Source organism: Numenius arquata, chromosome 12 (genome assembly GCF_964106895.1).
Source record: "Numenius arquata chromosome 12, bNumArq3.hap1.1, whole genome shotgun sequence".
Classification (NCBI taxonomy): Eukaryota; Metazoa; Chordata; class Aves; order Charadriiformes; family Scolopacidae; genus Numenius; species Numenius arquata.
The window spans coordinates 16,543,287-16,666,174 of record NC_133587.1 but is presented as its reverse complement, the minus strand read 5'-3'; the positions used below and the strand labels follow the sequence as shown (position 1 = coordinate 16,666,174).

The following is a 122,888-nucleotide window of genomic DNA, read 5'->3' as shown; positions in this document are numbered from 1 at the left end:
ATAGGAGGAGGGGAAAGGGTTTGACACTGAAAGAGGGGAGATTGAGCTGAGATGTGGGGAAGAACTTCTCTGCTGTGAGGGTGGTGAGAGCCTGGCCCAGGTTGCCCAGAGAAGCTGTGGCTGCCCCATCCCTGGAGGGGTTCAAGGCCAGGTTGGAGGGGGCTTTGAGCAACCTGGTGTGGTGGGAGGTGTCCCTGCCCAGGGCAGGGGGTGGCACTGGGTGGGCTTTGAAGGTCCCTTCCAACCCAAACCATTCTGTGATGTTGTGGGGTGGACAGGGAGTTTGGCTGGTGTTGACTCACTATTATCCTCTTCAGGGTGGGCCTGGGTTTGTGACAATAAATGACCAATTTTCCTGTGTGGGTCTAGGTACCTCCTCCTGGTGCCGGGCTCACTCAAAAGTGTTGCTGGAAGACCTTGGTGCTGCAATGAACCTTGTGGGTGGTGGTGAGGCTCGAGCCCTGCAAAGGTCTTTCACATGGAGCCATTCCTCCCTCACTTGCCCATGTATGTCCTGGCTGACGCATGATGAGGCTCACTGTTTCGCCATTAACAAACCCCACGCCCAAGGTCCTGCGTTTCTTTCTGCTGCACAAAGTAGCAAATGTGTGGCATGCTGAGCATCTCAGGAGCCTGACTGCTCTCTGTTTAGTGCTAAATACTTCAGAAGCAGCCGCCATGCTGTTTATTTCAGCAGGACCTGGGAGCCTTCAGGGGAAGCCTGGACCTGCCTGAGCTATGTGTGGTCATCACAGAGGGGAACAGGCAGGTGAGTCCTTGTCCCACACCTCCCATCACTTCCAGCCGAGGCCATGTCATTTAAATACAGATAATGCAAGATACTTTTGGACTTCCAAGAGTATTTTGCCCTGCTCCAGCTCTCAGGCTCCTGAGCATATGTCCAACCCCTTGGGCATTTGCCACAAGCCAAAGGCTGGTCCAAGTCAACAGACACATGTTGCGTTAGCAGTCAGGGGACACGCAGTGGGGGGAGGCATTGGTGTATCTCTGGAAGGACATGTGCCTCTGACACCCCCACCAAGGCAGGGCCCTTCGCTGAGGGTCCAACTCTCGTGTGGCCTGGCTCCAGCCTGGCTCCTGGGGTGCTCCTCAAGTGCTCAGGGCATGGCAGCCCCCCTCCCAGCTCCGCATCCTCTGCTCTGTGATGGACACAGTCACTGAGCAGAGGGGGAGATGACAGCTGTGGGATCCCAGGGCTGAGCTCTTCCAGGACTTAAGGCTGTGTCCGAGGCACATGAGGAGTCTCACTGTCCCCAGCTCCATGCTCCTGCCCGAGGCTGGTTTGCAGGGGTGGAAGGGCTTGCATGGTGACGAGACACCTGTAATCTAAAATTCATGTGCTAACCCCCCTGACAGCTTGTTTCACTCTGTTGCCGTTGCCTGATCTACTGCCCAGAGGGAAAAGCAAATTAAATTGGGCCTTGAAAGAAGGAGGAGGAGGCAGGAGAGGTGCCAGAGGATATCACGAGGGTACAAACAGCCCCCGGTAAGGGATGCGTGCTGGCAGGCATGTGGAAGCAGGGCAAGCAGGATTTCATGGGGAGCCCTGACCGCCGGCAGAGGAGGGTGAGAAGGGCTGGATGGGGCTCAGTGGAGAGCCTGAGGGGCTGGGCAAACTGGCTCAGCAGCAGCCCCCTACGTGCACGCAGCTTCAGAGGCTGCAAAGCACATGAGGAGCTGCCACGTCCAAACTGTCCCTCTTCACCAGTTTCACCTCCCCGGGGCCTGGCCTGACACCTGCTCAGTGGTGAAGAACTGGAACTCACTGGGGGACAGCGGCCACCAGAGGGGCTGGAGGGGTGTCCTACGTCCTGCCAGACTCCCGGCGACACATGGCTGAGGCTGGGCCTTTCTTCCAGCACAGAAAAACCTGGGACCAGCCACGGGGTGGCAGCTCGGGCTGTCTGACTCCTGGGATTTGTTCTTTATTTCACTCTTTTTTCTCTTTCCTTATATTTTTATTTAAAAAGGCAAACCTTGGGACCGCCCGGACAGATCGTGGGCATCGCAAAAGCTCTGTGCTCTCCTGGCTCACCTCTGCCCCGGCACGGCACTCGGTGGCGTTTCCAACCCCGTCCAACACATCCCCTCGGTGGGTGTTTTCCAACACCCCAGTGTTGGCTGGCTCCAGATTGCCCCCCCCAGCACTGCCTGTCCTTTGAGGGGGCGCGGGCAGGACACCTCTCTCCAGTGAATGCCAAACGACCTCCATGGTGTGGCTCCCCAGCTCCCTGGAGGAGACAATGTCCTGGCAGATCTCTTCCAAGCAGCACAGGGGCATGGTTGGCTAGGATGTCCCCAAGCTTGGCAGGCTGCTGGCAGAGCTTGAGAGTCACTGATGGAACAGGATTCATGGGTTTTTTAAGTGTTGTTTGTAGTGATGCCCCGCAGGAGAATGGCAGCTGAAGGTTAATGTGTGTCACTGCTCATTTCTGCCCTTCACCTGTGCTGCTGCGGGTGCAGCCCGTGTGCTCCATGCTGTCCCCTCGGCACAGCTCTGCCATGCTGGGAAGTGACCAGGGGTGATGGCTGGGCATGGTCCTTGTCCTCGAGCTTCCACCTCTCTCTGTGGGCAGTAACGGAGCTGCTGGCAGCACCCAGGCAGAGCAGCCCTGCTCCGACTGCCTGCCCCAGGGCTGGGTGAATCCCTCCCAGAAACGCTCCTGGTGTCTCCCTCTCCCACTTGCCTGCTCCTCTGCAGGCTGATTTCTGGCCCCAATGTCATGGTGTTCTCCAAACCAAAGACAAATCCCCCTGCGATGATGTTGGGGGGGACACATCACCCTCCCAAGGGGGATCCCACAGGACTGGCACCTCCTCTTGGTGGGTACAGGACTGGGATGTGGCAGAAAATGTGAGCAAGACCTGCTGCCCTGGAGAGGTGTCCCTGGGACTGGTGCCTGTCCCCGGTGAAGGGCAGGAGCACCCCATCCCTGCGGCCCTGGGCTCCAGGCCCCAGGTTGGTAACAGGGCAGGTCCCCAGCTGTTCTCCGCCTCAAGGAACTTTTTAGAGGAACGTTAAGAGGCTGTTTAACCTAGTCCTGGGGGCTCCCAGCCCTGGGCAGAGGCAGGGCTCAGTGCCAACCGGCTGAGCTTTCTGGCCACCGTTCCCGTTGTAGCCTGGTCCCACTGAGCAGAGGCTTTCAGCCAGCCTTGGATGTCCTCAAGGCTTCTCCATATAACCCAACGGGGCCGCTGCCCCACAGGTAGATCCACACCTGCTGGCAGGGGCCCAGAGCTGCTCCAGAAAGCCCGGGGTGAACCGCCACCCGTGGGCTGGTGTCACCCGTGGGTGCCCACAGCTCTGCAGAGCACGGCATCCCCCTGTGTCACCAGGCTGGGAGGCGGGGGGACGCCCACAGGGACGCCGGGTCGCGCCGGTCCCCAGCCCCCCGGGCGCCGCCCCGAGCATCTCCCCGCGGGGAAGCGGCCACGCGTGGGCCGCCCCCGCCGCCCTTTCGTCTATATAAGGCCGGGAGCGCCGTCCCGCCGCCGCGGCCCCGGCCCCGGCCCCGCCACATTCTTCTGCCTTGTATGGGCCGAGCCGGGCCGGGGGGACCGGGGCGGCCGGGGCGGGGCGGGACGGGACGGGGCGGGGCGGGCGGCACCGCCCCGGGGCCCCGCTGCCCGCCCGCCCCAAGGGCCGCTCCGGGGACCGGGACCCGCCAGAGCAGCGCCCGCCGCCCCGCAGCTCCCCCGCTCCGCTCCAGGTGAGGCGGCTCCGCCGGACGGGACGGGAGCCGAGCGGCCACGGGGGGCGGCCGGCACGGGAGGGAGCGGGGCAGCCCCGGCGGGGCGGGAGGGACCGGGCGGGATGGAACCGGGGCGGGCGGGATGGAGCCGGGGCGGCCCCGTTGGACCAGGCGGGATGGAGCCCGGGCGGCCCCGTTGGACCAGGCGGGATGGAGCCGGACCGGGCGGGATGGAGCCGGGGCAGCCCGGGGGAAGGGAGGGAAGTGGCAGGACGGGAAGTGGCGGCTGACCCGGGGAGAGCGAGAGGCAGCAGCCCCAGGCTGCCCCATCGCTGCCGCGGTGCTGGAGCTGGTGCCGGGCTCAGCCCTGGGGAGGGGGTGACAGCGGCAGGAGAAGCCCTGGTGCGTCCCCACCAGGCACCCCTCTGCCCGGGCAGGCGGGGAGAGCCTCTCTCCGGGCCCCGGCAGGGATGTCTCACTAGGGGAGGCAAGGATGGGTCTTGAACAAAGTTCTCCAGAGCTCCATGCAACGACCTGGAGCTGGGACATCCTGGCTTCCCGGGATGGCAGCGCTGCAAGGGCAGATCCTGCTGCCCGTGGCTTCACCCGCCTCCTGGTTTGTGAGAGCTGTTCCTGTCTGGAACATCTGCTCTTTCCCCAAGTCTTTTTGCTGATGGCCAGAGCCGAGGTCCAGATGCATGCTCCAGAGATCTCCGCAGTGTCCTGTGAGCAACATCAGGCAATAAACTGTTCTAAGGCTGAAATGTTTTACTTAGCTCATTTCCCCCAGTCTTGAACACAGAGGAACTTTGTGCTTTGTTTAGCCTTGCCCATGAAAACTTGAGGAGGTCCTCTTGGCTTCCCTCCCTGCATGCCCTTTTGGTACAAAATGTTACGACTCTGATAAAAGCCAGGGAAGTTCTAAAACACGGATGTGTAGGAGAAGGCGGCAGCTGGAGCAGAACATTCTTTGGAGCGGAACATCCCCAAGTGTCAACAACCACTGCTGCTGACCAAAGATGGTTGGGTTTCTTCAGTTCACTTGAATTTTTTTCCTCTCATCACTGGCAGGCTCTGTGCGGCTGTAGGAGGAGTTTGCGGTCACCTCCCCCTCTGAGGCCCTGCAGCCAGATTCCCCTGCTGAGGTGAGCCCCTTAATTCTCCTGGGAAAATATCAAACCCAGTCCAGGGCATGCTATGCGGGTGGCCCGAGGCCATGAAGACCTGCCACACGGTCCTGTTTCTCAGCCTCCTCGGGCATCAGAAGGGTGATGGGTCTGTTGCGTGGTGATGGTGTCTGTGCACCATCTGCTCGTGGTGGCTCCAGAAGTTTCACTTTGGAAGGGTTTGCATGTGCCACACGGGCACGGTGAGGTCCTTGTCCTCAAAACTTGGTGGGAAGGACCTAGTCCAGGAACAGTTTGCTGAAACTTGCAGCCAAGCCCCCTGTCTGCCCATGGGCTTGGCCAGGTCCCTGGTGTGCGGTGGGAGCTGAGGATAGGGACGAACTCTCCCTCCCAGGAGTCACTGCACACTTGGCTCTGGCTCCTTGATGCTGCCCTGCTCCGTCCCATCCCCTGCTCACCGAAACCTGCTCACCGGCTTCAGTGGTGGCTGTGACTGCTCTGGGGACACAGCCTGGGGCTCGGGTTCTGCTTTCCCCTTACCTCCAAACTCCCTTTCCCATATCCGTCTCTAATAAGGCCAAAAAAAGGAGCAGAACGGCATCCCACCTCCCGTCCTGCAGTGCTGAGCAGGACAGGGGGCTCCTCCTGCAGCTCCTGGTGCCTCTGCCCGGCACTGCGGCTCCCCCAGCACCGGCAGCCTGCAGCAGCAGGGATGGAGCTGAGCGATGCCCCATCTGAAGGGCCTCCTGAGCAGGGTTGTGCTTGAGGAAAGGGATGGTTTAACAGCAAATTATGCAGGGAGGATGAGTTGTTCCCTGCTCGCTCCTCCAGCATTCTACAACCTGGTCCGTGTGTCCAGCTGGCTCCAGAGGCAGGATGTCTGCTCCTGGGCAGTCCTGGCACTGGGGGAGGCACCTGGCAGGAGGCGAAGCTTTACGGGTGGAAGGATGTCCTGGCTGCAGCACTGCCCTGTCTCTCCTGTGCCAGTGTGGGATGCTGCAAGGCATCACCCACGCTGGCCCTGGTGCCCCCCTGGGAGAGGGGAGGGGAACTGCTGCCCATGCTGGGCCACACGGTGCCGTAATGTGTCAAGGTGTGGCTGGCTGGACACTGCGGAGGGCCAGTGCTTGCCCCAGCTGTGTTGTGGCTCGCTGGTAATAGCAAATAATTTTGGGAAGAGCCATTGGACAGAGATTTCACCGCAGCCCCTCCAAGGGGCCATCGTCCACCCTGCAGGGCTGTCTTCTGGCACAGCCCAGGCTGTTTGAGTTGCTCTTTCCCCACCCTGGACAAGGCATCCAGCACACACACATCGTGCATCTCACTGTCCGGATCTCAGGGTGGAGAGGAGCTCGCTGCGAGCAGGAGATGGTGTCCCTCTCCGGCCGTGCAGGGCAGCACCACGCAGTGCCACAGCCTCCTCAGCACGGTCAGAGGTGACCTCTGCAGCTGCATCACCAGCTTTGGAGGAGCCACCCTGGGGAACCCTTAGAAGCATATTCTGGGGGATCGTAGCTTCTGAAGACACAGGAACACCCCTGGGCCTGGGGACAGGTTGCTGCCACTGCGAGGGGAGCTCCCTTGTCCCCTCCCCGCCCGGGCAGCCCTCCTTCGCGCCAGCCAGACCTGCCAGAAGCCCACTCAGCCGCTGGCCCAGCAGCAGCTCCCTGCTGTTTTCCAGCTGGGATAGCGAGCTGGAGCAGCACAGGAGAAGGTGTGGGGAAGGGACAGGTGGAAGCGGGCAGGAGGGAGGAGGACAGGGATGTGACAGGGCCCACCTGCCCTGGCAGCACTGCCGTGTCCCTTCGGCTGATCCCACCCTCCCCAGCACCATCAGGAAGCGGTGCCAGGATGGAGTCACTCGGTTGGTTTTACCAAGGAGGAAACACATGGTGGTTTATTTTCCTGAGAACGGTGGGTTCTCGCTCTTTCTCTTTAAAACGAAACTATTTTCTATACGAAGTTGTGGACTTTTCAAGCCAGCCCCATGGTCCCTTGGGTCTGACTCTCACGGGGGAAGGCACAAGCCTGGAGGTGCAGGAGGCAGGGAGATCATCTGGGCAGGAGCAGTGGCAGAAGGACGAGGGGACAAGGGCAGCTGGTGACGAGGTGAATGTGGTGGTCAGACTGGTGTGTGGCTTTTCGTGCCAGGCTGGCTGGGGTCACACCCCAGTGCCACCCTCCCCGGCTCTGCTGCCTGCATGCAGCACTGGGACGGGGCTTTCAGTGGGGGTGGCAGGAGCAGGACTGGTCTCTGTGGGTTTCCTTCTTGCCCAGGAGGAAGCTGGAGGTTTGGTGGCTGCACCATTTGACTCAGCCGAATCCAGCCCAGCTTGCCTGGCATCACGGCATTCCCCGAAACGGTCTGGGCATCGGGGTTTTGGGAATCCCACAAAGTATGGGCTGGAACACCAGGAAAGTGTAGCCGTCAAGCCTTTGTGCAGAGCACGGATCTCCCCTTTCGAGTCACCGTTTGCCTCACTGCAAATCACTTCTGTCTCACGCAAGAGGCACCTTTCCCTGCACTGACCCAAAAAAGTCTCGTCCCAAGCCCCAGCCAGCCTCAGGTCTGCTACCAGCAGAAATGGGATCATTAGGAGATGACCAGGCTGAGCTGGACCTTGGGACCAAGCGTCTTTCCAGGGCATATTTTGGATCAAACAGCAAAACCATGTGCTGTCAAAATCGCACTTAATCCCCCTAATGAGAACCATCTCTCTGGAGAGGGTGCCGAGCCGCGCTTCTGCTGCTGGTCGCAACCGGGGCAGGGTAAATATTTGGATAATATCAATTCATGTGGTGAGAGCAAAACTCCTGCTTATTTCTCTAGTCTTCTGCTAATAATTCTGCCAATAATTCAGCATGTTTTGAAAGCCCAGCCGTGGGCCAGCGGCAGAGCTTTTATTGCTGCCTCTGGCCCGGCACAGCCCGGTCATGCTCAGCTGAGCTGCCCCACGCTGCTGCCGGGGGCCGGCTCCGGGCTGGCAGCGCAGGCTGGTGTCTGGCAGGGCACGCAGAAAGAGAGTCCCATTGCACAGAGCTTCACGGGGCAGCGATGAACAAGGAACTGCTGGACAAGCTCAAGACCAAAAAGGAGGCCTATAGAGGGTGGAAGCAGGGATGGGTAGAATGGGCAGAATATAAAGAAACTGTCCGAGTGGCCAGGAACCAGATCAGGCAAGTGAAAGCCCAGGCAGAACTAAATCTAGCCAGGGACATCAAAAACAATAAGAAAAACTTCTACAGTATGTCAGGGACAAAGGCAAGACTAGGGAAGTTGTGGACCCTCTCTGGAAGGAAACGGGAGACCTGGCCTCCCAGGATATGGACAAGGCTGAGCTACTGAACAACTTTTTTGCCTCAGTCTTCACCGGCAAGGGCTCTAACCACACTGCCCAAGTCACGGAAGGCAAAAACAAGGGCTCTGCGAATGAAGAACTGCCCACAGTACGAGAAGATCAGGTTCGAGACCTATTAAGGAACCTGAAGGTGCATAAGTCCATGGGACCTGATGAAATCCACCCACGGGTCCTGAGGGAGCTGGCGGATGAAGTTGCTAAGCCGCTTTCCATCATATTTGAGAAATCGTGGCAATGTGGCAAAGTTCCCGCTGACTGGAAAAAGGGGAACATAACCCCAATATTCAAAAAAGGAAAAAAGGAAGACCCAGGGAACTATAGGCCAGTCTGCCTCACCTCTGTGCCTGGCAAGATCATGGAGCAGATCCTCCTGGAATCTCTGCTAAGGCTCATGGAAAATAAAGAGGTGATTGGAGACAGCCAGCATGGCTTCACCAAGGGCAAATCATGCCTGACAAATTTGGTGGCCTTTTACAATACTGCCACAGGCTTGGTGGACAAGGGCAGAGCAACAGATGTCATCTACCTGGACTTATGCAAAGCGTTTGACACTGTCCCACATGACATCCTGGTCTCAAAATTGGAAACCCATGGATTCAATGGATGGACCACTTGGTGGATAAGGAACTGGCTGGATGGCTGCACTCAAAGGGCTGTGGTCAATGGTTCAATGTCCAATTGGCGGCCAGTGATGAGTGGAGTTCCTCAGGGATCGGTACTGGGACCAGTGCTGTTCAACATCTTTGTCGGAGACATGGACAGTGGGATCGAGGGCACCCTCAGCAAGTTTGCCAACGACACCAAGCTGTGTGGCGTGGTCGACACACTGAAGGGAAGGGATGCCATCCAGAGGGACCTGGACAGGCTGGAGAGGTGGGCCCTGGAGGTGCAGGGTCCTGCACCTGGGACAGGGCAATCCCAGGCACAAATACAGGTTGGGTGGAGAATGGCTGGAGAGCAGCCCTGAGGAGAAGGACTTGGGAGTGCTCATGGATGAGAAGCTCAACATGAGCCGGCAGTGTGCACTGGCAGCCCAGAAAGCCAACCGCATCCTGGGCTGCATCAAGAGAAGCGTGGCCAGCAGGTCGCGGGAGGTGATTCTACCCCTCTACTCTGCGCTCATGAGACCCCACCTGGAATACTGTGTCCAGCTTTGGAGTCCTCAATACAGGAAGGACATGGACCTGTGGAACGGGTCCAGCGGAGGGCCACAAAGATGATCAGAGGGATGGAGCACCTCCCCTATGAAGACAGGCTGAGAGAGCTGGGGTTGTTCAGCCTGGAGAAGAGAAGGCTCCAGGGAGACCTCATAGCAGCCTTCCAATATCTGAAGGGAGCCTACAGGAGAGCCAGAGAGGGACTCTTGATCAGGAAGTGTAGTGATAGGACAAGGGGTAATGGTTTTAAATAGGAAGAGGGGAGATTTAGATTAGATATTAGGAGGAAATTCTTTACTGTGAGGGTGGTGAAGCACTGGCCCAGGTTGCCCAGGGAAGTTGTGGCTGCCCCATCCCTGGAGGGGTTCAAGGCCAGGCTGGATGGGTCTTTGAGCAACCTGGTCTAGTGGAGGTGTCCCTGCCCATGGCAGAGGGGTTGGAACTCGATGATCTTTAAGGTCCCTTCCAACTCTAACCACTCCATGATTCTATGATTCTCTGATGCTGGAGGGAGCAGCGGGTATAATATGGGCTGTGGAGGTGAGATCTCCTGCCCACCCAGCCCTGGGCATGGTTGGGCTCTCCAGTCCCACTGTTTTCCTTGGCTGGCTGGTGACAAACACCTCTTTCCTGGTGGGCACTGGGAAAGGACGGAGCATTTGGGAGACAGCGGGGTGATCCGATGACTGGGTGCCAACCAGGGCATCTTGGGCAGTGCAAGGGAGGGGGCTGAGGGCAGTGCCCGCAGCCCAGTGCCCGCAGCCCAGTGCCTGCAGCCACTGGGGCTCACGGGGGACTGTCTCCCAGGGGACATGGAACACGTGCCCTGCAGGTGAAGGGCTTGGTCTCGGTGGGTGCTGTCGGGCTCTCTGGCATGTTGGCCTGCTCCCGCAGTGGGATGGGAGCAGGTGTCGGGATCGGGGGGACAGTCCCCAGCCTGCTCTCAGCTTGGCTGGGCACCACGGTGCCGGGCAGGCACCGACACCATAGCTGGGATTTGGCAGTTACCGCTGCCCCCGGGGTGTCCTTCCAGTGCAGCCCAGCTAGGGGAGCCTGGGGACCGCAGCAGGGTGGGGACCTGGCTGGTGGCTGCTCCAGCCCCCACCTCTGCAACCCCTTGAAAGGGGGATAGTGGGAGGGGAGGGAAAGAACTGGAGGGGAGGTATGGTCCAGGCAGGGCTGGCAGGAGCTGAAAGGGTGCAGGAGAAGGCTATTTGCTCCCAGCGCTGCGGTCCCGCAGGGGGAGATGATCCCCAAGGCCCCGCAGTGCCCCCCCAGGTGTATCAGTGTTAAGGACCCAGCCGGGAAGCGGATCCTGGAGCACACTCTGGGGTGGCCGGAGCCTGCAGCTGTCTGGTGGTGTTGCTTTGTGCTGCTTCATGCAACGTGGTGCAGCTCCTTAACTGCTCCATGGCCCCTGGCCGGGGGGGGCAGGATGCCAGGCAGCCCTGCTGCCCACCCCAACAGGGGGCACACAGCAGAGCAGAGCAGAATTCAGTCACAATACATTAATTTAACATTGTCCCCACAGCTGCTCCCCATGCCAGACACTGACCCAGATGGGGAAACTGAGGCGCAGGGCTGCGTGTGGGGGAGAAATGGATGCGATAGAAACATGAGGGCTCTGAGCAGCATCTCTCCCTTGGGCTGATCTTACCCCAGAGTTCCTCGCAGGGCTTTGCCGTGCTGGCAGATGCCACCATCCCTCTGCCAGCCGGGGCTTTGCTGGCATCTCACTGAGTTACGCTTGCTGGGATTTGACTGAGAGAGGTCTGAGCATCCTCCTCTCAGGCAACATCAGTGGTCATGGGGGGTGCTGAGCACCCCATACGGATCCTGTTCGGGTCTCCACCACCCCTGGTGCAGGGTGTCTTAAATACCGACTGCATCCCTCAGCCTGGCAGCATGGGGGGGTGACACCAAACCACCCCTCGGAGGCTGTGAAGGGGCTCAAATCCCATCTTGCTGGTGGGACTGGGCTCTCTCCTGCAGCCCAGCTCATCAGCATGGGCTGGGGGCAGGAACCCTGCTTTGAAAGACCGCATTTTCCTGCTGCGATCTTGCCTTGGTGGTGTTTGGGGACCCATGGGACATGCATTGCCTCAGCCATGTCCCCAAAGGTCTGTCCATCCCACCGCTACCCCCCTCTTTGCCCCTCCGGGCTGTTCCCTTCTGGCATTCATTACCTGTAACAACAGCACCCGTCCTCAGCGCCCCACAGTCCTGGCATTTCTTGGCTGCTCTCCCCTTACCCTACAGGGGCTCTGCAGCCCCCCAGAGGTCCACCAGCCCCCTCTCCCCTCCACCTCGGGCCCTTCCCGTGGGCTCCCCAGGCACCGCGGTGAGGAGGGAGGCAGCGAGCGGCCCTTTGGCCCGGCGGGGGCGGGAGGTGGGATGGGTGGATGGATGGGTGGGTGGACGGATGGAGCGCAGGATGGAGGGGGAAGGGAGCCCGTGGTATGTGAGGAATGTGCCCGGAGCAGATAACCCCTTCCCGCTGGGTGCTGGGTGCCCGCGCAGAGCCCTCCCCGGGGAGGCAGCCGGGGGCTGCTTTTGTGCAGCGAAATGGAGGGTGGGCAGGGACCCCGTCGCCCCGGGAGCCGGGCTGAGGGTGCGCGGGGATCCGTATGGCCCCGGGAGCCAGGCTGGGGGGGGTGGGGGGAGCGCAGGGAGCCCCATCACCCCCAGACTGGGAGCGGGGGCGGAGGTGCTCAAGTTGCTCCATGGCCCCAGGAGCCAGGCTGGGGAGGGCCAGGGCAGTCCTGCTGGAACAGGAGGGGAGGCCTGCGGGGGGTGGGGCGGGGAGCATGGCTAAGATCTGCCCCAAATGCCAAGGCACCCGCCCCCATGCCCTCCCTTCCCCGGGACTGAGGGCAGTGGGGAGATGCTGGGTGCTGGGCTTGGCATCTCTCCCTGCACCTGGGAGGCAAAGGGGACGAGCAGGTTTGGGGGTTTGATGGCTGAGGGTGCAGGCAGGGAGCCCTGGGAGCCCCCAGGTAGCTCCGGGAGCAGAGAGGGAGCCTGTAGCCCACGGGGACAGCCCTGTGGAAGCGGTGCCAATGGGCACTGCCCGCTCTTGTGACTTCCCAGGGGACTCATTAGAGCCTGAGTCTTGCCTGTCCCCATGTCCTACCCTGCGACAGCCTTATCTCGCTGTTGCCAAACTGCGTGACAGCCAGGGAAACTGAGGCATGGGATTGGAGCTGCCCAGGGTCGTGTGTCTCTGCCTCCACTGCATCCTTCTGGGCTCTGCCTGTCCCCAGCCCCCCTGACGCTCCTGCCTGCTGCCCTGCCCCTAGGTACCACCCCAGCTGCCAAGATGTCCAGCAAACGTGCCAAAGCCAAGACCACCAAGAAGCGCCCTCAGCGCGCCACCTCCAATGTCTTTGCCATGTTCGACCAGTCGCAGATCCAGGAGTTCAAGGAAGCCTTCAACATGATTGACCAGAACCGCGACGGCTTCATTGACAAGGAGGATCTTCACGACATGCTGGCTTCTCTTGGTGAGGAGACCCTTCCCTCGTGCCTCCACGTGTCCCTCAGCCCCTCTGTCCTCAGTGCCTCCTCAGGAAGTGGGGAGAGCTGCCGGGTGACCTAGTGTCTCACACCCAGCTTTGGTTGGATGCCATCGAGACACAGCCCTCCTGATCTGGGCCAGCCCGATGACCGGCAAAATTGGGCTGGGGAGGTTTCTCCGGGATGGTTTGTGGATGTACCCAAGGGCAGCAGCTTAGTGTGTTGCTCTTACAGCTGTGCTCACTAGAAGGGAAGAGACCCTTGGGCTTGGAGAAGCTCTGCCCTAGGAGCAATCACCAGCAGCCATTGAGTATTTGAGTAGTCTCACCCTCGGATACCGCCTGGGGTCATCCCCCCCGGGACAAAGCCCTCCTGTTGCTCTCAGCCTGGGTGACAGAAGAGGCTTGTCCCTGTGCTGGGGTAATACCTCAGCCGGTTGAGACTTGCAGGTCTGGCCATGTTCCCCACCCAGAGCCCGTTCTCCTTCACTGCAGGCCACAGCTCCCACCTCCCACTCCCCACGGTACCTCCGTGGTGCTTTGGGAGGGCTGTCAATGATTGACCTGGCAGCCAAACCTGTTCTGGAGGTCCTGCACGGCATGGGAGGGACCTCCCTCCTTCCTGGGAGCCGGAGCTCTGGGAGCAGAGAGGGGCCGGGTGTTGGGGGCACATGGACCTCAGCAAAGGAGGTTAAACCATCCCTGGTGCATCCATGGTAGGAGCAGCGCCAGGGACATCAGCAGCATGAGGCTCATGTGGGGACGTTACTGCCCCTCTCCTCGGGTGGTGCTGGGTGTCAGCGGCCGGGGAACAGGGAAAAGCTGTGGTTTAGTTCCCAGGAACCCCCAGACGAATTCCTGCATCTCTCTCGAGGCTGAGCCTGGCAGAGCTTGGTTCCAGGAGGCCTCCAGCATGGGTTAAAGCATGGAGAGAGATGCCAAGGGGGGAGCAGCGGGCACTGCTGAAGCCCCTGCCCTCATTCATGGGATGGGTCAACATGGGCCAACAAATTAATTTGCAATGAAAAACCCCAGCCGGCTGGGTGCAGGGGCTGTCCTTGGGGATGGGTGCTGGGTGGGGGGACAGGGCACCCACACCCCAGCCTGTGTCTGGCAGGGAAGAACCCCACCGACGAGTACCTGGAGGGCATGATGAGCGAGGCACCGGGGCCCATCAACTTCACCATGTTCCTCACCATGTTTGGGGAGAAGCTGAACGGCACCGACCCAGAGGACGTCATCCGCAATGCCTTCGCCTGCTTCGATGAGGAGGCATCAGGTACGGGCACTGCCCGCAGCCCCGTGCTGCTGGCCTGGGAACCTTCCCCTCGAGCACGCAGGGCTGAGGCCAAATCCCTGGGGACAGTCCCCAAGCAGCTCCAGGAGAGCTATGGGAGAGGCAGGGAAGGTCCTGCTGCTCAGCCCTCCCACAGTGTCCCCTGCTAATGCCACCTTCTGTTGTCCCTGCAGGCTTCATCCACGAGGACCATCTGCGTGAGCTACTGACCACCATGGGGGACAGGTTCACCGACGAGGAGGTGGATGAGATGTACCGCGAGGCACCCATTGACAAGAAGGGCAACTTCAACTACGTGGAGTTCACCCGCATCCTGAAACACGGGGCCAAGGACAAGGACGACTAGAGCCCGCGGCCGTTTAGCCCCTTGGCCTCCTCCTGTGCACACCCCCAGCCCCTCGGCCCCCTCTTGATGCCCCACAGCAGGCTCCCCCCCATGGGAAACACCTCCCAGGACCAGCACCCCGCATTGGGTCACACTTGGAGGGGAAGCGCTCCCGTCACTACACTGCTGTGTGCCTGTCCATCAGCCCCAGACCTCCCCTCCATTGCCTCTCCCACCCACAGGCTTGCCCCACTGGGACCCCCAGCCTGGCTGTGACCCCCCCCCAGGCAGCCATTGACCCCCTCAAAGCTACCACCATGTGGCTGGTCCCTGGGGCTGGGGTGAGCATCCCAGGTGAGTGCTGGCCTGTGGGCATTCTGGCTGGCTCAAGCCCAAGCCATGCCCATCTTGGGGCCGTAGCACAGAGAGAAAGCGCCTCTCTTCTCTCCTCCCACACTCCCTTCATGAAAGAAAACCCACTTTGTTTCCTCCTCCCTGGCTGTTTTATGGCTTTAGAGCCTGTCATGTGGGGGATTCGGGATGCCGACGCAGCGTATAAAACCTGATGGGTGTGATACAGAGATGTCCTGTGTGTGGCTCCCTCATGGACTGCCTGGTGGCTTTGGGGGACAGATTTGGGCACCACATCTCCCCACATCACTGCCATTGCCAGCCAGGTCCCCTTCCAGTGGGGCGGCCTGGTTTTGAAGCCAAATCACTCCCAGCCTGGGTAAAATCAGCTTGAGCATCATTTTCCGCCTTTGCTGATGGGATGAGGGTCGCTCCGCTCGGTCCCCATGTCGGGGTGGGCACATGGGTGGGCTGAGAAGCACTGGGCAAGGTGCTGGCCACAGCTCCCCATCAGCTGGCTTGGGGTCCCAGGGGTTTGGCCACCCTTTTGTGTCACCCCAAGCGGGCGGGGTGGGGGGTAAGAGACAGGGAGGGTCAGAAATGGGGAGGAGGGTTGTCCCCTTGGTTTGGTTGTTTACCACCATCCTGACAAGGGTGTGGGAGCACGGGGGGCTCCCGCCTTGCAAAGCTGCTGTCTCAAGTGCTGCTTGAAGGCAGTGCATCTCCCTGCCCTGGAAGGATGAGTTTCCTGAATTCTTTATTTAAAATGGGGGGAAGTGTGATGACAGACCCACAGAACCTGGCGAGGGCACAGTGTGTGTTGGAGACGCTCCCGGCACCCTGGGAAAGCTTGGATGGGGTCTGCAGGAGCTCCGTGGGCATGTGCTGGTGGGATCAGAGGGGTCAGCAGCCCCATCCGTGCTCAGAAACCTGCCAGATCCCAGGAGATGATCCACAGTTGAAAAGCTTCTCCCTGGTTCTTGGTGCTTCTATTTTCCAGGCACTGCCAACACAAGGAAAGATGAACTAAATTATCAGGGGGACAAAGGCTGCAGACATACTCTCCCAAGAGCTCCCCAGAGTCATGGCTCGGGCTCTGCAGCAACAGCCCCAAACCAGCCCATCTCCAGCCTTGCAGATATCAAGCTCCTTCCCCAATTCTCTGCTGTGCCAGGGAAAAACCTACAGTTCTCCCACTTCCAGAGCCAAGTCCCAGGTCTGAAGACTGCTGGAGGGCAGGATGCTTTTTAAAATGCCCCCTTCACTGGGGCACACACCAAAGCGAACGTCTCAAGATGTCACTGGGGCAGATGGGCTGGTGCTGGAGATAAACCAAGTGGTGTGGGAAAGGGCCTCCAGCTTCTGCAAGGTCTCTGCCATGCTGCAGGCAAACTGTCTTCTGGAGGTGGCTGCATCTAGGAGCGAAGTTCAGCCCCACTGACCCCGAAGGATCAGCCTGTGTGACCAGCCCAGGTTCTCCCAGTGCTGGGAGCAGGATGGACTTGGTGGCTGGCCACCACCAGCACTGCTGGCCCCAAGCAGAGATCTGCCAGAGGCTCCGGCATGGGGCTTTCAGAAGTGCTGTCTCACGCAGCTGCTAAAGCTGCTGTGTCTGTGCTGCCCCCTTCACCGGGACAGCCACGGTTACACTGCAGGGCTCTCAGGAGAGGGCATCCTTCAATCCCGGTGCCAGCAAAGCAGTGGACACTGGGGTTCATACGGAAAGGGTAAATATGGTCCTTGCGAAAGGCAGTCCTGCCTCCCCCACCTCCTCGAGCTTTTGGCAGGTGGATGGAGAAGTTGTTTGGGTGACAAAGATGGGGCTGTCTTGCAGGACTTTGGAGGCTGAGTGTAAAGCACCGACATGCAGGTGAGTTGATGGAAAGTGAAGCACATGGGGAAGATCAACCCTGACTTCATGGGTGAGACAATGGGCTCCAAGTGCCCCGAGACAGCCCTGGGGAAAGGTCAGAGCTCAGCGGCCGTTAAAATCAAGAAAAAAAGGAGGGAAAAAAATCACATGCTAGGAATTACTAGGGAAAGAAAGGAGATTAAGAGAGAGACCACTGTTCAGCCGTTGCCTATGTCATTTTATCACCCTTGAATATAAAAGAGGTAGAGCTAAAGAGGAAGCACCCTGAGAAGTGCTGCTGGGGCATCTGGCAGCACGGACCAGCCTCCACCTGAGGAGACCCGAGACCCACTGAACTCTCTGGCCGGGCGAGGGGATGTAGAAGGTGGGTGGCAGAGTGGGGATGGTGGTGCCTCCCACCCCTCCTTGGGCTGCCCATGGGCACCACTGGTCATGCAGGAGCCACATCTGGCTCAGAGCGTCTGTGCCCAGGAGCATCTCTCCCACGGGCTCTGTTCTCACCCTCTGCCAGCACCTGCTTCTGGCCACAGAGGGAGACGGGACCATGGGAGATGTGCCAGTTTGTCCAGCAACGCTCAGAACCCTTTCTATGCTTCGGTATTTTTCTCTCAGTCCTGGTACTAAGCCCCTTCCCCTGGTTTTGCTCAGCTGTTGGCTTCTGGGCTTTTCCAGCAGTGCAGTGATCGGAGGGCAGTCTTTCCCATCACATCAGCTCACATTGTCCATCAGCTGATGTTCTTGGGAGGCCAACACAAGCAGATGAGACGGTTCTCCTGTGCTGCCAACTGTGCGTGCCCAAAAAACAGTTCATCCACTTTGGTCAACCACTTCATCCAAAGAGGGAGAAAGAAACATCAGCAACCCCCCCAAATTATTTGGGCCCACGTGAACTTCATGAAGTTCAACCAGGCCAAGTGCAGGGTCCTGCACCTGGGTTGAGGCAACCCCCAGTACCAGCACAGTCTGGGGGACAGATGGTTGAGAGCAGTCCTGTGGAGAAGGACTTGGGGACACTGGTGGGTGACAAATTGGATGTGAGCTGGCAACTTGCAGTCAGAGCCCAGAAAGCCCCCCGCATCCTGGGCTGCATCCCCAGCAGCATGGCCAGCAGGCGACCTGACCTGACTCAGTCGTTTCAAAGGTATTAAATGGCACCAAAATAAAACTACACATTTGATTTCAGAAGTGTTTGCTTGGGGCAGGAAGGCACCAAGTTAAGAAAATAACTGTCCTTTTGGGTCAATCTAAAAGAGCTGCTTGTGATGGAGGAGCGTTTCCTGATGTTCAGAGGGACCCTCCTGTGTGTCAGTGTGTGCCCGTGGCCTCTGGTCTTGTCCCTGGGCACCACTGGGAAGAACCTGGCTCCATCTTCTCAGCACCCTCTCTGCGGGTATTGATGGGATCTCTGGAGCCTGCTCTGCCCCAGGCTGACCAGCCCCAGTGCTCTCAGCCTCTCCTCGTAGCAGAGATGCTCCGGTGCCTTCATCCCCTCCATGGCCCTTCGCTGGACTCTCTCCACTCTGTCCCTGTCTCTCTCGTCCCGGGGAGGGCAGAGCTGGATCCAGCACTCCAGGGGTGGCCTCGGCGGTGCTGGGCAGAAGGGAAGGATCCCCTCCCTCCCCTGCTGTGACACTGCTCTTGAGGCAGCCCAGGACACCATTTGCCGCCTTTGCCGGCTCATGGTCAAGCCGATGTCCCACCACGACCCCCAGCACCTTTTCTGCCAAGCTGCTTCTATCTGGGCAGCCCCTGGCACATCCTGGGATTGATCCTCCCCAGGGGCAGGACTTTCTACTTCTTGTTGAATTTCTTGAGGTTCCTGGTGGCCCATTTCTCCACCTCTTGTTCCTGCCCATACATGCAACCCGGCTGCGGGCTCAGGAGCAGCCCTGGGTGCTCTGGGTGGCAGCTCCTGTTGTGTCACCTCTCCTCATGGGAGAGCCCGGACAAGAGCTGTCCATGTGGCCCAGGGAGGCTTCCTCCAAACCCCAACCCAAGAGTGTCATTCTCCACCTCTGCGAGCTCCATCCTGATGCCTCTGGAGCACCATGGCTCCGCTATGGGGCAGAGCTGCGTGGGGCTGGAGGTGGTGGCGCAGCTCAGTGGGGGCTGTGTCCCACACCATGGGGCTGTGGCACCGAGTCAGACACCAGGTGCTCTCGCAGGGCGGCTTGTTCCCAGTGGGTGCCCAGCCGGCCCTCCCCGACCTTCACCGGCACTCTGACCTCGGTCTCCTCGGCGAGCAGGCGGCCATCGATTTTAAACCTTTAACCCTGCCTTTAAGGCCCCGTGGGAGAAGGGTGAAGGAGCACCCGAGCCCCAGGCTCCCACCCCATCCCTGAGCCAGGGAAGGGTTTGGACCCAGCTACCATTTCCCTCCTAATTAACACCACCACGACTCCAGCCCGAGCAAAGGCAGGCTGTTCACCAGTAAAAAAGACCTGTTAGCCCCACTCCCAGGACCAGTCCTACTGGGGGAACCCCATCCTGCAGGGAGTCCCCTGAGCAGGGAGCAGGACCCCCTGCTGCTGGAGAGCCAGAGCCGGGCCCAAGGGCAGGGCTGCAGCCGACCACAAATCCAATTTTCCTTGCCAAAAATCCAGATTTAAAATATCAGAGAGGGGACAAAATGTGGAGAGAGTCCTGCTTGGAGGGGGGGACCGACGGACGGGCTGCCTGGGGTTTCCAGTATCCCCATTTGGGCTCTGGCTGGCTTATTGTTTTTCAAATTGCTGAAGTTTAATAGTATTATCATGTCAATGGGCCTGGGCCGAGTCCCCGGGCTGGCTGCAGGCACTCAGCCCGGACAAGCCGTTCACCAGAGCCGGCAGGGACATGCCCCCCACCCAGCCCCTGCCCCGGCCCCTGGCCCCACAGGGCTCCATCGCCCGGCGCCTGCTCCAGGTTGGGTTTACCCAGGGATTTTTGGCTGCCCAGATGCTGCCCTCGGGCAGCCGGTGGGGTTTTTCCAAAGCTGCTCCTGCACTGCCGGGGGGCGCAGGAGGGCTCGTGGCCCAGCCCTGGGCAGGTACGTGAGCCCAGGGACAGTTTCCCGGTGGCCTCAGTTAGCCAGAAAACTCATACAGCTGTTTTCAAAGGATGAAAAAGCAGACTGCGGGGAAGGACGGTCCTGCCTGGACCCAGAGGCTGACCCAGATCCTGGGGGGGCGCCTGGGGGGCTCTGAGGTGTCACCCCCCTGGGACAGGCTGGGCAGGGAGCAGAGAGGGCAGGACGGGCAGGATGTTTGCAGGCAGGAGCCAGCCTTGGCCAGAGGGCTGGCTGGGGCAGGAGATGCTCCGTGCGCTGGTACAAACCTGCAGCAGACGGGATTTGCACCCAGGGCCCCCCCCACCTCCCCTGTGGTTCTCCAGCCCATGAGGTGTTTCGTTAGTGGAGCATTACCAATGTGGGGGTACCGGACTCAGGATGGTGAAGATTTACCAGCAACTAAACAAATGCTTTAAGGAATTCTTCTTTTTTTGCTATTTAATCCTTTATCACACCCTGCCGTCTGCTTCGCAGGGACTGAAAACCTGCCATAAAGGAAGGGGTTTTGCAGCCTCTCTCAGCACCCCAACAGAGACCCACCTTCTCCCCTGCAGGCAGCAAAGGGGGGAGGGAGAGGAGCTGCAAAGGTGCTGGAGCCCCGGGGGCGGGGGGAGAGCTGCAAACTGCAAACAAGCTCCGTGTGGATAAAGATGGGCAGGGAACAGGCAGGCGCTGGCAGTTGGGACAGGAGCTGCTGGGGTGGGTGTGGGTGGCAGCCCTGGGGAACTCAGATCACCCTGGGCCACCACCCGTGCTTCATTTGGTAGCTTTTTTAGCTTGGGAAATGGGACATCGGAAGCTCAGCACATCACTGCTCCCGTGAAAGTGGAAGGAGTTTCAAAGCAAAGGTGGTGACTGAGGAGGCACCAGGTGGGACCTTTGCCATGTCCATCACCAGTGGGCCAGGAGAGGTCTTTGGGGGCCTCACCGAGCTGCCACTACCCTCCCTGCACCTCTCCGCTGCAGCAGCAGAGCCCAAGGTGACCTTCTGAGTTTTGGAGACCAAATTGCTCTGATTACGTGCAAGCTCGCTGCTGGTCCAGGATGGGGCTCTCGTGGGACCTCTCCACCATGTGCTCTGTGCCCTTCTGTGACGTGGGGCTGGGTCACACCTTCACCAGATGCTCAGGACAGGTAGGTGAGCAGCACCGAGCTCAGAAGGGGACGGGTCCATCATGTCCACCCTGGGGTGGTGCCCTTTGTCGGTGGGAATCACAGAGAGAAGAGCTGCTCTGAGCATCCCGTGGGTCGGGCACCCTTTGCGCTACGTGGACAACCGCAGACTGACCCTTTCCAGCTCCCGCCATGGAGAAGGTGCTGCCATCGGAAGCCAAGACATCCGGTGGCCAGCACAGAGGGGTGCCAGGAGAGACCTTTCCTCTTGGGATGTCTCCTTTGGGATGTTCCATCTCTCCTCCTGGGGATGTCCATGCTCATCCTTGCCAAGCCAAGCCCAGCACGGGTGTGCATCCCCCCAGGGACCTGTGTGCTTGTGGGACACGGCAGCCCCCACGTCACCATGTCCTGCTCCATCTTTCTCCCCGCAGAGCTTGTTGGCATTTGATGGCACCCTGCGCAGGAGCCGGCCCTGGGGCAGACACCAGTAGCCCCTCGGTGCTCGGTGACAGGACTCAGCTGTAACATGGCCGGGGGGAAGGAGCTTGTGGGGGCGTCCCTGTACCAGTGTCTCTGTGTGGGTGCCCTAGGGTGGGTGCCCCTCTCCATGTGTCCCTGTTTGGATGTCCCTGGGTGGGTGCCCCTGGTTGGGAGTTCCTGTTCAGGTTGTCCTTGTGCAGGTGTCCCTGTCTGGGTGTCCCTCTGCGGTGTCCCCATGTGGGTGCCAGGGTGCATCCCCGCGCGGGGGGGGGGGTCGCATCCTCATTTCTGCAGCCCCAATCCCCCCCGACGGTCACCGTCTCCGGGAGCGAGGTCCGAGCCCCGTCCCCGCCGCGGGGCCGCCCGAGCGGGGGGGGGGGGGTGTCCCGCCGCCGCGGGGTCCCGGTGCGGGGCTCGGCGGAGCGGGGGCAGGGGTGCCCGCTGCCCGGTGCGGCGGCGGTGACAGCCGGGGGCGGGCGGGCCGGGGCCGGGGGCGGGGGGCCCGGCCGAGTTCCTGCCTCCTCGGGAACAAAGGGAACTCTGTCTCGGCATCTGTCACCGCCGCCCACCCAAAACTTTTCGCCGCGCCTCCGCCGCCGCGGCGGGGTCCCGTCCGCGTCCCCCCTCCCTCTCCTCCTCTCTCCCCCCTCCCCCTCCCCCCCCCCCGCCCCGACACCGGCACCGGAGCGGCGACCCCCGGCGCGGCCCATGCGAGGGCCGAGGCGGCGGCGGCGGCCCGGGGGTAAGAGCGGGCGGCAAACATGGAGTCCCGGGCGGGCCGGGAGCGCGGGGCGGCGCGGAGAGCGGGCGGCCCCGCCGCCTTTGTGCGGGACGGGACGGGCCGGGGGCCGCCCCCACCGGGAAAAGTTTGTGGGAGTCGCGGGTGGGCCCCCGGGGGGGGGGGGGGTGGGGGTGTCGGCCCCATTCCGCGGCCTTTCCAACTTGGCCGATGTCGGTTGTTTGGTCGGGGCTGGTTTTGGGCCGGTTTGTGCCGTTTGCGGGGGTGCGGGGCTGGGGGGGCCGCGGGCGAGTTTCCAGCTTCTCTTCCCGTTCTCCCTCCCCCCCGCCCCGTCCCCGGCGGGGGGGCAGAGGGGGGTCGGGGCTCGCCGCTCCCCCCGGCTTTGTGTCGGCGGCGGGCGGGCGGCGGTACCTGTTGCTGCGGGGGGCGCGGGGGGCGGCGGGGCCCGGCCCGGTCCTGGGGGGGGGCGCGGAGGAGCCCGGAGGGGAGCGGGGGGGGGTGGGGTGGGGGGGCCCGTACCCCCGAGCCGAGCCTCCGGCCCCTGACAGCAGCGCGGGGAAGCCGCCCCCGCCTTCGTCCCCGCCGCACAATGACCCCGCGTGGTTCCTCCGGCCCGAAGCCGCTCCGACTTCCCCGCCCCGGCCTTTGGCTCCTGCTGAGATTTGTTTTTTTTTTAATTGATTTTTAATTTCGCCCCCTCCCCCCCAAAAAAGCTTGATTCCCTTTCGCCCGCTGCGAGCGGCCCCCCCGCCGTCCCCGCAGCCCTGCCGGGGCCGTTCCGGCAGAGCCCGGTGCCGCGGGGTGGGCTCTTGTCCCCACCGGTGCCCGTGGCTTCTCCTCTCCCCGGGGGGCCTCTGGGTCAGCATCCCCCCCCCCCCCCCCCACCCCCGGGTCCGGGGGGGCCCCGGGGGGGGCTGGAGGCGGCGGGGGGGTGTCTGTGGCTGCGTGTCCCCCCCCGGGCGGGACCCCGGCTGATGCCCGCTCTCTGGTTTCCACCTTGCCAGGCTCTAACCAGGAGAGGTCTGGGGGCAGCTCCACCATGTCGGATAGCGACCTCGGGGAGGACGACAGCGCCACATCCCCAGACCCCTCGCAGTCCAACAAGCGGAAGAGAAGGGGCAATCTCCCCAAGGAGTCGGTGAAGATCCTGAGGGACTGGCTGTACGAGCACCGCTTCAATGCCTACCCCTCCGAGCAGGAGAAGCTCAGCCTCTCGGGGCAGACCAGCCTCTCCGTGCTGCAGGTAGGAGCCGGTGTCCCCCTCCCACCCCTCTACATGCTGGGGACACCGGTGGGTCCTCTGCCACAGTGCTTGGGACGGCAGGACCAGGAGAACCTCACTGCAGATCCCAAAGAACTCGGCACGCTGGAACTGCTTGTTTCTGAAGGGCAGCGAGGAGGCAGCAGGGGGAGGGTAGGGGGTCCAGAGCCCCTGCATGGGAGAGGTCTGACCTCGGGGACTCCCTTTGTGACAGTGCTGGAGCAGAGATTTTTGGCCGGCCAGAAGGTGGAAGGGCTCAGATGGGGACACACTAAGCAATATCCCATTGTTAGCAGAAGCCACCACAGGTGGGAGGGTTTCAGGGGGTGCTGCTTTATCCTGTTCCCCTGCGCACCCCCCAGCAAAGGGGTCAGAGCTGCCACCCGCCCAATGCAGGGCTGGGCAGGGGACAACCCTCCGAAGAGAGGGGCTGGGCTTTGACACCAGATGGGCCAGTAAGGTCCCTTCCAACCCAAACCATTCTATGATCTGCAGCACTATGTGCTGGCCCCCACCTGGCCCCAGTTGCCCCAGTTGCATTAAGGGGAGCCCAGCCCAGGGCTGTGGGCTGATGTTCTCCCTGGTGGGGGGTGCCCAGCTGGGAGCTCTGGCTGGCAGGGGGGGGCGAGAAGTGCTTTTCCTTCCAGCTTTGGCTTTGTCCCTGCCTGCTGTCGGGGAGGCAGGGACAACCTGCCTGTCCCTTTCACCCATGCTAGTGGCCCTGGGAGGGCTGGAGTTGCAGTGCTGGGGGGAGCAGCGGGGGGTTGGGGGCTGTGGGAGGCTTGTCCTGCACTGGGGCTGGCATGGTGGTGCCCAGCATGTGGGGGTTACCCCAGGGCTCGTGGCAGTGGGACCAGCAGGTGCCTAGCTCCCTGTGCCCTGAGCCCCTGGCTGGCCATGGAGTGGCGTCCAGGTGTCACCTTGCCGGCCCCATGGGACCTGCTGTGGCCAGTGTGTCCTGGTGAGGAGGCAGCCCCTCTGCCCCCCGGGTGGGGGGGTCCCAGCCCGGTGGCAGCTGAGGGCTGTCACCGGGGTTTCTGTCAGCGTGAGGTGACACAACGGGGTGCAATGGGGACGGCTCCACGGGACAGTAGAACCTTCTGGGGTGGAGGCGTGGGACACCCTGGAGCAGCTGCGGGGTTCCGTCCATCTGTGCCAATCCCACTCCTCCAGGAGCCCCTGGAGCTGCAGCCTCTGGCTGAAGCCCCCAGTTGTTTATTTGTGCCTCCCCCTGCCTGCTCCGGTGGCCCAGGGAGCAGGAGGGTCTCCAGGGGGGCCGGGAAGCTGCGTGTCCCCCTCACAGAGAGCCAGGGGGCAGGAAGCGGTGCCCGTTCCCGGCCAGTCTTCCCGACAGCAGCGGGTCTCTGGGTCTCCCAGCCCCTGCCCTCCTGCTGGATGGGATTTGCCTCCTGCCGAGGGGACGCTGCTCCCACAGCCACGGTGGGGACGAAGCCAGCCCAAAGGGACAGGCCAGTGTGTGCCCATGGTGGGGCTAAGCCATGGACGTGTTTAAAAAGAAAAAATAAGCTGATTGCTTCAGAGCCAAGGGTGAAGGGGAAGGGCTTGACACTGAAAGAGGGGAGACTGAGCTGAGATCTGGGGAAGAACTTCTTTCCTGTGAGGGTGGTGAGAGCCTGGCCCAGGTTGCCCAGAGAAGCTGTGGCTGCCCCATCCCTGGAGGGGTTCAAGGCCAGGTTGGAGGGGGCTTGAAGCAACCTGGTTTGGTGGGAGGTGTCCCTGCCCAGGGCAGGGGGTGACACTGGGTGGGCTTTAAGGTCCCTTCCGACCCAAACCATTCTGTGATTCTATATCCCAGCTCCCGGGGAGGGCAATGACATGTGGTGTCACTGGGGGCTGTGTGTGCCTGGCTCTGTGCTGTGTCCTCCAGAGGGGTGTAAACGCTGGAAGGAGTGTGGTGGTGGGGAAACAGCAGGATTTTGGGGGCTTCTCAGCACTCTGGAGTTGGTTGGGCTCTTTGTTGGGAGCCCAGCCCTCCGCTTGGGGGTTCAGAGCAGTTAATGGCCATGGGGTTGCAAGATCATGCCAAGGGGACCTGGCGAAGGCTTCAAGGGAGGGCGTTTGGAAGGGAAAACAGGGAGAGACTGGTGTATTTGAGGGTGTTAAATGCCAAATATTGTCTTAAACACAAAAAAGACAACTGAGATCTTGCTGTGATGGAAGGTGTGGGAAGTTCTCTCTCCCCAGGGGAAATATTTTACGTAGCTGTTGATTTGGGAAAAATCAGTCATTTTTTCCCCCCTGATTTATTCTCTTCTAATTGTTTTCTAGGAAGAAGGCAGTTATTTTAGTGCAGCATTTTGTAGAAAGATGCTGAAACAATACACGGCCGAGACTGAACACACGGCTGCTGTGTTTCCCAGGGGTTTCTGGAGGTGGAGCTGCAGAGCTCTGCCTTTTGGTGCGCAGATGTTTGGAAGAGCCTTTACAGTGGTCTGGCCGGAGGCAGGGAAGGTGTCCATGGCCTGCCACAGTCCCCTGTAGGGGATTGGGGACTGCCCTTTTCCATCCATGCTGCTGTCCTGCCATCTGTCTGTCCCAGGCAGCCCCAGTGCTCGTCCAGGGTGGCAATGTGTTGGCACCGGTGGCAGCGTGTGACGCATGGCTGAACACGCCGAGCCCTGGGGTGGGTCGCCTGGAGAAGGGAAGACTCCCCCCAGCACAGGGACCTGCTGGGGGCCTGTGTAGCTCTGAGCTGGCTCTGTGCAATGTCACCACCTGCAGCTGGGGGGGACGGCAGGAGCCCCCGGGAGGGTGCTGGGAGCCACACCCCGCTTTACCTGCATGTGGCGGGGGGACAGTCAGTTGCCGGGACTTTGGGGCTGGGGGGACAGCTCTGAGCACACCCTTCCCCAGGGAGTGGGCAGCTCTGCTTGAGAGCCGCTGCAGCCCCAGGGGTTCTGTGCAGCCCTGCTCTGGCCCCAGAGCTGCCCAGGCGCTGTCTGTTCGCTGGCGTGGGGAGAGGGTGCCAGCGGTGCCATGGGGGGTGGCACCCATCCGCAGTCCCCCCCAGAGTGGGCTCATGGGACTGAGTGGTGTGAGGGGGGTGCAGGGAGGAAGGGGCTGCCCCAGGCAGGCAGGAAGCAGCCGGCGCTGGGGTTTCCGTGGGTGCCTGGGCAGCCCCTGCCAGAACGGCTCTGCCTCTCCTGAGCCCCATGGGAAGGCAGTGTGGGGCTGGGGGGAGCCCTGTGGTAGCTGGAGCTCTTTGCTGGGTTCGGGGATGGGGGGTGGGGTTTCTGCTGGCTTGGCTTTGAGCTGCTGCCCCCCGAGATGTGGGGCAGCCCCGGGCTGACAACACTGTGCCCCCTCTCTCCTCTCAGATCTGCAACTGGTTCATCAACGCCCGGAGGCGGCTGCTCCCCGACATGCTGCGCAAGGACGGGAAGGACCCCAACCAGTTCACCATCTCCCGCCGAGGGGGAAAAGCCGGCGACGTGGCCCTGCCGCGGGGGGCTGCTGCTGGCTCTGGAGTGCTGGTGGTACCCCCCGTGGGGGCAGCGGGGGCCTCCAAGGTGCTGTCCATGTCGGTGTGCCCGCAGGTACTGTGCCACCCGGCCCAGGCGCTGAGGGTGGTGAGCGCCTGCAGCCCCGAGCGGGAGAAGCCCCCTGGCCCACAGCGCGCGGAGCCGGACCCTGCCCCGAAAGTGGCGCCAGGTGCTGCCGGCAGCACCGTGGCCCTGCTGGCCCGGGCCGAGGCAGCCAGCCCCACCAGCGGACTCTTCAACACGCCGCCCCCCACGCCCCCTGAGCTCTTCGGTGATGACTTCAGCAGCTTTCAGCTGCTGGTGGAGGTGGCCCTGCAGAAGGCGGCCGAGCTGGAGTCGCAGAGGCAGGGGGGGCAGCTGCCCCTCTCACCCCAGGCCAAGCCCCCGGCAGCTGCCCTCTCCAAATAACCCCCTGGGCCACGTCCCGCTGGGTGCCCTTCCCTGGGGACCCTGCCAGCCTGGTGCCACCCGCCTGCTAGCACCCCCTGACCAGGAAGTGGACTCCAGCCCCCCCGGGGGGCTCTGGTCTCCCTCAGTCAAGGGGGGAGAGGAAGGACCATCCCATCCCACCGCCCTCTCGCTGGGGACGTGTCCCCCGCCCGCTGCCCCTGCGCCGAGGGGGATGTCCCCCGGCAGCGCAGGAGGATCTGGCTGTTGTGAAAAGACCTTTGGAGCTTTACTGACCTCTCCCTGTCACCGGCCTCGGAGCTCCCCTCGGAAAACCTGCTGACTTCTTTTTCTCTCTCCTGTAAACAAGGGTCCAGCCAACACCGTTTCTTCAGGGAGAGAAAGAGAGAATTAATATTTTTCTTTTTAAAGTTGGTATCTGTTTTAAGGACTATGGATGAAAAGCTTTTTCTCCCAAATCTCTGATCTCCCCCACCCTCCTCTTTTTTTTTTTTTTTCCCCTTTTTGTTTGTGGAGGGCCTTTCTGGTACCTCGTGCTGGCCGGGAGCCCTGCCTTGCCCGGGGAAGGGCCAAGGACAGATGAACTGGAAACCTGAAGTCTGTGGCATTTTTTCCACATGGAAAACATGGGACCCTTCTCTTTCTGCCTTAGGGTGTTACAGATGCTGCCAGTAGAAATCTCTATGGTGCTGTTTAGCAATTTTTTGTTGAAACGTTTTCCCTTTAATTGTGATTTATTATATGTTGTTTGTTTTTGGTTTGTTTGGGGTTTTTTTTTGGTGGTTTTTTTTTTTTTTTTCCTTCTATAAGCATTTCCACAACTTCCCCGTGCTTCTCTCGAGTTCCTGCTGAATGTGTGCACATTGTGTCCCGGAACAGAGAGCGCCTTGCTGCCCACTGGCAGCTGCCGGGGGCAGACACGAAGCTGAGACTGTGAAATTTTGTATCCAACTTCCTTAAACTTCCTTATTTTCAACTTTTTATTTTTATTTTTTTAAAAAAACCCAAACGTTTGGGAAGAGGCATGTTGTGGGCATGGGCATGTGTGTTCTGCAAGCGCATTTCCTGGAAAGCAGAGTCCTCCCGTCAGCCAAGTGCTGATGAGCTGCCCTGGGAACACAGAGGGACCCAGTCCTGGTTCTCCCTGTCCCCACCTCCTGCTCCAGCTCTGCAGGGCTGAGCCTGGCTGTGCGGCGCTGGGGACCTCTAGTGACAAGCTGGGAGCTGGCTTTGAGGCTCCGGGGCCGGTCCTGGCTGGGCATCGCTCGCTGTCACCCAGCGGGAGCCTGGGCGCTGCTCCTGGGACTGAGATATTGCTGTTTCACTGTAAAATGTAAGTTAAATAGCGATACGTACACACCTATGTTATCTGTCCTGAGAAACACTAATCCTAGGTAATTAGCCTGATTATTAAATTGCATGACTAGAGATAATAACGTTCCACAGGATCTGGTGCTCTGCAGTGGAGCCAGCGGTGCTGGGGGAGCAGGACACTGCAGGATGATGGGGCCTGGGAGGGAAAAGCACTGATTTTGGGGACTGGTATTTCCCATAAACACACACACCCCCCCTTTTCCTTCAGCAAGAAGGTGCCAGGGCAGAGGAGCTCCCGAGTGCTTGGGGGGCTGTGGGGGGGCCCCAGTTCATGTCCAGCCTTTGCCCTCTGCCTCCTCGTTAGGGAAAGCCCTGAATCTTAAGATTCCTTCTCTTATTTCTAGATAGCCCTTCCCCTGTCACTCCCCACTTCCCGCAGTTCTGTTTCCTCCCCCAGGGGAGGGAGAGGCTTTTTAGTCTCTCCCCCCCCCCCCCCCCCAATATTTTGTCCCAGCGGAACCAAAGCGGTTTCCTCCCCCAGGGGCAGGAGCTGTGTCTGCGCCATGGACCGGTGCTGCTGCCCCAGGAACAGACCAGAACGAGTGGGGAGGGCAGGGATTATTGGAATGAAATTTATGGAGCAAAAAACTACTGTAAATATCTTTTGTTTGTTTTTTTTTCTTTGGTTTTTCTTTTTTTTTTTTTTTCTGTTGTCAAATAAAAGTTTTTTAGTTTTGGTTGTTTTTTTTTTTTAAATACGAGCTGTGCCTGAGACTGGACTATGTAATTTGTGGGTGGCTTCACTTGCTCCCCCCTCACCACCTCCTGACACTCAGCCAAAGCAGCTTAAGAGCTCTAAGGAGCATTGCTGGGTGTGGAAAAAAAAATGGGGCCGGTGCCTGGCACGGGCCTGCCCCTGCCCCACCGCCGTTTGGTCCGACAGCTCTTATGCACTCGCTTCCCACAGCCTTTGATCCCGGCGCCTGGGAGCCAGAAAGCATTTGGCAGAGGGTGATGTGTTTGTGTCTCCCCTTTTCCTGGCCAGCACTGGAAAAATGAGATGATATTAGTGCTAGCCCCTTGGCAAAGGAAAAAAGAAGCCATCTCGGTGGGGCTCCACTGCACACGGTTGCCTGGGTCAGGAACGCTGCGAGGTGGGCAGGGGTCTTGCAGAGCGGCTGCTGGAGCAGCCCCTGCCAGCCTTGCTCTGCCCCATGGGGCAGGGGCATGGACGCTGGTAGCACGGCCACCGCGGCCAGGCTCTGGGCTGCTGGGGCTGCTCCTGTGCTGGCCCAGGGGCTTGGCCAGCCTCTTGCACGCACACTAGGAGTGCGACTGCCCATATTTTACCCACTAGTGTCTTCCACACACCCCAGCTCAGGGCTGCTCAGCCCAGCTCAGCCTCTGTGCCAGCGCAGTGCCCTGCCTCCCCCGGGAGGGATCGCTGTTCTCGACCAGTGCAGGGGTTGGAGAGGGGGCTGGCACCAGTTTGAGCCCTTTGCAGCCCTCACACCCTGGCTTCCCGCAGCATAGGGTGACCCCAGGGGCTCTGCACCCCCCTGGCACGGGGCAGGGGCTGTGGAAGGATGGAGGCACCCAGCCTCCAGCCAGGCCTCGCTCCTGCAGCTCCAGGAAAGACCCTGGGCAGCTCTGGTGACAGGAACAGCCACAGGGTGTCTCCCCCCTCCCCAGCCTGTTCACAGTGAGGAACGTGGGTTGGGGCAACCGGGGGGGGGGCTGGAGCCAGGATTCAGCCAGGGCAGGCGACTGCCAGCCCAGCTCGGGGTGGTGGTCTGCGCAGCAATGGGGGCTGTGGTAAAACACAGCTGGGCCGTACCCTCCCAGCTCTGCCTGCCCCTCCTGCAGCCTCAAGTAGCACCTCAGGGTTCCTGAGCTGCACCGAGGTGCCTTTGCCTGGGCCAGGTCCTGGGGACCCCCAGGCAGGTCGGGCAGAGCTTGGGGACTGTAGGGTTCTGTCCCTTCGCCATTGCCTTCTGGGTCACCAGCTGGGAGTGGTGCTCCCAGGAGGGTTCTAGCCAACGGGCCACCACCAGCCCTGCCCCAGCCCTGCAGCCACCCCCGCCTCCGGCCTGTGCTCTGCCCTGCGCACCCTCAGACCTTGCATTGAGTGCAGAAAAGCCTCGTTACAAGGATGCGTTCACACTTCTCATGCCACAGCCAACACTGCCCTCAAAATACCCACATGGGGTGCTAGGCTTCAGGAGACCCTCCCTGGCAGCGGCATCCCCTATCCTGGGGTAAAGAGGCAGTGCAGGGTGTCACCCTGTCCCCCAAAACAGTGCAACCAGAAGCTAAAGTTACATGTCTTGAGGGTCCCCAAACCCCCAGGGCCATGTTGGGCAGTGACAGTGCAAACCATCCCCCTCCTGTACTCCCCAGTGCTCCTCTTACCTGGATAAGGCAGGGGGCCACTGCCCAGGCACTGCTCTGCAGGGCATGTGCCAGCCTGGCTCCACGGTGCCCCTGGTCTCAGCACTGCCTGGGATGCTGAACTCGAGCAAAGGGCGCTGAGCTGGCAGCACGGGAGTCCCACAGCCAGCCAGCCGGCACACATGCTGCTCACAGGACAATCAGCGCTGCTGTTCCCGGAGCCCGGGGGAAGTACAGCCAGCACAGCAGCCACTCACATTCGGCCCTCAGGCCAGGGCACAAACCCCATGCAAAGACCCAGCATGGGCACCAAGGGGATTCTGCCCTCCTCGGTGCTGCCTGGGCCACGGGGCTCCGCTCCCTGTGTGGCCTGCCACCACCTGAGGAGAACCACGGTGGCCAGAGGTGCGAGGCCTGGGCCACCTCCATCCCTCCTGGTGCAGGCCGTGCTGAGAAGCTTGGCCTGGGCACCACACTCCCCCCTCTGCGTGTCCAGGGTGGGCAGGAGGAGCCCCCGGGCTCAGCCGGGCCCGTGGTGCGGCACTGCCGGTCCCTGCAGCGGGCAGGGCCAGGCCCGGCCGGGGTCGGAGCCGCCACCCCGCCCTCACACCACCCAGCGACCGGCACCGGGGGCGGGGCTTCCGGCATGAGCAGGGGGCGGGGCAGCCATCGGGCCACGCCCCCTCCCAGCAGCCTCAGCGTCCATTTGACCCAGAATGTACGCGCTCTATTGTGATTGGCTGGCAGGGCCAGCAGCCCCGCCTACTGCTTTACCCGGAAGTACATTTGACACAGGAGGCCCACCACCCCATCTACACTGGGGGCAGCCATTTTGTTTCAGTCGCCATTTTGTGGCAGGGAGCAGCCATTTTGTTAAACGTCATACAGCGCTGTGATTGGCTAACAGCCGTTTCTTGACACCATCCCACCCACGTGTTCTCAGGCAGCCCCGTGATTGGCTGCCCCGTTCCCCTGGCCCCAGGAGGGCTGAGATATAAAAATATATACATTTATATGCAATGTATGCGTATATAGATTTATGTAAAGGTATGTATAAATATGTATAAGTACATATTTTTCAGATATGTACTTCTGTATGTGTATACATGTTAATAGCTATATGTACCCTCATGAAGCTGTAGAGATTAAATATCTACAGCCCCGGAACTACAGGTACGAACCAGGCCAGACTCAGGGGAAGGGCTGCGGCACCCATTGGCCTTCTGGGTAAACCCCAGGGGCAGGGCTGGTCCCACACAGCCAATCACTGCCCACCACACCTACATGAACAGCCTATAGGGCTGCAGGAGGGGCGGAACTTCTGCCAGACGCACCAATCCCTGCACAGCTCCCCCCCTCCCTCCCACCCCGTCCCACCCAGCGGCCATCTTGGCAGGGCTGAAGGCCGCCATCCACTCATCCCTGGGGATGAGGAGGGAAAGAGACCGCAGGCGGCTGTGAATTCAGACTGCATTTGTTTATTTATTATTGGTTTGTGGGTTTTTGGTTTTTTTTTATGGTAAGTCAGCCAGCTTGTCTTCGCTGCTGTAAGTTCTTCTCCTCCAAGGTGGCAGGAAACAAAAGGAGAGTCAGGCAGGGACTGGCGCTCACGACGACCCAGCTGTGCCCCGCGGGGCCCCGCTCCCTCCCTCCTGGCCGCCACCACCGTGGAGCGCAGCACCTGGACCTGGCCCCGGCCCGACCCAGCAAGGAGCAGGAGCCATCTGGGCCCCGGGGAGTGACGAAGATCAGTTTGACACCTCAGGGAGCTGCTGCCCGCAGAGTACCAGCCCCGGAAAAAGCAGCTTTCCAGGCCTGCGCCCCCAGCAACAGCCACAGTGGGAAGAGTAAATTTAAAAAAAAAAAAAAAAAAATTGTCACCGTTCCCTGGCGTTCCCAATTTCAACACTAGAGATCTCTAAAACTGCTTTACAACCCTCCCCAAAAGCCTGACAGTGCATCCCAAGAAGCCTGTGTCTCTGCCCACACCAATCAACGCTGAACCCAAGTTAAATCACAGGAATCTAATTCCACCTTGGAGAATTTACAGTAGGTAGGCAGAACTCTCTCAGATCGGCTCTGCATGGACACCACTGGACAGTTATACAATGGGCACTCAGACATCACTTGGAATTTCACTTTTATTTATTTTTTTGCCTTCTGCATCACCAACACCCTCGCTGCAACGCCTGTGGGATTCTACCCCCACCCCCATGGAAGTAGCACACGATCTCCCAACTCCTTCAAACAAGTGAAGAAACAAACATAACAAACAAAAAAAGATAAATCCCCAGCAAGATCACTCAGGATGGGGCCAAATGCTTATTTCTGAGGAGGTGGCAAAAAAAATTTGGTGGTGGCAGCTCTGGCTTCAAGAAGCCAGACCGAAAAAGGAGACCCACAAAGGGGAAAAATGAGCTAAAAAATATTTCGCAATCCTTCCTCTACCCAGAGAGCAGGGAGATAAGCAAAAAATAGTCATCTGATTACACACAGGGTATATATTTTTACACACACTTTTACACACATCTAGATATAGTACATGTAAAAATATATGCTATACAGGTGCCCGTTCTCACCCAGGTGCTTTGCACCATCTGCGCTGTGCGTGTGGGCATGTATAAGTGTGTGTGAATTCAATGTACAGGTACTGCTAAGAGTATATGTGCATATGTACACGTACGTACAGGCGGGCAGCGGCCCCCAGCCGCCCCTGCCTTCCGCTTTGTACAAAAACCCACTCCTCTCGCCACAAAAACGCCACCACGCTCTCCCCACAGCCCACGTGGAAATGGCTCCCCCCCGGTGCAGGAGCTTCTCTCTCAACGAGCAAAGTCGAGGGAAATAATTTTGCAGAGGGAAGAGGAGATTTAAAAAGAAAAAAAAAAAATCAAAGTGTGGGTGTGTGGATGGTGCCTGTATTTGCTCTGTGGTCCTTCGCCCCCTCCTGAGCCCGGAGGAGGGTCCTGCTCCCCCCGGGACCGGCCAAGCGCTGCCCCTTCCCCGGCGTATTGCACATTCGCTTCTGGGGTGTGTCTCTACGACTCTGCGCTACATTCCACGGACCCCGTCCTCCTCTGGCTTCAGTACAACAGAGGAATAGGCCCCCGCCGTCCCATCCCCACCCCCGCCCACCCCTCCTCTTCCCACCCCAATATCCCCAAAGGAAAACAAACCACAACCCCCCTCCCCCCAAAAAAAACCCCACGACCCCAAGGAAGGCTGCTTGCCAGCAGAGTGCAACAGTAGTAACACACTGAAGGGGTGGTCTCTTCGGGAGCTCTGTGGAGGAGAGGTTATTTCTAATACGGTAAAACGAAGCCATGCAAAAGGTGGGATTTCGAGGGAGCAGGAAAAAAAAATAATAAAGGATGAGAAGGGAGCTGAGGAGGAGGAGAAGGAGGAAGAACACAGCATGGCAAGTGCTCAAGGCTTCATGTTTTCTTGTCCTCTTCTTGTAAACAAGCTAATAATTCTCATTAGATAGAACAAGTAAAAAGACTGAAGTTCCAAGTCAAGGGGCTGGAGTTTCCAGGAGTCTGTTCAGTCCGTTCAGCGACACCACAGCCAGTGAGAAAACCAGGGATATTTTTTCTTTTTTTTTTTTTTTTTTTTTTTTTTAAAATCTTCATTACTTAAAGCTGAGAGAAAAAAAGCCAACTCAGGAGCCCTTTTCAAGGATGGCTCATTGTCTCTAGACTGAATAAATCACACTAGTTTAGAGAGAACCTTTTTTTTTTTTTTTTTTTTTTTCCTTTTTAATGACTTATAAAAACCACACGGTTCCTTCCTCTGGCCCTTTGCTCAAAGGCGGGTCTGTGCCTCGGGTACGTAGATCTCGATGCTGTCTGCACTCTCCGTGGCTGAGTTCTGCCGGACGGAGGCAGCCCGCTTGGCTGCCATCAGCCGCTTGCGAGCTTCCTGGCGCTGCTTGTCTGAGTCGGAGGCTTTGTCCCGGTTCAGTTGGGATTTGGACTTGGCCGGCTTCTTTGGCACTGGAGGGGGTGGTTTCTTCTCTTCCTTTAGGGAGACAGTAAGGAAAAAAAAAAAACAAACATAAAATAAAAATGCACATACAGGACCTCGCTTTTGGGTGCGGTGGGGACTCTTACGGCAGGAGGGACTATGGAAGGAGACTGACTGCCAGGTGAGGAAAGCAGAAGCAGTTCTCCAGCAAAACACTCATCAAGATCAGCTTCCCCGATTTCTAGAAATGTGCTATTTTCCATTTCATGGCACAGAGGCCCCCTGTGAAGCGGACTAGAGCTGGCAGACCGTGTCTGCCCAGCTGGAGGTCAGAGCACAGCACAGGCAGCAGAGAGACTGAACTTCACCTGGAACTGCTAAATTTCAATATGCCACCCTGCCCAGAGCCATAGTCCTCCCTCCTGCCCCCGTGTCTAGTCAGGAAGGGACACAGCCCCTGCTGCATTTTCAAAAGGGTCCAGTAGGTGCTTTTTTTGTACCACTCGGACACCAGGAATAGTTAAAGCCCGTTCATGCAGCGCTTGTGACACTAGAGGCCTCTCTATCACTGCTTTAAGCACCGCCCCCCCCCCGCCCTGGTCTCTCTCCAGCCTAACTCTCCCCTTGTACACAGTTCTCTCCCCCGTTACTCAAGAGGAGTGGGCTCGGTGCACTGTGACTCCTCTGCACAAGCACAAGATGGTAAAAGCCCCAGAGATCTTCTGTTCCCAGGCACAAACAGACCCCAGATACCCCAAAACGTCTGTGAGGTGCCTCTGGCCGCTCCCCACCGCCCCACACTCACCTTTCTCTCCGGTGTCTCTGCCAGTTGCCAGCTATTAGCTTTCAGGTGGTACAGCTCATCAAACTTCATGCTGATGTCTTCAATGGACAACTGCAGGAGATCCCAAAACCCGGCTAGGTCCTGGGCCGTGGGTCTGGGATTGGCGTTAGGGTTCTAGAAGGGAAAGCATAAAAAAAAACACCAACCAAAAACACCTTTCAGAAAGAATACAGCCTCCTGACACGCAGAGCCACCTGCACAGCTTAAATATTCATCCTTTGTAAGTCTACCTGCCTGACAACCGAAACAGCAAGAACCCACAGGAGACACCAGCCCTAAATCACACAGGGACACAATGCCACCATTTACAGCCAAAACTGTGTCTGCAGGAATGGGGAAGCAGAGATCCCGACTGCATTTCTCCTACGGGAGCCTAAGGAAGAATCCCGAAAAGAGACACTCTCTGTAGAAGGCGGCAGCAGTTCCCATTCTCCCCAGAGCCCCCCCAGTGCTAATCCCACAGTAGTAACCCCCAACCCAGAGTCCCCAGCCTGTGATTCAGAGCTAGAATCATAGAATCACAGAATGGTTTGGGTTGGAAGGGACCTTCAAAGCCCACCCAGTGCCACCCCCTGCCCTGGGCAGGGACACCTCCCACCAGACCAGGTTGCTCAAAGCCCCCTCCAACCTGGCCTTGAACCCCTCCAGGGATGGGGCAGCCACAGCTTCTCTGGGCAACCTGGGCCAGGCTCTCACCACCCTCACAGCAAAGAATTTCTTCCCCAGATCTCAGCTCAATCTCCCCTCTTTCAGTGTCAAACCCTTTCCCCTCCTCCTATGGCTCCCTCCCTGATCACGAGTCCCTCCCTATCTCTCCTGGAGCCCCTTTAGGGACTGGAAGGGGCTCTAAGGTCTCCCCAGAGCCTTCTCTTCTCCAGGCTGAACACCCCCAACTGTCTCAGCCTGTCTTCATAGCTGAAGTGCTCCATCCCTCTGATCATTTTTGTGGCCCTCCGCTGGAGCCATTCCAACAGATCCATGTCCTTCCTGTGCTGAGGACTCCAGAGCTGGACACAGTGGTCCAGGTGGGGTCTCACCAGAACAGAGGGGCAGGATCCCCCCCCCTCGCCCTGCTGGCCACGCTACTTTTGATGCAGCCCAGGATGCGGTTGGCTTTCTGGGCTGCCAGTGTGCACTGCCGGCTCATGTTGAGCTTCTCATCCACGAGCACAGAATTTTCCCAGTTCTGAGACATCCGAACTGCTATCACAGGCCTGGATTGTCTTGGGAAAACACGGGATCAGATCTGAGCAGCTCAGCAGGAATCTCCGAAGAAAGCCCGGCAGTGAGCGGTGGGGCTGTGATCTCAGCCTCGATCAGCCAGAGATCAGCGAGCAGACGCTCAGCACCTCACCACCATCCCCTCCTCCTTTGCCAGCTTCCCTAAGGTGGCTTTTTTTGCAAGTCAAGGGGAATTCACCTTTGGGGAAGTCTAAGTCTTCAAAAATCCATACCGTGATAAAGCTTGGGGGGAAAACCAAACCACAGACTGCCACCACCCCCCACGTCAGCCCCGCTCGCAGCAAGGGCAAACCCTCGCCTTATATTTGAAGAGATCCGACTCACACAGGGCTTTGTGACCAACAAGGGACAACCCTGCTGGGGACAGTTTTACCATCTGCATAATCCACATGCAAACCAAGCAGGTTTGCAGAAGAACAGACTTTTCAAACATTCCCCTCTATTTGGTAAAACCTCGGTGGTTCACCTCAAAAAGCCCTTTAGAATTAAGAAGGAAGAGGCAGTTTCCAGCGCACGGAGCAGTATGGCTGCCTTACCGCTCACGCCCACCGAGAGACTCGGTGTATTCAGCACACTCTGCTCAAGCGCGCTCATGCAGGCACCGATCACAAAGTGTGCTCACTTTGAGGACTGAGTGCACCCTCAGCAAGTTTGCAGATGATGCTGGGTTTGGTGGGAGTGTTGATCTGCTGGAGGGTAGAAAGGCTTTGCAGAGGGATCTGGACAGGCTGGCTGGCTGGACCAAGGCCAATGGGATGAGGTTCAATAAGGCCAAGTGCCAGGTCCTGCTCTTGGGTCACAGCAACCCCCTGCAGCGCTACAGGCTGGGGCAGAGTGGCTGGAGCTGCCTGGCAGAAAAGGACCTGGGGGTGTTGGTCGACTGTGGGCTGAACATGAGCCAGCAGTGTGCCCAGGTGGCCAAGAAGGCCAACAGCATCCTGGCCTCTGTCAGGAACAGCGTGGTGAGTAGGGCTCGGGAAGTGACCATCACCCTGGACCGGGCACTGGGGAGGCCCCACCTCGAGGGCTGTGTCCAGTTTTGGGCCCCTCACTACCAGAAGGACATTGAGGTGCTGGAGCATGTCCAGAGAAGGGCAACGGAGCTGGTGAGGGGTCTGGAGCACGAGTCTTGTGAGGAGCGGCTGAGGGAGCTGGGGGTGTTCAGCCTGCAGAAAAGGAGGCTGAGGGGAGACCTCCCTGAAAGGAGGGTGTAGCCAGAGGGGGTCAGTCTCTTCTCCCAAGTCACAGGCGATGGGACAAGAGGGAATGGCCTCAAGTTGCTCCAGGGGAGGTTCAGATTGGATATTAGGAACATTTTTTACACGGAAAGGGTTATTAAGCCTTGGAATGGGCTGCCCAGGGAAGTGGTTGAGGCACCATCCCTGGAGGTACTTAAAAGCCGGGTTGACATAGTGCTTAGAGACATGGGTTAGTGATGGTTTTTATCAGAGTTAGGATGATGGTTGGACTTGATGATCTTAAAGGTCCCTTCCAACCTGGACAATTCTATGATTCTATGAAAAGAACTGCAGAGCACAGCCCAAAACCTGCCTATTCTGAAGGGAGGTTGCGGCTGTCAGCCCCCCACTGCTCAGCTGCTGGTTTAAATCATTGTTCAGCCACCATGGCACAGTGCTCAGGCTGTAGCCTACAGCCACATTGCCTCTGCTTTTACAGTGACAGTAGCCTGTTAACACCTGAGTACGTTCCTGTCGTGCTGTTGAAATAGATACACACCCCCGCCCCTCCCCAGAATCAGAAGACATAGATCCAGACTCACCAAGTTTTGTTCACAGAGGCCATGGAATTGCTGGAACTTCTGTGACATTAGTAGCTGTGCACTGCCCACTGCGCTCAGGACTTTTCCTAAGACTATGAGGGAGAGAAAAGAATACTTCAGTTCACACCAGAACTCGGGTGTTTCTGGGGCAAACAAACACTCTTGATTCATTAGAACAGGAGTTTCAGAGACCCCCCCAAGGAAGTAACTGCTCCCAGGGAAAGAAGATGCATTGAAACTATAATCTACGCATGTCTTTGCCAGCTATTATTGCTCCCTCCAGAGCAGGTCCCAAGCAGGCCAGGCTGAGAACATTACAGCCGAGTTTGCAGAAAAGTACCTTAAACTGCCTTCAGCCCATCAGATGTGTCACCAGCACAGTGGTCACACGTGCAGATCACACCCAGCTCTTCCAGCCATGCAGGAGGGGAAGGTGGCGAGCGGCAGGAGAACTGGCTCCAACCTCCATTTACCAGAAGGGATTTGTTGGCAGAGCCAGGGCTTTTCATACCCAGGACTTTATGCACCTCTTAGTGGTTTTTCCAGGAAGCCTCTGGGTACAGCAACGTTCCTCTGCCCACTAACAGAAAAACACTGTATGGGCTTTTCCCTTCCAAAGGCAGGGCTGAGAGACCCACAGCGGGTGGAACTGCACCATGAACAGGGATGAACTCATCCCCCCTCTCCTCCCCGGTCCGCTGCTGCGCCCACTGTTCATAGAGCTTGGTGGGACAAGTGTAAGCTGGGCGCTCTCTTGGAGGAGGAAATTGCTCTTAGGGGTCACAGATAAAATGCCACACTGGTCCTGGTGCCTCTTCTCGCCAGAGCACTCTCGCCACAGGCGAAACAAGGGTGTCCCCCAGGGGCAGGGAGAGCCCTGGCACTGCCCGTCCTGTTTGCAGCCAGTGCAGCATCTCAGTGCTATCGGATTAGAGATGAGCTCCCCCGAGCACCAGCACCGACACCGAGCTGTGACCGAGTCTCACCAGCATTTCACCTTCCTCAGGCAGCAAAAAAATTAAATAATCAACCAGACTCAGAGCAAAGATCCTGCCCTCTGCAGCCCAGTCACCCACTTGTGTCACTCTCTAGGGAAGCACAGGCTTTGCCAACTCATTTGAAAATAACGGAACAATCCCAGTTGGGACTGAACCCAACGAAACTAAGTGGCCTTGTGCTCCCTGTGCACGTGCTTTTGGTGTATTTAGCACAAATTCAGTGAAGCTTTCTCAAATGAAGAAACCTCCTCTTTGCCACGAGGACAAGTGCACCGATTCAACAGACCCAATGAGCTCTGAAGCCAACTGGACCTTCTCCTGCCAGCGTGAGTCCAAGGGGGTAGGCAGGGAGAAAGCTCCCCCAGCCTCCCCGAGAGCCATCCATTTGAGCTTTTAGCAGTTTTGAGTGGCCAGCAGCTGCACCATCCCCTGAAAGCCGTCTGTGTTGCATCGCAGTATTATTTCTTACCCCATCTGCTAGAGGAGAATTGTCCTATGCTCATTCCCATGCTGTGTCTCTCTGTAGGCTACCAGCAATTTATCTGCAGAAAGCTGATCTGATACTCGGTGACAGTTCTTTCGGGAGGGAGGAGCTGCAAGGCTGCTCCAGTCTCGTCTCCAGAGGCTGACAATACCTACCTTCTTCAGAGAGATTGTTCTCTTTGGTCTCCTGGTCCATCTGGCGGCACCAGCCTTCCAACCGCTCTGTTTCTGCCTGCAGCAGCTTCAGAAACCAGTACCCGTCCCGCCGGCAGGCTCCTGGCTGCGTGGGTTCTGCTGGCGAGGTGGAGGACGTCTCAAGCCAGGGGTCAGGAGGAGGGAGAGAGGAAGGCTCCAGGGCTGGGTCATTGTTTTCTCCATAGGAGAGGTTTCTCTTAATCTGTGAGGGCTTGGCTGGTTGCCTGGTGGTGGCATCGACGCCAACGGAGTTGTTGTGTTGGGGGCACTCAGCGAGGCTTCTCTCAGATGATTTACTGCTAGAGTTATTAGGTTCCTGTGTGTCAGAGTCTGTGTCCTGTTTGGAGGACATGCTGCGAGAGTGGCTGTTTCTAGAGAGACCGAAAGCACAAATCAAAGAGCAGAACTGGGCCTGGCCGGGACAGTGAAACGCATTTATGGTGCCCGGGGCTGAGCCTGCCCCTGCCCGCCCTGCCCCTCCTCACACACAGACACACACCACACGCAGACAGACACGATTATAAGGTTGCCTCCTTACTGCAATAGGCCGTTCAGACGAGAGGGCTGACGCACATCTATAATTACAGCTTGGATTTTTTTTTTTTTTTTAAATTTCAAACCCCCATCGATTTGTTTGTTTACAGAACAAGTGCTTTTCGCAGTGGGTGTGTGCTGTGGAGGAAGAGCTCTCCATGGGCCCCCATTCCCACCACTCATATTGGAGCATAGAAGGGGAGAAGGTCTAAGCGAAAGTGGGGGGAAGCGCAATTTAAAAGAAACTACAAAAGCTTGCGTCTTTCACTTACCGCCACTCGTCCTCTACCTGTACCCCGATGGACTGGAATTTGGTGGCTGGCGGAGGAGGCTCCTCTTTTGCCACTGGCTGAAGGCAGTCAACCTTATTGAACGAAAAAAAATACAGACAAAAAAAAACAGACACGAGAACTTGCTGCTGGAATTCACATCAGTAGACCAGGAGCGCTGCACACACACACACACCGACACCACACACCAACGCAGGGGTCTCTCAGGAGAGGAACAAGGCTCGGGGCTGCCATGTGAGCATCAGGACCGTACCCTGCTGAGTGTCTCCTCTCAGAGCCATGGGCTCTGCCACCTACCGCTGTTGGCACGGTTGGGGCACGCTGGGGACGGGCTGTGTCCCCCCAAAGGCACACTGTGTGTGTGGCATCCGACACGGGCAAAGGCCAAGAGATTGGAGAGAGAGCAGCGACCTGATTAAGGCCAACAGCAAAGCCCAGCTTCCTCTCTCCCAGGGACTGACGCCCTCCAAAGCTCTGGGTAAGAGGGTTAGAAGGTTTTAGGAAGGAAATCCAGGGCGTGGGGCAAGTGGCTTGGGAACCAGCTGAGAAAAGGAAGAGGAGAGGAAGGCTGGAAGCCTCTCCAATGTAAGTTCTCTTGCCCTGCTGCCCTTTCAGCATGAGTTTTGCCCCCCGAACCCTGCAGAAAAGCCTTTGCTATCCCATTGCCTAACTGGCCGGCCGGCCAGCCTTACTGTAAAGCCAGTGCAGAACTTACTGAGCACACACACACGTGGTGGCTCAGAGCCCAGACCCTGCATTTGGGTTTGCCCAACTGCTCGGGTTCCTGACTGCACCTGCGCTTTGGGGCAGAACAAGGGCTCGTGCAGTCACCATCTGTAACTGTGTGATCTGTCCACAAAAAGAGGGTACAATTGCAGATGACTTAAGTTCTGGTGAATAGAGCATGGATTTACACTATTCACTGGGTTCTCATTTGACTATGTAATCAACAGCTCATTTCCATCGATTTTCAGAGAGTTAAATGCTTGCAGCAAGAGAAGCATCAACCTGCTGGGAATGGTGGACCGGAAGGAATTGCTCCCTCCTGCCTACAGCCCTGGGACCATTTCACAGCCCATACTGTGTGGGTGTCCCATCTCTCAGAGGAGAGTTGTCTCCAGAACCGTGATGGACAAGGAGCACAGGCTCAGCATGGGTGCACTGGCAGCGAAGGGCCTCTTCAGAGGGTCTCACCTAGTTAACACAGTCCCACTGCTTTATGAAACATTTTAATTTTGTACTAAAAGAGCTTAGCCCTTCCTGGTCTGTTAGGGAAAGCTTCTGCTGTATTTCACCCCTGGGAACACAGGGAGTTAGTGTGACAAGGCAGTTAGTTTCTCTCGCTCTTCTAGGGGAGTTCACCTGCTCAAACACAACGCACACGCTAAATGGATGGGGTAAGGACGTTCCTTAGGACAAAGGAGAACAAACTATTCCGTACTTGTATTCCTATAGACGACAGCTTTCTTTTGGGGATGTTCTCCACTTTAGGCTCTTCGCTAGTCAGAGTCCCTTTGTCACTTTTCAAAGTTGCATTTTTCTGGGGTAACTCTGGAGTCTCTCTTGCTGGAGTCACGACGCTCCCCCTCGTCACGCTGGGTGTCCTGGTGCTGTCCAAACTGTCCGAAGAATTGCTGAGTCCCGACTGGCTGGTCACCTCACTCTTGTGGTCCTGGCTGTCCAGGTAGGTGTCCTGCGCCGATTCAGTGCTGCTCTGCACAGTGACAGAGATGAACGGCTTTGATGTGGTCCGAGGTGGGACGGGAGGTGGAGTCTTTTTATATGCCACTAGGCATGATGAACCTGCAGTAATGGAGGTGGGGAGAAGGGAGAATGCAAGAGACAGATTGGGGGGAGAGAGAGAGAGAATGAGAGAGAGAGAGATACAGTGAAAGAAAGAGAAAAAGCAGGTCAGTCACAACATCCAAGAGGAGCCTCCAAGCAGAAGCTGGAGGCATAAACGCAGAAACAGCCTACAGCCAGCAGCTCACACCGGGAAACCCAAACCAAAGCGTCAGGGGAAGCGAAGGCAGAGCCAGAGCTAGCTTGCAAAGGAAGTCAAAAGGAATACCATGATACACGAAAGGCTGGAAATGGAGAAGAGGTACAGAAAAGCCTCCCAAGAATGCTACAGGGTTTGGCAGGTGTAAGCCTCCACGCTGGGGAATTTTTCTTTGGCTAAACCCTATGTTTTAGTGTCCTAGTACAGCCAAGTGTCTCAGCTCTTTGTCCCATCAGTTGACAAGTTTCAGTGTCTGGACCAGGGTGATGTTTTTTCCTATAAAAACGGAAAGAAGCCATAAAGTTTGTTAGATGCTGATGGCAGGAACGAATGTTTGTGAAGTACCTTAAAAAAAAAAAAACAAACAACAAAAAACTATCTGCCACGCATTGGGGGAAAATACATCATCTGGTTGGAACAGCCCAAGAGTGACGAGCCTCCACGTCCCCAGGTCCAGCCAGCAGTGAGGCTGAAGATGCGTTCCCAGCAGGCACACAGCACACCCATATCCACTACAGGGACGTATACACACATGGATGGCCACACAGCTCACAGAAGGGCACCCACATGAACAGGGACAACAGCAATGGCCTCATCCTGCTCCTGTCTCCGGCTTGACAGGATGGAAGTCCATTGGTGACAAAGGTAGATCCTGCAGCAGCAGTGCTCAGGCACCCAGTCTGCCCAGTTCCCCAAAGCCAAAGTCCTACTCGGGCTGCTGCCCAGAGAGGTCAGACTGGTCTGGGCAGGACACAGCCAGAGAATAACACTGACCAGACACCCACCTACACCCCCTGACCCTTTTTATCCCATTACCCCTGTATGTCCCCACTCCCCAAATCACCAAAACCCCTTTCTTGTCCTACCTTTGCTTCCTCCCCTAAATATCCCACTAAGTCCTGTGTAATTCCCACTGCTTTCCCCCTGTACCCCATAATGTGTCCCAGCCCTTGGCAGTAACCTCCTTAGTCCAAAAGGTTACCTGGAGAGCTGCTCCCCGTGGCTCCTGGTGACGGGTGTCCTGCCTGGACACCGGGGCTCTGGTGGGACAACCCCAGGAGGGGCCTGGCCAGGGTGTTCAGTGCTCAGGGGTCCTTGGCTTGGGGTCCCACCTGCCACTGAATATCCCTGCTTGTCTGTGCTCTGGGCCTGTGATGGGCTGATGGCCCCTGGGATGGCCCCGGGGGCAGCCCAGCAGGGTACAATTTGGTCTCCTCCTCCTGCTGTTGTCTCTGAGCCCCTTCATGGTGTGCAGAGTTGTCACATATAATGCTGCCCCGCTCCAAGGCATCACCAGAGGGGCTCACACCACCCTCTCCCCTTGCACAACACTGCCCAGCCTCCCGTTTTGCCTTCTACGGGGGCCATGTTCCTGGAGCAGAAGCCTTGGTGCTGCTGCCAGATTCCTCCCCTGGGGGCTGTAGGTCTGTGTCGCGCTGAGCCCCCCAGCCCTGCTCCCCTGGAAGGGAGGTACGGGATCGGGGTAATCCTGCGCTGTCAGGGCAGTGCCTGCAGGGATCACCCTGCTCTGGTTGTCACTCTCCTTGGCTCCTGCTCCAACCCACGGTCCTCGGTCTCCAGCAAAGGGCTTCTGTCCTTCAAACTGAAACCCCATGCACACCTTTCCCCCCAGATGCTGACAGATCCCAGCACAGATCCATACAGATCCCTGGGTCACCCAGCCAACACTGCAGACAGGCTGTACAAACCAAACCCAGTTTTTAAGTGTCTCCCAGTACAGCTTTGATACCTGCAGGGGCCGTCATTCCCTCAGGCTCCCCGCGCCAGCCCATGTTCCCTGATCTCAGTAAAGTTTTGCACCTCAAATTCCAAGCTTCTACTTCCCAGTCCCATACACGACCCCCCTCCCCCAAACCTTCTGGCACAGCAACAGACATATATACACAGATACAGACCATTTTCATTAAATGATACAGAAAGACTTTACCATTTCCACCCCCAAATTAGCCACCGGCATAATAAGTACCAGATTATCGACCAGTCTCTGTTCTCTGGAACTCTGGATGCTTGGACTCCTTGGGGACCCCGAGGGCAAGCAGAGGAATCTGCCGCTGCCCAATGTTGCCTTCCACCCCCAAAGCACCCTGCCTGCATGTCCTGCTGAGCTCACAACAGGGCACCTGACAGACCTTGTCATCTTTTGGGGCAACTGGACACAACCAATTGTGGCCCAGCCCATCACAGGGTGCCTTCTGCTCCCGGCATAATTTGAGCACAATTTTAGAATTATCAAATGAACCCAATCTGAATTGATTACAGGTATGGGAAGGGGTGTTTCAGGTGACATGAGCCTCCCTGGTAGCTCCTTTTCCTCCCAGAGAGGTCCCTCTGCCTGCAGCAGGGGTTGGCCACGCTCACGGGGTGCCCAGGAGGGGTGTCTCTGCTCCCTCACGGTCCCCTGTGGGGTCAGAGCCGGTCTCCAGCACCCCTGGGAGCCCAGCCGTGTTCCCTGTGGGGAAATCACACAGCTACAGCGGGTGCCTTATTGACAGCATTTACACACACCTGTGCTTACACACCCCAGCTAAAGTTCCACTTCAAAGACAGAACCAAAAGGGAAGGGTTAGAGAGGAGGAGGAGATCTGTGTTGCCAAAAGCATTTATATGCCCAAAGATGCCGAGCAGCACTGTAACGCCGGTACTGCTACAGGGGAGCTAGACAGCCTACAACAAATCCGAACAGCAGCTCAGGAAGGCACAAAACCCATACCAGTTCCCCCCAGTCCAGCACAAATGGAGCAGTGAGAGTGGGACCTGTCCTGATGGCTGACCCAGCCCTTACACCACCCCCCAACACACGGCTCCCTCGGCTGCAGGAGGGACTCGCAGATGAAGAATAACAGGGACAGGTCACTACATCTGGGGACTGGGTTGTTCTTCAGCCTGATCAGTGCCCAGCGCTGGCACGGGCCGTGTAAAGCATTCCGGGCAGCCCGAGCCCACAGCTCCCATGTCCCCTGCCAGGACAGGAACTTACTATGCACTTTAAAAAAACACCTACAATGATTTCCTAAAATGTCAGATGTCAGATTTAAGCACCAGAACACAGCTACACGCATCCTTTAGCCAGTACTTGGTCACGTAAATACCGTGCAACTGCACTGGAAATTCTTCACCAACGGATGACTAAAAGGGTTCAGGTCCGACGTGCAGTCCCACCCTGTGCCCTTGCCCACATAGAGGGGACACCCCCATGCTCAGGACAGCAGCAGGACCGGCTGCAGACGCTCAAGCAGCACCAGCTCAGAAGTGTTTAGCATCTCCAAGTAAGCCAAGCTCACCAGCGGGATGCCTCTTCCAGAGGTACCACATTAGATGGCACCACTTGTGCCAGCGTAGGCTGAGCTGTGCCCAAGAGCTGGCCTCGGGCCACGGATGCTGCTTGGCAGGATCTGGTTCATCGTGCCAATGTATGAACCGACAGCACAGCAGGAGACGTGGAGGTGCCAAAGCAAGTCACTGCACAATTGCTCCCTCTTTTTCCCCCGTGTTCTTCGCTGGACATTCCCAAAAGCAGAAAGGGAGGACATGGAAGGAAGGACATGGACCTGTTGGAATGGGTCCAGCGGAGGGCCACGAAGATGATCAGAGGGATGGAGCACCTCCCCTATGAAGACAGGCTGAGAGAGCTGGGGTTGTTCAGCCTGGAGAAGAGAAGGCTCCGGGGAGACCTCATAGCAGCCTTCCAATATCTGAAGGGAGCCTACAGGAGAGCCGGAGAGGGACTCTTCGTCAGGAAGTGTAGTGATAGGATGAGGGGTAACGGTTTTAAATTGGAAGAGGGGAGATTTAGATTAGATATTAGGAGGAAATTCCTTACTGTGAGGGTAGTGAAGTACTGGAACAGGTTGCCCAGGGAAGTTGTGGATGCCCCATCCCTGGAAGTGTTTAAGGCCAGGCTGGATGGGTCTTTGAGCAACCTGGTCTAGTGGAGGTGTCCCTGCCCATGGCAGGGGGGTTGGAACTTGATGATCCTTAAGGTCCCTTCCAACTCTAACCATTCTATGATTCTATGAAAAGCCTCCATAGGTGTACTGCAGATCTGCGCAGGTTAAAGCTCGCCTTGTTACAGATGTTTCCCTGCTCTGCCCTTACAGCAGAAATCTTGACTACACCTTCCTGAGGCAGAGCATGGGTTGCTACACAGGTAAAGCCTTCCTCACCCGAGCTTTGCCCCACCGCAGCAAGCTCCCCTGGCTGTACAGCTCTACGGCCTCTGGGCTGCCTGCTGGAACGGTTCATCTGCCACCAAGGCCTGCCCATGCAGAACACCATGGCTGAAGATGGAGGAAAACATGTCCAGGTGGGGTTTGAATGTCTCCAGAGATGGAGACTCCACCACCTCTCTGGGCAGCCTGTTCCAGGGCTCTAGCCACCCTCACAGGAAAGATGTTCCTCCTTATGTTGAGATGGAGCTTCTTATGTTCCAGTTTGTGCCCGTTATCTCTTGTCCTGTCACTGGGCACCACTGAAAAAAGACTGGCCCCATCCTCCTGACACCCACTCTTTGAGTATTTATAGGCATTGATCAGATCCCTCCCTCAGCCAGCCTTCTCTTCTCCAGAATAAAAAGACCCAAGTCCCTCAGCCTTTCCTCACAAGAGAGATGTTCTAGTCCCCTCATCATCTTTGTAGCCTCTGCTGGACTCTCTCCAGCAGTTCCCTGTCCTTGAACTGGGGAGCCCAGAACTGGACACGGTGCTCCAGATGGGGCCTCCCCAGGGCAGAGAGGATGACCTTCCTCCACCTGCTGGCCACACTCTTCTTGATGTCCCCCAGGATGCCATTGGCCTTCCTGGCCACAAGGGCACATTGCTGGCTTGGGGTCATCCTGTTGTCCACCAGGACTCCCAGGTCTTTTTCCTCAGAGCTGCTCTCCAGCAGGTCAGCCCCCAACCTGTCCTGGTGCAGGGGGTTATTCCTCCCCAGGGGCAGGAGCCTACACTTGCCCTTGTTGAAGTTCATCAGGTTCCTTCCTCTCTGCCCAACTCTCCAGCCTGTCCAGGTCTCGCTGTGTGGCGGCACGGCCTTCTGGTGTGTCAGCCACCCCTCCAATGGGGTGTCCCCTGCCACCCGGCAGCGACAGGGACGCCATCCTTCTGGGAGCCGAGCTGGCAGGAGGTGGTTTCTGGGGTGGTTTCCAGCAGCACAGCTCCAGTTCCCCAGCTGCTGTTTACACCCACAGGGCTGGAATGTCATTGGGGAGAGTAAATCAATCGCTATCTGATATCGAACACGGGCACCAGGCAGAGTGCGGGGAGGGCAGCACATCAGCACAGAAAGGCAGTAGTTTCCTGGGGAAAATCAGCAGTGTTCAGGGTCAATAAGCTGAATTCAAATTCATCCTTCCCCCTACCAACAGACAGTACAAACATCGCTTGTGCTGCTGTTTTTACAGGGGGACACCCTGCATCCCCTTGTCTCGTTCCTGGGGATCCCTTTGTGCCACCCGGTGCAGCTGAAGAGCGTCACAGGTTTCGCTAGAGGGGAACCACACACTCCCAACAAAACAAATGCTCCTGTTAATGGACACGTGGCCAAAGGGCTGGCTCTGGGAGCTATAAAAACAAGTTTATGGCTCCAAGAAACATTGCAAAGGAAAGGAACACAAAAAGATCAGAAGCCTCAAAGAACTGCAGATACTCTGATTAGCACGATTACAAGTTAACCCCACTAAAGCTTTCTACAACCATAAAAGAGGGACTTTTGCCTGTGCAGCAGGCCCAGAAACCACACCTTACCTAAAATGGCTTTCAAAAGCAAAAGTGGGAGTAAGCCCATCTAGAACTGCCTGCCCTTCTGCCTCAGTACAACCCTGAACCCAGTTCCAGCACTTCTTCTATCTGTGGGAAGAGGCAAGATACCGAGGAAGCCAAGAGCATCCCGATATTTCTGCAGGAGAGATGTTCCTGCACCAACCACCCTCCAAAACAGTGTGGAAGAGCAAGAAAACGTGGAAGTTTTGCTTAAGCTTCCAGCTTTGTGGCACTAGACCCTTCCTGCTCACAGGATCTTCGAAGGCTTATTTAAGCAAGCTGTTAGAATTCACAACTGCCCTGGGGATGATTGATTTGGGGGGGAGGGGAGAGCTGCCTGTTTATAGCCTTCCTTGCATAATTATTTTTAGAAAGCAGCATGTTTCCAAATAAGCATCTTGCCCATGACATTACCTGCTGCTCGGGCAATCCCCACTGACGTGGCCCCAGGCAGAAGAGCTGTTTGCAGAGCCTGGAGAGCCCTCCCGGTCCCCAAACTGGCTGGGCACCCCCGGGATCCTCTCCTTCCAGAGAACCTGGTGTTTGCTTCTTGGAAGACTAAACATAGGAGTCATAAAAGAATATTAAATGCAGCCCTGCCTTAAGAGGGCCCTGTTCAAACACTCCCAGGCTGTGCTTACCTGCTCAGTACCCAACAGCCCCGCCGAGATCACAGCCAAGCTATTTGGGTTTAGACTTAAATATCATAATTGCCCTCAAGCACGCCTTTGGCATGAAGTGTCCAGTTGTTTTGTTGCTATTGCTGATTCAATACAGCCTGGTATTTCTAATCATTCCAGTGACTTCAAGGACCTTATTCAAGCCATCCTCATTTTTGTTGAATTATCTCCAAGGCTTGAACCCTGGTGGGATGGGGGGGCAGGTCAGGCTGCCCTCAGACACACCAGCGGGGCTCAGGCTGCTCCTCGCACCTCCTTTTCTCCATGGGAAGATCTGAAGAAATGACCTCATTTCCCTCTGCAGAAAGCAACATGCTCTGAAATAATCTCTCCTGCTACGAGACAAGCTCATTTGTCTTTCAAATGAACCAACCCAATAATCTTGCAGCAGATGAGACCTGCCACCAGCTGCATTCTCCCCGCAGAGATGCTGGTGGCACCTCTTTAGGCTTGTGTTTGCCACAGCGTCTCACAGATGGAAGGAGCTGGGTTTAGAGGCAGTTTTTGGTGGCAAAGGGAACTGGAACAGCCACATTCCAAGCGGCCTGACCTCTGATTTCCATCAGCTCACAGAACACTTCAAGGTTGAAACTATAATGAACAGCAGGATGTTTTATTTGTAGAGAGTCCAAGTAAAAATGATTCCCAGTTACAATCGCTACTGGAGACAATACAGATCTTTATTGATTTCACGGTTCACAGCAATCACTTCAGACCTTATTTTTTCTGCTAAAACAGCATTTACAGCCACGGCCACAGCGCACAGCTCAAGCTGTATTTGGCATGTATAGAAGCTGTTTGAATATTGTGCAGATTGAAGGTCAAGATACCTGCACCAGTTAGAGGCGCAAATGAGAAACCTGCCCACATTTTATTAATCAAGAGGACAATATTTCCACGTAGACAAGACAGGGAATCCATGTGAAGATGCCATCTCTTGCTCTGACAGAATGACTGTCTTTAGAGCACTGGAGAAATTTTAAATGGAGTCTTATACTGGTTAAACAAAACCACACTCCTGGACAGCAAAGTTAAGTGACTGCATTCGTTTAAAGAGACTGTTTACGGAAATACTGTAATTACCCACCCCTCAAGTGTTTTCCCTTCATAAATCTCAGTAGTGCTGATCTTTGTAAAAAGAAAAATGTCACCTCGATACTACACAGAGGAAAACAGGCGCCCGACGGGGAAAAATGCTGCTGACCATGACTAAGCCGGGGGAGTAGGGGACGGGCTTTGACAATCCTCACTCCACCACGCTGTGTCTGACCCCCAGCAGCAGCAGGATCCCGGAGCAAGCAGCTCCCCCACCTCGCAGTCCAAGCTGGGTGGCACCTCCAAAGAGGCTGAAGATGCTGAGAGACCTACAGAGCAACCAGCCAGGCAAAGCCCTTCTGAAGCTCTCAGGTAATCAAGGGGAACATGATTAGCACCTCACCAGCTCCCCAGAGCCTTCAGCTTTGCTTATGGTACCTGCTGTTTGCTTATAATCCCAGAGCCAAGACACAAGCCAGGCTGTCCTGTAAATTAGACAACCGAGCAAGCTCTGGGTGCTCCTCCCAGGAGCAGCACCAGGAGAAGGCACCACCACCCCCGCAGTACAGCCCGGCTCCTGCCCCAGACCATCCAGACCACCTCAAGCAGTTCTGGGGAAGGTTGGTGGAGAAATGCAAGCTTACATTCCCCTTATTACTGCCCTACTCACCCTCAGCTCTTGGCCCCGGCATGGCTCAGTAGGTAGAGCAGCTGAGCCCAGTGTGGAGTGACAGCTGGGACAAGGGGACCACTGCCACACCACAGCCAGTGGGCTGCTGCTTCTCCCACCATACAACCAGCTGAAGACAGACACTTGTTTCCAGGATGGACAAAAAAGCCTTGGGCTCTCTGCCCCCAACCCTTTTGCCAGGCAAAGGGGCAACCCCTCACACCAGCCCCGTGGACTCCCAGCAGAAGCAAGAGCAGAACAGAAACAGGGAGCACACCAGAGAGGCCACACTGAGTGAAGGAGGGTCTGCAGCAGACACCAAGGAGAGGTGAGGGGCAGCAGGTCCATCTCTCCCACTGAAGCAGCCTGGGGTCATGCCCTGAAACCCCACCAAGCTGCAGCTCTTCCTCCCAGCAGCTCTGGAAGATGACCAGACCTCTGAGCTGTACCCAAGTCACTTCTCCTGACCCAAACAGCTACGGGAAGCGGCTATTTCCACTTGCAGTGAACAGCATCAACTCACCCATGAGATAAGCACAGAGAGGGGAGATGCCCCTACTAACAAGTACCAGTGTGGGAACACTGGCTTCCTCTGGGAGCACCCACCATCCAACCCACACACATGCCTGACCCAGACCCCAGCTCCCTACTGGTACAGCCGGTACCAGGTTTGTAGACTACATTTCAGCTACCTGGTGTTTTGCTGCTGCAGAAAGAAAAGAAATAGCTTCTTAGCTAAAGCTCCACCACAATCCAGTCAGAGAAGGTCACAGAGCTGCCTCCTCCTCACTACTGAGCAGCAAGTGCTTCCATGTCTGCCAGGGCCACAGCACTGAACAAAGGCCTGTGCAAATAGGTCTTGGCTTCCCAGCTGGGAAACCACCCACAAGTGCTGAGCTGTGAAGGACTTTTCACTTGCTGCTCCTGTTCAGCTCCAGTGCCCACCCTGGGCACAGCACTCCTGGGCATCTCCAAGGCTACACTGGCAGGACAGTATTTATCACCTAGCTATTCATCTGCCACGTGTTATTAAGAACAAGAGACTGCCCTGCACTTGCTTGACCACGGCCAAGTACAGTAAGTTCTGGCATGTTATTGAAACAAAAGAACTGGACATATCTGCAGGAAAAGGACCTCGAACTCAAGGGAGCATCTCTCAAACATTACACTCAAAGAGCCCACCCCTCCCATGCAAATGCAGAAGCAAAGGGCTCTCCTTGAATATCACTGTGTGTTTTTAGACTAACAGTACAGCTTTCACCCAGAAATACACCACAAAATACTCCATGCAGCCATTTGTGTATTTCTGGTCACCCACAACTGAGGTGCCTTTAGGGAGAACCGCAGCACCAATTAACAGTACTGACTAATTGTGCTGGGTGGAGCAGGGAGGGCTCAGGGTGGCTGGACTCCACCACTTCGCCTGCACAAGACTGAGCTGCCACTTCTTGTTAAGAGTCCTCATCCCTGCACTTTGGGGATGGGGGGGAGCAGAAACGTTCCACCACTGAAGAAAAGGCTAAGAGGGTTGTGATCTCTTTATGTGTGGGACTTTGGGTTTTTCAGTGTATCAGAAGTTTGAGCTCCTTGGAGATGCTCCGAATTGAAATTTGTAGCCTGCTTGAACAGAGAAATTATAATCAGCCCTTATACACTGAAAACTATGGCACTGGGAAGGCAAGGCAGCTTGCCTTTTTTTTTTTTTTTTTAAAGCCACTTGTAGAAGGTCACAAATTTAAAAGAAGCACGAAGCATCAGATGACACCACCGAAGAATGCTGGGGTTTAAAAATACAGTATCTCACAGTGCTGGTCTTCTGACCAAATTGGCCACCTCGGCAGAGCCCCCTTTACAGCAGGGACCCAGCAGATGCTGCAGGGAATGGAACGCAGGCACCGACACTCCCAAACCCATCTGCAGCCACCGGGGCTTCTATTTGTATTAGAAGAGACATTGCAGTTTCTCCCCACCCTCTCCAAAGTAATTTTCAGCATGATTTTTAAAGCAAGTTGGAGCAGCAATAGGCAACCCCACCCTGCTCTGCAGACGCACGTCCAGCGGGCTGTCCGTCTGTCCCATGGGGCTGGGGCAGGTCTCCGGACCAGCCAGCACACAGCAGCAGCTTAGGGGAGCATTCACCCCCTTCTCCCTGCCTGAGATGTTAATTCATTAACAAGCACCGAGATCCCCAAACCAGTCGTCCTGCCTCAAGAAGTCACTGGGAAGAGAAGAGCAATGAGCAGGGTCCCGGGAGAAGCAGAAGCGCTGCTCGGACAGCGTGGGGGTGCCTGGTGCCTGGGGACAGGGACCATTGCCTCGCCTGCTACCCCATTGCCCATGACATGGTGGCACACACATTTTTGCACAAAGGGGATGAAAAGAAGGGAACGGTCCATCAGTTCAGCGTGCCTTTGTTCTGTACTGGCAGTCAGGTTGTGCTTGTCCCTTCAACAGCCTCACTAATGAGGGCTAATGCTTAATGAGCTTAATACACCAAGAGATGGGAAGCAGCAGAGCTAAAGGGAACCCAAGTCCACAGATCCCTGGGGTTCTACTCATCATCCACAATCATGTGGTCTCCACCCAGACCAGGCCCTGAAGCCAGGGCCCTGCTCCAGGAATTCAGCCACTGCAGCAGCAGAGTCCCCAGCATGTCCCCGCACACCCCTGGCCAGCAGCACATGCGCCACCAGCACCTGTGCTGCCAGCTCATCCTTGGATATGGCTACACCAGTACAACCAGTGCTGCAGAGTCACCAAACCAGCCCAGTCCTTGTCCACAAGCCTGCACAGACGGGCTTGTAGACAGAGTTGCCTCTTCCCCAGGACCAGGCACAACCATTGCCTGTCCCTGGCCACACAACAGCGAGCAGAGCAGGCAGCAGGGGCTACCAGAAGTGCCAGCATAATCCCAGTCCCACAGTAGGTTTTTACAAGTGTGGGAAGCTCTCGGTGACACAGTCCAGCTCAGTGTCCTGGTGTGAGGTAGAACAGACACTCTGCTTCACAGCCACACTCCATACGCCATTTCTCCCTGTTTGCCTTTGCCCAGGGGATGATGTAGAAATAGCAGGGGAGCACGGGGCATCAGTGGTGCCAAGGAGCCCCCATACCAGGCTGATGGCAGACCCGGCAGAGCTCCTGCATCACCCTGCTGCACCAACAGCTCCCTGAGCCCCCTCCTCACCCTGGCCCCTCCAGTCACTCAGCACCGGGCCAGGCGCGAGCCCCTGGCTACAGCAGAGCAAGGGTCCCCAAGCGCAGGGCCGGCGGGGGGAGCCTGAAGCCTTTCCTGCCCCTGGAGAAGGCAGGGAAGCCCTGCCGGTGCCCTGCCTACACGCCTGGGCCACACAGCAGCTAGTCCTCCCCAGAGGGTCATCAGAAGGGGCTGAGCTCTGAGCCACCTGTGCCACAGAGTCAGAGGGTTTCTAGACAGCAGACATTTCCAGCAGCCCGTGCCATCAGTGCCAGATCTCACTCACATCAATCAGGTAAGAGAAAGTGAGACTGGTCAGACCAGAGCACACCCACCTCGCAGAGCCCAGCCAGGGCACGGCCGAGCTGGTCTGCAGCTCAGCACACCACCGCTCGCAGGCCTCCAGGAGGTACGAGGACTACTTTGGTAGTATATGGACCATCGCTTAGTGACCACGTACCAGTCAAAAGCTCCTCCCCATACCAGCTCGATGATTCTTAAGGTCCCTTCCAACTCTGACCATTCTATGATTCCTCAGACAGAGAGAGAAGCGGCACTGAACGATGCACAGCAGGAAAGAAACAGCCCTTTCTGCCAACGCTGATGCACTAAAGCATCATCCGCTGCATCCTCCCCATCCAGAGCGCTGTGCCTGCAGCAGTCTCACCCCGCTGTGGCAAATAAAGCTCTCCTGGCAGCAGCCACCCCAGCACAAGGATTGGCTACTGGACTTTGGCCGTGCACTGGTCACCAGCGCAGCAGCACAAACACACAGCACTCGGGGAAACCCCAACACCATCAGCCGGGAGATCAGAGACCAGACTGATCTGCTGGCACAACAGGAGAGAGAGAAAGCAACCAAATACATCTACAGATCTGCATCCCAGGGAGTATTTTTTAGGTATAGCATTTATTGCAGGCAATGTATTATATATTATATATTCCTCCTTGCTTTCAAATACATACTGTAGCATCTCGAAATAACGATTCCTTCACCAAGGGGCTGGGGAGGCTGTTACTGCCGGCTGCACACTGAAGCTTTTTGTCCAGGCCAGTTTTGGCTCTGCAGCCCTGAGTGTCTATATGAGGAAGGCTTTGTGAAGGGCAAGGACTGAGCAGGACATCCAGGACCACGGATGCAGAGAGGCAGCGAAGGGAGCACTGCTCTGAACTGGCTGCCGCAGTATCACTGCCACACAACAGCCACCAGTCTCTGTGCTCCTCTCCATGTTTAATGCCACTCTTCCTGCAGGTTTTGCTTAGGACTTTTGGCCGATATACACGTGAATTTAGGGCATAAACGTGAACCAGATGTGAATTAGCCAGTGCTGCTAGGTCGCAGGCTGCTTCCCCTCTCCCTTCCCCATGGGGGTGTGTTACCCCCCTGCTGCCCTGCAGAGCTGCACAGACTGGGGTTAGACATTTAGAGGAGGCACCAATATAGGGAATGACAGAGAATCCTCCATTTATGCACTATTAGAGCCATTTTTAAGTGCACTGAGAGTATCAGCATTAATCTTCAAAGTGTTTAGAGGAAAGCTAGTTTAATTAGGCAGGTCTGATTAGTTTCTCTCCACACTAGCAGTTTCTAGAATATCCTGTAGAAGTGAGTTCCACCAGCTAATTATGCCCTCCATGAAACAGTCCTTTCCATTTGCCATCACTTGATGCAATGCCACATCACTGGAAGGATGGCATACGCAGATGCTTTTAACTCGCCTCTCTGCCACAGTAGAAGTCCTGGGAATCTCAACACACATCCTCAAAGTCACACCCAGTCACAAAACATGTCGCTAGACACCATGCAGCATCGCTTGGTAAACCCAGTCTGTTCTTGTGTATGTCAAAGCTCAACAACTCAAAGTTACTATTTTAGGATCTGCTGACCGCTAAAGCCCAAAAATCAAGTCGTTCCCATGTCAAAGGAGATACACCACAAAATTTCAATGTACGGGTGATAAGCTGCATCTTGAGCACAAAAGAAGTGCCACAACCCATCTGCTTGCCCTCTCAGAAGAGGGAATTTGTCTATTCAGGGCAGTACAGACAGCAGGCACTCCCCCATCCCTCCCTTTCAGCTCTGAGCCCACCAGTACTCATCTCACTTCTTCTCCAGGACTTTTTTTTTTTTTTTTTTTTTTTACAGCCGCAGGAACACAAGGAGCTCTAGAACAGCAGAATCACACCTGAAGCTTTTGGGCAGCCAAGGCCACTGACACCAGTTTGGTCCGCGGTGCTCACGGAACAGCAGGAAGGTTTTGCAGGAGTTGCCGAGGTGCTGCTGGCACTAACAGACCATCGGGGAAGCGGTGTGGATGGGTTTCCATTATTTTAAGTGTACCATTTAAACACTGTTCACTGAAGAGCTGGCCAAGAGGGTGCTGAAAACACTGGTGGCAGCCAGCAACTTGTCAATGCAGGTGATAACAGGAGCAGGGCTGCACCGGTGTCAGCAATAGCCCAGTTCTCCCTGGCATAGACGGGGCTCCAAGGGGCACAAGAAGCAGGCAGCAATTCTCTAGCCTACCTAGAAGATCTAGAAATTGCCACCACTGCTGCCAAAAAACCTCAAGGCAAGAGAAGAATTAATTTCCCCATCACTTTATTCAACATCAAGATTTTCATCACAGTTTTTGGGTACTGTATCCCAAATTTTACCCCATCCAGGTAGGGAATTGCTGGCATTTGCTATTCTTGCTGGCTCACAGGATGAGACTCCAGCTGTTTTAGGCAAGGGGGAGCATTCAGCAATGCCACCAGGAGCAGCAGAGGTGGTTTTGCCAGAACATTATGAAAAACCCTTCCCACACCCAGATGACTAGAAATTCTTTGTAAGCTAAAAAACAAACCCCACCCTGTAGCCACAGGGCCAGAGAAAGCACATGTGTCAGCAGAGGAGACAACAATGCAATGCAGCCTCTGCGCAAGGGAGATGGAGACAGCATCGGGCTGAACACATCTCCCTGCACTCACCCGGCCCATGAAAAAACCTAACCCTTAGTTAAGACTCTCTTCCCATTCGGACTTTTGCTGTCAGGCAGCCAAGCACCCAAGATCTACATCTTCAAAGCTACAATCATCAAGAGCTTTTAATAGTTGGATTCAATTGAAGCTATTTCCTCCCTTAAGTATGTACAAACCAAGATGTGGCAACATTATGCTAATCCTGAAGAATCAAAGTGAAAATTGCTGGGAAACTTCCGTTCACTGAGGCACAGGACAAGCTTTGCATGTTAGAGAAAGCTATTCCACATTCTAATTCACAATTTAACATGGGATTAGTTATAAGATTAAAAAAAAACAACACATGAAGCACGGAAAGGCTGTAGCAGGTCACTCCCTCTCCATTAGCATTAAGTTTGCCAGTGGTTTGCAGTTCCACCAACCAGCACAGGCAATGCTGCCTGATCCAAAGAGACAGGGAAGTCCTTCGAGTCAGAGCAGACAATTAAGCAAATATTCCAACCTTCTAATCCTTTTGGGTACCTACTAGAAAGCTTTTGAAAGCATAGCTGTTATCATTGCTTGGATTTTTGGATGCTCCCACGTGAACTAACCCATGCGTACACGGCAAAGCTGAGCTGACTTTCTCCCTGGCTCGGCACAGAGGGGTACGTGGAGAAACAGCAAACGCCCCCTGTGACACTGCTCACGCTCTTCTCCCAGAGGCCAAGAGGCCCCAGCTTTGATTTCTTAAGAATTTCAAATATCACAAGCGCTTCCAGAACAATGGTCCCTTCTCCCATCCTCCCGAGGGAGGGGATAAACCCAGCATACCCGGAGTAACCCCAGCACTTTCTGGAATACTTCGTTTCAGGAATCGAGCGGGGCCGTTTGACAAAGGAGCCCCTGTGCAGGCTCCAGTGCTGAAATGAGAGCACAACAAATCCCAAGTGTGAACCGAGCCTTCTCCGAGCACATCTGAGGCTCTAATATCTGTGACCTAAATAGCTTCAAGCTACCAACAAGTCTTCATCTTTAGTTTGCTTTTTACTAGAGGCTCCAAAACTCCCAAGTTCCTGGTTCACAGGCCTGAAGAGCCCCTGTAATCTCTCAAGTTGAGAGCCCAGACCACCACTCCTCAGGCACAAACACAGGTAGCAGAAGGTCTGGATTTGTACAGTACCTGTTGGCCCACAGCCACATTCATCTGGTCCTCCAGCCTGCAGAACCTGCCGTAAAGGCACTTTGAAGATCTAAGACCATTAACTAGAAAAGGGACAGAAGGGAGAGGCCAGTGAAGAGCCCGACCACATCCACTTAACAGATTCCGTTTCTAGGCAACAAAACTAAAGGCCCAGTCTTAGTTACACTGTTCTTGTGACATTTTGTCTGCCGTGGCACTCTCAGGCCCTGCTGTCTTGAATTCGGTATTTGACACAATGACCCCTTGGCCTTCCAAGGAGGGTTACTGTAAAACCCAGTCTCCAGCAAAAGTATTAAGTGTCACTGGAGCATCCCCTCCTGCTTTCAGGAACCTGTTCAAGTGCAGAACAGACTACTGTATTTTCCTGCCCTGAAAGCGATGTACCAGAAGACTTCTTGGCTTCATTTCCCACCTTGCTTATACTTATTCCTGTTTCCAAATGACTGATCTCTCCCTCCGCTCCTCTCAACTCAGCAGTTGTATAGCTCCAGCTATAAAATAAATCAAACTCAGAAATTCTAGAGCTGTTCTGCAGGATATTCCAAGAAGCTTCCTCCCAGGACTCCACCTGTAAACACTAAATACCAACAAGCAGACAAAGCAGAGCTTTCAGCACTGGCACTTTTGCTGTTCCTCATCTCTTGCAGGATGCTAAATGGAAGAGGTTAGTCTGACAGGATGGGAAGGGGGTAACAACCACTGGTTTAAAGTGGCTTGAGGAAGGTGATGAGAACGATCTTAAGTCTGAAGTTATTCCAGCAAGAGACAGTTTACGAGAGGTGTTTTTGGAAGAAGCCACTCCCTGCTGAAGCACAGCTACCTGACCTTCCTGAAAAACAGTGTCCTCTTCATCTCCCAGAGCTGGATGGGCCTCCGGGAGAGGCTGCTGAAAGACACCACCCTAGCTAGTCTTTAGTCCAAAGAGCAGTAAACACGTGCCACGAGCAGGCTTGCCATGGGGGCTTGTTTAACAGTGCAGAACAGCCTCCAAAGAAGCCTGTCCATGATGCTGTCTTTCCCTGTTCTTCTTCAGCTTTCCCTCCACCACGTAGAAGAGCCTCACAGGGCTCCCGGGCACAGCAGGCAGCACCAAAGCCCCCGCTCCAAACACGCACAGAAGCCTTTTGTCAATTATAGAGTAACCTAAACAGTAACTGAAGTGGTGCCATGGAAAAAATGTGAGGTCTGCTGGAATCTTTGACGGAAAACAACAGTGAAGTACCAAAACTACTGTAACAGCTCCAGTGGGAATGGCCCTGCTTCTCAGCCCAGGAGCTTACTGAAGCTGGAAAGGTGCTGGAAAGGAAGTGATGGGGCATTTTGCTAGAGGTCTTCAGAGTCACAATCCTACCAAACAGCTGTGCCACCAGTCCTTTGGAGAGCATGAACAGATGTTTCAGCAAGCAGGTGTTGGGAATGTTGCTAACCATGTCCCTGCCCATCTCTTCCCTCCACCCCAAGCCCAAGCATTCCAGCAGCTCTTACAGCAGGGAGGAGAAGACAACTGGAAAGCAGGCAGGCCATGAAGTTCCTCCTGTGAGGGCAGGATAGAACAAACAAGCTGGACAAACTGCCCCTTGCAGAGACCTCCTCACACAACCAAGGACAAAATGGTTTTGGAGAGAACCAGCTCGGACATTCCAAATAGCTCCTGGGTGTAAGGAGCTGACCCAACAGCATTTGGAGGGGGCTTGACCTTGCTCCCACACACGCACCAAGGTGAGCACACTTCCACCAGCTCTTTGCAAAAAATCCCACCTCTATGTTTCTCTGCAAATCCCAGCCAAACCAGACACTTTGAAGATTGCCCAAGGCTGGAATTATTTCTCCACTTGGCCATCTCCCCACACTTGGCCAAGGAACAATTTTGGGCTTGGCATGAATTACTGCATTCACCCAGCCACTCCTTGTCATGCCAGTTGTCCGACACCAAGACCGGCTGTAGGATGGAATTCACAGTAACAGCAGCTTACCCTTCCAAACGAAATGCCAGTCTTTGCATGCAGTGCTTCCCAGGGCAGTCACCTGCTTGGCCTTTGCTGTGTTTGGCTCCAAGGGACAGCTAAGAACAGAGTGACACTGGCTCCCCAGCACAGATACGATGTAGGCTACTTGGGGGTTCCTCCAACAAGGGCTTTCATCTTAACTGGCCTTGCGAAACCAGAACCACCAGACAAAACCAACCAAACTGTGCTCATGTAGACACAAACCTAGAGCAGCATTCAATTTGTGGGGCACAGAGAGCCTATGCTGCAGCAGGTCTCCATTTGCCAGAAGGACCCTCCATGAGTTAGAGGAAGGGCATGGCAGGACACGCCAGGGGACTGCCTCCAGCAGAGGGATACAGCTGGGAGGGAGACTGCTCTGCCCTTGTCACTCCAGTCTGAACCGCAGAGCTGCACCAAGCACGGACCCTCAGCACACACACACTGTGGTGATGCCACCATTGCTCAGGGTCGCTCCTGATGTCTGTCATACCAGACTGGGAAACAAACCAATCCAACCCCTCCTTTTACATTTTCCTAGAAAGCAACTTCAATACAACATTCTGGTTGTTTATAAACCACACTTTCAGAGGAAGAGATACCCCAGTCAAGTTCCTTAACTCTTCTGGCATGGCCCAGATCCAAGACAGACACACTAGATACCGACTGAAGATACTTCATAATCTTACAAAGCAACTAAACACCAGAGGTCCATCCCTCAGAAGAAAGCTGCTCTGAAGTCTCAGCCAGGGTTTAGCTGAAGGTCAGCGGAATGGGATGACTCTACCAGAGGTCTCCTCTGTATGGCTTCTTGCAGCCAGGCAGGAGAAACACTACCAACTTGCTGGCAGCAAGGGAATGGCAGAGCAGGGAGATGTGCTGTCAAGCAGCTGAAAAAAGGAAGTGCTGAAACTGCTCCCATTACAGCATAGGGTAATGCAGACCTAGAGCGCACACTGCAGAAATTAATTTTCCTCCTCAACATACCTGAAGAAACAACAATGTTCTCAGCTTTGTCACCATACGACAGCAAGGGGATAAAGGAGATTTTTCTCTAACAGCCTTTCAAAGGCCAAAACCAGCCACAAGAGCTTCTGAAGATAAATAAATGGTCCTGTGGCAAGTGAAGAGGTGGGACAACAGCAAATAAGTACCTTTAACTTTCAAGTGTCTGGTTCCTATTGTCTTCCAGTCACATGAATGAAGCTGGTGAAGAGCTGGAAGCTCTCCTGCTTGCTCCAGCTCCCACTGTGCATTAACGCCCGCTCAGGGGGCTGGAACGTTCCCAGACACAAGTGGGATTGTCCCAAATGGTGCTGCCCCACAGCACCCCCAGGCAGGGCCCCCTCGGGGCCTGCTTCCAGCAAGCAAAGAGTGGCTCCAACAAGCCACTACACAAGTGACCATTCCCCACTCACCAGGGCTGGTGTCTTCGGCACCGTCATCAGCCTGAGGATGAACCCGACCCTCAGACAGGGATGTAAAGCCGCTCTGTTGCTATTACTGTCCCAGACACCCAGAAGACACAGGATGCCTATGAGATGACAGCAGACAAGCTTCATACCAACAAGCCAAAGTCCTGAGATGGTGAAAACAACTCTGCATTAAAGCAATGATAGGAAAAAAGTCCAACCCCCTTTCAGCAACAGATACAGTTCTTCTATTTTTCTGGCTGTAACCAAGGGGCACAGCAGAGCAGAGGAAACAAAACAGTAACAAGTTATTTTGGATACTGTTTGGTAAACAGATGCAGGGCCAGTTATCTCACCGTGGGAACACTCAGAGGAGCAGGCTCTGCCAGGGAGCAGCAGAGCTCTCGCAGAGGTATTCCACTGCAGGCTCCGAGCACTTGCATCATCTCCATCAGTGGGTTCCCAGGACTCTGCAACATCAGCAGCTTGTGCTGCAAGACCCCTGGGAGGGTCTGTGAAGTGCCATCTCCCCTAGGTACCACAGGACTGGCCCCTCCTCCTCTAGCCACTAACAGACACAACCACGAGGACAGTTAGAGGAGGTATTTCTACAGCTAACTGCTAATTACATTAATTGACAAGAGATTTGACTCAACTGCTACGGAGCCTGGTGAAAACTGGGCCTCCTGCTCCCCATGGCAGGGATGCCTTATCCTTGGGCAAAGGGTGTGACAGCAGCAGTGAGTCACCTCACACACACACAGCAGGCCACTGCTGCCACATCATTTATACCAGGACTGCTTCCTACCCCAGCAGGACTCACACCGGGTGGTCACTACTGCCTGCGAGTGCTTTAAGCTGCACACAGCTCTGGCAGCAAAGAGCAAGGTACGGAACAAGGAGTCTGAGCACTGTTAAAGGCAAGGTCTTCTGCACAAGTGAACACAGCAAACATCAGCGTGTACGAGTTCATGGACAGAAGACCGTGATCAACACCTGTGAGATCAAAGGACACACGGAATATAGGGGCACAGTGTTAGGTGGGCAGCACCACAGATAACAGGAACTCAAAGCGTCCTAACGCTGCCCACTGTGACACAAGTGCTACAGCTGCAGAGCTGGGAGCAGAAAAGGCAGGGCTCCAGAAGCAGGCCAAGGAGGTCCAAAGCCCTTTCCCCCCTCCCACTCGGTGGGGAGCAGCCTGTGACCCCCATTGCCGCCCCCAGCCACATGCCAGGTGGTTGCACACAGGGATCTGCTGGGCTGAGGGCTACAGCTGCAGCATCCCAGGGTTATTAACATTCCACTAATGAAGTGGAGGACAGAAGAGCCCACATCATTTGTGGTTTCTCCAGGTCAGGAAATCAAGCAAGTGGCAATCTGCAATACAAATATTGGTATTAAGTACCACCTTTCCCAAGAGACAGGATTGTCTCTGACTGAAAATAAAGCACACCCTCCAAAACTGCTGTCGGGCAGGACATGCACCTCTGGGACAGCACAGTCTGTGCCCCATGATTACTCAGTGTGAGTCACAGTTTTAGAACTGCTCCCTGTTCAGAATTAAGGGAAAGAGTTCATGGGCTACAGCAGTGCAGAAGGAAACACCTAGATACAACCGCTTCAGGTGTTTTGAATGAGGTGGTAAGTTTTGCACAAAGGCATCCCTACCCCCTGGTTCCACAGACACTCCGACATGCACACACAGCTCAGGAAGCCACCAATGCCTTGGGATGCTGAGCACCCCTGTCCCAACAAAAAACATCCTTCACTTCACTGGCTTAAGGACTCCAGCCTGGTCTTTCTCTTTGTTTGCTTCTGCAGTGATCTTGAAGTACAAGCATGATTTAAGGGGAATTTTAACACAGTAGGAATTCACACAATGACTGGAAGCCTCACTTTACTAGATTGTTACTTTTTTTACCTCAGGAAGTTACATTCTAGGATGTTCTGCCCTTTACCTGTCCAGCCAGATGCGGTAACAGCCCTCCTCATCACTAGACATAGCACCAAACAGAAACACAATAGCATTTAAAGCTAGAGATGGGCTCCAGCGGGCAAATGATCTTGCAGTTTCCAAGTCCTGGATGTTATCGGAAAATGCTCTCAGGAATCTGACTAACGAGAGAACTGCTTTATGGTTTAATTCTGCAGCTCTTGCCAGAACGAACAAGTGTGCCTTAGGCTTTGGCTCTTGCACATCAGATGCAAGAAGCTTCAAAACATTCAAGTTATTTGACACTTCCTTTTGATTTCCCATATACAACATATATCCTCTGTACATTAGTATCAGAACAGCCCATAGTTTCTATTAGGTGTGTACGTGTGAGAGCAACACAGTGCAAAGAGCAATGGCATGGAATAATAACTGCTTCCGAGGAAGTGATGGGTCTTGTGGTAGGCGGTAAATCAGAGTCCATCCTGCAATGTCCCACTGTCACTTGGGGCATTCAGCCCCTTCACAGAGAGGGAGGTAGAACTCTTTACCCTCCGAAGGTGCCAGGGAACAAGAGGACAAACTGAACCCGAGAGCAAAACAGCACAACTCAAAACTCTGGAGGGAGATTACACTTAAAAAAAATTCCCAAACCACAACTAAGCATAAATTTCCCTACATTAAGACAACCCAGCTGTTCCCCTTCCCACTCCTGTCACCCTTACTGCTCGAGGACTCTGCAGTCCCACAAGGTGAGCAACAAGCACTGGCTGCCTCTCAAGGCAAGAAAAATAACCAGGACCTCAACACACAAACACTTCAGCAACTGCACTCCGAGGAGTGTGAGCAGAGCTGGAATCACAGCACTTGAACTTAGTCATTTCCAGTATCTTTGAGAACAGGGGCCCAGCTTTTCATGCCCTGGTACCCAACAGGCTGCCAAGAACCAGTTCAGATACTTGCAGAAGGCAGGATGCTTAATAAAGTATTTACCAATACTAGAAAACTTAGACCTCCTATTCAGAGGCACCTTACTAAGGAAATTCACTCATTTTATCAATGAGACTTCACCATAAAGCCAGCTAAGTTATTCAGAAATCTCACCCATGAAAGGAAAAAGGAACTCTCTATCCTTAGTTTTTAGATATCAGAACATGCAGAAACTGTGCAGAGACTGGAGTTCACATACACACAAGTTCCACTGCAGAACATGCAAAGCTCCCCCTTCAGCAGACACTGCTGGGCTATTTCCAATCTACATTTATGACTGTAGCTGTGTGATAACCCTAGCTCTGGTCTTCACCACTTAGAGGTGTGGGAAAACAGCAACCAATGGACCAGCCCCCAGAGCTGGAGAACTGCAGCCAGTGCTTCCCAGCAAGAGAGACTCCGCTGGCAGCCCACCAGTGTTCACTGGACCCTGACGCATGACAGCAGACAAGCTCCAAGTGAACACAGCCGTGAAGCAGCCCCACTCAATCAAGGGCAGCACTGGGTTTGGCATCAATCAGCCACAGTTGGCATGAACAGGCTTGGAGAACCTCAGGACAAGAGGCCAATTGAACAGCATCCAGTGCCCCTTCAAATCAGAAAGGCTGTTAGTAACGTGAAGCCAAGTGCACGGAGAGCAGACAGGACATAGGATCATGGGTTTGTCCATGTCACAGCACAGCATGCATAAGTATATTCTACACCAGTTCAGCCCAGTTCCCTCCCACATACATTCACGCTCCACGAAAACCTCAAAGGACTTGGAAAACCTGGGCAAGGACTTAAGCACAAGTTGTGGCTTTTGAGGACACTCACTGCAGGAGGTCACGCTGCTTCTGTGTGCCACAAACCAGGGGGCTCTTCCCAAGCTTCTTGCGATCCCGCAAAGGGGAATAAGCACCAGCCAGTCCTCACACCATTAAGGTTAAAGTGACAGTTCAGCTTCCAGCACCAGGAGGCGTTCGAATCAAGAAACACCTCTGACAGACTGCCCAGCTGAGCTTCCTTTCCATCTTTAAAGCTTCTCAGGTGTTGCACAAACCGGAGACCAGCAAGTCTGCCTAAAACATGCAAATACTCTGACACAGAAGTGATTCACATTCTTGAAGTGCATCACCACTGGCGGGACAAGGAGGTCTTTAAGACTGAAAGCAGCCGAGTGCCACCCTTGTGCCCTTGGTGTTGGCCCTGCACAGGACACCACATTAGTAAGCAGAGCTCAGTGTGAGTGGAGAGAGCCCAGGCAAGGGCAGACCTTGGTTCTCCAGTGTATTTAACTTTTGCTGAGGGGTTAGAAAAGAATATACAAGACAAAGACCAAATGCCTTTTCCTTTAGAGCAAAGGGAATGACTGCGTTATCTCTTGCCACTCACTGACCAGCAGTTACTAAGAGGTGAAGAGACTCCAAGAAAAAAGTCCTGCTCTCTCATTCTGAAACACGGCAGCTTATCCAGGTGGGAACCTGGGGCTTCCAGATATTCTTGAGTAACTCCACTTTTAGTCATCTACCTACGACCACCTGAAGCTCTGCATCTTCTACTTTTCTCTATAATATTTTGCTTTGAGCATAATCTATATCTTGTTAACCTCCATCTCCGAGCGATGTTTGCAGAAGCTCTGTTTACCTCCGAACAAGCGTACACGGCCATTGCTGCTACAAGATCAGGCAGCTCTAATTTCCAAGCCTTTATCAGAGATCACACAAGACAACTTGATTTTCCTCTCCAGGTCCTGGCTTGCAGTGTGCAGCCTGCTGACTGACGGCCTGAACAAGCACCGGGTGTCACAACCCTTAACCAGCTGCTGCTGAAAGAACGCCTGAAACTTCAGCACTGGAAAGGTGCCCAAAACAAACTTGTCACAAGTTTCTCTACCTCATAATTCAGGCAGGAACGCCATTTCCCTTGATATCTCAGAGATAGTTTGCAGAGTTATTCTGCGCACTCTTTCCTTTTAAGTTTAGATACTTCTTACCATCCTGTAGGCAACCATCTTCTACAAAGATATCTTTTAAAATGTGTTTGAATGACAGGTGTGTTGCCCTTATGTCTGTATTTCAGAGAAGTCAGTAAAACATCACATTAATTTGCAGGATATTAGGTTTTGTTTCTGTTCCCACGCTCGAGTATTGGCCAGCACCTCAGTTTTGCCTTCTGCAAGTGCATCAACAGCTATAGATCCCAGTCAGGCCAGTCTGAGGGGTTCAAGAAACCTGCAAGTAGGGAGGGAAGGGGTTTGCAGTGGGAAGAGATATCACACAACGCAATTGCAAGGTTAAAGCATCTGTGCTGCAGTGCAAGGTGGTCAATGCAGCCCTGGAGGTGGAAGCAGGTGAGAGGCTGCAGAGCAGGAGCAAGGAAACCTGGTGCCATTTGCAGGGCTGTGACAGAAGAGGGGGCTCTGCCCTCTCCTGACCTCCTGGTCCCCAAAAGAAGCACAAAACTGCCCCAGTTTCCTTTGTAACAGCAGCTACAGAAGAACCAAGCAGAAAGCCTGCAACAGCCAGAGATTTGTCGCTCACGGGAGCTGCTCCTGCTGAGCGAGCCCATTCCTTGCCAGCAAGAGTTACCTGCTAGAAGCGATGGGGAGCAAAGAGCTCCCAGGCTCCCCCACAGAGGACCATTAATTCAGTCAGGTTCTTCAAATTTTTGAAAGACAAGGCTACAAAAGCAGCCTACACAGCCTCTTCTAACAAACTCAGTATATATATGGAATCATAGAATTGTCCAGGTTGGAAGGAACCTTTAAGATCATCAAGTCCAACCATCATCCTAAATGATAAAAACCATCACTAACCCATTTCTCTAAGCACTATGTCAACCCGGCTTTTAAATCCCTCCAGGGATGGTGCCTCAACCACTTCCCTAGGCAGCCCATTCCAAGGCTTAATAACCCTTTCCGTGTAAAAAATGTTCCTAATATCCAATCTGAACCTCCCCTGGAGCAACTTGAGGCCATTCCCTCTTGTCCCATGGCCTGTGACTTGGGAGAAGAGACTGACCCCCCCTGGCTACACCCTCCTTTCAGGGAGTTGTAGAGAGCGAGAAGGTCTCCCCTCAAGAGGAGATACATATATATGACAGATGCAGAATCCAGCAGTGGAGATTATACGGTGGTCACATTATCTGATGTACACTTGGCATTCAAGTCCGCCAAAACTCCTCACTGGCATAAGAACAGAGCGACTGAGACTATCAGGTCACAGACTCAGCCGCAGAATTATCCCCAGATGACCCCCCCGGGCACAAACAAGTTTGGGGGATAAGGAACTCCACGCAAAGTTTTATTCTGAAAGAATGAGCCATTTCACAGCAAATTGCTCATGTAGTAAAGGAATTTGTTGGGGTTAACTGTTTAGACAAGCCCATGAGTAAGGACAGAAGGACTAGGTTCCTTCTAGGAAGCAATCTATTCATAACCTTTAATGGAAATCTCAAAATACTTTGGAATTAGCTGCTTTGCTGTATCAAGGGAAACTTCATCTTACCCTTCCCATAGATGAGGTAGTTTTCTACACACACAGAAAATTGAAAGTATGCTAGAAGTAATGGCTAAACTTACAAACCATGCAGAATTTGTAGATGAGCTTTCAACTCTTTCCCTGGATGACATCCGTCTGCAAACCATAGCCCTAAACAATTTCAATCTTAGCCCTTTATGCATTAATTTTCTCCTCAATAATAACTACAGTGCCAGAAGTCTTAGAGCCAAGTAGCTTTGGTGTGGGCGGCTCCACAGCCCTTGTAGCAATCAGGACAGATTCGACCAACATCAGGAGAAGACTACTTCCTACCCTCTACAGTTTTTAACTAATATTAGTTAAAAAAAAGCAGGTTTTAGCATCTTTGGGCAGACAGCTAGCTATTTTAAGATCAACAGCTCTACAAATCAACACGATTCAAATGCAACTGTCCTTCCAGTCACATTTTCCTCCTAAACAGAACACTTATCAAGGGTTCCAAGGGAACAGACAAGGTGAAAAGCACCTTGTCTTCACACTATGAGCTGCTCTAGCCTCTCATCTTAAAAGAACAGCAATTGAGAAAGTAAATTAGAAAAAAATTAGAGGAGTCTGTCAGCAGAACTGCTGGAAAACAGTTTTGATCCTTTCAGGAGAACAGCCAGAAATTTCTCTCACACTGAAAAAGTCAATTTGTTTCAGCTTCCACATTACATGAAATTTTATCCCTTTTGTCTGAGTACAAGGCTGCTTAAAACAAGCAAAGCACAAGGGAGAAGCTGTACCGTTGTGCTTGCCAAGCAAGCGCCAGCCCTGACAGATTACAGCCCAGAGCCGCCCAAGCCAAACCCTGCAGGTGCAGCACACAGGGCCCTGGGGAGCAGCAGGACAAGAGCACCCCAACTCCCCCCAGAGGTCCAGATCCACCCCTCAGCCAGGGGAAAGTGGGCATGTACACCCTAATAACAGACTAATGCAAACAGAAAAGTTACAGATAATGTGCTTCTGTGATAGCTATGACAAAGCCCCTTTATCAGAAGTGACAAATAATTGGAAAGTGTTAGCTCCCTGCTTGCCAGGTCAGGCACTGGAGACCGACCTGCCTCTCACTAATCAGGAGGAGATTCATTAATATTTGAGTAGGCTGTTACAGCTCACGACACAGTATCCGATACACCGTGCCACGCTCTCAGATAAAGCTGAGGACAAATGCAGGGAGGAGTTGGTACAGAGAAGAACACATCCCCACACAGCCTTTGCAGTGACAAGTCACAGCATTTCAGGAAAGGAGAAGAAAATTCCCAGCATTTCAGCAAAGAGCAGAATTAAGCCATGAAAGAAGCCCCGTTCTCTGCTATGTTACCGTCTCTGCTGAGCTCACACACGAGGGCACACAAGTCAAATCCTGTCAGCTCTCATGATCTCATCACATAGCTCTCAGCAGCCCAGCTATCCCATTATTTGCTTAAGTATTCCCACAGTGGAAACAGCTGTCTCAGAAGTGTTGGAAAGGCAAGAGACCCCCAAGAAGTTCTTGAAACTGCCACCCTGGTGATACAGCAGCTTTTCTGACCGCTGTCAGGGCCAGCCAGACAAGCTCAGTGTACCTGGTACCCAGCCACAGGGAGGACCAAGCCCCTCAGGCCAGGAACACAGCCTGGGGGTACTTCGGTTTTCAGCATCACAAATGTTTAAGAGGGCTCAAGCAATAACTGGAGATAAGGGGCTTCCTGCCATTTATTTATTATTTTAAGTAAGAGAGCTCAACAACAGTCATGGCAATGAAGATAGTTTTAAGGAAGTGATTATATTACCTCTTCCACCATCGCTGCTGAAGCGACAGCCTTAAAATTGCAGCTGTAATTCGGGCTCATTTAAAAGCTCTGTGTCTTCCCTGAGACCTATTGAGCTGTTCTGCTTTCTCCTCCCAGCTATTGATTACTGGGGTGCATGGGGCGAGGAGGAATATTAACAACTGCCTCCCAGCCACTCTTCAGTGATGCCATAGCTTGTGACATCACGACTGTCTCCATGGCGACACAGCAACACAACTGAATCCAAACAGAAGGCCAATTAGAACAAGAAAGCTCTTTTGTGTTTGGAACCATAGTAATTAACAGGAATAAGAGGAGCTGTTATAGAAAGCACATCATTCCAACAATAAAAACCTTGCTTTTAGTTTGCCAGGTGAACCTAAAATCCCCAAACCACAGCTAAGTATAAAAAAAAAAAAGCCCTTCTAGACTAGAAAACCCATGATATCATTAGCTTCTTTCCCAGCTCTAATGAACACTGAACAGCCTAGATCACTGAAATAATTTTTCCTCTCCCTCACATTGAATTCTCCATTCCACTGTAGCCTGCCCACATGCTTAGGAGGCTTCTCAGCCCATCACACTCAAGCAAAGCCTCCCAAGTGCTTTTCAACTCACTACAATTAGCACATACACATGGGGGGGGAACACACAAAAAACCCAAGGCTGCCAATCCATAGTGACTCACACCAACGAAGACTCCACCTTCAAGGATGAAGCACACTCAGGATTTGAAATAGATGATATGAACAAGACCTGGACCCTCTAGGTATCTACATCATGTTGTTTTCAGCCTCTAGACCAATAGGAGACAGAGAAGCAAACTCAGCTGGTGTCAGTTAAATCGTTACGGTGCTGCTGGGGGCATGTTAAGCCAAATCTGACTCCCAGACTGATCTCCACTCTCCAACCTACACAGCATGTTAATCAGGAAGCATTTGCTGCTGTCTCAGAGATAAGGCAACTGCAGTATTGCTCCAGAGTGCCCAAGAGAAGCACAAAGCTCCTCGCAGTCCCCAGGGCAGAGCAGCTATTTAGAGTGTACCACAACTGGGCACCTCTATAGATTCAGCCCATTAAACACTAGCTACATTGAGGAGTACGTTTATAGCATTTTTTTTTTTTCTTAAGCAGACCTAAACACCACAGCAGTCCATGAATAAGCTTAGGGTATACTTCCCAAGGAGCAAGCTTGAAGGTGGAAGCCACAGCATGAAGTCAGGCCACCTGGAGTGAGGAGATCTGCACCCAACAGCTCGGGCACAGCGATCAGGAACAGGTTCATGGCTGCAGTTAAGCCTTTAAGGGTAATGCTGCTTCCCAGAGCTGCAGCCAGCAGACCTGCTCTGTTCCTCTCCTGCAATTCCACAGGAAAGAGGGGCATGTCACTCTTGGCAGGGGAAATGGAGCACCCAGGTCCCTCATACTGGCATGTGGAGGCTGGGCAGCAATCAGGCTCGCAGCTGGTTTGTGATAAGGGGCACAGCTGGCTAAAACTCTCATTGAGCCAGCTTAAAAAAGTGATGCTGAAAAACATCATACCATAAGAATTAGCATAAAATAGATTTAACAGGTACCCTCAACAACTGCAGCAGCAGCAGTTCTCAGTCATAATCCATCCAAGTGAAAGTCTTTGTACACAACACTTATACTGGCTCCTACCTCAGATGGGTCAAGTTATTTCACACACAACAGCAGCACTTGAGTTAAGGCACTACCAGTGACCAGGGCTCCTGCCCAAGATTCACCCAGCCATTAAAACTGAGCCATCCTGTGGCACGCTTCTGAGGAATGGGACAATGGGACTTCCTCAAGCCAGTCACCTGGCTTTAGTTCAGTATTCTTTAGTTCATTCTGGCCTCGGCGTTCCTGGTAGGTGAGCTTGTTCAGCCTGGACTGCGATCACATCCACCCGCTGTCCAAACGCAGCCCATCACCCGTAGCCATGGGTGCCAACAAAGCAAGAACCAGAGAGCAGGGAACATGATTCCGTAGGAACCAGGCCTCGCAGCACCAGGGAAAGACATCAGCTACAGGAGGGAAAGAAACCTGAGAGAAGCAGAAATAATGACTTAGGAAATAACAAGCCTCCAAAGTTATTTTTAGAGCTGCCTCCTCCAGCACCCAAGATATTCAGAGCCCGTGGAAAAAAAAAAAACAAAAACAAAAAACCAAAGGTAAGCGCACAAATAGCAGTGCCAGAAGAAAGCAGACAGTGCTTTGAAGTTTACTGCTGTCAGAACACCAGCATCCTAAATGGCTGGCCCAGTTCTGTCCTTTGATTTGAGGAGGCCACATTAGTCTGAGCTCTGCTCTGCTCCACCACACCTCACGCGAACCTCACCAGCCCCACCGGGGCTGTGCCACGTGTGTGCTACAGGACACAACCAGCACTCCCGGCTCCACCGGGGCTGTGCCACGCGTGTGCTACAGGACACAACCAGCACTCCCGGCTCCACTGGGGCTGTGCCATGCGTGTGCGGGGGACACAACCAGCACTCCCAGCCACATCAGGGCTGTGCGACGTGTGTGCCGGGGACACAACCAGCACTCCCAGCTCCACTGGGGCTGTGCCATGCATGTGCTACAGGACACAACCAGCACTCCCAGCTCCACTGGGGCTGTGCGATGTGTGTGCCGGGGACACAACCAGCACTCCCAGCCACACTGGGGCCGTGCCATACATGTGCCAGGGGGACACAACCAGCACTCCCGGCTCCATCGGGGCCGTGACACGCGTGTGCCAGGGGACACAACCAGCGCTACTCTGTGCCCGGGGCCCGCAGCAGGACGGTGTCAGCCTGCTGCCGGGCAGGGCCAAGCACAGCGCTTTAAAGCGGGGTAAAGACAGACAGACACTTTCATCCCTGCTTTTTGAAGCTCACTGGTACTAACACCCAAGATGACGGCTCAGGGGGAGTTTCCCCTCACTGCCTCTCCCACCCGGCCGCCTCCCTGGACAGAGCGGGCCGGGAGCAGAGGGCCGGGCTGTGCTCCCCAGAGCGCCGGCACCGGTACAGCCGAGCAGGGCTGAGCCACCGGCCCGGAGGGGCTGGCGCTCCCCGGGCCGCCCGCCCTCACACCGGTACCTGCTCCGGCTCAGCGGGGCTCAGCAACGGGGGTAAAAAAAAAAAAACAACACAGCCGAGCACGGGGTGCCCCTGGAACAGCGCTCTCCCCGCCGCCCGGGGGGGAGCCGGCCCCGGCCCCGCGGCGGCAGCGGGTCGCCCGGAGCAGGCCCGGGGCCCGCGGCCGCCCGCCCGCTTACCTCGCCCTACGGCTGCTGCAAAGAGCGGCGGCCGCAAAGCGCGGGCGGCGGCGCAAGGGGAGCGGCGAGGCCGGGCCGGGGCCGCCTCCGGCCGTGCTGGGGCCACACGGCATCGGCGGCACCAGCCACTCATCCCGGAGGTCCCCGCAGAGACCGCGGCAACGGGATAACGCGCCTCTGGTTTATGCCGCCGGGAGAAACCCGCTTTGGGGGGGGGTTCACAGGAGCTCCGGGCACCTCCCGGCTCCCGCGGGGCTCTCCTGGGCCCCCCGCCGGCCCCGGGGAGCGCGTCCTCCAAAGGCACTGCCTCCCTTCTTATCTCTTCAGCTTGTGGACTTCTTCAGTCCTGATGCCACATTGACATTGATTGTGGTCCCGTCCCATCCCGCCCCCCCCCCCCCCCCCCCGAAGGCCTGCCAAAAGGAATTAAAGCCTCAGACAGATGAACAGCCCAAAATCGGGGACACCAACCAGCGACCAAGCAAGTCCGGTGACACACAGGCCCATCACCACCAAGCACACACAGCCGACAGGGAACACCTGCACCAGCAGCAACACAGGCTGGAGACAACTGGAGACTGAGATGTCCCTACAAGCTTTTTGTTTCCCTTCTCCCCAAAGGCCCGATTTCTGCCCGATTCAGTGTTTGAGTTGAGCAAGGAGGGCTCCAGTGAGAGCAAGGCTGTAAGGGCCTGCCTTGGCAACCTCCCCTGCGCAACCCGGAGCAGTTTGCAGCACTCATCTCCAGTAAGCATGTTAACAGAGCAGTGATAAAAGCTAATGCACAGCACAGTACCGCTATTAGAGGCAGCAGGCTCCGGAGTGCCCCAGAAGATTGCAGGGTGAGGGTGAGACACAGACATCGGAGCCAAGTGCAAAGGCCAACAGCAGCAGAGCTGCGGGCAAGGCAACAGGCTGCTGGAGAGCGGGTCTCCGCTTCCCAGCATCCAGCATTTCCCTGATCACAGCCTTGCTCTTGGCACGCTGCAAACTTGGGGGTCACTGGAACTCAATGCTTTCAAATCGAAGTAGCTACTTTGTGCAGGACCAGAGCCTCAGAAGGTGCAAGCACTGTCCAACACCCTTTTTCTTCCAAGGGATCAGAATAAGCAGCTGTTCAGGCACTGGGAAAAGTTCTCCAGCTCTATTCCACCAGTACCCATCTCCCCAAGCCCTTCTCCCCTGGGAAGTCCCAGTCCATGCTGTACAAGGCTGGGCACTACACCAGCTCTGCTTTGCCAGGGAGCTTGCTTTGCTCAGAGCAGCAGCGCTAAGAGGCCAGAATTCCCAGCCCAGGGCTGTGCTGGAGTGGCAGGTCAGACAAGAAAGCACTGGTAGCCGTTCAATAGAGCGCACCAAAACCTGGAAGAGTTCCTGGACAGAAATGCTGTGACTCAGGACCCTGTGTTTGAGCCAGGCTGAGAGGCTGAGAAAAGCCCCAGGGTTCAAAGAAGGAAGAGAAGCCTTCCCAACAAAGCAGTGACCTTACAAGAGGCGAGGGAGACTGGCTGTACAACAGTGTGCTGGCTCCCGAGCTGCCCCAACACATGCTGCTCTCCACAAGGGCAGCCCTGACTGGTCTGGCAGCCCAAGGGGCAGTGGCACAGCTCTAACAAGGGCCTTGAGGAGAGGGTCCAGGAACCCCCTTGGGGACAACTCCTCAGTAGCATTCAGGACACTTTCTCCAGCATCAGACACAGATAGTTGTCTTATACATAAGGCCTAGGATGGATGCAATATCCATGCTTTAACTTCCCAATTTTAACTTTCAATTTAATGCTGCTGTGGATAATGCCCACCCTGGGTAGGAAGTTTTAGACTTGGAGATCCCTCTCGAGTCCAGTGAATGCCCTGCTGGGGCTCTGCTCAGTTACATCCTCAACCACACCTGGAATCTAAAAAACAAGACACACAGTTCTAAGAAGTTTGACTAATCTTATGACAAGAACTTGCAATAAAAAAATTCCCTTTTATCAACTCTTAAATACCTTCCAGCTTTCATCAAATATCACCTCGCACTATGACAAAGCATCAGTAGAAAGGCATATGCAACTTCTAATCTTTGCTTTAATTCCAGCTCTGACAGACTCGCACCACAAGGAAGAATTTACCCTTTGAAACATTCACCACTCAAGTTTCTGGGCCAGCTTCAAACTGGAGAGACAACACAGGAGCTTAAGCTTTGATCTCTTAGAACTAGGTTCAGAAGAGAAGATCACTGCAGTGAAACCTGGATGTCTTAATGAAGAGCACTAAATAAGATACACAAGACTGATAGTCAACATGTCCTTGATGGAAATACCAGCGCTAATGCTTAAAGTTTATGCATCCTTATGCTGCTCCCCTTTTGAGCACTGCTGTCTGACACAGCGAGCTGCAGCCTACGCCAGGTGAGTCCCTTTTAAAGAGACTGTTTTCATTTTCTTGGTGTTGCCAGAAGAGCTGACAAACTTAACCCCCAGAGACCCCCCTGCCCAGCAGTGAGATGACCAGGTTCCTGCGTGTGCCATCTGCTAAGAGGAAGCAGCAGTGGGCAGGCTGCAGCACCCACGGGGCTATCAGCCATCCTGCCTGCATCCCAGTACATGCCTGTGCCCCTCCGTGCCTTTACTGGTAACTTCACAGTGCAAGAGTAAGGCCACCACCACCAAGAACCCCACGGGGGAAGCAGGAGAGAATCAGAACTCGTCTGTTTTCCTTCACAGTATTTAAATGCTGTAAGGAAAGTCGGGAGGAGGCCTGGGCATAACCCCCAGCCCTGCCCTCTACAGAAATCATACACAATCTCCTGGGGGACCATTGCTTGTCCCCAGACTGCTTGTCACCTGCCCTTGACAGCAGCCCACACTGCAGTGTGTAAACACTGATACTGCCCTACCTTATGTTGCCTGTGAAATTAGAGACCGGACTCGCATAGGCAGATGTATCCGAGCAGTTCCCTCCACTGTTTTCAGTGGAAAACGCAAATGCTTCTGAAATGGTGCCGTTTGGATCGACAAGCCAGCCCCGGAGAGAGCAGAGAAGTGAAGCACAGGGCTAAGGACTTCAGTCACGGGGCTGTTGTTGCCCTCCCTTGCCCACTGCTTCTCCAGGGGGCAGAAGGCTGACTTAGTGTTCCCATCTGCCCCAAAGGGCCAGCAATTCATTAATTTTGCAAGACAAATTGAAGTGACAGAATTCCCACTCACCTCATTAACTAGCCCATCTGCAAATTGTTTAACTTCCACTTGTTTAAAGGCAGCTTATGTCAAACACCCCAGTGTCATTCTGTCCCCCACCTCTCCCTCTCTCCAGGTGACAGGCTGGCCTGGAGACCAGGAGAGAAGAATAAACTCATTCTTTCCTGAGCTCTTCCAGAGGGATCCAAGTTCACTGTTCTCATCCCCAAGTCCCAACTACAGCCTGCACAGAACTTCATCCCACAGCCTGAACTCTAATCGCCTTTCGAAGCAAACAGCAATCACAATTACTATTTCTCTCCTCCCTTTTTAAATCTGCTCAGATAGGAAACACACTGACAACTTTTCACTGCAGAAATTAAAGTGGGTTTTTCTTGAACAAGGCCACCCGCCTGCTCAGCCTTAATCCTTCCAGCTCACATATGTTACTGTAACTTGCACTGCGCTGAATCCAATTACGGCTCCTCATTTCATTAAAGAATATTTGAGGCTGTTGCACAGGTTTTGCACGGAGCAAAAGTATCAGCTGAGGAGACAAACCCAAGCCCTGCCGCAGCATGGCTCCGAAGCCTTGCTCCTGCTGTTGGGCGTGTAGCGCTCACTTAGGAAAATGAAGTGTCACGGAGTGACTTTTACAGGGTCCGCTGAATAGTTCACTCCAAACTATTTGAGGCTGGACTCAAACAACAGGAAAATCCATACGGGAGACAAGAACTGACAGACAGTTACTTGTAAGTGCCTGGCAGTTATTAGTTATCCATTAAAAGCTTTTAAAATTATATTGCTCTGGCAGCATGCAGGGCTAAGGATAAGCTCACAGGTCTCCCATGCATTACATACGAGGCTGGAGCAGCAGATGAATAACCTCGAGTTAAGTAGTCAGTGTCCACAAATCTAAACTGCACGCATAGATCAAGAAACGGAGTATCCAACTACTGACTCACAGGCAGCTGCGAAGCCAAATGCAAGCTCTCCCCAGCAGCTGACCACGACTGCCCCATCAGCCAGAGGGCTGGGACACCAGCTCCAGCCCATAAAGTTCCACAAAAGTACCTGCTGGCCTGGGAGTGCTCCGTGTTTCACCAAACCCCATCATATTCTCGGTATTCTCCAGAGAGTCAATCCACATACAACAGCAATCAAGTTCTTTCGTTACCACCTTTGCTGACGAGGATCTGACAGGGGCTGCACAGGGTCTTCTTCTCGGCCTTTCAGAACCGTCACCCTGCTCAGCAGTTACACCCTGGCGCTGCAACGGCCAAGAGTCACACCCCGGGGCCCTCAGCTACACCAAGAACTCTTCCACAGCCACTACAGGAGCGGGGCAGAACTAACAAGCTATAGATGCAAAACCAGAGTATCACAATCTAGCACTTGAACCTTACAGATGAGCTTTTCGGTTTTCCAGGACTGCAATGTGTCAGACAAACTGTGCAGACAACCTTCTTCTGAACACCTAGCTACCACCGCAGAGCATGTAGCATACTCGAATCACCTTCACCCGAAAGACAAGCAGGCTGGATTTGACCACCAGTTGGGTGATCTTTCTTTTCTCCACATGTTCGAGAACGTGTAACTTCATAGCACCAAATTCCTGTTGGAAGGGTAATTACCAACGAAGTAATTTGGACCCTGTGGAGTCAAGTCTGCCAACTCGTGTAAGTTGGCAATCTGGCTTGTTATCATCCCACATGATCGGGATTTATTTTAGGATCTGATGCCACATGCTGTGGGTTGGGTGGCTTTTTTTTCTTTTTCTTCTTTTCCTCCCCCAAGTGGCAAGATACAGCCCGGGAGTTAGAGATCCTAATTCCATTCCTGTCTCAAACAAGAGCTGTCCCTGCACAACCTGGGGTCAAGGTCCGTACCTTTGCAGAACAAGCAATATTAGTCCTATCGCAGCATCCTGGAAATAATCGTCCTTTTTGAACCTCCTCGTGACGACTGGAGTAGACATTAAGAGCGACGGTTACTTACTGCTCAAAACCAACTGTAACATCCCCACCCTCCGAGGCGGCACATTAACCCTGAGCTACACCTGCAGCCGAATTCTGGGGCAACGAGCCCAAACCCCGAGCCAGGGCAGGGGAACACCACCAGGGAGCCCCAGCCGGGACCCGTTCTCCCAGGCTAAAAAAGAGACTTTTCCAAGCCCGCTCTGGCTGGGATGTGCCAGCTAGGCTGCCCAATGTCAGCCTTTCGGCAGCCACTGGCACTGAGGCTTCAGCCTTTGTGCCTTACCCAGACAATACCCTTTTCTTCTCCAGGGGAGGAAGAACCCAAAGAACACCTTAAAAAAAAAAAAAAGGGGTCAGCGTCCCCCGGGGGAGAAGAAATTTAGCGAAGCACCGCCTCATTTCCCCCAGCACCTCAGGGACTCCTTACAGGCCTTGGGCACCGGCCTGACCCGCCGCCACCCTGCTCTGCTTCCCGGGAATGGGCTCAGCGCCGCGGGGGGACCTGCTCTCGGGGGCGGCGCTGCCCTCCGCCCCCCCACCCCCCAACAACGCAGACCCCCGCGCAGCGAAGGCGGCATGCGTGGGAAGATCGGGCACCCCACCCCACCGCTCCCCGGAGCCCCCCCCCGACCCCCGGAGCCGCGCGTGGGAAGCGGAAGCGCCACCTGCGATCGCGGCGGGGCGGCGGGCCCGGCAAGCGGCGGCAGCAGCAGGCAGGGAGGCAGGCGGGGCGCGGCACCCCCGCCGCGGAGCCATGCAGGGCCCGGCCCCCCGCCCGCCCGCCGCGCCCCGGGCGGTCACTCACATTGCTTGAGGAGCTCCAGACACAAAGCCATGGGAGACACAAAGGAGGGGCGGAGGGGACCGGAGAGACGCGGGGGAGGGTGGCGCGGGGCCCGGGTCCCGCGGAGGGGAGGACGGGCCGTGCCCGGCGGAAGGAGGAGGAAGAAGAGTAGGAGGAGACGGGGCCGCGCCGGCTGCTCCTGCGGCCGGGAGGAGGGAGGAGACGCGCGGAGGAGCCGCCGCCACCGCCGCACTCACCGCGCCCGCCCGCCGCTCCGGCTGTGCGCCGCGGGCGGGGCCGCGCATTAAAGCCCCGCCACGCCCCGCCACGCCCCGCGCGTCACAACCACGCCCCGCGCACGCGCGGCCCCGCCCCCGGCGGGGGAAGGGGTGGGGGGGGCGCGCTCCCACGGCCGGGCGGGGTCGCGCGTGTTCCCTCCCGAGCCGCGTCCCCGCCCCCGGTAACCGGGACCCCCGCCAGCCGCCCGCTGCAGGCGCGGGGGGGGGGGGGAAGGGGGACAGCGGCTGTGCTGGGGGGCGGCAGCCCCGTGCGTGGCAGCGGCGGGGGAGCCCAACGCCCCTGAACAAAGCGGGCGCCGCCCCCCCCCCCCCCACGCGGGAGCTTTGTCTCCTCGTCACGGCCGCGGCTGCCACGGTGACACTTCCCCCGGCACACGCCCCCGCGCAGGAGTGGGTTTGGGTGACAGAGCCCCGCCGCGCTGCCGCCGCCCCCGGCACCCAGCGCCCCGGGACCCTGAGCGGTCGGTGGGTGCGGGTGCTGCGGGCGATGCTCCCACGCCCCGCTGCCCCAGGCGGAGCGCGGTTTTAGCGAGAGGGAAGTCCCCAGTGCAGAGACACATTCATGGAAAAGGACAGATTTGCCAGCCGAGCTCCGTCCTGACGGGCACCGGGAGAGGGAGCTGGGCCTCCCTTCACTGGGTGCTGCTGCTCTGCTTGGTGCCTGTGTTTCATGCCTCTTCACGAGGCTGCCCGAGCTGGAACGGTGGAGGAAGGACGTGCAAGGTTGGTACAGCTTGTGGGGCCGCAGGGAGAGCCTGCCCGGGCAGAGCCACGCCAGCTTTGGCACCCTGGGTCCAGCTCCATCCCTCCGGTCCTGCCTTGAGACACGTGGAGTGGAGGCTGAGGCTCGCCCGGGCTGTGGGGCCCAGGGAGAGCTCTGGGAGGGCAGAGCCATGCCATGTAGCAGGCTGAGGCGAGACAGGGGACACGGGTGCCCACAAGCCCAGTGTGGTGTGGATGCTGCCTAGGGGTGCTGCCCGCAGAGTGCTGGCCCTCGGGCAGCGCTTGTGGCTCTGCAGGTAGAGGTGTCACCCCGTGGCTCCCGCCAGGAGCACGTGTGCCACCCCGGCTCCTTGCTGTTACCGTCAGTCCTTGGATGCTCTGATTTATTTATGCCACGCTGGGCTCACGGCGCTGGGAGCAGAAGGCCTGCTCTGCAGCAAGGAGAGATCAAAGCGCCGTGGGGAAGCACCACACTGGGCTCAGGCGCTGCCGGCTCCGGCAGGCAGGGCTGGGCCACCGCCGCCCTTGGCGTTCAGCGATGGGATTGCTGTGGATGTCCTGCTTCTGCTCTTGGAAAGAGAGCAGCAAAGTGGGGCTGAAGGAGGATGTCACCAGAGAGACAGCCCTGAGACTTGGGACCTGCAGCCCAGGGCCTCTCCCCTCCACTGCCTACCAAGGAAAATGGGAAAACTTGTTTTCAGTTCAGCTGCTCTCAGGCTTGGGAGTGGTGAGCAGCGCCAGGCTGAGAGCCCCTCGGCCACACTGAGTGTGGCTCTGTGAAGCTCTGAGCTCATCTCTTCCTCAGTCCTCAGGAATATCCACATCGTGGCTCAGGAGATGGAAAAAATAATGGAAAAGCACAAAGGAGAGGAAAAGCAACCCAGAACAAGAGAAGCACGCATAAAGAAATCCTCATTTTGCTGCACTGTCTGAAATCCTACCAATGCCCAGACCTGGGTGCCCGGGCCTTACCAAACCTCCTCCAGCCCTGCTGCCCTTCCACACGTGTGCCTTGGCTAAGACCATTGCCGGTCACTGCTGGGCTGCTCCAGCCACGGCACAAGCCCTGTGGCCACCGAGGGAGATGCAGAGAGGTGCTGAGCGCCACCAACAGCAGGGAACACAGCGGCATCTGTGATTGCCTGGCACCAGGGCAGCTCTGTGCTCACCCGGTTCACATGGATGGCAGCAGGGCCAGCGTGCTGGGACGCTACCAGGCTCCTCAGCCTCAGGAGAGACCTTAGGTGTCTGCCGTACCCAGCACATTGCTCTCCAATCCGCACAGCCTCCCGGGCAGAGCACTGCAGCATGCACGGGCTCCCTGCTGCTCTCCCAGAGGCTCTGAGCGAGCTGAGGGACCCCTTGGTGCTTCGGTTTCTCCCTCTCTCCCACGAGGACAGCACTACTGCCTCCGTTTCCTGCCATCAAGGCTGGTAAAAGCAGCAAGAAGGACTTGGCTTTCTGACCACATTGCCAAAGGAGAATGGTGGCAGCTGCCTGCCTTTCCACTCCTTTGTAGATGGCCCCTGCTGGGAGAAAGCAGGCTCAGCCAGGACCTTGGAGCCGTGCCCACTTCCCAGTATTTAGTCTATGGGCAGCCGCTTCCACCTCCCCTGCATCGGCACAGCATCACGTGTGGGCTGCAGCTCCCCCCTCCCTGGGCATCCGGGCAAGTGACGTTTCCATGGGGCTCAAACCCACTGCAGCCCTGCCTGGGTGCCCGCAGCAGACAGAGAACTTGCTGTGCTGGGGGCTGCTGGGAGCAGAGCTGAAACCCGGCAGCAAAGATCCCCAAGCGCAGCTTTGCTGAGGCAGGAGGATAGAGATGTTCTGGTTTTGGTGGTGGAGTTGAGAGGGGGGTTGTTGTAGCCACGGTACAGGCTTCCTGGGGAAAAGGGAGTGCTATCTGGGCACACAGGAGTTTCCATAATAACAGGGAAAAGATTAGATGTGAAAAACGAACAGGTAAGCGTGGAGAGGAACCGTTATCATAAATTTCTTTGTGTCCTACAGACATGAATAGATCATGGAACGCGTATGGATACCCTTTTTTCCTCTTACAAACACTGATGGAGCATGCAACAGAAATCTTTCCCTGGCGCGCATACACATACACACACACAATCTCTCTCTCTCTTTCTAATCCCTTTCCTGCTGGTAGAGAAAGCTATTTCTGGAACGTGAAATCTAGGTCAAAAAGAAGGAGAAAATCTGAAGGGAATGATAACAGTCTCTCTCCTCAAAGGCCATACGGGGTCAGCTCTGGCTGATACGATTAGCAAAGGGGCCGCAGTGGTGCTTTGCTCCTCAGCTGTGGCCGCTCACGCATGGGCTGAACAGCGTTTCCTGGCCTGGTTTGGTTTTTCTTTTGCCTTCACACCACTGCTTTTTCCCCACAAGAAGAGAAGGCCATGACAGCCGAGAGAGGAGGGGAACAGAACTTGCCTTCCTACCCAGAGACCAGGTAATCACCGAGCACAGAGGAGGAGGAAGAAGAAGGGTGTCTGCATCTATCCCTCACAAGCCAGCTCTACGTGACGTTCCCAGAAGCCGTGGAAACTCATCCCACAGTGAACCAGCCCCTGGGGATTTGGTCAGCACGATGCACGGAGGTGTGCAGGTGCTTTGTTTTTCCTCCGCTAAGCACAACCATGCAAGAGCATCAGTGCCAGGGGACTGGGATCTGCCTTCTCCCAGGGCAGGGTTCCCAGCGCAGCAATGGTCCCGGGAGCCATCTCTCTAATTTAGTGATGAAAAGAAAAGAAAAAGCAATACAAAGAAGACAGAAAGCAGGTTGGAGGCAGAGGGGCATCTTCTGTCATGACTTTGGAGAGTGTCTCTCCCAGGTAGTGCTCCCATACCCAGCCTGGGCTTGGCAAAGCTCTGGCATATGGATGGGCACAAGGTGTGTGCAGCCCTGGCAGTTGTTTATGGGGGTGCTGGCGGCTCTCAAGGATGAGCCTCATGCCTGGCTGTGGCTGGGGCCAAGGTTGGGCTGGCCTAAAGGGCCAGACTTTCTCCAGCTCCTTCTGCTCCAGGTGCTGTGGTTCCTGTGCTGGGCTGGGGGCCGGCAGCCAGAGCTGCCATCACGGGGTCAGCAGAGAGGGAGAACTGGAGGGTCACTGCCCTCCAGAGCTCACACTCTCAGGGACGTCTTAACCATTGGTAAGACAGCCTAGTCCTGAGGGAGGCAGAGCTGGGTTCCCTGGCCTCCATGGAAGAGATTTAGGCACAGGATAAGGAGCCAGGCACCTGGGCTTTCTGGGAACAGGCTGCTGAATGCCAGGGCAGGATGCTCTGATACCGGATGGCACAGGGAGGACTGGAAGGAGCTCGAGCAGGAGCTGGTTTGGTGTGAGCTCTCCCTGCTGTCGCTGGTGCGTTGGATGGAGGCTGGGCTGGGGTCTCCCCACTGGGGGTTCTCGCCTCTTTTTGCTGTGCTTGGCTCACCTCTGCTTTCCTGTCTCCCTTGGACATCAAATATTCAGCTCTGTATTCCAAGCAGTTTATTAAGCAAGCAATTCCCAGTGCTGCCTGTAATAAGGAGGAGCTGGGGCTGGGGAGCCCTTTGTGGTGCTCCGTGGCTGTCACTGAACGCCTGGCAATTAGATGAATAGGTTTCACTGGGGCTTTCGAGTCTCCGGCTTCATAAGGCACAAAGCTTTGTTTAACGCTGATCAAGGGCAGCTCATCATCTGTCTTGCTGGCTGTCAAATGCGAGCTAATTGCCTTGTAATGCACGAGTGACACGGGCGTTTGTGGGAGGAACTGGCTTGTCAGAGGTGTGACGGCTGTCAGGGCTCTCCCACCCAGCCGTGCTCCCCACACACACCCTGGGACTGCCAGCCCTCCCTGAAATGGAGCTCGCTGCACCTTCTCATGCCCTCAGCTGGTGGCTGAACCCCTTTCCTCAATCCCCATGCTGTCCTCAAAGAATGAGAAGCTGGTGTCAGCCACAGCATTGTTGCTGCTGGTGCCTCTTTAGGATGTGACCCTACAGAGAAGAAACCTAATCCCCCTCTTGGGGACTGGGTACGTGATGGGAACAATTCCTCTGGGCTGGTGCACGGGTGCCAGTGCAGGAGGGCGTCTGTACGAAGGGAACGGGTGAGGACTCTCGGTTGTTTCACCCCAGAGCCCTGCGTGGAGCAGTGGCCATGAGTGACCATTAGACCTGCGGATGACGGTGCACCCGCTTCTCTCTGTTGGTCCAGACCGATGCCATCAAGCTGAGAGGTACCAATCTGCTGCCCCTCGTACAACACCAAGCAATTAAAGCCTCAGGGAAGCACATTTGCAGGGGGAACCAAGCCCGGGTGGCTGATTAAAGGTGTGACTGCCATCCAGATATGCCTCCTGCCTTCCCCATCATGCGGACACACAAACACAGATCCTCCTCTCCACTTCCCACCCTCTCCATCAAGAATGTTTCCCTCCCCAAGCCCCAGCAGCCAATGCAAAAGGCTGGAGGATGTTCTGGAAATCAGCAGATCTCTGCTGGGTCACGTCAGAGAGAGTTTGCAACCAGACATTTTGAAAGCCCCCTTCTGTGCTATGCCTGCTGTTGCTTCCCAGTGTCAGCCCGGATTTGCAGCAGCGCTGAGCTCAACATCGGCTGTATGGCCAGCGAGGAGAGGGGTGGGCTTGCGGGGAGGGGGGGCGAGCCAGGGTGGGAAGAGTGTGGGGCAGAAGCAGGGCAGAGAGGGTGGTAAGAAGGAGGGACAGGGCTGAGCAAGCAGCCCCACTCCCCACCCCCGGGGGTCTCTTCCAGTCCCTGCCTCACCCTGTGGACTTTTCTGTGATGACTGCAGAGCACAGGGCACTGGAGGGGAGACGTGAGGGCCTGGGCGTGTCCCTGGGGGGGAAGGCCTGGAGCTCCCACTCCCCCCTCTCCCTGCTGCTGGAATGGGGCTCTGACCTGGCTCCGACCAACAGCCCACCCCAGCACTCTGGCAGCTTTGCCCGTGGCAGATCTGCTGAGGCTGCCCTGAATCCTCTCCTCCTCCCCCCATAGCTCTGTGGTCTGGGGCCAGAGCTCATGCCAAGAGCAGCCTCGGGCAGGTTGGACCGGACCCCAGTGTCCCCATGGGTCACAGGGCTCGCTGTCTGCCTCCACTGTACAACCCTGGTGAGAAGCCAGACTCCTCCTGCCTGCTCTGGTGTCCAGGAGCACTAAGGCATCACCTTTTCTAACCGGTTCCCGAAAGTATTCCCAGGATGGGACTCCTCAGCTCCTTGTACCCTGCATTACAGCCGAGCCACACCTGGAGCACCAGGGCTGGCCAAGCCGAGAAGGACACAGGCTGCCTTGAAGAAAATGATGCAAAAGTGATGCAGATCAAGTGACTTGAAGCATCATGGAAAGATAACAGGTTTCTCTTCTGGCAAGGGCCTGCCAACTCCCCTGAGCATCTCTCCAGAGCCTGCTCCCACCTCCTGGCACCCCAGGAGGGCCTCATACCAGCCGAAATGCTGCAGCCAGAGCAGAGCTGCTCCCCACACTGCAGCGTCGCACAGCTGAACCTGTCGGCTCTGCCCAGGCCTTCAGGAGCCATTTGCAGAAGCAGCATCTCCAGAGCAATGCTCCTCCCCACCGCCCACAGCCCTTGCACGCGTTTTCCAGGAGAGGCACGGACCACTGGGGACTGAAGCCACTGCTGCAGATCCTGCTTTGGTAAAGGATCTGCAGGTGGAGCCTGGCTGCACCAAACATGTCCCCGGGCCAGGGCAGTGCTGGTCTCCACAGCAAGGAGCCAGCACCAGCTCATTTTTGGATAAGACAGAAACCCAGCTCTTGCATCTCTTTCCTCCTGGGCTTTCCCAGTGCTGCAAGGGCTGAGCAGCCCCCACCGTTCCTCGCTGTCTTGAGCCAGTGCCCCCAGCATCCTGGGGCAAAATTACACCCTGGGGCAAAGCACTCGCCTGCCTTCCTTCCCACCAGGGAGCTGAATGTGTGGGGAGTTCACGGGAGCCTCTCCAGCAGCAATGCAGGGGGGCACAGTGGTCCTGCCGGGAGCAGGGGCAGCCCTGACTCATCCCAGAGGTGTTGGGTGCTCCGGCCACTGGGGAAGGGAGGGCTTGGCAAGCAGGAGGGCCAGCTCTGGCCAGATGTTTGGTGCAGAGATGGGCTGTGCTGTGATGCTGGGAGCTGCCCTGGGGGAGAGAGGGCCCTGAGGAACACCTGCTGAAGGGGGCTCGTTGCAGTCTCCCCCCTGCTCCAGGGGATGGAGTCAGTCCTGACTAACGTCGGAGGGAGAGGCCAGGCTCTTGTCCAGTGCAGCAATTAATAATCAAAAGAGAAGGGCTGGGAATGAATAATGCCCACATCCAGTGCCAGGCAGGGCGTCTGGAGCTGGGTATAGCCCTGCCCATTTCTCAGTGCACTGAGGCTGCAGGGTGCTGGGCTCTGGGGCTTGGAAAGGCTTGTTAGTGCCTTGAAACTCAGAGCAAGGCTTGTTTTTACCCCACAGCAGGGACGTTGGGGTCTCTAGTCTACATACACCCGATGGAGAGGGGCAAATAGGACTGGATGTTAGGCACCTACATGGCTGCTGCAATTCTGTCTCTGGGAGAGAAGGCAATTGGAGCCAGTCCAGCCAAAGGAAGAACTCCAGCACCTCACCCTCAGGAGATTTTGAAGACTCGTCTCTAGGCAGCAGCCTGAGGGCTGGGTGCACCGGGGGGATGCTCTCTGCCTGTTACCTCTTCTGCCCTGCCCGCAGGGTATGGGACCGGGGTGGGAGCACTGTGAGCCCAGCACACAGCACCACTCTGCCTCTGCACGGAGCCGGGCTGCTGCCTGGGTGGCTGGTGAGCCCCATGTTTGTCATGCCGCTGCCTGAGCTGTGTGGCTCAGGTCTGGGCTGGCCGGGGTCCTGCCCTCACCGGCCATGGCTCAGGCCCCTGGCTGGACAGGGTCAGACCTGCCTGGGCAAAATCACAAACCCTGCGGATCTGGAGGGGACAAATTCACACCATTCGCCTTTTCCCCCAGATCCGATCCCCCAGACCTGTTTCCAGGAGTCCTGCCCTGTGTGGGAACCTGCAAGGAAGTTCACTGTGAAGCCCAAAGCCTTGTCACACCTCCAGCACTGAGGGACAGATGCCTTCTGCCCTCCCTCCTCCTGTCAGCCCCAATTTCTGCCCCTGGCTGGGCTGCAGAGATCAGGACATGCTCAGACCCTGGGGAAGCAGCTACAGAGTCCCTGTTGGACTTTTTTCTTCCTGGGAGTTTTACAGAGAGGTCAAACCTGTCAGCTGCAGGCTGGATTGGAGTAATAAGAGATGCACAGTGGAGAGGAGGAGGAGGAAGGTGGAAGCTATTGACACTGTAGGGCAGCAGGGATGCTTGCCTGTGCCCGCAGGACTCCGGGCAGAGAGGGCAGCCAGAGCTCCCGGGCAAGGTGGGCATCCCACGGGGTGCTCCCAGCCACAGCACTCAGCCTTGGGTTTGGCTCGACTGGGTGAAGACTTTTGAGCCTCTGCAGGTCACATCAGCCATGCTGGCCAGATCCCAGCAACCAGAGCCTGTGCCATTTCAGCGCCCGCATCTGGAGATCCAGCCCCAGCCAGGCTGCTGGGCTTCCTCTCCAGCGCAGAGCAAGCCCCCACAAACCCACAGAAGCCTTGGAGAACCATGGCTGGAGATACAGGTGTCTAAGCCCAGCACCTCACATTCTTGACACCTCCCGGGCAGTTGGCAGCAGTATCCCCTGTCCCCGCTGGCGTCGTGCCCCCTCTCCTCCGTCCCCCTCCCACCACACGCCGCTGGCACTCACTGGTGTTGGTGGGCAAGGTCCTGCTGCCGCTGAGGCTGCCCGTCGGCGGGGGGGAGATGGAGCGGACGGAGCTTATGTCCTCTTCCTGGGAGCAGCCCGCCTGGATGGCTCGGAGGTAGCTGTGGCTCCGGGAACGAAAGTAGCTGGGCAGAGGCAGGTCCAGCACCTCCGCGGCGGCCGACTCAGCCTCGCTGTAGGTAGAGTCGCAGACCGCCTCGTACTGCTCCCCCAGCTCCGGCTCCGGCGCCTGCAGGGGAAGAGGGGCAGAGCCAGTCACCCCCTGCCCGCAGGCAGCCCTTTCCCTTCCCCTCCTGCCCCTCTCCCTGCTGCCTCCATGCTGCCCCTCTTGCCTGGTCCCGCTTAGGGCAGACGGGACCCGGTCAGTGCTGGTGGGGTGCAGGATGCCCGGGCTCTCTGTGGAGAGAGGGGGAAAAGGGGACCCTCCTTGGAGGCGAGAGGGTCCCTGCTTGTGGAGTAGGAGAGACTTACCACCACGGTGCCTGTGAAACACCCCCCAGTCTCTCATGGAGGGCCTGAGAGCACGTGAGGCTGAAATCCCCGTCTAGCCTCTGACAGGTCCCCCTGCCCCACCAGCACAACTGGGAGACCCTGCTGGGACAGGCATGCTCCTCGGTGGGGAGAGGCTGCCTGGCCCTACAGCAGGGTGCAGCGCCCAGAGAGAAGGTGGGGAGGTGTGGGGACAGCCCCCATGCTAGACCAGGGCCAGGCTGCCTGGACTGCTTCTGGGTGGCACCATTGGGAACCCATCCTAGCCCAATCCGCAGTGGGGCACCAGGAGAGGGCTCGGCAGCAGGCTGTGGCGAGGCACGAGCAGAGAGGGGCAGCTTCACTCCCTGCTTCTCCTGCTGCCCCCACCTCCCTTCCACCCATGCCCCCGGCCCTGCCCCGCTCTCCAGGAGCAGCGGCTGGTCAAACCCGGACTCAGGAGAGGCTCACCCGGGTTAAACCAGAGACAGCCTAAAGCAGAGCGTTCTGAAATACAGATGAGAGGTGCTGAGATTCGCCCTGTTGCCCACTTCCATCTCTCCTGGCCCTTTCTTTGGCCTCAAGGACAGTATTTCTGCCCAGCATTGGCATCTGAGCTCCACAAAGTTTGGTTCAAAAGGTTCATCTACTTTCTCCCTAAAACTGACAGTCCCTGACCCCCTGCCAGGGCCAGGGCAACCAAGCTCTCCAGCTGCCCTGCAGTGTCCAGGTTGGGAGTGCTGCCTCCTTTTCCTCTTTCTCCTCCTCCTCCTGCCGCTGGCCCCAGGTGTGGGCTGACCCCACAGCCTGCCTCGCACCCTGCCGTGGGTGTCCAGGCTGACCTGAGAAAGCTCTGTGAGGAAGGAAGAGGGAAACACCAGTGGGACGGTACCTGCTCTCCATGGGTAAATATCTGAGGGATAAGTGAGGGGGGTCCAAAGATCTGGAAGAAAGAGTTGGAGAAGGTTAAAGGCCAAGAACAGGGGAGCCCCTCACACAGACAGCCATTGCACAGGGACCGAGGACGAGGGGAGCGGACGGCCCATCCCCTGGGCCACTGCTGCTGACACTTCAGTACAAATTCAGGGTTCATAAGATGTCAAGCAAGATGCCGCACAGGCCCCTCAGCGGCACAAACACGGCATGGCAAAGCTCCACGGGACGCCTCCCAGAGGGAGAGAAGCTGCTGATGCATTCAGCCTGTGGTATGCACCATATATCAATAATTATGTATATATACACAGGGCACACTTGGGACACGCAGTGCTGGGACACCCCTTGGCACACATGGGTTGCCCGTGGCTGCTGGACAAGGGCTGGTGTGGCTCCCAGTTGGCTCCTCTGGGAAGCCCCCAGCGTTGGCCAGCACCTTGCAGTGTGGCCAGGAGCAGCGATGGGCCTCCGCAGCCTGCAGAGCCGGGGGTGTATGGGCGGCCTGAGTGCTCCGCGTCGGGGAAACTGTCCTTCACCCTGATGGGGTCGGGCTGGCCACCTCACTGCTGTCTCCTCTGTCCCCACACCAGGAAGAAGCCACACGGAAGCGGCACTGCCTTCTCTCCATAGCAAAGCCACGGCACACACTCGGCATAAGGACAGATGCCCGACAGACACTGCGCTGCCTGTGGGGAGGAATGTCTTCTCCTCCTCTCCATCCCTGGTCTGCAGAGCACATCCACCCACTGAGTTCTGCCCTGCGTGAGCTGCCCAAGATGACCCGTCTTGGGAAGGATCCTGGTTCAAAACCTACCCGAGGGAAGAGGCTTGGCTCTGGGGTCTGGGTCTGGCCCTTCTACACAGGGCACAGCTCAAAGTGTGGATAAGCAGTGTTGGGGGGCCACCAACTGGCCCTCTCTGGCCACTGCTCCCCTTGGTGTGACAGGCACACCTGGTGAATCCTGGACTTCCAGAGGTTTCGAGGTGGAAGTCAGTTGGGACTTGTCTTTCAGAGCTGAGGTTGCTCCTCTGTGGGAGGACATTAGGGTCTTGCTGGACACACAAGGAAGGTGTTGGAGGTCACACAAAAGAGAGGGCAGGGGAGGAACTGCCTCTGGCACCGGATGAAAGGGCAGGTCAGACCCACCAGAGGATGAGACCAGCACACACTGGTGGCTGTACCAGCTCCATCCTAGATCAACAGATGTGCAACTCGTGGGAGGCTTCTAAATCCCAACCCAGCTGCAACTGAACTCTCTGTGATTTGGAGGAAATCAGGCAAAGCGCACATGATGACAGCAGACCCACACTTGTGCGAGTGTTGTGACTGTCGGCGTGTCCCCAGCGTCACTGTGCTGCCAGTCTGGGGCTGGGGCATTTGCCTGGGCAGCTCCTGGCACATCATGGGCTGCTCAGACCCTCCAGCTCCAAAGCCCTTCTGATGTCTTCATGGGGGTGCTGCACTCAGCTGCTAAATGGCAGTGTTAGACAGGGAGAAAGCACAGACTTAGCCCACCCATTGCCTTCACGCAGAGACCTGGCTTCAGACATGGATTTACACGCAAAAGACAAGAATGTAACAGTCCTGACCCCTTCTCAGTGCAAAGAGACACCCGGCTGTTGATGTACAAGGAACGAGACTGACCACAAGGAACACGTATGCCCACCAGCAATGCCCCCTGCCCTTCCCCAGAGCCCTCCACCAAGGGCTCCAACCACTCCACGACAGCAGGAGAAACCAGCTGTGGGGCTGGAGAGGCTGGGCTGGGCCCGAGGAGACTCAGAGCCCCACACATCTGGAAGGGAACCCCGGCAGAGGATGCCCACCCTCCTCCATGCTCTGGTTCGTGGTGTCCCTCCCACGGCTTTAACCCCTGCCTCATGCTGCTGCCCCTGGCCACTGCCCACTGGCAGAGCAGAGCAGCACCGAGGGGGCACGTGTTTCCTGCAGACATGCGTGAACAGGGACATGGCAGAGGCCCAGGGTGACAGCGAAATGGCTGGGTGAAGCTTGTGGAGCCATTGCTGCCCCGGGGACCTCCACTTGCACACCAAAAGGACGGGTCCCCATCCCGGGGCTGAGATAAGCACATGGGACCTCTGCAAAGGCCTTGTCCTGTCACGGGTTATTTCCTGGCCTGTGAAGCCACTGGCTTATAGCCACCCGAGCCCTGAGCTGCTCCAGAGCAAGCCCAAGGGGAGGCACAGTGTGGGACAGGGGGTTAAACCCAGTTTGCACTGACTGCATCCCAGAGGTCAGGGTCAGGGCATGAGCCCACCCTGGGGGTTTGCCACCCACCATCAACATCTCACTGGCACCCTTGGCTTTCTCCTTCCCAGGGTACCCAGAATATCCAAGGGAAAGATCCCCAGCTAGCTGGCAGGACAGTGTCCCGAATTACGGGCACCCTGTTCCTGGGTCCAGCCTGCTGCACAAGGGACAATGTCCCCAGAGCTAAGCAGGGTCACTGTCCCCGGTGACCCGCGGCAGGGTCCCAGGCTGGACGCCACCTTTTGCCCTGGCTCTGCACCCACCCAGCGGGCATGAGGAGCTTGCAGCAGGAGCCAGCAGCCTTGCAGGTGGCTTCTGGGTGGTGACACGGTGGGACTCTGCGCTCAGAGCAGCCCTGAGCTTCACCCATGGCTGTGAAGCATCTCTCCGGGCTACCATTCCTGTGGCCATGGGCAGAGCTGCACCAGCAGTGCCGAGAGGAGGCGAAGCTAGAGGAAAGGGGGTCTAATATGAATCTGGATTAGGGAGCTGGCCTTGATGCTTTGGTAAAGCTGCCAGAGAATAGTGTGTGCAAGTCCTGGAGCGCAGCCAGTGCCTTATTTTGAACGGGGAAAAAGACGTTCCCCTCTCCCCGCAGCCAGCCTCCGGTCTCACTGGGGTGTGCTGATGCAGCGGGGCTTGGTGCTCCAGCCTCTCACCTGGTTGATGCAACTGGACTCATTGACGCTGTCGGAGATCTGGTTGTATTCTTCCTCCCAGGTTGGGAACTTCGGAGGTAGGAGGATCTCGACAGAGTCCAGGCGGTCGAGGCTCCTGCCAGCAAGAGAGAGAGAGAGCGTGAGGGGTGTCCCCAGGGTGGGGACAGTGCTGGAGCTGCCACCCTGCCGTCAGGACATCCCTCTGCCAGGCACACGTGGCAGCACGGAGACGATACTGGGCACTGAGTCCACCGCTCGGCCCCTGTTGCAGCTCCTGGAGCAGAAGGAAGCCCTTTCTCACCCTGCCGGCCCCTGGCGTGAGCTATCGAGTCTGGCACATGGGAGAAGGTTTGTGGGGTGTGGGAGAAGGAGAGGGGACAAGACCTCAGGTCCCACTGCCCCCAGGAACGCACTGCAGATGCCAGGTTAGTCCAGCCGAACCCCAGGGAGCAGGTGGGATCTGTGCCCGCCCCCAGAGTGACAGCCCTGGTGACAGACCAGCACAGGCTGATGCTGGGGGCTGGGGGTCAAGGAAACCAGCTCTTCCCTGCCTGGACTGCTGGGAAGGGGGTGTGAGAAGTGGGGTGAGAAATGACTTCTAAATGGCATTTTGTGGACTTTCTAATTGGAAACATCTGCGGGATTTTTCTTTTTTTTTTTTTTTTTTTTTAAATTATTTTATTTGTGTAGAGGAACCCAAAAGATTATCTGGAAGATCAAGGGGAGCCAAGCCTGACTGACAGTGTTACAGGAGCAGAGGGGGGCAGTATTTCCAGAGCAGCTTCTGCTGCAGGCTCTGCAGAAGCACTGTCCCCATGTCCCGGGGCTCAGCAGCAGCCTCTGCAGCCGAAGAGCAGGGCTGTCACTGACCTGACCCAGCCAGGGTGACAGCTATGGCCTCTGCTGGGACCCAGGCACACAGGGGCCAGGAAGGATGTGGAAGGATGGGAGGGACGTGGGAGGAAGAGGTGGGATGTGGGAAGGATGAGGCTCCCTCGCTCTTCTGTTCTGCCATGAGACCCTGCGTAAAGGAGTCCTTGTCACAGACCAGGTGGGGCATGGTGGAGGACACAGCCATGCCAGCCTGGGAGAGCTGTGGGGACTCTCCCTCTGGAATTGCCCACAGTCCCTACAGCACCTTGGGGTGCTGCTTCCCCCGCGTCCAGCAGGTTCGTGGGTGCAGAGGTCTGTCCCTCAGCCTGGGGGACAGCAAAGCTGGGGGCAGTGTGTGTCCCTCTGCAGGAGACCTCTGCAGCCTTTGGACCCCCAGGAAGGACCATGGCACCCCCTGAGTCTCCATCCTGCGGTGTCATGACAGCAGGGAGTAGTCTCTTCTGCTGAGGGTGATGGAGGAGACACCCAGCCCCCAGGGGACCCACTGCTGAGTGGCCAAGGGCAATGTGGTGCCCCAAGCCCTGGGCTATCCATTTATTGCCTGTTTTCCCTCGGCCTGAGAGGGTTTTGTGCATGAGCTCACCATCAGTTGTGTCCTGGGGCAGGCAGTGTCCCTGCCAGCCTCCCTCTGCCCATCCCACTGGGCTTCACCCTGACCTCATAGCCAGCCCATGGGGAAACCGAGTCACAAAGGGGGCAACACACTTTGGAAGGGCAGAGACCCTCTCAGAGGGGCAGTCTCACTCCTCTGCACCTTGTCCTGGCTAAGGTTGAAGCCATCCTCCCTGTGGTCCCTCCTGTCCCAAACCACAGGCCTGGTGCCCCTCGGCTGGTGGAGCCCGGAGATGGCCCCAGCAGCTCTGGCCAAGGAAACTGCAGATCTTGGCCAGGGCTGGCATGAGGCTGTGCCAGGGCACGGTGCCCCCACTGCTGTCCCAAGGCGGTGCCAGGCTGGCGGGGCACCTCAGGGAAGCCCCACAGCAACCAAAGCAGCCACGGCATCCGAGAAGCTCCATCCGAGAAGCAAGGGGGAAGAGGCGAGAGGGTGATCAGCAGATGGCAGCCGTGCTCGTGCTCTGGGCCGCTGCTCCCACCTGGCCTCTGCCCGGCACAAGCCCTCGCCAGCCCGCACCAGAGGGGATGGGCAGGCCAGGGTGCCATGTCCCAGGAGCTGCGGAACCCCGTCCTCCCATCCAGCACATCTCCTGCTGGTGCCAAGCACTGGCAGCAATGGCCACGTCCAGCCCAGCCCTGCCCAGAGCCCTGGTCGCTGCATCCACAGCTGCTCTGGCTCTGCCCCTCCTGCCCTGACAGCCCCTTCCTCAACGTTGCCTGTCGTGGGCTCCGGCTGGACCCCAGCAGCCCTGGTGAGGTCATACCCTGATGGACATATGACCTGAGTGGACAATAAGCCCAGGACAAGAAGAACCTCCGTCTCTCAACTTGAGTATTTTGCATCGGAGACCCCTGGACCCAACTCTTCTCCCCCTGAGGTGGATGTGAAGGTAGGGATTGGGGATGGATTCAGAGCAGGCATTTCCAGGGCTCCCCGCAGTTAATTTTGTCACAATCTCTCAGCAGAAAGTAGCATCTGGTCTGCAAACTGAAGCCACCATGAGGGGTCTCCACACTGCCTGCTGCACCCTCATTTCCTTCTGGCTCTGTCTGCTGAACATCGGCAGTTCATCTGCGGTGGCCCCTGCCTCCTCCTGCCACCCTGTGCTGCTCACACCCCCCTGAGCCACAGCATCCGAAACAGTGGTGGGCTGTTACAGCCCCTGGGTGCTTTGTCCTGGGAAGCGGAGCGGCTAGTGAGGGCACTGCACAGCATCACTGCTGGTCAGGTGTTCCACACAGACCCCGTCCTGCAAGGACCAGCCTCTTGCTCATCAAGCTTCTGCTGTGTTCCCCTCCCTCTGCTGTCCATCTGGCTCAAGCCACTGTGGGTCTTCCTCCCTCAGTACCTGGTCCCAGACCTCTTAGCTCATCTCTCCTGGCCTCAGGGTATTACCCAGCCCAGTGTGCCAATGGGGCACTTTCTGGCTGGTCCCAGAGTCCCTGGAACACCTGTGGAGCAAAGCAGACGGCACAGTCCCAGCAGCCTGTGGGCTGTGTGCCAGGTGCCCTCAGCCATGCTGGCTGAGCATCTTCCACCTCTGAACAGCATCGTGGGGTTGGGTTCTCTGCACTCCCTTGGAGGAGCAGATGCTCAGAGAGGAAATGCACACAGCTCCATCAAAGGAGTGCCCTCCCCATCACTGAGGGGACAGGGACCTGGAGCAGGTTCCTAACAGCAGGGCTGTCTGGAGACACCAGGATGGAAAGCTCTCTCCGTTCCTCTGTTACATCTTCTCCTGTCCTGCTTTTCTCCTCATCTGCCTGCCCTGTGGGCACTCTGAGCAGTCTGAGCTGGGAGCCCTGAGGGTCTCTGATCGCCACATGGGGTCTCCATGTGGGTGCTGCTATCTAGACCCCAAGGACTGCTTCTGGGGTAACCCCTGGGGACCTGTGCAGACCTCCCAGAGGAGCGTTACCTTTGTGTGGTGCTCTGCTCACTCAGGGACTGTTGGGTAGCCTTGAGGTAACTCTGCCTCCGAGCTGCAGTTTTCGGGGATGGTTTGGGGCTGGTTTCTGAGTCTTCACTATCATCATCCCCCATGGCTTTGATGTAGCTCCCGCTCCGCATGCGCCGGCACGGGATCTCGCTGTCTTTGTCCCGAGACAGCGTGTTGTTCCACTCCCCCTGAGGCACCTGCAAGAGCAAGGGGAGCATGAGCAGATGTGAGGGACAGCACCTCTGGGACCAGTGGGATCGTGGGGACTTGGGGGGATTGGTGGCAAGGACAACTGTTGGACCCTCAGCTGGAGTGGAGTGGCAAGGGGCAACACAATTCCTTTCCAACCCTCCCTTAACAGATCATGCCAGACAGCCTTGCGTTTGATGGCCTGTTTCAGCACATCTCCCCACAGCCATTCACCACCCACCACCGCAGACCACCTTCACACCGCACCATGCGCACACAGTTGACACAAGCTGCACAATGCCAGACATGACGGGGAGGGAAGAGTCTCACCAGGGCTGTGCTGGGCACTGGGACAGGAGCGGCACACATTGTTCAATGCAAAGCCCACGCTCATTTACCGTAAAGTGCACAGACTGTTCAGGCCAAGGCAATCAAGAGCTGTTGAAGACCAGGACCCGTGGATCAGAGCCCAGACCTTCACTAAGTCCAACAGCCTTTAAGGCTTCTGAGTTGAATGTGACTCCATGTGGCTGAAATTAGTTTCTGAAGCCAGACCAGACCCTCAAAAGTCCCTCTAGAGCAGCTCAGGAACATGGACCTTGTGCTGGCCTCTCTGAACAGATGAGTAGTACCTTGTGCAAGAAAAGGACTTCTAGCTTCACCGAGATGACAACTCTGCAATTAACTTAAGGCAGACATGCTGTCTTGTTCCCTCGTTAGAGATGGGTGAGCTGATGTTTCCACGAGAGGCCTGAGGCACTGCACAACCGAAGTGGCCAGCGCCCTGTCTGCCTGTCCTGCAGGGTTTGGGTAGGGGACCGGAGGCACAGCCAAGTGCCAGACATCAGCCCACGACAGATCAGGACAAGACCCTCACGTGGTGTGGGACCAGCCTGGAGAAAGATGGGGCAACCTGAGTTGCCAGGAGCAAGCCTTGGTTTTGTGGCTAACTTGGTTTGTAGCTGGCCTTTGACCTGCCCTTAAGCTGAGGAGATGTGGTCAAGGAGAAGCAAGGGAAGATGTGAAGAACGCAGCAATGTGCAAACCATGCAGAGACGGGGAGAGCCCGAGGCCCCCCAGTCTGCTGGCTGGGGAGTGCCGTGGGGAGCAGCAAAGGGCCTTGTGCTGAGCACAGCTCGTGCTGCTGAGAGCACCCACATTGACTCTGCTGGATGGAGCTGTTGGACTTGCCCAGCTCCCCAAGGGGCTGTGGATCCATCAGCCAGTGTTATGTAGTGCTTTGGGGACGCACAGAGCTGTGCTGCCGCTGACTGTGATGAGCCAGAGCCGTTAAGCACAGTGTGGCTCCTGTTCTCCTCCTTGTTCACAGCAGGCATGTTCTGTGGGAGCCAGAGCTTGCCTGAGGGTGCCGTCTGCTGCTGCTGGGGTGCAACATCTTCGGGTGAGCTTCAGATCTGCAGGTAGTGGCTTCTCGTTCTTCTGAGAGGGCCCTGGGTGGGCCAGATGTGGGCTCAATCCACACACAACAGCTTAGCTCACTGTGAGGGCTTTCTTCTGCCCAAAGAAGCAAGGGGTTCAGCCCATGTCCTGCCAGCCTGCTCTTGCTGTCTGTGTTCAGGAGAAGGCAAGGGGGTGACTACGTGGACCAGATCCAAACAGCCTGTGGGACCTCTTTGGTGATGGGACTCCCACCATGATGTGCGCCCATGAGCCAGGACCCATGTTACTGGGGGCCATGGAACAGAGGGCCAGGGGCATCGTGTTGCCTGTGTGTGAGATCTGAGTGGGGACGGACGCGGAGCAAGTCTCACATGTGAGCCACAAGCCTGGCTAGGCCACCCTGGCCCCGTGCACTGCTGCTGAAGGTTCTCCCAGCTCTTTCCACTCTGCTCCCACAAGCTTCGTGCTTGGCAATGGCTTCTGGGCTGGCTGCCCAGCTCAGGGGCTACTGGGCGTTATTCAGCAGGTTTCTACACAAGTAAGAGCAGAGAGACCCTTCCCTCCCGGGTGTGAGCTCTCTCTCTGCCCCAGCCCAGCTTCCTCCACTGGGTGGCCCCGTGGTCAGCCAGGAGGGACCTGCTAGCCCCAGCTGAGTCCTGCCATGGGTGAGACCCCATAGGTCACTGGGATGGCTGGCTCTGACCCTTCCTAAAGGAGACGGAGGCCCTGAGAAGGACTTTTATACCCATTGTCTTGGCATCAGGTCTGACTTGAGACTGCATTTTGCTGCCTGCCTTCTCCTCAGGGTGAGTGGCAGCCTCCTGCCTGCACAGGTCTTGGGCCAGCAAGGGGCTGGGGCAAGGGGGCAGGCAGGGCTGGGGTCTGCAGCCCTTGGCTGAGGAGGCGAGAGCTTGCCAGCAGCCAGACATGCCAGCCAGGGGCCAGGGGACTACACAGCCATCCCCTGTGCAGAGGCAAGCGCTGTATTTTGTGGGGCAGTGAGATGTGCTGGGGTCAGCCTGGTGAGTCCAAGGACAGAGGGGACATTAAGACCTTGGGCTCCTGTGGCTGCTCTGGTGCTGCTGCTTGAGGGCAGGCTCTGTGGGTTGCTCAGCTCTGCCTGGGCTTGTGCATCTGCCTCCTGGCCATGGGCAATCTGGGCTCTAGGCAAACCCACACGAGGACAGGGTTTTCAGTACATCTCTGCTGGTGCAGCTTGCCTTCAGAGCGTGAGCCAAGCATCCCACAGCACTGCCTGCCCCGAACAGACCATTCCCTCTCCTAGGGACAGCCTCCACCAGCTTCCCCGCCGCACTGCGACAGCCCACTGCTCCTTGCTGAGCTGCCTCATTTCTCCTTTCCCTTGCCCCTCCTCTACTTCACGCCTTGGCAAGGCAGCAAGAAACAAAGCTGCTCTCAAGGTGCTCCACATTCCAGTTTAGCAGCGTCAAGGGGAAGGCAGATGCTTGGCAGGACACCCTTTGAATCTGGTGCCCCGGTTTGGAGCGTGTCCTGCTTCAGCCTGCACACAGAGTCCACAGGGACTCCCACAGCTCTTGCTCCCGTGGGACAGAGCGCAGGAGAAGTGTTTCTGAAGTGCCACACCTGAAAAGACAAGTGTGTGCCCTTGGAGATCTTCGGGAGCAGTGCAGATACTTGAGGTGCTGTTCAGGGTCCTCCGGTCTGCTTCTCTGCACCTTCAGGCACATGAGGAGCGTGTCCCATAGTCTCTGAAGCTCTGTGTTGGGGCTGAAGAGCCCAGAGCACCTCCTGCTGTCAAGGGATGGACCTCGACGGTGGCCAGTGCAGCACCTGGATGGCAGCAGCTTTCCTGGCAGCCGAGACCCTGGACCCCAAACACAGACCGTGAGCTACAGAAAGGACAAGTGGGAATGAGGACTGCCTTGTGTTGCACCAAAGCCCGGCACAGAGAAGATCAGGAGGCTCCTTCCTCACAGGCTGTGGCAGCCTTGCTGCTCTTCATGCTGCTCTCCCTGACATAGGCTGGCTTCTGCCCACAGTGCTTTGGTTGGTGTGAAAGGGGTGGGAGCAAGAGGACGCCCAGGTTGAGAGCCTCTGTTGGTGGCTGCTGGCATGGAGGGCTTGGGGATCCACCCTGCCCAGTGGCCACACAGGAGGGGAGGAGTGGGCAGCAGAGATGCTCTGCCAGGCTTCAGGATCCTCCTTTCTGCCCGGTTTTGGTCCATGCAGTGTCTCGTGGTGCAGGCATGTGGGATTCAGGCATGTGTTCGTCCCTGGGAGCTGGGCTCCGCCGACACCATCCTGCCACAATACTGCACGCTGCAAAGCAGCGGTGCCTTCTGGCTCTTCTGCTCTCCGTGCCACAACCTGAGCGTGGAGGAAAGAGAAAAGAAGGGGCCACACAGAGCTTTCCCCCTACCCTCATGCTGCCTGGGGCGTTCCCCAGTCTCTTGGAGCATTAAGAGAGGGGAGAGAGGAGGGAAGGGGAAAATACCAATCCTGGGTGCTGGGCAGGGACAAAAGAGCTGCACCCACCGCTTCAGTGAGGTCTGGGGGAAGAGAGACTTGCAGAGCAAACAGGCCTTCCACTCACACGCGTGCCAGTTCCGACATGCAGCCCGGCCCCGGCACGCACAGACATGCACGGCACACGAAGGCAGCGGCCGTGGGTCCTGCGGGGCCGGACGCAGCACACAGGGATGGATGTGCCATGCAGCCTGGCTCCGAGGCAGAGAGACTGAGCCCCACGTGGGTACACCCCGGCTCCCTCCAGGGCCCCGTCCCTCGTGGCATCCCGAGGGCTGCGTGTGGTCTCAGGCACATCCTCAAGAAAGCAAGCTGGAGCCCAAGCTGCCTTCGGGACCCATCTGTCCTTTTGGCAGGGCACCCTCTGGGAAGGACCTGAGCTAGGTTTCCTGCCCCATGGGTGCTCTGTGGGGCTGGCGTGAGAGCAGCCAGCATCTGTGGAGTGGCTGGCACTGAACGGGCCACCCGCTCTGCATTACAGATTTATCTTTGGGGCTACTTGGGGGTTAAGGAAGCTTCAGTGCTGTCTGACTGTAAATGGGGTTGGGGAAGCTAATCCTGATGATGCATCAGTCTAATGGTGCCTGTGGTATGACCCTGCCCCCTGGGAGCCCCGACACTGCTCGTCCCTTTGGTGCGGTCTCGGAATCCATGGACATGGGTCCGAGTCTGTGTGTGGGGCAGAAATGCTGCTCAGCCCTGCCTGCTCCTGTTCACCCCTACCCGGGGAATCTCTCGCTTCAAGTTGCTTCTTGGCCATTCGGATCCTGACCCCTCAGCCTCTTCCTTTGCACCACCAGCCACCCGTGGGGCCCATGGGGATGGGAGAACAGGAGACAGGGAGCACGGCCTCCCTCCCTGGGGACTGGGTTCTAAGGACAGTGCTGTTTCACCCTGGGGACTGCTCCTGAGAAATCCCCCACCCTGATGGGACAGGGCTGGACCTGGAGCTTGGTGATCACCCACTCTCAGCTCCAACATCTGGGTCTGGGAAAGGGCCTGGAAACATGACATGGACCCCCAGTAGTCTCCAGTGACCCCAAAGGCTACCCAGAGCCTACAAATGGGGCAGGGGAGGTGAATAGCCTTGGAGGGCTTACCGAAGCCTGGAGGCTGGGGGGGTCCTGTTTGTCCCCGTCACACTCCTCCTCCCTCCCTCGTGTCAGAGGACACTTCTCTACCTCTGGGACTCACTGGGCATTTCTGCCTCACAGCAGCCCCGTCCGCAGCAGGGCAGGACCTCTGTGCTCCCTGAGCACCGGGCTCTGGGGCCAGGCAGATGGTGGTCCCTCACCAGGGCACAAGCGGGAAGTGGGCTCATCCTGCGCTGGGGGGGGGCGGGTGGCAGGGGACATGGGGCCTTGCAAAATGACGTTTCCCACACCTTCAGAGGTGACTTCTCCATCACCAGCTTAGTCCCCTTCCCGTGCCAAGGAGGGGTAGGGATGAAATCACCCCATCCTACCCTGATGACCCTGTGCCCTGTGCTCCGGGGCTCATCCCAGGTGTCTGGGGGCATCTGTTGGCTTGCAGGGGCACCAAACATCATGTTTTCTGGCCTGGGGCCTTGACTTTGCTGGTGAGATGCTGCCGGCCATGGGCTGCCCCAGCCGCTTGGGATGCCGGTGACACCCCGGCGTCCCCCAGTGCCCCTCCGGCCGTGCCGACAGGGGCTGCCGGCTGCTCCTGCTCCGAGTCTGGTGGCGCAGGCTGCCGATCCCCTCTGATGGTTCCCAGGAGGGTCAGGGTGAGGAGGGAGCTGGGCAAAAGCTTCCCCTCAAAACAAGATCCCTACCTGGCCGCTGCCTGCGTCGGTCGGCCCAGGGCTGAGGGGCTGGTCCCACCTCCGCGGGGGCTCGCTCGGCTGCAGCGGGGCGGCACCCGTGTCCTCCCAGCCGAGCGGTGGGGCTGCCCAGCTGCTGGCCAGGCTCACGCCACCCAGCTGTGCCCACAGCCCTCCGTCAGGCTGTCGAGAAACGGAGGCTCATTACATGGGTGGGGAATAACCAGCAGGGCAGACTCGCACCCCCGGCTGTGACCCAACCCCGGGGGGTGGGGGGCTGCCGGGGTCCCATCCGGCGCCAGAGGCTGCCTGCGCTGGGCTCTGCCGCTGCTCCCGCAGGGGGAACGGCGCCAGCGGACATTTTGTCTGCAGATCTGTAACCTCCTACGGCTTAACTGAAAGGAGGTGGGGGGCAAAGAAAAAGAAACCAGGCCGAGAACATTTTTTCTGGTGATGTTCCTGATGCAATAAGTCCCTCTGAAATTTGATTTGCAGCCGTGGCCAGCAAGGTATTGGAAGCAGAGCGTGCTTCAATAATTCATTGCTCTTTAAAGCTTCTAAGCCCGCTGGCCACAGCCAGGGGAGCCCATGACACCTTTGCATTAAAAAGGATGCTGGAGATTTATATACATAGACTAGTCCCCTCCTCCCCCCATCCAGGCCTGGCTTATTTATCTTCATTCCTCTCTCTAGGGCACAACCAGGTTCATGTTCTTCAAGTGCCGCTTTTTGAAACCACGGCAGTGACCTGGCGCTCTCGGTGACAGGGGGGTTCAAACCAGCATTAGCCATGCAGGCTTCTGCCATGCAAGTGGGGGGGCTGGCAGTGCCCTCCTGGCCCCCAGCCCTGCCCGGTGTGCGGGGGAGCAGCAAAGGCAGCCATGCCCCGCAGAGCTGCAGGTCCTACCAGCGCTCCGGGGAAGCTCTGTAGAGCAGGGCTTGCTGGGCACGCCGGCACATCCTTGTGATGCGTGGATATAAGGGGTCAAGCGTTAGTTATTACTGGTCACCTTCAACCCCTGGGATGGTGGCGGTGCTCGGCCAGAGGCCGGAGAGCTGTGTCCTGGTGGGATATGAGCTGCAGCCCCTGGGCATGCCCAGCTGCTTGAGCACTGAGTGTGACTATGTGTGGGCAGTTACGTGCCCAGCTGCCCAAAAGCCCAAGAGTCCACCCCACCACAGCATCTACAGGGCCTGGGTGGGCAGTGGGGATGTTTTGGGGTCCCGCAGCAAAGGGGGACCACAGCAGAGGGTGCTGAGGCTGCAGGGTGGGCACATCAGCTCTTCCCCATGCTGCCATGGCCCAGCACAGGGGCTGGGGGGTCCTGGAGCAGCGCTGCAGCTGGGGGAACTGGACCCCATCAGCACTCGTGTCCCTGCAGGAGGGGTGGCGGTTTGTCCCCAGGGCCGTGCTGAATTTAAACCCCCACAGCCCCCTCCTGGCAATGTGACTTGAGGTGGCAGCTGAACCACCTGGAGCTGTTTCGTAAGGTCTACTGGGCAACAGGGCGCCTGCCGAGAGGGTGTCCCCTGTCTTCCTGCGCTCCCCCTGCACGCAGCAAGCCCTAACCCCCCCGCTGCACGCACCTGCAGGTAGTGGTAGGCCAGGTCCTGATGGCAGGACTTGGACTTCAGCAAGGCTTTGTCGATCGTGGCGGAGGCTTTCTGGCACATTTCCCGGGCATGGCTGAGTGTCAGCGTAGACCAGGAGCCCCTCTTAATGTAGTTGGAGTCATTGTTGATGGGGATATTGGTGCAAGGAGTGACCTTGAGGTCGTTATTGCTCTTGGAGGATTTCAGCATGTGCTCGCTGATGGTATTGTAAGCGTGCATGAAGTACTTGGGCTGGCTGTGGTCCGGCTGCCGGCCCAGTGTCATGAGGCCCATTGGATTGCGGTAGCTGCAGGTGTCGCTGTCTAAGTTGTCATCTGAGCTCCACCAGCCTGATATGTTGGATCTGGTCCTGCGCTTGGGCTCAGAGGTCTTCGCTCGGTCTTTGCTCTTGCTCCTCCGGTTTTGCTTGGGGTCATCCGCCCCCTTCTTGCCGTTCACGTTGCCTTTGGTGGGGCCCTCCAGAGACTGGGACTTGGCAAATAGCTTCTGGACGGAGTGGACGAGGTGCCGGATGCGCCCAGGGCTCTCGCTCCGGTGCTTTGCATCGCTCCTCTGAAACTGGAGGGTGCTGAAGCCATCTCTGTGGATGGGCAACTGCTTCTCAAACTGGTCAAGGAGGTTTGCAGGCAGGCGGTTGATTTTAGTGGCTTGGGCATGGCTTGGAAAAGGGTTGTCATCCGGGACCTCAAAGTGGGAGTTGTAATGGATGCGGGGGAAAGTGCTGCTGTTGGAGATCTGGTTGTTGAGTGGAAGGAGACAGTCGCTGTGGAGGGTATTCTGGGCTGGGAATCGGGGGTCCATGGTGAAGGAATCAGTGGGGCTGAGGAGATAAGGGTTCCTGTCCTGGGGGGCATAAAGAGAGTCTTGAGGGGAGTCCAGGTTATCAGAGAGGTGGCGGCTTCTGTTATCTCCTAAGCCCTTCATGGTCCCAGTGTTTCCTAGACCATGGCTCGGGGATGGTGCGGCAGAGCCCTTGCAGGAGCACCGACCCTGCTCCCCCGCAGACGTCCCTGCACCTGGAGGAAGAGGAGAGATGCTCAGAGCCCCCCGAGAACCTCTTTGGCAGCCCACCCCTCACCAGGGCGTCCTCGCGAGGGCTGTCCCCAGCTCCAAAAGCAAATGCCACCAAGGTTAAGGGACGAAGGAGAGAAGCAGGATGGGAGAGAGATGACATGGTGGAGGGGAGGAGAAGGAGCGCAAGTCCAGGGGCTGGAGAGAACAGGGAGCAGGAGAGGAGTAGGGGAAGGATTCATTCTTTCTAGCTGCAGTTTAAGTGCTTGTGTGTCTCAGTGTTCAATCACAGGCTGCCTGAATAATGCTGCTGCTATTTTTCTGGTCTTTGCACATGTTTCTTTAATGGATACCCTTCCCCAGCCAGCATAATGAAGGCCGGCAGGGGCACTGCCAGCAAATCACTGCTCCTGTCCCATTTGTTCAGGGGGCTGGAGAAAAACCTGCTGCCAAACACAGCACACGGGTCTTGCCTGAGCCAAGGGAAGTCTGGAGCCAAGCATCCCGTCTTCTGCACTCTGCTTGGTGTTTCTGTGGTTACGGGCTCTCGGAGGGGGGCTGGCAGCCCTGCTCTGTGTGTTGTGTGCAGCTGCACTAATGCGATATGATGTCAAACGTCTCCTCTCCAACAGGCGCCCCGGTCTGTGGCGTGTTTTACCCTGGAGGAAATCATCTCAGTAGCTACGATGAGAGCAGAGGTGTTTCTGAACACTCAGAGCCTGACCTGAGAAGCTGTTTGCTGCTCGGTTGATCTTTCCTGCCTTGCTGCATCACTCCTGGTGGAGCCGTGTCACCCTCCGAGCCCGGCCGTCTGTCCTTTGCTAGGGGCTGAGGGTGGCCATCTGCGGTCCAGGTGTCCCTGTGGGGTGGTGGAGGGGGACAGCCGGACACAGGGGATCCCCTGAGGGCCGGGGAGCTCCTCACTGAGGGGTTCCCTGGCGCACTTACCCCATCCTTGGGGGGGCGATCCTCATCTGCATGGGGTTATACAGAGAAAAAAGACAAACTTTTTGGGGCTGCTTAAAGAAAACCAAAGAACATATAGATGAGTTGAGCTGTCAATCAATGATTTGATTTTCCATACTTAAAACCTATTTGAAGCTGTGTAGTGTATAAACTAATTATTTCCTTTTACCTTTTAGTTTAGTTTCTTATTTACTTTTTGCTTTAGTTTGAGTGTTGCTTAAAGGCAACCAGCAAGCACTGAAGCCTCCTATGGGTATAAAAATCCAGAGAATCCTAGACTACTGCTTCAAGATCCAGGGCGCCAAAACATGTACACGCAGCTGAACGGCTGCTCCTTGGCAAGATGAAGGGGCTGCTCTGGGAGATGGGTTGGCTGGGGTCTGTGCAGAAGAGCCATTTTCCAACACTAGGATGATCCAATGTTCCTCAACACACACCTGGAAGGGGAAATAGTGCTTGGACCCTCAGAGCCTCCAGTGAGTTTGTGAGAAAGGAAACCGTCATTTGGTTATTCTTCAAGAACAAGTAGGATAATGGTGTGTTCCCCTGAGAAGCAGAGCTCGTAAGCTGGGATCCTGGGTTCTCCTTCTCCCAGTTCAGCCACTAATTTGGCTCCGGTCTCCCCAGGGAGCTTGTCCTGCTGCACAGTCTGGTCAGCAAAAACAGCCAGGGCTGGACAGTGGAGGGAGAGGAGTCAGGATCACTGAAGGACAATAGGAATTGACAGGCTTGTTCTCCTTCGTCTCACTGGGAAAAATGTATTAATAATGAAAGGCAGCTGGGGCTTTAAATAATTGTTTGCAAGTACCAAAAAAAAATAAATAAAAAGAAGTGCAACGTATTCCATTGCTTGATGGGTTTTAAAAAGTCTCCCACTAACTCTGTGGCTCCCAGTGGGCAAAGCCAGGCCGGTGGCTCTAAAGCACTGGTTTGCAGCCAGCAGGCGAGTGCAGCCTGGGCTGGCCACCCCGCTCCCACACAGCCAGTCCCGCTGCCCCTGGCAAATCCTGCTCCCGGGGGGTGCCTGCCAGCCCCCCCCCCACCAGCCCAGCTGGGCATTGCCAGCTGCCCCCAGCACTCATGGGAACCCACAAGGCTCCTGTCTCCAGGGGATCCTGTGGCCCCACACAAGGCTTGCTCGGTCCTGTCCCACCTCCCCTGGCTTCTCTGGACTTGCTGCTGAGCCAGCTGCCTTTACCTACAAGCTGGTGCCCTGCCGCCTGGCCTGGGCTTTGGTGGCATGGGAGAGATGGACAGTGCCCGTGCATTGTGGGGATGAGGACATGGCTGTTGCCCTGGCCTGAGCTGGGGGAACCTTGACACCAAACCTGCCCTTCTTCCCAAATGCAGCATTAGCCTGGACTTAGTCCAGCTGCTCATGGTCTTTGTGGGTGTCATCCTTCCCCCGTTGTGCTCCTCAGCAGCTGGGTGCATCGGCCTCTCTGGAGCCCCTTGCCCATGGGCCAGCACCCGTGTGAGCTGGTGGAGCAGCGGTGGGTGCTGACTGGAGAAGTGTCACAGAAGAGAGACTTGGGGATGTGCCAGGCAGCCCTGCTCCTGCTTTGTGCAAGCTGGCATCAGCGCAGTGGTTAAAGAGCAGTGACAAAAAGCCCCAGGAGGTGTTCTCAAAGGAAACCCTCTGGACAGAAGAGAAGGACGGGGTGTAGAAGGACAGGCTCCAGGCTCAGCCATCCATCTGGTTCTTTAAATTCCAGGTGGCCATGAGTGGGCAAGCTCAACCCTGACCAACTTGGAGGGGAAGACCTGCAGGTATTGGGGAGCCCAAATCCCCCCTGAATTACCACCCTGATCTGCCCAGGCTCAGCTCTGCCCCCATGGTCTCCTTCTCCCTTCCTTCCATGCCCCAGCTCCAGACTCCCAGCAAGGTCCTTCGCTTCCATCCTGGCTCTGATGGACACTGTGCTTCTCCCGTCACATCACACTACAGGAGTCAGTCCCTAAGGAGACAACACAATGCTGATTTGATTATAAGGGGGTCTCTGCATATTGATAGTAAATTTTTCTACAAAGGGCAATCAATATTTGAAGCAGAAATCCCCCAGGTGCTCCTGAGAGAGGCTTCAGCCCCGTGACTGCTTTGCCATAAAGCACATCAGCATCACTGCTTTTGGGTTCACTGGGCCCCACAATAAAGTAAAACCGCCTTAGGACTCAAAAAAAATAGGGAAATGAAACGAAATTAAATAAATGAAATGAAAATAAATGAAATGCAATGAAAGCCTGGCTTGCAAGGGAAGAGTGGGGCTCGGGGCTGGACTGGCTCAGGTCGGCTCAAGAAGCAGAGGGGCAGGAGGAGTGACTGAGGGGCTGTGGGGATAAGCAGGAAGGGAGGAAAAGTGAAGTTTGGCGGGGGGCTGGAGGGGTGGGAGTAGAAGGGACGGGGAGGCAGGGACCAGGGGAGGGCAGGGAGCTCCCTCTCTCACAGGCTGCTGTGCTCTCGCTTCTCTACAGTGGACAGTTTATTGCTCCCTTCTCCTGTGGGCTCTTTGCAGGGCTGCCAAGAGGTCCTGATCCTCCCGCCTGTCCTGATCCTCCTGCCTGTCCTGCTTGCTCTGGTGTCCTGGTTCGAGCAACACAGGATTGATTTATCTTTCAGTAATTTTTCTTTGCGGTAAAGTCTCTTCTAATGCTTGGGAAAACTGCACTTTTAGAAGGCTCTAGTGTTTGAATTTGTGCAAATATTTACTTTACAGCCAGCTCTGGTGTGCAGGTTTCAAGGTCTCAGTGTTTTCGAGCCTCTCCAGGAGCAGGGATGAGGAGGAGTGAGACCCGGGCACTTGACCCAGGCTGCCAACAGGATCGTTTCATACCATGAACGCCACATTCAGTATAAATTAGAAAGCTTGCTGCGTAGTTCTCTCTCTCCCTCGATGGTGGTGGGTCCAGAGAACTCCTTGCCCCGGTGCCGGAGCCCTCAGCCCTTCCCTTCCTCCCGAAGCCGCAGCGCTCGCAGGGTCCCGCATTTGCTGTCCCTGCTGGGAGTGCACGGCTTCTTGCTGGGGAATGGGCTGGGGATAGTCCTCGGGTATCTTATATTGGTATCGGGATCAATACTGGTTCTTTGGCATTATTGATGTTAATTGTTTAGTCTTATTCTATTAAATCTCTTTATATTTCAACCCTCGGGTTTCCTTGTTTTTCCCCAATTCCCCTTCCTGGGTGGGGAGGGGTCATCGGGTGATAGAATAATTATCTAAATGACAATAAATTGTTGTGGGTTCTTCAAACCGTAACACCTGGACATCCCTTCACTTGATGGGCAGCCGCAGCGTGCGGCACCAGCCTGGCTGCTGGGCATGTGTCGGGTCAGGGCTGGTGGGGCAGTCAGGGCTCCCCCAGCCCCTGGTGCCCACCACCCTGTGTTTGCTGCATCCTCTGTGAGCTGGTTTCCCTTTAAGATGGATTAAACTGTTTTCATTACATTTCAATTACTCTCTGCGATCCTTGGCACTTTCTTGAGACATGGGGTCAGGGAAGGGAAAAAACCCAACAAGCCTCTTCCCCGCCATCTTTTTAATTTGGAAGGATGAAAAAGCTTGAAATTAAATCTCCCAAATCCATGATCCTGCAGCTCACAAACTGGGCAAGGGCTGTCTCCCAGGACAGCCGCCTGGTGCCCCTGCTGTGTCCCCCCACCCCACCAGGCACCATGGCCTGGAGGTGGATGGCCCCCAGACACAGGGGAGGCTCCCAGAGTGGTTGGCAGGAGAAGACCCTGGTTAGCAGATGGTCATAGGAGGGGCTGCCGGGGCATGGGGAAGATGCATCCCTCAGCCCAGGGGAAGGGGCTGGTTTTGCTGCGTGGCCCCATTACCTTCCTTGTGCTTTTTTGGGATTGCCGTTCCTCTTCCCAGTGGCTTTGCTGATGCTCTGAGATGTAGCAGATGACCTGGCCTGATTGAAGGCAGTTTTGTGTGTTCCAAACACTCTGAACCCCAACTCTCGGGCCACAAGCCAGCTCTCGGGCACGGCTCACAGCAGCATTGGGGCTGTTCATCTGTGGGCTCGGACTGGCTGCACCGACTTTGCTTAGAGCAGCACCTCCTGCAGCACACATCTGCAGCTCCAGACACCCAGTGGTGTGCGAAACCCCAAACCAGGCAGGAGATGACAGCCCTGCCCGAAGGAGCTTCCTGCTCAGCAGGATCTCCTCTCCTCCTCGGGCTCAGCGCTGCCAACGTCTCCCTCCTGTAGGACCCACAGCTGCTGTGCGTGGGAGACGGGGCCGGGCCGGGGGCTGCCCAAGCCTGTGGGAGATGGTTCACTCCACTTCAGGAAGACTGAATCACGTCTTCTTTGTGAGTTGAAAAGCCTCCCTTGTTGTAAGAGATACTTCAATGACTGCAAGTATTTGCTTTTCTGTCTCTTTTTAACAGCAAAGAGATTAGACTGGCCCAAACTCTGGGCAGAGCAGGAGGCAACCGAAAGGAGCTGTATGGAGAGGAGGAGACATCTGCAATGCAGTGCAGATACTAGCAAAGCAGTGATTTCCTGGCTGTCTGTCCTGTCCTCACTCTCGTGTGCCTGCCCAGCTTACGGCTGTCCATCCAGCCAGTCACCCAGCCGGACACTGTTTGACGAGTCCTTGAAATTATGGTTTATAACCCCTGGCAGAAAGCATGAGCGAGAAGTCCATCAAAATGTCACCCAGGGCAGCACCAGGGCAGAAGTCCAATGAGCTGTCCTGGAGATGTCTGTCTGTCTTTGCAATCCTATAAAGCTCTGAAGTTTCTACTGCCCATCCAGGATCTCTCTGGTGATGTCTTGTCCTGTCCACCCTGCAGAACCATGGAGAATGGATGTCCTTCCTCCTTTCCATCTTTGAAGACTAGCTCCATGTCCCTTTGGAGGTGCTCCACCAGGCTATGCACTGTGTCCTCGAGAGGATGGGTGCCCAGAAGACACTGGCCATGGGTCTGTCCCCAGTTCCCCACAGTTATTCCTCCCATGCTGCTGTGTGGTGGTGAGGGCAGCAGCCAGAGGACCACTGCTCCACAGGGGCTGCTCCTTGCCTGTTCTGAACAGGCTGGAGCCTCAGCACGTAAAAGAATAAAGCCTGGGAGGCCCCTGTGCTTGTGAGAGGGCAGAGCACCTCCTGCAAGCCAACCATGTTGGGGGCCACCGGCTTTGACCAGCTTCTGTGCTGGGGCTCTGCACCACAAGGGACTTGGGCAAACCAGCTGCCACTGCCCACCATGCCTCCATTTTAACTTTTGGGGTGGAGGTGTGTTTCCAGGAGAAACTACCCTTTTTTTCTCATGAATCTGGGTTCCTGCTGGCCAAATTCCCGACTTAAGTTCTGCAAACCCACCTTAAAACAGCTTATACTTATGGAGAAGACAGAGCAGAGGACAGGGCAAATCCTCTGCCCTCTCTCGGCGAGGAGGGGACAGGAGGAGGGGATGCGGTCCCTTACCCCACCAGCCTCGCCTCACCTCGCTGTCTCCTGCTCCAGGCCTTTTCCAGGATTTCTCTTTGCAATTTGCTGGTGTTTACAAGCCCGATGCACAGCGGCAGCAGCCAGTGCTCGGGTCACTGGGCAGGGCTCAGTCCTTCTCACCAAGCCTGGGAGGGCACAGGGAGCTCTGAGAGCACCCCGATGTTCACCCTGATGATTCAGGGATTCCTGGATCACCTGGGTTTCCATTCCTTGTGCGTGCATGTTGGGACTGTGGCACGAAGGCACAGGCATGTCTGTGTGGCTGTGGATTGTGTGTGTGTTCCTGTGCTGCTGCCGGTGGTGTGCATGGTGGAGACCCAGGTACGGGGGCCAGGCTTGCCCTGAAACGCGCTGAGGTGGCCAAGAGAGAGGTCAGACCTACCTCGGCAGCTCTCATGGCATGAGGGACTGCAGTCTGAGGGTGGGTGCTTCTGCTCCTGAAGAAACTGGGGAGCTGCAAGGGCTGGCCTGGTGGCTGCATTGCACCTCCCACGGGCAGCAGTGGGTGCAGGCTCTGTGCTGCTTCCCCCCGCTTTTGTACAGTGCCCTTGCAAACACCTTCCATGCAAGATGTCTGTGTCCTCTCTCCCCCTGGCTGCCCTCCTCTGCAAACACAGCCCTGACTGAGCAGTGCCTTGATCCAGAAACAGACACTTGAAGAACTCTTCTTTCTCCCCAAAATCACAGCCCAAAGCATCATCCCCCCTTCCCTTGCTTCCCTCCCCGCCTCCCCCTCACAGCTTGGCATGGCAGCCCAGGGGCCTTTGTCCTCGTTCAATGGAGGGAGGAATTTACCACCTCCCAGGAGAGCTCGTCTCTCACATCCTAACCTCTGTCGTGTCCCATCTAAAGAACATAACGCACCACAAAATCACCAGACCTGTGCAAAACACCAGGCACCAGACCTTGGTCCAGGTGGTGCCAGCAAGAAGCCACAGACCCTCTTGCCAGGCTTCAGGAAGGCAGCATTTGTATAACAATCATTCGTTTAGGTTGGAAGGCATCTCCTGAGATCATAACCTTCAAAGCAGGGTTGACCTGAGGGACAAGTACTACTGAGGCAGGGCTGACCAGGAAGGGCCAGGAGGCCGTTCAGGTGCTGCTCCGGAGAGGCAGGTAGAAGCATGAGGAGAAGAAGCAACCTGTAAAATGGGATTGCTCAGGGTTCAAGTCCTCCAGAAGGAAGAAACCCCTATCCTGACAGGGCTGCGGGCACCCTCTGGAGCCACCTAGTCCTGCCCTCTGCTGATCAGCTCTTACAGGGCTCCACGTACCATAATCTCCCACGTAAACTTCAGCCCAGCCATCCAAGCTGGCTGCAAACACATGGGTGGCTTTTATATATAGAAACCTAGCAGCATGCTAATAACCAGCTAGATAAGGAATAAATGATTCGCAACCTGCAGAAGAAAAATGACTCCCCTCACCCTGCCGCAAGAAGCTTAAAAAATTGTATACTGTGGTGTAGGTGACGTGGGTCTGCCTACACGCATGAATTCAAATGTTCCCTGAATTAGCAGGAACATTTCATGTGGCATTCAGCGAGGGGGGCCGCCGGCTTCCAGGGCATTGCATTAATGATGATTCAAAGAGTTCAGAATCTAATCGCAGGGGATAAAAATAGCCAGCTTCTACTTAGAACAATTCATTATACAACAGACCTTCCTCCAGCCTCCTTCTGCTGCTAGCTTCTCCCTGACAAGTTTCCCCCTGCTGCTGGGGAGCTCTGTCCCAGGGACAGAACAGGTACCAAGGTCCGAGCAGCAGTCCTGGGCTGCTGAGATGAGCTTAAGCCAGGTCTCCTGAGGAGCACCCGTGGGGTTAAGGCCACCTGGACTTTCCCCCTGAGACGTGTGACAGCATCACCAGGAGAACCAGGGCACAGCTGCCCTTTGCCCAGTGAGGGGCAAACGGAGGGGAGACAGTGGTTTCCAGCAATGTGTCTCATCTGCCCGGGGTACCTCCTCAGGAGACAGAGAGCTGCTTTATGAGGGTAAAGCTGTCTAAAGGTGTCCCAACAGGCTCACCCAGCTCATCTCCAAATCCATCTTCCAGGCAGCTGGAAAGTGCACAGCACTGATTTCTCAACCCTACTGAGTCCCATGTCACCAGTGGAAGGATCTCCTCACATCTCACTTCACCTGTGAGTAAGTGGCTTGTGCCTTTTAATGAGGAATCTGCACTCAGGTCCCAAGGCCTCACGGAAACTGAACAGTCCCCCACAGCCCTGGGAGCCGAGCCTCAGTGCACACCAGTGGTCTCCTGCTTGTTCTTCAGGCAAAGGGATATCTCTGCTGGAACTGCCAGCTGATGTCCACTGGGGTGATGGGGAGGGACGGGGTCTGGCTGGAGTCACCCCAAAACAGACAAAGAATAATTTTTCTTTCCTTATATGCTCTAGACACTACTTTTTTTTTTTTTTTTTTTTTTTTCTGTACCAGCCCAACCAGATGCTGTGAAAATCAATGGCTGCAATATGACAAAGATTTTTGACTGCAGGTGTTGACTAAGCTGGAGGAGCAGATGAACTCTTGAGACAGAGAACCTATTTTCATGCAAATGTCACTGGTAATATAATCATCTCTCAAGGGAACAAAACCCCAGAAACTTTACAACCTATTTGTCCCTAAATAGAAGTTTCTCAAAGTTCTCCAGAAGATGGGATATGCTCTGAAGAAGGAAATGCAAAGTATTAAGTAGGTCAGATGAGAAAAATGAAGGCAGGGGAAGAAAGGGAGAGCTTTCAGGAAGAAAGCAGGAGAGCCGATGAGATGGAGTGGAAGGATCGGGGCAAAGAGGAGGCGTCATTGTCTTTTGAAAGCTACCTGCAGTCTCTGCTCTCATGCCGGGCACTCGGGGCACATGCTGGTGACAACATGGTGCATGTTCCAGCTTGTCTGGAAGAGCAGCTAATGAGGCTGTTTGGGACCAGAACTAATCTGTTCAGGACCAGAACTGATCTGTTCCGGTCAGTGCTGTTCAAGAGGGTGTGTGTGTTTGCAAAGCCCTCCATGGAGCAAGCAGAGGATGGAAAGCATTTAACATGACTGCCCTCGACCTTGCTTATGCTGCGACTCCCAAGGATGGAGGTTGTCCAGACTTGCACTGAAAACTTGTGACACAGAAGAAGGCCACTCTGCTTGGCCTTCTATGCTACCACCCTGCCCCAAACCACCACCCGGATCCTCCATGGTGTTACCAGAGCGAGCAGCAGCCACAGGACTGGTGGTACAGAGGGCTGAGTAGATGAGGAGAAGGAGCTGGGAGAGCAGGGACAGGCTTGCCCTAGATGTTGGTGGCGCAGCAGTGACAGGGTGCTCCGAATGGTGATGGCTGTTGCTGCTGCCCCACCAGGTCTCTGCAGCTTTGCAAGGATGTTGCTTTGCTCCAGGGCAGATGTTTCTGTTGCCTAGATGTCCAGATGAAGCTAGGTGGGGCCCTGTCTGCGTTTGGGATGCAGGATGGAGATGCTCAGTGCCTGAGACAGAGCAGTTCGTGTTGCTTGAGGGTTCTGGGGCAAGGGGAATCAGGTGGGGAAAAGCCAGCAGCTCCCTCTGCCATTCTTTCCAGAGAACAGACTGAGATGTGTCTGCAGCCTCCTGTGTGCTCAAAGCTGCGGGAACACTTCCTTTGTCTCAAACTAGGTCAGCGCAGAGGCGTGACGCTACTATAGCAACCGGTATTAGATTTCATAACTTTATTTTAGTGATGGGCATGTTGCAGGATTCACTACTAGGTGGAGGGAGGGTTGTCACTGAAACACCCTCTCCAGCTCCCCTTCCCAGCCCCCTTCTCCCTTCTGCCCCTTGTGCCATGAGCTCACAGCCACATCTGTCCATTCCCCCCGCCTCTCCATGGCTGTTTCTGAAGAGTCCCAAAGTCATCCCTGGGCCATACTGTACCTCTCACAGCTTGCTGGGCTTGGGGACTAGGCCAGATTCAGCATCCTGTGCACCTTGTGTCCTTCTGGGCTCCAGAGCTGTCCCTCATGAAGACCTGCCAGGCAGAGAGAAAAGAGAAAATGTCCTCAGGTCACGAAGAGCAGAGTGGTGTCTTACTGCCAAATGTCCCAGGCCATAATCCTGACACTGTAAAGACACAACTCTGATGATTTACATCCAGGTTGTCTTCATTAAGTCCTAGCAAAGGCACAAGGAAAAGCATCCTATGTAAAGAGGCAGAGGCAATATCCATGGGAGGGTGGGAAGATGCAGAAGTGGGTCCCGTGTCCCTCTGTGCTGCACGTGGACTGAAAGGATAGACTGAAAATCAGCTATGTGGGGAGGAGAACATGCAAAATGCCTGGGTTCCTTGCTCAGGGGCAGAGCTGGGGTGAGCCCCTTCATGGAAAAGTGCTCTTTGATTTTCTTTCCCTTGTTTCTTTGCCATGAAATAATTCCCCAAGGAACCCCCTTGCTGCCTGTGGCTGTATCTTCATTTTTTGGCCATGCCAGGAGCTTACTGTCCTGGGCAGGGGTGATTCTGTAACCCTCTGTGCCTCATCTTTTGGGCTGCTCGTTTTGCCGTGGGAGAACAGAGTCTGCTAAGGCAGGAAGGGTAGTCCTGGGGATAACCCCGTGGCTGGGGTGGCAGATGGCAGCCAGGTACCTTTGGTGTGTCCTAGCTAAACACCTGCCAAAATCTGCCTCTTGCTCTCACCTCCCAGTGCTGCTCATTAAACTCCTGTTTGAGCAGCTCACACTATAAATCTCTCCCATCTGGTCACTAGGTGCTACTGTACTGCAGCTAAAGTGTTGTACTTCTTTCTTCATTGTCATTCACCACCAGCTACACTGCAAGCAACTAAAAAAAATGCTCCCTGTATGAAAAGTAAAGTAAATAACATGGGGACCCCCCCCCCCCCCCAGCCCCGGCCCCTGCAAAATTTCTTAATGTCCTGAAAAACCTACATATCACAACAGAGAACACAGCCTGAATTATTTTATCAGTGAGATTAAATATTATTTGGGGTTTACATCAATTAATGTCCAAGGAAGCCTTGTGTGTATCCATGCTTTCCCTTCTGCACTGAGAAGATGCAGGCATGGTGCTGGGGCAATCTGGGGAATTCAGCCTTTCGCTGCTGAGAAGCCAGGAATGGGAAGTGAGGAGTCAGCCTTCCTATGTTGGTGGTTTTTTTTCATTCCTAATTGAGCAGGAGAGGCCATCTGGGTCTTGAGAAGGCCTGACAGAGCTCAAGGGGGTGTTAAAATAGTCACACCCCAGTTTCTTGACTGGGAGGATGTATGGAAGGCTGGGACAAGGATACAAACCTCAGCAATTTTTCTAGGAATGTTGAACCTGAGTGGTGGGTTTGACTCCCTCTCCGGTGAAGCAGAAGAAGACCAAACCAGTGATAAGACAGTAGCTCTTTGTCCCCAGAAAGGAGAGATGGGCACTGCAGTGCCCATGGGATCCTGCTCTCACCCTGCCACCACCCAGCAAGAGGGGTTTTCTCCCCAGGTTAACTCATGCCTTGGGGGGGCTTTACAGACATGCCAAGTGTAATGTATGCCTGGGTTGTACAGAGGTCCTTCCAAACATTCTCAACAGCCCTGCTTATAACCTGTCCCAAGGAGGCAAAGACTGGATAGATGGATGGATACAGTGCAGGTAGAGAATAAGAGGTGTTCAAGAGGCATTCAGAGACTCTCACGGCGGACATCCCAACAGATGAAAGAATGGAAAGCCTGGAAAGATCAGAAGACTGCTCTCCTAAATCCAGTACCAACCCTCTTCATCTTCCCACTAGCTCTGTACCACTTGAACAGCAATGCAGAGGACATGGGTAAAGGAAAGGCACACGCCCTGGGAAAGCAGGAGACAGCCCTTGTTTAGACAGGGCAGTCACATCTCTCCCCAGAGCCCCCCTGTCTTCCACACCAAAACACTCATTTTTTGAGTTTCTTGCTGCTGATGGGTACTCAGCTGTGAAAACCTGAGACAGGCGCTCCATCCAGGAGGTACAGCAAACATGCTTCCACCTAACCAAGGAGGCCTCTGTGTTGGAGGCATCATTTCTTGAAGACAAGGGACAGTTCCACATCCCAAACTCAGACATTCCTGAGCTCAGCGACCTCAATGAGGTTGTAGGTTGCTGCCAAAAGGCCACTGTTCCCAGCACTAACTATAGCACTGTGTGAATGGATAAGACTAGGTTTGATGGGTCTGGGTGCTGCAGGTGGCCATGCAGAGGTAATTGCATTGACAACATCCAGCCCTTTCACAGCTCTCTCCATATGAAAAGTGAATCCCGGCTGCTAGTGACCTGAGTTAGGTTTGAGCAAGTAATGCCGATGTGTGGAGCCTGCAATAGCCATTAGCACAGCCATTATCTGTGGGTAGTGCTACCTACAGCCATCCAAGCATCAGCACCCATCTGCCAGCAGCAAAGCTATGGCTCTCCTGCTCTAACACCACGAGTACCGGTGTGAAGGTAACATCATGTATCACTAGAGCCACTAATGTCCATCGTGAAAGGCATCAGCCCCTGCTAGCAATGCTCCCATCACCCCTCCTGGGGGCACAAGTATCCAACGCTAGCGCCCAGCATCCTGTATCGCCACCAGTAGCTACTTGCGCTGGAAGTATCTATTCAGTACTACCATCACCCATCATGTCTGTGTCACCAGCACTCTCAGGGTACCCTGGACTACCTCTAGGCACAGTGCCGATCCTGAGACCACTCTCAGGGTACCCTGGAATACCTCTAGGCACAGTGCCGATCCTGGGACCACTCTCAGGGTACCCTGGAGTACCTCTAGGAATGGTGCCGGTCCTGGGACCCCTTGGCAGAGTGACTCTGATGGGTGGGAGGAGCAGTGCCTGGGCACCAGGCCTCCACTCACCCAGCAGATTTCTCAAAATAAAAGATGCCATTGAAGCTCTGGAGGAAGAAACATTTTTGTCTGTAATACTGTTTTTGTCTTTGCATGCTACTGTTGCACTGAGAAAGCAGTGCTATAATTACCTTTAATTAATATCAGCATCAACGCCCCAAGGAAATGCAAATGAACAATTGTGCCACCAGCACAATTACATTACATTAACTACCAGTGATCTACCTCCATCATCCCCCTCTTTCTCCCATTCTCAGGAGCCGCTGGCTCATGTCATGGCTGCAGCGTGGAGGGGCTGGGACTGAAGATGACGTGTGGAAGGACACACACTGCTATGAGAGGTGGTGTAACCTCAGGCAAGTGGATTGCAGACCATGGGGAATGGTGGGGAGCAGGGGGCAAGCTGACGTCCCTCAGCTTCCAAGCATTGAAGGCACAGGATGCTGGAGGAAGCAGCCAAGGGTTCTTCCAGGGAGGTCTGCATGCTCCCATGCTGTTGTGCTGCTGATGAGCTGATGTCCTTTCCCCATATGACTCAAGACACTTTTGGTGAACTAGGGCCTCAGGTGTTCTGCAGCCAAACCTCACTGAAGAATCAGCTCATGATCACTGCTCCTCCAAGCCTTGGTCTAGGAGAGGAGGTCCACAACCTGCCTTTCTGTAGCCCATGTGGTTCTGTTGGACTTGAAGTGTTGCTGCAGAAGGCCTTGAAGAGCTAGATCTATATCATTCATGATCCCTGATATTGCCACCTCTGAGATGGCTGCAGCTAAGTGATGGAAAGAGGAAACTCTTGAGTAAAGGATCCAATTGCCTGCTGGGGTCTCCAGACGAAGTCGATGAGGGTTTCAGTCGTGACTGAGCAGCGAAGGCACAGCCTGCTCACACGGCAGCATGAAGCGAAGTCCAGGGTGGTCTTTCCCTTCCAGCCAGCCACCTCTGGGGCCACACTGGTATGACCATAACCTGAGCAGAGCAAGGCAAGCAGAGCACTCATGGTGGGCATTCCCAGGAAGGTGCAGATGGTGCTGGCTTTTAATTTTAGTGAAAATACCGTAAAATGTTACAGGCTCAAAAAGCAACATTTTGGGCTGGGTCTGTGTGAGAAAGGGAGGTACCTCCCTGGCCGGTCCCTCACCTCCTGCTGCAGGGACTTTCTGCTTCTCTTCCAAACTTGAAAGAGCCTCAGCAAACTGCCCATGTCTGCTACTTGCTAAACCTGAGAAGAAATGAAGCCCTTGTGTCAGGGAACCAGCACAGTGATCTCCCTGGGCTTCTCAGTTTTGCAGCCAGCCCCAGAGCTCTGTTATGGGAGAAAGGCTGTGAGCCTGAGTGAAGGTCCTGCGGGCACAGGAGGGACATCCCCAGGGATGGAGGGGATGAGCAGGTCCAGCACAGGGGCAGTAAGACACGGGTGAGGAGCACAGCCAGGCACACAGGCTCCCAGTGATGGCAAGTGCTACTGAATGCAGTTTTCCCCTCCTCCTGCCATCACCCCTACCTTGAGTGCCTTCTAATATGTAGATTTACAGAGTGTAAGTTCAGCTACAGCCATTATAAACCTCTGGTGTGCTCTCCTTTATGAAATAGGCCATAGCATCATTCTGTGCAAATCCAGCAACAGAAATAATGAAAATAAATATATGTGTGTTCTTGTACCTCTAAATCTCATAACCATTTTTCTGGATAAAACAAATACATTTAGCTCCTTTGGGCCTCCCCGAAAGAATTAAATTCCATGTGAAGGATGCTTGGGGCCTGATTTGAGAGCTATCACTGCCTCACATTCAAGAAGGGAATAAAGTATGCTGTGGAGAGAGTGGAGAGCACAGATGAGATATGGCTGTTCATAAGTGAAGAGATTTGTAGCCAGTATTAAGATTCTCCTGAAGGAGGTATGAATGGGAAGACATGTGTGTGAAAGCACCGGAGGAAACAGTCGAGCAAAGGTGGGAAGAGTCGCAAAGTCCTGCTGAACCATGAGGAATGTGTTCCTCTCTCCGAGCCCAGAAGCCTGGCGAGTTGCAAAGGTCGCTGCACAGATGACTCGTCAGCAGAAGAGTTCTGTTTGGGTCACGGGAGGAGGGAAGCAAGGTTACAGCCCATTGCACGTGCTGTTCCTCTTCCTGCTCTCCCAACAGGAAGGCACCCTGAACACAAAGACAATGCACACTGATCTTGCCTAAGATTTATGGAAGTTGCAGTAAGCAAGAAGCCAAGGCAAAAGATCCACCCATCGTGACCGTTGACTCCTACAGGGTGTAAAAGACTGATCCAAACCCCGCATCATTCTCAATCAAGAGGAACCTCAGAGACATAGTGGAGACCCAACAGCAGTGCTCCTCTTCTTTAATTTTGTACACAGGTGAACCTGGCAAGACCTCCTGGCCATGAGCCTTGGAGCTTGTGAGTACATGAAGGAGAATGACTTCAGACAGAATGGGTTTGAATGATTGAAATCTGTTTCATTTAAAGAAATACCACCATCCCTTCTGGTAAGATGTTATATTAAATTTTCGTTCATTAGTTTACTTAATAAACGCACAGACATCCAGGGTCTGCTCTGCCTGACTAGAGGCTGAGGCTTGGGCAGGCCAGCAGCACCAGGGAGAAGAGGAGGGGACGTAATTCCCTGTGGGTGAAGGTTACCAATTCCTCACATGGGAACAGCAGACACCAGCTCTGAGGTTCCCAGAGGAGGAATGGGAGATGGAGCTGGGTGGAGGAGAAATGAGCTTCCCTGCTCCACGCAGTGAGATAATTGTGCCCACAGGGAAGATGGATGCTCTTACTGAGGGATCCCACTGACCAGTGGGGTGGCATGTTCCCTCCCTAGATGCACTGGGTGTCCACAAGGCTGCGAAGCCTCTAATTGCTGAGGAGGGATTCACTAATCTGCACTAACGATGCACCTCACAGGAGGGAGCTCCTGGGCATGCAGAGGGCGGTGGTGGGGCAGGGCACAATGGAGACTCTGCTGGGACATCTGCGGCCTCTGCAAGAAGAGGGCTTCTGTGGAAGTGCCCAGTTGGCAGTGTGAGGGTGTGAGCTGGCAGGGTCTGTTGTGGTGCAGTGGTCCATAAGATGCTGTTCCTGATAGAAGACCTTCCTCTGAGGGCAAGGGGAGCAAGGAAGGTGTGGGACAGACCCAGTGGGATATGAAACAATGAAGAAGAAGGGCAAGTAGGAGGGACTGAGGAGACTTCATTAGTGTGACATCGTGATGTTGAGAATAAAATTGGTCCAGACAGCAAGGGACTTGAAGAGAAGAAGTCCTTTAATTGCCTTCACACTGATGCCAGGGAGGCTGGATAATGCACTCTGCTCACGTATGGACACGAATTTGACCTAGTTGTGCTCCCAAAGTCTGGCTAGGAGCATCACGTAATTGGAGTGTTAAAATCAGCAAATGTTAAAATCAACACCTTTAGGGAAGAATGAGGGCGCAAAGAGGGACACTGAATGTCATGGCAGGCAAGGTCAGCTTTTTGAGTCATATCTACCTGTAAAGCTTACAGATTTGTGTCCTTGCAGAGGAAGCAGGAGATGGAGAATGTATGGGGCCTTCCACAACCCACCAGCTCACCCTGCCGAGCCTGGCAGCCTGCTCTGCAAACGTCTTTGTGACATGCATGGAGAAGAGGTTGCCTTGTTGTGAGGAACTTAAGCATGAGACTTGTGCTGTGACTTGTGCTGTATCCTAGTATGACCCCCAGATGGACGTGAGAGACATGGTGGCTAAACAGCGGGACATAAGACTTCTGTACAAAATCATGATTAAAATGAGACTCTGCCTCGACCAGTGAAGGACACTGCAGTAGAAGCAGGGCCTGTGTGTGGCACGGACAGCATCTTACTAGAAAAGAGGGTCCTTTGCTGGCAGCTTGATATCTGGGAGGACGTTGATAAACTGGAGATGGTTTAGAGAAAAGCCGCAAGGACTGCATGATGTGGCTCACACCGGGAGACACCAGGAACACAAGCAACTTAACTGCAGACCACTAGTCTTTAACGGGCTAACAACAGAGGGTTCTTCAGTCAGGACCCCACGTGCATTCAGGGACAGGCACCTGAAGATGGTTCAGTCTGGACCACCGGCAAAGAAAGGTTTTATCTTTAGCAACCAAGAGCAATTGGCCTTTAAAAGGACTCCGTGGAGCATAACGATACATTCTCCATCATGGGCAAATGTTTGAGTTATCTGGGAAGTTTTTCCCAAGATTTTTAGTTCAAACACAGTTCTGAGACCTGAAGGATAAACAAACTCAGGGATTTCTTCCTTGGTTGCCATTATCTTTCTAAAAGTGACTACTTCTGGTTTGGGGCACTGTCATAAATGGGACACTCGCACATATTCAGAGTCCCTAATTTCATGCTTATATCTTTCAGGAGACAGATCAGATTTATGGCTTTTTTTTTTTTTTTTTTTCCCTTAAAAATAGCACTGGGACTATCACAGACACAGAACAGCATCAGATGGACAAGTCATCCCAGTACCACTCAGTCCCATGGACAGGAGGGGGCAAATGTCAGATCCCCTGTTGGGTCAGGAAAGGCAGCGGGGAACTCCCCTGCTCCAGCTAGGTGTTCTGAAGAGGTCTGGAATCCCCCTGTTTGTTGGTCCTAGAGTGGCCTCTCTACTTTGAATCATAAAATCATAGAATCGTTATGGTTAGAAGGGACCTTTAAGATCATCAGGTCCAACCTAACACTGCCAAAACCTCCACTAAATGATGTTCCTCAGCACCATGTCTACCCATCTCTTAAATATCTCTAGGGATGGCCACTCAACCACTTCCCTGGGCAGCCTGTTCCAATGTTTGATAACTCTTTTGGTGAAGAAATTTTTCCTAATATCTAATCTAAACCTCACCTGTCACAACTTGAGGCCATTTCTTGGGAGAAGAGACCAA

General features: G+C 55.9%; 3 protein-coding genes across 10 annotated transcripts; 2 read left to right on the top strand and 1 right to left on the bottom strand.

The window, feature by feature from the left end:
* Positions 1-3,635: 3,635 nt before the first annotated feature.
* MYL9 (myosin light chain 9) lies at positions 3,636-15,243 on the top strand. Of its 2 annotated transcripts, XM_074156940.1 has the most exons (5): positions 3,636-3,731; positions 4,785-4,858; positions 12,656-12,859; positions 13,989-14,150; positions 14,342-15,243. In XM_074156940.1, exons 3-5 carry the CDS (start codon positions 12,676-12,678, stop codon positions 14,512-14,514), a joined length of 519 nt encoding a protein of 172 aa, XP_074013041.1. In that variant the 5' UTR covers positions 3,636-3,731; positions 4,785-4,858; positions 12,656-12,675; the 3' UTR covers positions 14,515-15,243. The 2 variants fall into 2 exon arrangements, with proteins under 2 accessions (XP_074013041.1, XP_074013042.1); XM_074156941.1 differs by lacking the exons at positions 3,636-3,731; positions 4,785-4,858; positions 13,989-14,150 and having other exon boundaries at positions 12,676-12,859; positions 14,342-15,067.
* Positions 15,244-22,070: 6,827 nt separating this feature from the next.
* On the top strand, positions 22,071-27,273 carry TGIF2 (TGFB induced factor homeobox 2). Its single transcript, XM_074157443.1, has 3 exons — positions 22,071-22,104; positions 23,106-23,344; positions 26,701-27,273. The coding sequence occupies exons 1-3, from the start codon at positions 22,071-22,073 to the stop codon at positions 27,271-27,273; spliced, it is 846 nt and encodes a 281-aa protein (XP_074013544.1).
* A 7,326-nt stretch (positions 27,274-34,599) lies between these two features.
* DLGAP4 (DLG associated protein 4) lies at positions 34,600-104,706 on the bottom strand. Of its 7 annotated transcripts, XM_074157678.1 has the most exons (13): positions 103,672-104,622; positions 102,992-103,045; positions 102,097-102,267; positions 96,183-96,400; positions 92,755-92,869; positions 89,783-89,833; positions 88,405-88,651; positions 42,752-43,113; positions 41,293-41,384; positions 40,448-40,857; positions 38,811-38,902; positions 35,750-35,902; positions 34,600-34,998 (listed from the first exon to the last, which is right to left on the bottom strand). In XM_074157678.1, the coding sequence occupies exons 1-13, from the start codon at positions 104,620-104,622 to the stop codon at positions 34,783-34,785; spliced, it is 3,132 nt and encodes a 1,043-aa protein (XP_074013779.1). In that variant the 3' UTR covers positions 34,600-34,782. The 7 variants fall into 7 exon arrangements, with proteins under 7 accessions (XP_074013779.1, XP_074013782.1, XP_074013780.1 ...); XM_074157681.1 differs by lacking the exon at positions 102,992-103,045 and having other exon boundaries at positions 103,672-104,706; XM_074157679.1 differs by lacking the exons at positions 102,097-102,267; positions 102,992-103,045 and adding an exon at positions 101,445-101,457 and having other exon boundaries at positions 96,183-96,391; positions 103,670-104,622.
* Between the last annotated feature and the right edge of the window lie 18,182 nt (positions 104,707-122,888).

What these genes read in the sequence shown, in the direction of transcription:
- MYL9 (XM_074156940.1), top strand. Translation starts at nt 12,676, where the DNA reads ATGTCCAGCAAACGTGCCAAAGCCAAGACCACCAAGAAGCGCCCTCAG. An exon ending in CGACATGCTGGCTTCTCTTG is followed by an intron (nt 12,860 to 13,988) that starts GTGAGGAGACCC and finishes TGTGTCTGGCAG; the next exon opens with GGAAGAACCCCACCGACGAG. An exon ending in CTTCGATGAGGAGGCATCAG is followed by an intron (nt 14,151 to 14,341) that starts GTACGGGCACTG and finishes TTGTCCCTGCAG; the next exon opens with GCTTCATCCACGAGGACCAT.
- TGIF2 (XM_074157443.1), top strand. Translation starts at nt 22,071, where the DNA reads ATGCGAGGGCCGAGGCGGCGGCGGCGGCCCGGGG. An exon ending in GCGGCGGCGGCGGCCCGGGG is followed by an intron (nt 22,105 to 23,105) that starts GTAAGAGCGGGC and finishes CCACCTTGCCAG; the next exon opens with GCTCTAACCAGGAGAGGTCT. An exon ending in CCAGCCTCTCCGTGCTGCAG is followed by an intron (nt 23,345 to 26,700) that starts GTAGGAGCCGGT and finishes CTCTCCTCTCAG; the next exon opens with ATCTGCAACTGGTTCATCAA.
- DLGAP4 (XM_074157678.1), bottom strand. Translation starts at nt 104,622, where the DNA reads ATGAAGGGCTTAGGAGATAACAGAAGCCGCCACCTCTCTGATAACCTG. An exon ending in TGGCCTACCACTACCTGCAG is followed by an intron (nt 103,046 to 103,671) that starts GTGCGTGCAGCG and finishes ACGCATCACAAG; the next exon opens with GATGTGCCGGCGTGCCCAGC. An exon ending in CAGAGACACCGGAGAGAAAG is followed by an intron (nt 34,999 to 35,749) that starts GTGAGTGTGGGG and finishes GTCTCCCTAAAG; the next exon opens with GAAGAGAAGAAACCACCCCC.